The sequence below is a fragment of the Manis pentadactyla genome, chromosome 5 (genome assembly GCF_030020395.1).
Source record: "Manis pentadactyla isolate mManPen7 chromosome 5, mManPen7.hap1, whole genome shotgun sequence".
Classification (NCBI taxonomy): Eukaryota; Metazoa; Chordata; class Mammalia; order Pholidota; family Manidae; genus Manis; species Manis pentadactyla.
Genome location: NC_080023.1, coordinates 52,709,267 through 52,853,445, shown reverse-complemented (window position 1 = coordinate 52,853,445; position 144,179 = coordinate 52,709,267). Strand labels below are relative to the sequence as shown.

The window sequence follows — 144,179 nt, the reverse complement described above, 5'->3', positions numbered from 1 at the left end:
GCTTCTGATAGTTCCAGTAAGGCAAAGGCTAAAAGTTTTGCATAAGACTTGGCAGTTAGAAGCCACTTGTGACCTCAAAAGATTTTTCTTTGAATCAGTAGGCATTAGATCCTGATTAGAATGAATTCAGGAAATAACTGGAGGGGAAGAAATGGAGACAGTGTGACGATGTTTATTTAGGACTTTCAGTGTTGAGGGGAGAGGAAAAATGAGATAGTTGCTGAAGAGGAATAAGAGGTCAAGAAAAGTCATATTTTGTTCTTGTGTTTTTTGGTTTTGGCAAACAGAAGATGTTACAGTATCTTTTACTATTATATCCATAGCATTTGTTTATTCAATCAGAATGATACACTAGGGAAACAAAATGGTGGATAAGAAGAAGAATATAATTCCTGGAGCAAAGCTTTTGCTAGGCAAGAAGGGATGAGGTGTAGTTTACAAAGGAAGCTGGCCTTAGAAAAAGGGTATAGTTTAGCCACCCTACCAGTAATTAAAGCAATTTGTGTGGAAGCTTATTTATTTATTTATTTATGAGTAGAAGGAACACATAGACTATCTTTTTAATTGCTTGTATTTTCACTGAGAAATAGGTAACATATTTATCAGTAGAGTTTGGGAATGAAAGACGAAGTTCTGGAGGCTTGAAGAGATAAGGGAATTTGTGAACTTTTTCTAGGAAAAAGTGAGCATCTAGGAAAGTGGAAGAGTGGATTAGAAAAATGTAGTAGGCAAGTTGGGAAACGCTTAGAAATTATTAGGTATCAGTGGTCCTAAATGTAAAGTGAATGCAGTCAGTGAGGTATTATAGGTTTTTCAAACATATACACCTATCCAGAATTAGGTACAAAGTACATAATGTTTTGGAGTTAACTAGAGTAGGGTTTAAGACAGGCAAAAATATGGTTAAACTGGTACTTGTGACATTCACCACTTTTTAGGCTCAATTGAATGGATTTTAATACACTTTCTGTTTTCAAAATGAATATGAGATTATTTTTCTTGGAGAAGGTAGCGTTTCACTTTCCCTAAATTTGGATCCATAATAGGATATATATATATATATATATACACACAGAGAGAGAGAGAGAGAGAGAGAGAGAGAGAGAGAGAGGGAGAGAGAGAGAGAGAGAAAGAGGGTGATTGAGATATTCCTCTTCCCTTTGCTACCATTTTTGTGTTGTATTCTTTTAAGACTTGATTGAAACAAAATAATTTTCCCCCAACTGAATTAGCACATAAGGATAATTTTCCTGATCTCATTGATGCAATTTAAGAGCAATCACATGACTTTTATTTTATACAGTAAAATTCTCCAATAACTTTCAGTTCAAAAAAATTCATTTTAATTATTAAAATAGCTACCTGTTTATAATGAATAATTCTATGAGTCAACTTTGGTAAGCTATGATACCCAGATATTTGGCTGAACACCAATCTAAATGTTTCATGAAGGTGTTTTTTAGGTAAGATTAACATTTAAACCAGTAGACTTTGAGTAAAGCAGACTACCCTCAATTATGTAGATGGACCTCATCCAATCATTTGAAGAATTTAATACAAAAAAGACAATTCCCTGGAGGAAAAGGAAATTCTACCAGCAGAATTCTTTTGGACTCAAACTGCAGCTCTTCTCTGGAGCTCCAGCCTTCTGTTTTAGCCTGCAGATATAGGATTTGGCAGCCTCTACAATAATATGAGGCAATTTCTTAAAATCTCTCATCTAGATAGAATGGAAATAGATGATAGATAGATAGATAGATGATAGATAGATAGAAGATAGATGATATATATAGATAGATGATAGATACATATAAATACACACACACACATACACACACCCTATTGGACTGTTTCTCTAGAAGAAATCTGACTAGTATACTATATAACAAGCAAATTCTGAATTACATTTCAAGGTAACTTACATTCTCCGTCTGCCCTAGCCTGCTCAATTCTGGACTCCTGAAGTGGGCATAATTGATTTTCTCTCTAATTTTCCCCAATCTAATGCTTTTCCTCACAATGTCTCCAACTTGCTAAACATGGTTAATGATCCTTCCAATGTTGGAGCAGCAGATCAGGCCAGATTCCAGTTGACTAGTATTGTCCTGCTCTGTCACTGACGTTCTCAAGTGTAGTAGGTAGGTAATCAGACTCTATCTCCTGTGGAAAGCCTTGTGGACTTGTTAGAGACTGTCCTCCACTGGGGATCCCTCACCTGTATTTCACTTCAGAGAAGTTACATTTTCACCAGACTGCTACTTAAAATTCCTCCCCGCACTCTTCTGATAGAGTTCACGCCTCCTATCAGTCAATCCAGAAAGATTTAAAAATAGCTGCCCTCCAAACTGTTCTCTTTCTTTCTTTCTTTCTTTTAATCCTGAGAGAGAACCCTAAGTATTCTTTGCTTCAACAAACTGTAGCTGCTGTCTGCATGAAGGCACCCCTCCTGGTTCTGGAAGCAGACTGGAGCACATAGCTATCAAATTCAATTTGGTCTTGTCAGAAAGCTTTTTTGATTAGACTTGATGTGAGATTGAAAATAATTCTCTCCCTTTCCCATTTTGAGAGAAGAGAACATATCACAGAGTTGTGATATTTACCAAAGAAATACTAATATTCAATGTATTGAGATTTTAATTTCAAACATTTTTTATATCCATCATATGAATGGGCCACTAGTGTCACAAACCATAATTGTTAAACCTAAGTAAAGCAAATGGTCTCTTTTGATAACTTCTATTTTCTTTTCTGTATCTCAGAAATGTAAATTCTAATTCTAATGACATAACATGCAATTCTACATAGAAATAGAAATATTTATATTGTCCTTTCTATTTTAAATAAGAGTACTGGTTATAAGGTAGTTACATAGTTTTTTTTGGTGTGTGTGTGTTTATTTTCACTTTTAAATTTGTTCATTTCTGGTATAGAGTTATTCTCCTTTATAGCTTTTGGGTTTAATTATTTATTGCTATCAACCAGTTAGATCAAAGTACATAAGTACATAATGGATAAAATTACATTAATTTAACAATGTGTGAGGATCCTGGTAGTTTATGCTGATGACCGAAAGCATGAATAAACTCTGATGAATGACTTCATAGTCACTCAAACTGAGAGAATGAAAACTGGGACTTGGGGATGAAGAAATTTGCCTACAGAATGAAAGTTTACCTATTAAGAAGAAATACAGAATTAATTTATGTTGGAATCTGAAATGTGTGTTTCTCATTTTGAGTGTTAGAATATATTTTTCCTTTTGAGAAGCTTTAATAAGACTTTTTGAAGGACTTTGTAAGAGGGGATCTTTGGTACCTGCCCTCCCTGAGACATATTTTCCCTATTTCAATGCTGAGATTTTGATGGCAAAATAATTCTCAGTTGAAAAATATCACCAGTATGTGTATTATGAACATGATCATTTTTTTAAAATGAAGCTGGTTCCTCACAGTCTGTGTTTTTATGAGAATGTAGTCCGATGAGTTATCTTGTGAATTTCCCCAGAAGATAGCCTGTTTCTCAAGATGTAGAGGGAGGGCAGAGAATTGAATTTTTATTAGTACAATTTTACAAGCTTATATGAAAGACATATGTGAAATGCATGTGTACTTACTTGTTTTGCTTAACTTTAAAGAAAAATGTAAAATTTTAAGAAATCTATAGAATTTTAATATTATTTTCCTTAAACTTCTTTGAATTTTTGAATTTATGTGACAGAACTAGACATTTAGAAATAGAAATGATGAAATTTTGCCCCATTAATATTTAGCTAAAATGGGAGTTTTGATAAGACATTGAAATTTGAAATATGTTTTGATATATAAAAGCTTTTGCTAAACTTATGACCACATGTACATTTAGTAGCTATCAACTACATTATACATACATCATTAAAGATGTGAAAGAGATAAAATGATTCAATTTGAAAGAAATCAAGAAGGAAGTATATTCTTAGTTAAATTGCTAAATACATGATATTTTTCCAGATAATTTCCTTTGACACTATTGTTTTTTTCCTGGTGTTCATCTCAACCCCCCATTTTTGTCCTATTTTCTTTATGGAAACCAACAACTTTATGGGATAGTCCTGCCTTCAATTGGATAATTTTGGTCTTTATGCTAGCTTTACAGAGTCTTGAGAGCAGAGAAGTTTAGTTCTTAGCAAACCATAAGCGACCAAAACTTTGTGAGAGTTGAAACTTTCTAGTGATTCTCAAGTAAAATGGACACATAATCAGCTGAACCTTGAATACACTCTAACCAGTTTATACTCAGTATTATTAAAATTAAATCTTAGTTGACTGTTGATTCTTAGTGAAATATATATTTAGCTTTTACTTTTATACATTTTTATTGAGAATTTTCTCTGTGTGAGATACTGCATTAAGCAATTGTAGGATTCCAAAAATAAAATAAGCATTATTTCATAAAATTTTGTTTGTGATTAATCTATTGGAGAACCTACACTGAGGTACTGCAAGGACAGAGCATGTATGATACACTGTGGTGTTAGAAACACTATAAATTGATAGTGATTACATTGTAATAACAGTTACTGGGTTTACTAAGTTATGGATAATTTCTGAATTTAAAAGATACTTTATATGCATGTGGTCTTTTTTAACCATCAGTAGAATTTTTTCTTCTTTAGGATTTTTGAACTTGGGGACCAAAGGACAGTTGTTTTTATATATTCATCAAAGTGGCTAAAGCCCTAAATATTACCAGGTATTTCTAGTCCAATTTTTCATCACATATAGGAAGCTAAAGTAGAAAGAAAGGATAGTGAAACAGATCTACAGCAAAGGATAAAGATCACAAGTAGATAGAAACACCCCAAACCCAAACAAATGCTATGTAGCTCTAAGTCTGGTTATCAAATTCCCAGCTGGAAGTTTGTTCAACCTGAGGCTTTTTACTCGACTTCCCTTAAGATTTCATGGAATATCCCAATCACTCAACCACAAACTCTCCTTCCTTTTTTGTTTCACACAGAGTTGATTTCAGTCATTTGTAAGTGACATAGTACTTATCACTACAGAATATAATATTTTTATACTGGGAAGAAATATTTTGTGAATACAGAATGATATACTCTGATACATAAGAATCATATCACTCAATTTCAATTTCTATCCAAATTATCCATATACCTGTGCCATATATCTCAAAATGATAATTCAAAATGAATAAGGATTGTAATTGAAAGGATAGGAGAATACACTCAAATAAATCCAAACAAAATAGCCTTCTAAAAGAGAAGCCTTGATTCTGATACACTTCACTTATTTTTGTGATAGCAAAGAGTATAAGTGACAAAGACAAATATCTTCAAAATTTATTTTTAAATGCAATATATTATGGGTTCTTAATTTCTTTTAGGATGATTTATATATATTAATAATAGTCCAACTTCCCCTGGCATCCCTAATTTCCAATTTTGATGGTAATATTAATACTTTAATCATTATTTTGCTTTGCTTTTAATAAGAAAAACTCAAGTTGCCCATCTCATAGCCTTATGCCATCTTACTGGCTGCATTCTTTCTTTTTCTGTCTCATATTCTTTCTCTGCAGTAACCCAATTCTCTTTTTGAATTATGATTAATCATTTGGTGAGGATCTCATTCTCAGTTCCAAGTGGCTTAACAAAGTATTACTTCCCAGTATATATAATGTTTTCACCCCAAGTGGAATTCCAATGACTAAAAACATCCTGTTTCATTAAAGAAACATATTAATATGTCCCATATTAAAAAAAAAATATGAGAGAATCATTTTAAGCCTAGTGGGTTATTGAAGTCAGGACCAGTCAGGGTTCTTGCTTATAAGCAATGAATTCAATTCTGGTGGGTATAAGCAAAAAGTAGAATTATTATAAAGGTATGTAGGATGAGAGGGTCACTAAAAGACTGGAGAAGTAGTTTTAAATAGGGCCACATCTAGCACATCTGTGGAAGTTAATAGTTAAAAATAGTTGGTCAAGACACTTCACCAATTCCTCTGCATCACCAATTGCTCATGGATGTAGCTGTCCTTGCTGGCTACCTTCAGATATTACAATTTAGTCTCTCTTTCCAAATGAGTCACTCAATCAAGAACCTAAATTGTTGGCAGGAGAGACTGTTTGCAAAAGCCTAGGTTACCTCCTGTCTGGAGAAAAAATAGAAATAGGGAAATAATGTCCAAGGGGAATAGTAGAGAATATCCAAAACTTGGAAAAAGCATTCAAATAGCCTGAGGACAAGAAATGACAAGTGTTGGTACCTCTAGTTATTATACAAATTAAAAACATGTGCAGCAAGCTATAACAAAGAATAAAATAGGAAGCAGGAAGAAGTCAAATCTTGTATTTTTACTCAATAATTTTTCTTGTTTGTTGAAAACCCATCTGATTTATTCTAATTAAAGAGCACATTAAATCAATATTGAGATGTACTTTTATTCATAAAATTTAAAACAAAAATAGCAATATTTGTATTCTAGAGTGTTAAAGAAAATAGTTATATGCACTGCTCAGGAATGTATAAAGTGGTAAAAACCATACTGGAAAGGTATTTGACATCAGATAGAAAAAAATATATAAAAAGTACATACCTTTTGATGGGACATTTAATGTTCAGGGACTTATAATTAAATGAGTGGAGATATACACTATATTTACCTTTAAATATGACCTGATCCATTCCTAACATTCTCCTTCTGCAATCTTAGTTGTTCATAGCTAGCCTGCCAGTAGTTCCTGTTTGCTCTTGCTCCAGAATTTGAATATTACAAATGATCTCCACTGCTGCCTCACCAGCATAAGTCCATCGTCTTCGATCTAGAACACTGAAGTGACCTCTCAACTGATCTCACTACTTCTGCTTGTCACTCTTCAGTCTATCCTCACCAAGGTAGTCAAATGATATTAATTCAGACCATGCCACTTCTTTCCTCAAATACTCCAAAGACTTATAGTTTCTTTTTTAATAAAAGGTCAATCCTAACTACGACCTCTAGAATCCAGCATGACCTGACCCTTTGCTACCATCTGATGTCATCCTGGACTGTTCTCCATGTCTACTTCAATCCAGCACTTTGGCTTCCTCCTCATGGCATGCTACCACTTTGGCCCCCCTTGCTGTTCTCTCTTACTGGTATGTTCTTCCAGATATCCAAGTGACTTGTTTCTGATGTGTGTTTTTACTGCAACACTTTCTTGGTGAAACCTTTCCTGGATGCTTTAATATTACAACACAGTAAAACCCTGACAAGCCCTGTATTCAAATTTCCCATTTTATGTGTTTTTTTCCCTCATAATTTATTACATTTAATAATACTATGTATTTACTATTGTTGGTTACTTAGTGGTTTTCACCAAATAAATTGCAAGTTCCACAAGGGCAAAAATCTGCACCTGCTTTATCATTTGTCATATCCTAATAACAAAGCTTAAGAGTGGAGAGTTGGGAACAACTTAAATATTTAAAATATACATGATTTGTTACATTGGCTTTAATATATAACACCATGGAGTCAGTAAAATTTTGTTGCAGAAGAATATTCATTGACTTAAGAAATATACTTTTATATTAAATTGTCTATAATATACTTTTTTATGTCTTAAAGCATAAACAAAATAGTTGCATACACTGAAATTTTAGCAGTGCTCATTTTTTGAAATGGTGTTGCAAGTTTTTTTAATTTTTCACATAAAATTTGCTAAAATGAACCTGAAATACAATTGTAAATAAAAAATACACATAATTTTAAAGAAAGTTAATCCTAAAATGAATATTTGAAGAGAAAATTTCCAACACTTACACATAATTGAATGCCACCAGTTTTCACATCTGTAATTCAGTAACTCGCAAAAATTATAATCAAAATAAATCCACAGCCATTCATATCTTTGTGAAAGTTCACAACCAAAGATAAACAGAGGATTTTCAGAGCATTCCCAAAAAATAACAGGGTTGGGAACTATAGGTAGACTACTTAGAGAAAATAGACTATCAGATATCTAAACAGCAACAATGGGAGCAGAAACAACAAAACATCTTCAAATGACTTAATATAGATTACATACCTGTTGAATCTCTCTCTTGAGGAAAAAGAGGAAAATATTTTAAAATTTGCAGTGACTTACAGGTTTAGTTCCCACAGAGGGTCTCTGTAGGATGAATTCAAGGAGAAATAAAAATCATCCAAGAAATCTGAGTAAAAAAAAAATGAGGACGAAAGGAAACAGTAAATGTTTGGAAAATCTAGGTCATTATTATCCATAGGAATATTGCATTACAACACCAAATATGTGGGATAAGTACATCACTATAAAATTGACATACTGGATAATAATAGCATAAGTGTTAATGAGTGAATCAGACAAAATAGAGTTTATTATACTGTTTCAGAACTGAAAAAAATCAAATAGTATTCATATTTTTAAGTTTAATAGGTATGCTAAAATTTTAAGATAAACCATCAAAGAATATAAATAAATATAAAATTTCTCCCCAAAGAAGTATAAGGAAAAAGAAAATAGTGTAACAGAAAGCAAAAAATGCAGTATAAAGCAATTCAAGAAAGTGGTTAAAGACAGAATAGACAAGAAAAGCATAAAAATAATAGAAATGAATCCATATTCATCATACTGGTATATGAGAAATATGTGATAAATGTAAATAGTCTACATTCTCCAGTTAAAGAAAATTATCAGAATTGATTGTTTTTTTTTTTAATCAGCTATGCAATTTCCTGTCCAAAGTAGTACAGGAAAGTCTGTAGTGAACAATATTTATAATGATAACAATCAGAAAAACTACTTAAAATGTAAAATTCACTTATTTCAGGGAGGTAGATATTCATAAAAAAAATAAAAAAGAAGAATGGAAGCCACGGTTTTCAATGACCATAGAAACTCTCAGAGTCAAACTGATGACTTTTATTTTCTTTATCCATTGGAGCTTTCTCTGATTTTTGTTTTGGCCAAGACTGAGAAATTGAGCTCATTTCAGACAGAGCTCTGCTACTGGTGGAAAAAAAGAACAAGCAGAACTTTTGGTGGGCACATGTAACTGTAGTGACAGGTCCGGACATTTAAGAGTAGGCAGATTGCAATTCCTGAACAATTTAAAGAAAGCATCATAAGGGACATCAAAAAATATCTTGAGACAAATGAAAATGGAAACATAACATACCAAAATGTACGGGATGCAGCAAAAAACAGTTCTGAATGAAGTTTATAGCAATAAAAGTCTACATTAAGAAAAAAGAAAGTTCTCCAATGAACAACCTAAAGAACTAGGAAGTGAAGAACAAACTAAGCCCAAAGTTACTAGAAGAAGGAAATAACAAAGACCAGAAGATAAATAAATAAAATGGAGACTAGAAAAACAATAGAAAATATCAACAAAACTAAGAGTTGGTTTTTGGAACAGATAAGCAAAATTTATCAGTCTTTAGCTAAACTAAGAAAAAAAGGGAGAAGACTCAAATAAATAAAATTAGAAATGAAAATAGATATTATAACTGATACTACAGAAATACAGAGGACAAAAGAGACTATTATAGACAATTACATAGCAATGAATTGGATAACTCAGAAGAAAGGGATAAATTCCTAGAAACATACAATATACCAAGACTGAATCATAAAGAAATAGAGAATCTGAAAACAGACCTTAAACAAGTAGAGATTAAACTAGTACTAAGGAGTTTCCCATTCAAAGAAAAGTTTAATACCAGATGGTTTCACTGGTGAATTATACCAAGCTTTTAAAATAGAATTATGCCAATCCTTCTCAAACTCTTTCAAAGAATTGAATAGGAAGGAACATTTCCAAACTTATTTCACAAGGCCAGCATTATCCTGATACCAAAGCTGGGGAAGGATAGAACAAGAAACAAGACTACAGGCCAACATCCCTGATAAATATAGATGCAAAAATCCTTAGCCTGGCATGAGATTCTGGCACCTCAGAAACTTCTGTGCTTTTATAAATCCCTTCCTCTGTTCTTAGTGGCCCCCAGGAGGCTAGGGTTTGCCAAGTCCAGTCAGTGCCCAAAGGTAGGGAAATTCCCGCATGCCTATTCAGGGTCCCAGAGGACTACTAAATGCCTGCCCTGTCGGCTCCCAGATACAGGATAATTGGAAGCTTCAGGCAGCAGCTGTGAAAGTTGGGATGTCAGATATTCAGTCTAGCTTCTCTCAGGGAGAAATTGGGAGCTGGGTGTTTTTGCCTACTGCCTTTGTGCTGAGCCAGAGGAAATAGCTACTGGGAGTGCTTTTGTGTCCATATAAAACTGGATCTTTGTACACTGTGTCCTGGGGGTCTTAAAATGCAGAGCACTGTCAGTTCCCAGAGCTGGATTATTTAGGAGCTAGTCCCTTGGTTTGCAGCTTTAGAAGTTGGGGTGCTAGATGTGTGCAGTGATAGAAGCTGGAGACTATTTTATTATTGGAGTGACCTGGGAGGAGAAGCTGGGAGGCCAAGTGCCCACAAGTGTCTTTTTAGGCTCTCAGAGGATCCCAGTTGGCTGATTAGAAGGCTTACCCTTGGGCAGCAGCTGGGAAAGTATGCAGTCAATCCATCCAAGGAGAAACTGGGAGCCTTGTCTTTTAGACTGTTCCTTCTGCATCGCTAGTGCTGGGGGTGGTGAGGGTGGTGGTGGTGGTGAGGGAGGTGGTGGTGGTGGTGAAGGGTTCTGTCTGCCTCGGTGTTTAAATGTATGACTGCCAGGCAAATGCAGTGCCTCATCGGCTCTCATAACTGGGTGATTTGGGAGCCAGTCCCTTGACTAACAGATGTAAAAGGTGGGGTGCAAACTGTGCAGTTCAAGCCTTTTGCTCCTCAGGGAAAAGCGGGAGTTGGGGGTTCCTCCTTGATTATAAGGCTCTGCACAAGAGGTAGGGTGTATGGTATGAATGTGTCTCAGCGTTTCCTACTCCTTCCAACGTGGGCATTTTATCAGTCACCCAATATGTAGGGGTCACTCAATTAGTGTTTGGCTGTCTCTCAAAGGGGCCTGATTCATGTGTAGCTGTTTATTCAGTATGTCCATGAGATGAAGGAGTCAGGAGCCTCCTAAACCACCTTTTCGCTGACACCTCTTTCATCATTTCTTTTAAAAGATGAGTTACAAGTAACACCAACTTTACAGAAAAAAGAAAACAATGTAAGAACTCAAAATATTATAATTTGCAGACAATTCAGGAAAAATAATGAAGCATGAGAATACTAAAATTCATAAAAATGTTACCTTCTTCAAATTTAAATCACAATCAAAATCTTCACAGGTTATCAAGTAACTTAATAATGTAAATCAAAAATTAATAGAAAAGAGAAAGGAGCTAAGTATATACAAGATACACCTGCAGAACAACCAAATGAGAGGAGTTCTCCCAGTTTATATGATGACTACTTATAGGGCTACAGCAGTGGTACAGAAATAGCCAATTCCTCTAGTCACAGAATCAGATCACTATTTAACTGGAAACTTCATATATAAAGAGCTGATATTTCACATTAGTAGGGCAATACTGGATTATTAAATAAATGATGCTGACTCTATTTATTATCCATGTGGAAAAAATATGAATCTATCATTATAACATAAAAATCAGTTCCTAGAGATTAAAGATGGCAGTGTGAGAGGAGAGACAGAGGCTTCCTCCTAAAACTGGATACAATTAGAAAATTTAATTGGTGCAACTAATCCTGAGAGACCAACAGGAAAGAGGACGCATCTGACTGCACACACCTGGAGAAAAGAGCAGACCTCACTGAACGGGGTAACGTACCAGAGCTGTGGCTCCGCAGGACCCGAGCCCCTCCCTCACCCCAGCTTACACGGAGCAGGGAGGGAGTGGAAGGCTTGGGACTGCTGAATACCTAGCTCTGGAGATCTGCGCTGGGAGCACAAACCTACAATTCATGGTGCTTTCATGAGATTCGCATGACTACCGGGTTGGAAAGTTAATACAGGCAGAGCTCCAGGTGAGACTGGGATTCTGGCTGCTTGTGGAAAGCAGGGAACCATACCCGGCTGCTCTGGGACAAAACTTATACCTGTGTGCCCGGCCCACTGGCTCAGGCAGTGGAGACAGGCACAGCAGCCAGGAGGTGGGGAACAGCTCTTTCCTCCCCCAAGTACTGCTCCCCTGCAAACCCCAACATTGCTTCAAGGGCTCAGCAGCTCCAGAGACTACAGCTTCTGGACACTACAGGGCACCATATACAAATATGAAACGCCAAAGGAACCTTAACCAGAGTAAAATTGTTAATACAACTCCCGAGAAAGATTTAAATGATATGGACCTCGTGACTCTTCCTGAAAGGGAGTTCAAAATAAAAATAATCAACATCCTAATGGAGGTAAGGAAAGACATCCAAGAACTCAGGAATGAATTCAGGTCAGAAATCCAATCGTTAAAGAACATGATGGAGGGTATTAAAAGCAGGCTGGATACAGTGGAGAAGACAATAAATTAAATAGAAACTAGAGAAGTGGAATACAAAGAAGCTGAGGCACAGAGAGAAAAAAGGATCTCTAAAAATGAAAGAATATTGAGAGAACCATGTGATCAATCCAAGCGGAACAATATTCGCATTATAGGGATACCAGAAGAAGAAGAAGAGAGAGAAAGGGATAGAAAGTGTCTTTGAGGAGGTAGTTGCTGAAAACTTCCCCAATCTGGGGAAGGAGATAGTCTCTCAGGCCATGGAGATCCACAGATCCCCCAACACAAGGGACCCAAGGAAGACAACAGCAAGACACATAGTAATTAAAATGGGAAAAATCAAGGATAAGGACAGACTGTTAAAAGCAGCCAGAGGCAGAAATAAGATGACATACAAAGGAAAGGCCATCAGACTAACAACAGACTTCTCAACAGAAACCTTACAGGCCAGAAGGGAGTGGCATGATGTATTTAATGCCATGAAGCAGAAGGGCCTAGAACCAAGATTACTTTATCTGGCAAGATTATCATTTAAATTTGGAGGACGGATTAAACAACTTCCAGATAAGCAAAAGCTGAGAGAGTTTACCTCCCACAAAACATCTCTGCAGTCTATTTTGGACGGACTGCTATAGATGGAAGTGTTCCTAGGGTTGGAGGTTGGATAGCTGTCACCAGAGGTAGTAAAATCATGGTAGGGAGGGTGTAGCAGCTCATTGCGAGGCAAATGCAAAATTAAATTGACTCTCCCCAAAGCCAATCAAGGGATAGAGAAAAAGTATAGAATCTGATAACTAATATATAAAGAATGAAGGAGGAAGAAAAAGGAGGAGAAATAGAAAAGAACCTTCAGATTGTGTCTGTAACAGCATACTAAGTGAGTTAAGTTAGACTCTTAGATAGTAAGGAAAGTAACCTGGAACCTTTGGTGACCACGAAACTAAAGCCTGAAATGGCAATAAGTACATACATATTGATAATCACCCTAAATGTAAATGGACTGAATGCACCAATCAAAAGACATAGAGTCACTGAATGGATAAAAAAAACAAGACCCATCTATATGCTGCTTACAAGAAACTCACCTCAAACCCAAAGACATGCACAGACTAAAAGTCAAGGGATGGAAAAAGTATTTCATGCAAACAGTAGGGAGAAAAAGCAGGAGTTGCAGTACTAGTATCAGAGAAAATAGACTTCAAAACAAAGAAAGTAAGAAGAGATAAAGAAGGACACTACATAATGATAAAGGGCTGAGTCCAACAAGAGAAAATAACCATTATAAATATATATGCAGCCAACACAGGAGCATCAGCATATGTGAAACAAATACTAACAGAACTAAAGGAGGAAATAGACTGTAATGCATTCATTCTAGGAGAGTTCAACACACAACTTACCCCAAAGGATAGATCCACTGGGCAGAAAATAAGTAAGGACACAGAGGCACTGAACAACACACTAGAACAGATGGAATTAATAGACATCTATAGAACTCTACAACCAAAAACAACAGGATACACATTCTCCTCAAGTACACATGGAACATTCTACAGAATAGACTACATACTAGGCCACAAAAAGAGCCTCAGTAAATTAAAAAAGATTGAAATCCTACAAACCAACTTGTCAGACCACGAAGGTATAAAACTAGAAATAAATTGTACAAAGAAAGCAAAAAGGCTCACAAACACATGGAGGCTTAACAACACGCTTCTAAATAGTCAATGGATAAACAACCAAATTAAAATGGAGATCCAGCAATATATGGAAATAAATTACAACAACACAAAGTCCCAACTTCTGTGGGACGCAGCAAAGCAGTCTTAAGAGGAAAGTATATAGCAATCCAGGCATATTTAAAGAAGGAAGAACAAACCCAAATGAATAGTCTAACATAACAATTATCAAAATTGGAAAAAGAAGAACAAATGAGGCCTAAAGTCAGCAGAAGGAGGGACATAATAAAAATCAGAGAAGAAATAAACAAAATTGAGAAGAATAAAACAATAGAAAAAATCAATGAAACAAAGAGCTGGTTCTTGGAGAAAATAAACAAAAAGGTAAGCCTCTAGCCAGACTTATTAAGAGAAAAAGAGAATCAACACACATCAACAGAATCAGAAATAATAAAGGAAACATCACGACGGACCCAACAGAAATACAAAGAATTATTAGAGACTACTAATTCTTAGATAATAATTAGAGAAAACCTATATGTTAACAAGCTGCGAAACCTAGAAGAAATACACAACTTCTTAGAAAAATACAACCTTCCAAGACTGACCAAGGAAGAAACACAAAATCTAAACAAACCAATTACCAGCAAAGAAATTGAATCAGTAATCAAGAGACTACCCAATAACAAAACCCCTGGGCCAGATGGATTTACCTCAGAATTTTATCAGACAAACAGAGAAGACATAATACTCATTCTCCTTAAAGTTTCCCAGAAAATAGAAGAGGAGGGAATACTCCCAAACTCATTCTATGAAGCCAACATCACCCTAATACCAAAACCAGGCAAAGACCCCACCAAAAAAGAAAATTACAGACCAATATCCCTGATGAACATAGATGCAAAAATACTCAATAAAATATTAGCAAACCGAATTCAAAAATATATAAAAAGGATCATACACCACGACCAAGTGGGATTCATCCCGGGGATGCAAGGATGGTACAACATTCGAAAATCCATCAACATCATCCACCACATCAACAAAAAGAAAGACAAAAACCACATGATCATCTCCATAGATGGTGAAAAAGCATTCGAAAAAATTCAATATCCATTCATGATAAAATCTCTCAGCAAAATGGGTATAGATGGCAAGTACCTAAACATAATAAAGGCCATATATGATAAACCCACAGCCAATATCATACTTAACAGCAAGAAGCTGAAAGCTTTTCCTCTGAGATTGGAAACAAGACAGGAATGCCCACTCTCCCCACTGTTATTTAACATAGTACTGAACGTCCTAGCCACAGCAATTAGACAAAACAAAGAAATACAAGGAATCCAGATTGGTAAAGAAGAAGTTAAACTGTCACTATTTGCAGATGACATGATATTGTACATAAAAAACCCTAAAGACTCCACTGCAAAACTACTAGAACTGATATCAGAATACAGCAAAGTTGCAGGATACAAAAATAACACACAGAAATCTGTGGCTTTCCTATACACTATCAATGAGCTAATAAAAAGAGAAATAAGGAACACAGTTCCATTCACAATTGCATCAAAAAGAATAAAATACCTAGGAATAAACCTAACCAAAGAAGTGAAAGACCTATACCCTGACAACTATAAGACACTCTTAAGAGAAATTAAGGAAGACACTAACAAATGGAAACTCATCCCATGCTCTTGGTTAGGAAGAATTAATATCGTCAAAATGGCCATCCTGCCCAAAGCAATATACAGATTTGAGGCAATCCCTATCAAATTACCAACAACATTCTTCAACGAACTGAAACAAATAGTTAAAAAATTCATATGGAAACACCAAAGACCCTGAATAGGCAAAGCAATCCTGAGAAAGAAGAATAAAATGGCGGGGATCTCACTCCCCAACTTCAAGCTCTACTACAAAGCCATACGAATCAAGACAATTTGGTACTGGCACAAGAACAGAGCCACAGACCAGTGGAACCGATTAGAGACTCCAGACATTAACCCAAACATATATGGTCAATTAATATTCAATAAAGGATCCATTGACATACAATGTGGAAATGACAGTCTCTTCAACAGATGGTGCTGGCAGAACTGGACAGCTACATGTAAGAGAATGAAACTGGATCACTGTCTAACCCCATACACAAATGTAAATTCAAAATGGATCAAAGACCTGAATGTAAGTCATGAAACCATAAAACTCTTAGAAAAAAACATAGGCAAAAATCTCTTGGATGTGAACATTAGCGACTTATTCATGAATATATCTCCCTGGGCAACAAGGAAAACAAAAGCAAATACGAACAAGTGGGACTATATCAAGCTGAAAAGCTCTGTACAGCAAAGGACACCATCAATAGAACAAAAACGTACACTACAGTATGGGAGAATATTTTCGTAAATGACAGATCCGATAAAGGCTTGACATCCAAAATATATAAAGAGCTCACCCACCTCAAAAAACAAAAAGCAAATAATTCAATTAAAAAATGGGGAGAGGAGCTGAACAAACAGTTTTCCAAAGAAGAAATTCAGATGGCCAACTGACACATGAAAAGATGCTCCACAACGCTAGTTAACAGAGAAATGCAAATTAAAACCACAATGAGATATCACCTCACACCAGTAAGGATGGCCACCATCCAAAAGACAAACAACAACAAATGTTGGCGAGGTTGTGGAGAAAGAGGAACCCTCCTACACTGCTGGTGGGAATGTAAATTAGTTCAACCATTGTGGAAAGTAATATGGAGGTTCCTCAAAATGCTCAAAATAGACTTACCATTTGACCCAGGAATTCCACTTCTAGGAATTTACCCTAAGAATGCAGCACTCCAGTTTGAAAAAGACAGATGCACCCCTATGTTTATCACAGCACTATTTACAATAGCCAAGAAATGGAAGCAACCTAAGTGTCCATCAGTAGATGAATGGATAAAGAAGATGTGGTACATATACACATTGGAATATTATTCAGCCATAAGAAGAAAACAAATCCTACCATTTGCGACAACATGGATGGATCTAGAGGGTATTATGCTCAGTGAAATAAGCCAAGTGGAGAAAAACAAATAAAAAATGATTTCACTCATCTGTGGAGTATAAGAACAAAAGAAAAACTGAAGGAACAAAACAGCAGCAGAATCACAGAACCCAAGAATGGCCTAACAGTTACCAAAGGAAAGAGACCGGGGAGAATGGGAGGGTAGGGAGGGATAAGGGTGGGGAAGAAGAAAGGGGGTATTATGATTAGAATGTATAATGTGGGGGTGGGGGAAAGGGGAGGGCTTTGCAACACAGAGAAGACAAGTAGTGATTCTACAACAACTTACTATGCTGATGGACAGTGACTGTAATGGGGTTTTTGGGGGGGACTTGGGGTATGGGAGAGCCTAGTAAACATAAAAAAAATAAATAAATGAAAAATCAGTTCCTAATGAATTATAAAGATATATTTGGAAGGAAAAATTTGAAAACCTTTAGAAAAGAATATAGAAGAAAAGCTTTATTGCTTCAGCAAACAGAAAATTGTAAAGATTCAAAAGCAGTTAAGCAAAGGAAAAAACTGGCAAATTATACTGTGAAATTAAGAATTTGTGTTTAGTAAACACACTATAAAGAGTGAGACATGACAAGTCAAAGTTTAGGGAAGATATTAACCACATAAGAATCTTATATAGAGCTTTTACAAATTATTTGAAGTTTAGTGTACTCAAAATAAATTCAATAAATATTTCTGACATACCTACTATAAGTCGGGCAACTATTCTTGCTGTTGAAGATACAATGGCAGATAAAACAAACTAATCCTGCTCTGTGAAATTTATATTCTAGTGAGGTGGGAGGAGGATAAAAACAAAAAGAAATGCATACATAATGTGTCAAATGGTGATATGTGCTTAGAAGAAAAAAAGGAGGTTAAGAACTTCTCAATACCTATGAGTCATGAGATTTAAGCAGAGACCAGAAAAGAAAAAAATGTGTAAATACTTTAGCAAATATCTGAGTAACTGCACTCCAAGAAGGGTGAAAACATATTGCAGACCTGAGGGGAGAGATGTTTTCTAGAAATATGACAGAATGCTGGAGCAGAATGAGCAAAGAGGACAGTGGGGAAAGACAGGAGATCAGAGCTCCAGCAATAAAAGACTGCAGTGTAGGATATTATCTTGGTGGTTACTTTTTAGTGAGATGGTAAGAACAATTTGGTATATGCAGGGATTGGCTTTTTGAGAAACAAGTTTGGAACAAGGAATAGCAGTTTGGAGACAGTTACCGTATTCAAAATGAGAGATAATGATGTCTTGAGAGTTTCCTGTAAAGGTCATGGAAATGTTCAGACTCCAGATATTTTTGAACAGTAAAGCCAATTGTATTTGCATATTTGCATAACAACTGGCTATGACAAGTGGGAAAGGAAAGAGGTAAGGCTCACATATGAACTTTGGCCAGAAAAACTAGGAATATTGCCATTTACTAAAATGTAAATGAGTGCAGGGAGAATGTTCATTAGAGAAAATCAGCAGTTTTAAAATTTGTTTTATTTTTAGACATGTTATATTTGAAATGCCTTATAGGTTTATTTATCCAAGTGAGATACAAGTAAATAATTGGATCTCACAAGTAAATAATTGGATTTGGAAAAGCAGTGCTCCTGGTACAGTCCAGATTTGGAGCTATGAATTTGAGATTTTTTTCCATGAATAGGCTGTATTTCAAATTATATCACTTCCTGAAAAGCCACTGCTATTTCACTTTCTTCATGACGTTGCTGGAATACCATGACCTCTCAACATCTTCAACTCTATTTTAAATTACAAAGCTTTTCTTAGCTCTGATTTATTTCTCTCCTTAATATTTTCCACCTTCGAATACACTATATAATTTCTATGTATTACTGGTTTTACTACCCAAAAAAACCATTCAGTACAGAGGGCAGAATGTTTGTTTTGTTTGTTGATAGATCTTTTCTCAGCCTAGTGCCTGACACATAATAGGTGCTAAGTGAGTATTTGTTGAATACAGGAAAAGCTACAAAACAGGATAAGATTATTTAGACAGTGATTATAACATGGACAAAACAAGAGTTTTTGCACTAACCCAAGGGAAGAGGAGCAGCATTTAGGGTTTCAAGAAGAATTCTAGAAAGCAGTCCTTAGGAAATGAGGCATGTGTTAAAGGAAAGAATCAGGAGAGGTGGAGTCCCAGAGGCCAACTGATGAAAACCTGTTAACGGGACTCACTAGAGGCTAAATACTACAGACTGGCTCATGAACTAAAAACTAAAGTTAGAAAATTTTATTTGCAAGAATGGATATCACTGATTATCTTGTTAAAAACAATTGAGTATGAGCAAGAGACATATGAAAGTGAGGCCAAATGAGACTGGAGAATAAGCATTCCAGATAAAGTTCGTAAGAGTTTCTATACAAAGAGGAACATAGAAATGAGAAGTAGTAGCTGGAAGATACAGGGTAAGGGAAGTTGCTTGTTTATAAGTTGATATTAATGATACTGTAAAAAATTTTTTTAAATGATACAGAAAAGAGAGGGGTAGTTGCTGCAACAATGTTCTTAACTAGATAAAAGAAACTGGGAGTCTGTGTGCAACTGGAGGCTCTGACTTTAGATGAGAAATGGTCAATCTTGGGATATGAGTGCAAAGGAGGAGCAATATACAGCACAGAGGCAGGTTTAATGGCAGGTGTGGAAGCTCTCTCACCATCCTTTATATTTTCATATCTATATGTGAGGAAAAGTCAACAGTTGAGAGAGAGAAAAGTGGGATTAAGATGTAGGAAGAATATGTAAAGAGAAAGCTTTAGACAATCAGACATTCAGATAAATGTACATCTGCAGGGAGTAGAGGGTGATGTGTAAGGATCAGCCCTTTCCAAATAAATACTCTCTTCCTCTGCAAATCGAACAAAAGAGAAATGATTTTATAACATAACAATCTTCTGTTAACTTTTATTATTAAGAAATCATATTTCTATCTATAGTTTGATCTATGCAAATGTTTTCACATATGCTTACATACATATACACACTTTTCTTTTTCATTAGCATTTAAACTTCAAGTAGTTTTGATTTAACTTCCCAGTAGCTTATTTCAGCTTAAGTCCTTTTAACATTAATGGGTAGAATAATATTCATTAACAAAGGAGTTAATAAACATGATACTTGTCTGTTAGATAAACTGGAATAGAATTTAAATAATATTAATAGAAACATATTTATAGCAATATACTAAATTATATTATATCAATTGGGAGTTAAAAAATAAACACAATAATACTCATCACTTAGCAGATGACTTATGTGATACTTAGAACCCAGTTTTAGGGTGTCTATAAAATCATCTTGCAGATTTACTAATATTTATAGACAAAAGAACCATGAGAAATAACTAAAATTAGAAGAAAAACTATTTATTTTAATTTTTTCAGAGTTCCTGGTAAAACGTAGTTGGTGCAATGTGAGTTTTATAGTAATTTCATGAGTATTATTCATTTCCATCATGTATTGAGTGCCCTTATATGGAGGCTGCGCTAAAATATAAATGATGTGATGTCATAACAGTGAAACTCATTGTACTGAAGACTAGCCAGGAAGCAAAACTACTAACACACTTAGAAAAAGGGTTGCAAGCAGTTATGGATTTCTGGAGGAAAATTCTAGGTTCTTACTGCTCTTTTGCATTAAACTCAGTTTTAAATCTAATTCTTAAATTAAAGGCTTGTGTCCTGATATAGTTATATTTCATCTCTTTTGAGTATTATGTATCATAACCTCTTCATTTATAACAAAGTGCTTTTTATTTTTAAACAGTTACAACTTAGAAAGAGTAACAATAATAATACAAAGGACACCTTTAACCCAGATTTACTATTTTTTGACTTGTATGAATATATTTTCCTAAACTGAGACTTAGTCCTAGGTATTGTGGTCCTTCTTCCCTAAATAATTCAGCATTTATTTCCTGAGTACATTCTCTTACATAGCTATGAAATAATTATCCAACTTAGCACATTCAATATTTAAACAATAATGTTACTTAATATACAGTGTATTGCTTCTCCAGTTATCTTAAATTCATCCTTTAAAGCATTACAGAAATTTCTACCTGATCCTCCATCCAACTGAGGATAAAATATCAACTGTTGTTCATGTGTTTTTAATCTTTCTTCATCTGGAACAGTATTTAGTTACTCTTTTACACTGTAACTTTTGAAGAATTTAGTCCAGATGTCTTATTTATTTTTATCTGGTATTTCCTGAACAATTATTTTTGGAAAGACTATTACAGAATTAATATTATGTGTTTCTCAATATATCAGGAGATAAAGATATCAGTTTATCATATTTTTGTTGATGTTAACATAGGTCATATATGGTGATAGCTCCCAGGTTTCTTCAACGAAACATTACCATTTTTCCCTCAGCAATTAGTGATTATTTTATAGGGAGACACCTTGAAACTATGTAAATAGCCCATTTTGCTAACCATTGCCAATTTTTGCCTGAAATATTGGGATGTGATAGTAGCAAAATAGTGTCTTCATAATTCTATTATTCCTTATTATCTACTGTAAAAATTGCTATTCTTTGCTGTTTATGTGCTTGCATAGACCAATACAATAAATATCTGAATTTCATAGCTTTCTGTTACATGATTCTTCTTAATTCATCTATTATTAGTCCATCCTACTACAAGACAGACATGGTAAGAGTTTGAACATGACTATTTTTTGGCTGGACTTTTCTTTCCTAATATAATAAAAAGAATATTCTTGTCCCACATACACTCTGACTCAACCATTATATTCACTGTACTTATTAACATAAAATTAAATTTTATCCACCTTTTATTATATTGCCTTAAGCATAGCTTTTATATTGGCATTTATTCATTCATTCATTAAACTTTATTGAGTGTCTGCCATGCTACACACCAGGCATTATGGTGTATTCTTTTAAAAATAAATTAAGTAAGATAAATCCTGAGATTTAAAGAAAATGCAATTTTTTCATAAAAACTGCATAATATAGCAAATCAGAAGATAAAATAAAATTATTATTTAACACAGAGCAGTTTAATTCCTTGAACAGTAAACACAACAACCTTGTCATGTCTTATTTCAATCCTTAAGAAATTTGTGTAAATCTCAGTATTGCTTTGGCCCAAGTAAATCCCAGAATGGCTGGGATGTAGGATGTCAGGAAAAGTGTGACTTTCACGGAAAATTTAGAGTGAATGAAAGCAACAGAGCATGAGCCTATGTATTTGTAGCCTATGTAATGATAAATAATAGATCCCTCCTTATCTATTAATCTCTGTATATGTATGTGTCTGGTCATGAAAAGTGATGCTGGGAAGAGATTAGGAACTCCGACTGGTTTGTGACTGAATATACCTCTTTGGCTGTATTACTTACACAACATTTAAGTTTTTCTAAGTACATTAAACTATGCAAATCTTGTGCCATAAAATGTATCAAGATGAAAACAACATGACAATCCCAGAGAATCATTAGATAAGATGATATTGCTGATGGTATTATTATTATTATTAAGAACATATTATTATTTCAAGGACTGTAAATCAAGCTCTCTGCTTCCAAGCTAAAATGTACCTTCTCATTCTGCTCTTCCTGATGTATTTTCAGTTTTCTTGAGGATCTATGAAACCAAATAAATGTACCATCCTCAACACCCCAACTTCAGAAAATCAGCTATATGTAAATAAAAAATGAACAAACTGAGTTATTGATTCTGAAATTGAACACTAACTTTTATTTGACCATGATTTCCCCACAACTTACCAAAGTAGAGAGAAAACTGCATAAGAGGTATTTAATTTTGTTTCTAAATATAGAGATCCCAACTATTGGGAATTTTATTTTAAAATTATTTCAACATTGGTAAGGGAGCTCTACATTCCACACCATTCACGGCAAGAAATCCCTGAGAGAAGAAGGAGAAATCGGCATGGCTTCAGCTCCCAAAATAAAGGTAGCAAGTGGCAACACACATCAGAGAACTGCAATCACAAGGCCAGCTCTGGGGAAGGGCAGGCCTGAACGATCTGGAAGTTCTCCAGGAGCGATTCAGAGATCACAGAGGGGGCAGAGCCAAGTGCCCTAATACAAGAAAAGCATGGCATGTAATTAAGGAAAATGAGACAGGCAGAGCTCAGTTAAAGACTAAATTAAATGGTTTGTGGTGAGTTTGTAATTTGTATAAATGTTTCAAAGAAAACACTTTAGTAAACACTCACATCAAAATTTAAAAAGTAATTAACACAATCAGGATAAACAGAAATACATGGTCCACTTATAACCGAATATGAAGCAACTTCTGCTCCCACTTTTTTTTTTTCTCTTCCATGGATATCTTAATTTTGTAAGAAACTTAAACCTTTTACACACAAGATGATACTGTTTTCCTCAGTTTGCTTAAAAAAATCAACAACAGTAAATCTTGGTCAAATTGATGTGCTTTTCAGGAAACTATGTAATTTCACAATAGTCTTGATGAAGAACAGAAACTTCCCCTCCAGTCTGACTTATGAATTGATAATAATCTCATAGGATTTCATGGGAACTTTTCACAAATATTTCTTTGTAAGGGAAGGATTATTATGTAGGTTTATTTCTAATTCTTTTTAGTTTCGGCTGATTTTACACAGGAAACAAACATTTAAAAAGTACTTGGAAATCCTAGTTAGAAGGGACAATCCACATCATTCATGGCAAGAAATCCATGAAAAGAGGAGATCATATTGAGAATGAGCTCATTTCATATTGGTATACCTGGTATTAGGAGAGGTTACTCAGTTTATTCAATATCACACAGCACACATTGGCAGGGTTAGACAGGAATCCACATTTCTGACTTTAAGTCCAGTGCTCCTTCCCCTATGTTTCAGCTACATTGAATTTTTAATAGAGCAACTATCATTTATGTATAATCTGAACCAATTTATTCATTATTTCTCACTGATGGTAGTTTTAGATCAACTATCCTTAATCTGTTGGCCAAAAGTGTAAAATTGAAACTTTGTCATAGTAAAACACCTGCTCTTTTCTTCTATCTTTCCTGTTATTACAAGTGATTCGTTTCATGTGACCAAAATAATTTTTCAATTATTATGTAATAGTCGAAACTTTAACATCAGTGGTTTTAGCCACTTGGTAGTTTGGGGACTTTCAGAGTCTTGTGTAATAGATCAGGATATAAAATACTATTTGAGAAAGCTCATATCCTCTGGAGACTCAGAAAATAATTTATTTTTATATTAGTGAGGTCCTTTCTGTCTGCATTTAGCCTGCTGATTCAAAGCCTATTTCATAGTTCATTGGTATCACTAAACTTGGGAAAGTTGGAGAAAAAAAACCTATATAAATTTTATAGGGGAAGAGGATAATATACTTGAAGTTATTTTGAGGGGTCAATTGAACTAGCTTAGAACTCTGTCTGCCCATCAGTGTGGTTATTATGATTAAATTTCATTATAATGAATTAGTATTATAATCATTTAGGTTTAGAAAGACAGAGAACAGGAATAGTCTGAATAATTGAGTAAGGTGATGGGGTGAAGAAAAGTATAGATCTGACTTTTGGGACACATAAATCTGATTTTGAGGTCCAACATTGAAAAAATACATCATATGTGTATATTGAAAGCCTCTATTTTTTCAGAAAGTTTTCTAGTTACTTTATATGCATTATCCTATTACATATCATAAAAGAGAAATACATAATGTCATCAAAATGTGACAGACAATGGAAAGCTGGAGATCACATAATTATTTAATTACAAGTGAATTATTGAACCCAAATTATTTCCACTAAACAATGCTATTTCCTAGACACATCTTACTTCTTTGCCTGGGTCTAAGAACAGTGTGCCTTGACGTATATTTTGATATTCTGCTCATGGCTTAACTTCTTAAACTTCAAATTTTTGTACCTAGTATATATATATATATATATATATATATATATATATATATATACTTTATCATGAGCATTAAAAAAAATGTCCAAAACAAGTGGTTTGTCTTTGGATTCCCTTTTTTTTTCTTCTTTTGGTCCTTTGCCTACCTAACCCCAGGTTAGGATCTTCCAAGATTTGTTCATGTGGCATTTAGCACAGACAGAAAGCATAATTTCTATCATGGGTCTTTTCTACTGTCAAAGATGTTCTTAAACCTTAGCGACAATCTTATTATCACTTAGATAGGAAAATTCATTCATGTGATGACTTGTTCATTCAACATTGTTGAGTACTTACTACATGCCAGGAATTATATGTGCTTTGAAGTTAGAATGATGGACAAAATTAGATCTGAACTCTCCCTCGTGAAACTTACGGTCTGGCAGGTGACATGGTCCTTAGTTAAATGTCACAAGCATATATGGTTGACTAAGATTTCCATTACTTGACTAGATTATTGATGAAAAATACAAGTACAGATCTTTTCAACATACAATGGGGTTATGTCCCAATAAAGCTATCATAACTTGAAAATATCATAAATCACACATGCATTTAACACACCTAACCTACAAACACCATAGCTTAGCCTAGCCTAAACATGCTCAGAACACTTACATTAGTGTACAGCTTGGAAAAATCATCTAACATGAAGCCTATTTTATAATAAAGTAGTGACTATCTCATGTGATTTATTGAATACTTTACTGGAAATGAAACACAGAATGGTTGTACAGGTGCAAAATGGTTGTTAAGTGTTTGGCTGTTTACCCTCATGATGGGCTGACTGGGAGCTGCTCTTCTCCGCCACTGCCCAGCTGTAGGAGAGACTAAAATCAAGCATATGGCTCATTGGGGAAAAGGTCAAAATTCAAAATTTGAAGTAATGTTATTAAAGAATGCATATCACCTTCTTAGAATCATAAGTCAAACCATCATATATTGGGAACCATCTGTAGAGAGAATTGAACTACTCTCCAGAAGAAGGGCCAAGAACTGTTTAGCCAATAATGGGCATGATGTGCTTTACTTTTTGCATTTTTGCCATTGATTCAATTGTGGAAATTTCCAGAACTAAAATTTTAGGAATTTCTGTTGTTAACATGCAGATATCCAAAGTTGAGAGACTATGATTTAGAGAAGTGCAGTATCTGTGATAAAAACTGAATTAAGGAGACCTAGAATCTCAGCACAGAACAACGTCAGATGAGTGACACTTCACAACATGAAGACTTATTATAAAACTACAGTAATAAAGACAATGTGGTGTTGGCAAAAAAAATAGATCAGTGTAACAGAATACTAGAAATTGACCCACACAAATGTAATCAACTGACTGCAGGCAGTTGAATAGAGAAAAGATAGTCTTTTCAACAAATGGTACTGGAACAACTAGACACCCACATGCAAAAAGAAAATGAATCTATACATAGATGTTACATCACATAAATTAATTCAAAATAGATCATAGTCCTAAATATAAAGTACAAAACCATACAATTTCTAAAAGATAACATAGAAAAAAATCTAAGTGATCTTGGGTTTGGAGATAACATTTTTCGATATAACACTAAAATCACAATCCATGAATGAAAAAAATGATAAGCTGGATTTCATTAAAATTAAAAACTTTTGTTCTGCCAAAGGTACTCTTAAGAGAATAAGACAAGCCACAGACTGGAAGAAGATAATCTGAAAGACACAAATCTGATGAAGGATTTGCATTAAAAATATACAAATATCTTAAAACTAAACAGTAAGAAAAAAATTACAAAATAGACAAAGATATGAACAGACACCTCACCAAAAATGATATACAAATGGCAAATAAGCATAAGAAAAGACACTACAAATAAAAAAGTTCCACATCATTTCTCATTGTCAGAACAATGAGAATACCACCTCATGCCTATCAGATTTGCCAAAATACAGAACCCTGGAAATATCGAATTCTACAGAGGATGTGTAACAACAAGAACTCATTGCTGGTGGGAATGCTAAATGGTTCAACCATTGTGGAAAGCAGTCTGACAGTTTCTTACAAAGCTAAACATAGGCTTATCATTTAATCCAGCAATTAATAATAAAAATCCTAGTTTTTTACCCTAATAAATTGAAAATTATATCCACATAAAAACATGAACATAAATGTCTATAGTAGCAACCACGATGTCTTTCAATAGATGAATGAATACATAAACTGTGGGACATCCATACAATGAGATATTATTTAGTGATTAAAAAAAACAGTTATCAAGCTATGAAAAAGTCTGGAGGGGCTTTAAAGGTATACAGTGAAATGAAAACAGCCAGTGTGAAAACCTTCAGACTGTATGGTTCCACCTAATGATATTCTGGAAAAGGCAAAACTATATAGACATTAAAAAGATCAGTGGTTGCTATAGGTTTTGGAGTGGGGACAAGAAGAGGGGTGATATATGGAGCACAGGACATTTTCAGGTCAGTGAAACTGCTCTGTATGATATCATGGTAGATACATGACTTACGCATTTGTCAAAACTCATGGGATTAAAAAACACAAAGACTAACATAAAATAAACTATGGACTTTCATTAATAAATATGTATCAATAATGGTTTATCAATTGTAACACATTCCACATTAATGCAAGATGTTAATAATGGGGGAAACTGTGTGTTGGTGGGAGGGAGTATATGGAACTCTGTGCTTTCAATGACTCAATTTTCTGTAAACTAAATCTGCTCTGAAAAAATAAGTCTATTACTTAAAATGATTGGAGAAGAAGTAGCATTTCAAATGGAAAATCAATTGAAATGGAATGCTTTCTGTTAAAAAGATATGAAAAATAAGAAGGTAAAGAGCAGTGATATCATAAACCCCCTTTACATTTTACTATAAATAAATGCAATTAGAATAAAGATTCCTACTTGGCACTGCATCATTTTATAAAACGTTTCTATCTTATATTTAAATCACAATCTATTACAAAGTGGTATCTTAAGTCTAGTATTAAATGTTTACTCAGGTTGTAATTTTCCTTATGATTTATTTAGCAATAACCTTATGAGAATACCTTAGCAAATATAAAATGCTTTTTAATTGATTAAAAAATACATAGTGAAATAACAAATAGCATAATATCTAAAATGATGTTTAATCTTTTTCAAAATTTTTAACTTAGGTGACTGACACAAATGAAAATCTGCAGTTTTTTCCTTTTAAATAATGCCTTTTACACCCATTTTTCTTTCTCTATTCCTTTTGTATGTGCGTAGTGGGTGGTTTTGTGTTTTTTATACTTCTTATTTTAAAATAATTTTACAAAAACATTGAGAAGAAGGTATAGAGGTTTTTTTTGGTGTACTTTTTACCCAGCTTCCCCTAATTTTAACATCTTACCTAACTATTGTTCATTCATCAAAACTGAGAAATTGACATTGGTACAATGCTATTAATTAAACTATAGATGTTATTCTTACTTCACCAGTTTTTCCATGAATTTTCTCTTCTTTTCTAGGAAACAATCAGGATACCACATCGCATTTCTAGTCATGTTCCCAAATAGTCTCTTTTAATCTGTCACAATCCCTCGATTTTTTCTTAATCTTCATATTCTTGATAGTATTGAAGAGTACTAGGTATTTTGTAGAATTCCTCTCAATTTGTGTTTGATGTTTTCTCATTACTGAGGTAATGAACTTTTGGAAGAATACCACAGAGGTGGTGTCATCTCATGATAAAAGTGGGTACATGATATCAACATGACTTTTCGTAGCGATATTAAACTTGACCTCATGGTTAAAATGCTGTCTGCCTACCAATTTTCTCCACAATAGAGTGTTTTTCCTTTTCCATTCACTACTTTTTGTAAGTGTGTCACTAAGTGAAGACTACACTCAATAGAAGAGTATCCAGTCTTGGAATTCTTGTGTAAGGAAAATTCATCCCGTGTTGCTGTTTATTTATTCAGTCATTTGTTTTTAGCAGTATGGATTCATGGATATTTATATTATTCTAAGTCAGAATCTACTGTTGTGAATATTTTCTTACTTGAACTATTTCAACTTTGGCAATGAGAACCTTTTTGGTTTGGGTCCTGTGTCCTTTTGACTATTCCTTTCTTAAAAATAGAAACTATTATGTAGGTTGCAGTTATGTATTTTAATATATTGCAATAGTAGTTTACATCAGCATGCAATTAGCATCACATCATTCTGCCTCACCATCAAGATACATTGATTATTAATTAATTTATTTGTTTCAATACAATTTCATTGGGCACCTACTGTGTGCCAGACATTTGGTATTGTAGATAGATTAGGGCATGAGATAGGAGACATAACAAGATGCTGATGATACAGAGTTTTGTAGATCTTTGCAGATAATTTTGATTTTTCTGCTTGCATAAATTAGAAGCACCTGCAGTGCCTTGAGCAGATTATTGCATTATCTTCTTTAATATAGAGCCTGATCACTCTAGCTGCTGTGTTAAAATGAGACTCTAAATTGGCTATTGTTACAAAGGGAGACCAGTATGGAAAAGCAATACACATGAGAGATTTTTTGGAGGTAGGTGTGAGGATGGTGAGAAGACTGTATTCTGGATTTCTAATAGATTAGATCTGAGGAGTGGGAGAAAGGAAGTCATTAAGGATGGCTCCTAGTTTGTAGTCCTGAATAACTGGGGTGATAAAATTGTACATCTTGTGCACACACACATGTATGTGTAAATGTATGCTCACTATACCTACACACATCCAATATACATATATAGTTCTATCTTCTACATTTTTAAAAATATTATATATTGAGTGTAATGGTGGTCTCAAGTATGAAAATGATAACTGAGCAATGTGCAAGTGACTCTCCAGTGCATAATATGTAATCAAAATTAAAAATAAATAATACTTATTTTATTTACTTATAAAAGATTAGGCTCATATAGATTTCCCCTTTATAATTTTAGCCATTTTTCCTTTTCATGTTTTCATTGAAAACAACATCCCAGAATATTCTCCTGTAATATCCCTTTGTATCAGTGACAACATATTTTGGTTTTTTTTCAGTTGTTTCTTCACAAGATTTACAGGTTTGCATACGTGGAGTCTTTTTCACAGACCCTTTCCAGATTGTTTATTATTTATCATTGCTAATTCTGAGATTACTTGACTTTGTCATAATTTAGGGTTGTGGTAAATGTAATATTTAGTATATAAATTTTGTGTATAAATTAAATGATTTTCCAATGCTATAAAATGTATAGAAATGTTAAAATAACATTTACTTCATTTTCCTTGATTTATAAAATTGCTCTCTACATACTCCAATCTCATAGAAGACTTGTCATCTTTCTGTTTCCTGTATGGGGTGAAGAACTCATCCGTTTGTATCAGATATATCAGATATATATTTGATTCAAATATCTGCTACACATATATGTCAGGCTCTTTATATAAATGCTTATATACATATACATATATATATATTTATTAAAAACATGTGACAAGGCCTTACCTTAGCCAGCATCTATAAGAAATTTTGTTATGTAATAATGTATTAGGAGTTTTTAAATTTAACTATAAGATAGCACGATGCTAATTTTAAATACATCTAAGTGTGAATAATAATATATGTGCTTGAAGATTAATGCATCCAGAATTCAGAGATAATAAAAGCTCCGTCTGCTCTTTTCTTGCTTTGGAATTTCAGAAACTGGTGGCCATATTAAGAAGCAGAGATAAAAGGAGAAGGCAAGGAATAATTTGAGTGCTGGTAAAGTAATCCCCAACTCTGCAGCAATTCACAATAGTGTGTTATATATAGAAACAGATCAGTCATTGTTTTCAAGCCTGCTAAATAAAACTGAACTCTCGGAATGGCACGCCACTTGACCTTTCTGGGTCTCACCAGCAGTATTTAACTGGCACACAGGGAACACACTTGCAAGTGTCTCCTGTTGACATGACAGATTCTCCTGGTGGTTCACACAATGTTCAAAAGGCACAAATCCCTTGCTTCAGGACGCAAGAGAGAATTGTTTTCTCAAGGAGCTACACGGTCCATATTGAAGAATGACATGAGAAATTTTCACTCTGTGTCACAATTTGTACTCTCAGCAGGCCCTCTAAAATCAATTCCAGCAGTTAAACATTCAAAAACTGTTCACTTTGAGATTGAAATACTTGATGCTCAAACAAGAAAGCAGATATGTATTGTGGATAAGGTGAGTTTTATTTATTATTTATTCATTCATTCGTTCATTTATTTATTTACTTAAATTTCTCTCAGCTGCCCCTAAGATGGTTGATCACTTGATCAAGTGCTGACAAGACTGTAACAAAATCTGTAATTGGCCTTTAGTGTTCATTTTATGATGATGAGGATAGATATTTTATATGTTGTTTCAATAGAAGATATTTTCTGCATCGTTCATACTTCATTTAAATAGTAGCTAGTAATTATTATGTTCTGGTTTTTCTGGTAACACTGACCATTGTCAAGAGGTAAAATTTCCAGTGCTCAGCTTCACAGCCTAAATGACAAAATATCTTTAGGTTTTTCTCTTCATGCACTTTTTTGCATATTCAAATTATCATAGAATTTTTACAGTGTTTGTAGAAAATAGCAAACAAGGGCACTAAGGCTAATAAAAGTAATATTTAGCATATATGATAAAGTCTAGTCATTTAAAAACAATTTTGAATTGGTTTAGCTTGAAAAATGAACATCTCCCTTTTCCTGAGAAGTTTACCTGCTTCAAAAACAAAGTGTTTAAATTCCAAAAAAGAATGACTACTTAATATGTTACACCTCTATATTCATATCATAGATGTTTCACTAAAAAAAGATAAAATATATAATTTCTAAAGTAGAAAATCAACACACAAATACATGTGTACATTGTAGATAATATATATGTATACACAATATTCCAAACATTTTCAGTTTTCCAAAAGTTTGGAGACACTAGTAGTTTAATTTATTATGAGAAAGACTGATACATTTAACAAAAATATGTCTGAATTAATTTTGTTTTACAGTCATGTTGAAAAAGTTTTTGCTGTTCTAAAAATAAAATTCAATCACTTATTCCACTTAACTATACTCTAGCTGTATTTCTAGATAAGAGGGAAAAAGAAGAAACTGTTTACTGCTTTTAATTGCAAAGAAAATCATATATACTTTCTTATTTAGTAATTATAATATTATAACCAGCTCTTTAGTTGGGTAATATTAACTTTTATTTAGAGGTGGGAATAACAGAAAAAAAACTTCTACAAGTTCATACAGGTGATAAGTGGAATGTAAGAGATTCAAAACCATTTCTATGAAACTAAATCACATTCTTTTTTTATAGTACTAGTGGGGACATGTATAAGTAATGATTATATATTATGCATAATAGAATTTTATCTTTTGAACTTCATGCATGTTATAATTTACTTCTATTTTATTATCACAGGAAAGGTTTTAGACTTTTTGTATCATATAGGAATAAGACAAATCTAAAAAATAAAATTATCATCCAGTAGTTGCTGATGTTTGTTATATCTCACTACTGAAGATATAAAACTTATAAGAAAAATACAGTTAAATCAAGGGAAACACAGCAATTAATGGAATGGATATTAAATTGGTCAAGGATTTTCAAAGACAAAGATTCTAAAATAAAACTAGTTATTATGTCCTTTTTATGTGTGTCCAGACCTCAACATAAAATCCACCTTACCGTAATGAGAAACCAGTGGACTCCTAATTATTTTTCTTCTACATTTAAATTTTCTGTTACTGAGATTTTATTTGAAGCTAAGACATAGAGACTCACATTTCTAGGTATTAATTAAGTTGCAAATAATTTAAGCATGCAGAAAGCCAGCATTCTTTAGAAAGAATGATCTTGCTTAGAGATATCCCATTTGAACTGTAAGAGCCCTGGTATTTGCTTCTCCAGCAGCAAACCTTTAAGGGAAGCTCAGCAGGCTAACTAGGGGATTAAGTCTGGATTCCTCACCAGGCTTTACTGCACAATCAACACCATATGATATGCAACTTACTGCATCCAGATCGTTGGCTTGTCAGTACAACTACATTTCATTTCGTCTGGTTTTTCTTTGTAACTTGGTGAGTTATCTCATAATGATGGTTAAGATATTTGAAAAAAAATAGCCTGAATTAATTTACATTGTTTTGCTTCATGATTCCTAATGGTTTAAATCTGGAAACATGAAAAAGGCTGATTTTGTTTGTTGTTTGTTTTTCATAGACAGATTAACAGCTATACTAACAGCAAAGTCCAGTTAAGTGTCCTTCATTGTACTTGGCGCTACCCAGTGTGCAGAAGAAGTGCTGCTTATGCCTTAGTCCTTGTCTTTCTAAGTACTATTTCAATAAGCGTAAAAGTTAAAGGCCAGGTGCTTTGGAACTAAGCATATTTGGATTGCATCCCTGCTTCTTCAATCATATCTATCAAGGCTCAAGAAAGTCACTGAATTGCTGGTCCCCAGGACCCTAATTTACAATATGGGTTAAATAAAATATTTTGTAATCTTATAGTAAAGAGTAGGGATAATATTTAATATGGTTAGCAGAGTGCCTTGAGCTTAAGGGACAATTTTTATATTTTATTTTTAATAATCATTGGGAGAGATACATTCAATGCTCATAAAAATCCAAGAAAAAAAATCAGTGATGAGACTTGTGATAGTGGCACAGAATTTAAATTTGACTTCTTCATAATTATCCATTGACATGATTTGTTATAATACTTATATTAAATATACATTTTCAAATACCTTGAGTGGGATGTTTGTATTTTATAATACATTCTGAGCTCTAGAAGACTTTTAGTTTTTATCTCGATATTATAATTTAAACTTCAGAATGGAGAAAGTATATACTCAAGATATTCATGAAACAAAAATATGGAGTTAATTCCTAGGATTTAAAAGAATATATTCAATCATGTTCTTTTACTCACACACACACACACACACACACACTCACACACACAACACAAAACAAACAAAAAACCTTTTCTTGCCTTCACTATCTTCTCCAGTTTCTGCCCCATTTCTCTCATCATGTTCACATCTCCCTTTACTCATTCTATCCTAAAACTACTCCATGCAGGCATTTCCTCCAACACTTCTCAGAATATTGAACTTGCCAAGGTCACCAGAGAAGCAGTGATAAGTACCTTGCTAAATCCAAAGGTCAATTTTCATGCTTTATCTTACTCAATATATCAGCAACATTTGCCATTGTTAAGCACATTGTCCTCCTTAAACACTTTTGCTATTTCCCAGATAATACACACATTTTTTTTTAAACCTACTTCATTGGCTTCTCCTTTTCCTCCTGCTGCTGCTTCATCCTCTGATTTGTTAGCTGTGGACAATCAGAATGTTTCCCCATTTAGTCATTTACATTATTGAGTCCCATAGTTTTAAATATCATCTGCCTATTGATGACTTATAAACATGTAACTGTCCCTTACCCTTTTTTTCTGAACTGCAAATCGATTTATGTATGTAACTATATATCTATGTATCTATGTATCTTCCCATCTATCAATCTATCTATTTGGATGTTTACTAGGCATCTCAAACTTTTAAAACTGAGCAACTGGTCTTTCTCCAAAATATTCCCACAGTTTTTCAAGTGATTAAGTAGCAGCTACATGCTTCGAATAGCTCAAGCCAAACACTTTAGGGCATCATGACTCATCTCTCAATCTCATGCACTACATACAACCCATCTTCACAGTGATACCTTCAGATATATCCAAACTGACACATTTTCACCACTTCTTCTGCCAGCACCTCTAAATCTTTCCTCTGCTCTATCCTTAGCACCTTCAATATATTCCATACCTACCGATCTGAACCAGCCAGTTAAATTGTGCCAGAACTACTCAGAACTAGTTAATATCCTCTTTAGATCTTAATGGTTATGTTTTCAGGGGCCTTTCCTAACTACCCATTCAAAATTCCATAATCTGCTAATATTATTAATATTATTTTCCTTCCCTGTCCTATTTCTTTACTTATACTTATTACCATTTAACACATTACTTATTTTTCTGTTTTCATTTTGTTTATTTTTGATTTTGCCTACCCTCATTATGTCCCTTCACAAAGTCAGGGATTTATTTTTCTTCACTCCTGTATCTCCAACATTTAAAAAACTGTTTGGCACAAAGAAAGTGTTTAAACAATACATATTGAATAAATTAATGCCCATTAAAGAGATATGTGGATTTAATAATGCACTCATGTTTAGTAGTAGTTATTTTGGAGTAGAGGAGTATGATATTTGAAAATAGAATGCTCATTGCAATTACATGTAAATATATTCACAGAAAAAAACATTTAATCAAATGATTCAACTGAGTGCCCAATTTCTTCCTGCCTTGCTCCCACAAAAAGTTTAAAGAATTTAACTTTGTATTGGTATATAACTTACTAACAGTCATTTTCTGATAACAAAAGCTAACAAGCTTTTGATAAAGAAGCCAATGCAGATGGGAGATTTTATTTAACTAATCTGACTATTTCCCACAAATGAGTAAAATAAATGACTAACCAAAGATGGTAAGGTGAAGAAAATATTTAAAATATCAAAATATTTAAAATTTAAAATATTAAAATAAGGTGGAGAAAATTGTTAAATATCATTCTTAAGTATTTTTATTGGACCATCGATAAATATATAGAAAAATAAATTTTTAAAATTTACAATAAGTAATTTCCAGTTGCTAACTATCTCTGTCTCACTTGTATTCTTAAAATGTCAGAAGCTTACCTAGTTAGTGATAAATTGATGATTCAAGAGCATGGCAAGACCTTTAAAAGTTAAAATTGATAGACATTTCCAATATCTTCACATTCTTTTTTTGTTAATCTTTTATCCAAGGAACTTGACCTCTAGAGTCCCACAGTTTTATTTGTCCTATGTACAAACTCTCAAGAGCTTTTTAAAGACTTCTTGCAAATACAAGAAAACACTAAAAAATTCTCCAATCCTTCTAATGGTAAAAATACAAATTTTCACCAGAAAATAGTAGAGAGGATTATAGGGTAGTAAGACTGCATAAAATAGTACTTTTAATACTTTAGTTAGAAACTTTGAAAAGTCTTAATTTCTGATGTTGCCAGTTTTAATATATTGCCTTGGGCACATGACTTAGTGTATATGTGCCTCAGTTTGTTCATCTGTGAAATGAGAATGGCACCTGTCTTAAGGTGGGCCTCATGGCAGTTTTCATGATTTCATATATATGCAAATGATAGTAGCTTCTTTTTCTTCCATTCCTCTTTTTCCCTTCCTTGTCTTCTTTTTTCTTCTTCCCTTTTTCCTCTCCATCCTTTATCTCTTCCTCCCACATCTGCACCCTTTTTCCCCCCTTCCTGCTCAGTCCCCTTCCTCCTACAGCATGATATGATTGAAAGTTTATAAGCTTTGGATTCAGATAGACCATAATTTTAATATTATAAATCTGGCTGCTTTTTCTTTTCCTTGGATATGGTCCAATATCTATGCCCATATTATCTTTTTCTGTAAAAGGATTTAGGTATTATTATTCTTCCCCATTATAAAGGAAGAAATGGCAGTACAGAGAGTTGAAATAAAGAACTTAATTATGTGTTAGAACCAAGCTTTAAACCTGTCCAAAAATGTTCTGTGCCTTATTCCGAACTATTATACACTACCACTTGACAGATATTAGAGACTTTCACTAGCCAAAATTATCATATTATATTTAACGTATGATTGGAGCATCTGACTTTTAACTCTCTTTTCTGATACAGAGAATGTGTTTCAAGACAGAGGTGCTATAAATACCATATGATTTCACTTATGTGTGGAATCTAAAAACAAAACAAAACAAAAAAACCCAGAAACTGACTCACAAATATGAGAAAAAACTATTGGTTGCTGGGGGTGGGGGGTGGGCAGAGTACAAGCAAAATAGGTAAAAGGGATTAAGAGGTACAAACTTTGAGTTGTAAAATAAACAAATCACAGAGATGAAAAGTAAAGCATGGGGAATATAGTCAATAATATTGTAATAATTTGGTATGGTGACCGATGATAAGTACACTTATCATGGTGAGCATTTTGTAATGTATATAAATGTCGAATCACCATGTTGCACACTTGACCTTATAATATTATGTCAACTATACTTCAAAAAAACCCATAAAACAACAGAGGTGCTATATTCAAAGGATGTTTATTTGCCCTTCCTTTTGAGACAAAAGATTCTTAAGTATTCTTTTATTTTTTAGATATAGACATGAAATAACATTATTTAATATTAAAACTTAGAAATTAAAAATATTTTTAAAGTCCCCTCAATAATAAATTAAGGATAAAATGTGCTCAAAAATGTTTATATCATTAAAAATTTTTAAACTGAGAGGAACATAATTAACATAATTTTCTATGAACCAGAGGAGCCCCAATTGCCAGCCCTCTTTTTAGATACTTCGAAATTCAATAATATAGTATACAGTTCTAGTTTCAAAAGAATCAGTGTACTTTGTCTAACTTTCTATTTTAGATAGTGGCAATATATTAGAAATATTTCACTGAAGTGGGAAAACAATTGAATTAATTCTTTCTATTATGACTTTAAGAATTTAGGCATGTTTTATGATAGCCATTATTATCCCTTTGTGAAATGGTTAGAATGTATTAGAATTAGAAAGTATAGTCACGGGACCTTCTTTACAGCATAAGTTTCTAGTATTCTATATCCAACTCTCATACTTCAAATATGCATTGATTACTTATGCCATTGTATATCATGAAAGATGCCAATGGATATATGTACAAACATTGCACATCAATGCAATAGTAGAGAAGAAAATGGATATACTCTAGAAAACTATTCATGTATAACACAAAACAAATATAGACTATTATGTGCATTCAGTTAGATTATGTCTACATTTTTCCATGTTCCAGATGTATCATCACACAAGAAAACTGTCTTTGTTTATGGTTAAGCTATAAAGAAGATTCATTTTTATCTCCTAATATATGAGTTGCAATGATACTTCATTTAGAGGGTCAACATGGCTGAATAAATTTTTAAAGATTTAAATAAAGGATAAAATATTTAAAGGATGCATCTAGAAAGAGAAGAGTTGAAATTGATCATATTCAGTGATTCTCCAGCTCTCATTTTGAATTTTATAATATCACAATCAAGTATTTATTCAATAGATATTTGTTGAGATATTTGTCTGTTCTGTGTTTGAGATAATGCATTCACTCAAACAGATGCTATTCCAATTCTCCTAGATTTTATTCTTTCCTGTGGAAGAAAAATATGGTAGAAGTAACTTTAAGTGCAAAGATATCTACATAGTCAGAGGAAAATCCAGGTAATTTGGGGTGGTAGACAAAGGGAGATAACGTAGTCTGTGGCACAGGAAAGTCTCTCAGGAGAAATGCTGTTTAACTGTGTCCCAGATTGTGGGTAAAATGAACAGAAATAAGGGGATATGTTGTGAACACTTAGGAGGGAGAGACATCAGGACATATTTGGTTGTCCAGAATGAGGGATAGGAAGGACATAAGTGCTGACAGGAAGGACATGAGGTACTGTTTGAGCAAGTGAAGATCCTGAGGATGGTATAATTTACTGAATCATTTTTGTGTGTTTATTTTTGTTGTTATTTGTTTGCTTTCTTAATTTTGATACAGACAAGTAGAAAAGCAGATAGGAAACAAACACTCAGTTTTGTTTACTTTAAGTTGGATATCCAAGTAGAGATAACCAGCTGGTATCTGGGTGTGAAGACCTAGAAGTCAGCAGAGTAGTCATGATGAAGTATTTTTACTTGGAAATTAGAAACATACAGGTGGTCTTTACAGCCATCAAAGTAGAGAAGACAAATTCTAGAAAAGACAATGTGATGGATAAGAAGAAGTTAAAAACAAGTACAGAGGCCTGAGGAATTCCAACATGAAAGGTTTTAAGTAAAGGGAAGGTGAAGAAGGAAAATAAGGAGAAGTTTCCAGAGAGACAGAAGAAATATGGGAAATGCTGCATTACAGATGCCTAAGAAAGAATATTTGAGATCGGTGGAGATAAATGCAGCTAGAGAAATATATGTATTCCATGTGTAAGTGCTGTAGTGTTCCTTTTTGAATTTAACTAGAACACGTTAGGCACAGTGATTTGGAGAAAAGTCTAGTTTGGAGTGGGGAGTAACAACTAGTGAAAATAAGATATTTGAGTTTCCTGGAAGACCTTCCTTTTTAAGTACCAGAAGTCTTGAAAAACTTGTCCCATTTTCTTCATTCTTCAATCCTATACTGATTCTCATGTTGTCCAGTTCACATACCTGGGATTATCTTCTACCTCTTCTCCATTACTCCATGTTTCAACATTCTATACAACTCACCCATGCCAAAAGAATCTTCTAATTTCCTTTCTTCGAGTTTTGACAACTCCTTTGTGTGCCACATTTGATCTCCTATAAGCAGATGTGTTTCTAGTCCTAGTGATACTTGAAATCTCCATTATATACATTACACAACCTAGCAGTTGGGAACAAGCATTTGTAAACTGTCATAACAAATTGAAGGAATAATCTTATGCTTGTCCAATGAAATAACTTCTTTTTAATGAGAAATGAATTTGGTTATATCAGTATTTCATTTTTTTCTAGTAATTTATTTTCATTTTATTTTACAAATGTAAAAGTAGACATGACAAAGTAGAAAAAAATTTTGAATGATACTTTATCCAATATAGTTTGGGAAGTACTAAACTAGATGACATGGAAATGACCTTTTCAATATCACCATAATTCCAACAGATCAAGTGGCCTCAATGCTATTATATAATAAATGTGTGTTGGATTCAAAATTAGAACATGTCATTTCCAGGCTCCTTTAAGTTTCATTCTAAAGATTGCATTTTCTTGACAGGCAAGATAGAATAATAACTTTCAAAGGTTTGTGTTGGAAACACAGAATGAATCTTACAACTAAAGTGACATATTTTTAGAACAATGAAGTGAATAACTCGTAATTTCCTTAGGAATTTAAAAGATGGGGCCAAAAAGAAATGCTAACCATTAAGGGAAGAACAGTAAGAGGGATATATTTAAAAAAGAGCCTGTTTCCTATTAAGTCAAGACTAAATGAAGAAAGTTAACAGAAGAACGTGTTTTAAAAAACCCATAAGACTTAGATACATTTTCTGTATAAAGAACCTAGCAGAGAAGAGGTGGCTATATCCAAAAGAGACATATAAAGGGGAGAGAGCTATATCTACTTTGTTATTCAAATTAGACAAATGATTACTTTATGAGTGACTACTATTCTTTAGATTATATGGAGTTGAAAATCACCCTGATATGCATGAGTCATGTTTGAAAGACAGATTACACATTTTAAAGCAAATTATAGTATGGGAAACAGCATACACAAGTTTCTAAGAAGACTGTGGAAATAATACTTTCATCCTATAGAGGTTTAGACACAAGGATGAGAAACTAAGCTGAATTCAGGAGAAGGAGCCACTCAAAAAGATCTTTAAAAATATATAGTACAATATGTCAGTATTAGTTGGGTAGAAAAAGCATACCAGGAGGAAGAATTAGCATATCAAAGATAAAGATGCTGAAAAGCAACAAGCAAGGTTTCTGGCCTGATGTAATTTAGTCCATGGTATGATGATGCAGAATGGAGCAAATTGAATAGATCATCTGATTGGGACTGATTAGGCCTAGCTGCTTTTCTAAGGCATTTGGACTTTTTCTTTTCTTTCACATCAGGGGGATAATATTTCCAGATCTACTGTTCAGAAAATTAAATCTGGCAACCATGTGGAAGATAGCATGGGTAGTAGAAGAGTACAAAAGAGAGTACAAATGAGAATTTTACAAAATTGAGAAGCAAGTCTTTTGTGAGCCTGTTCAGGACTGCCACATTGGGAGGCAAATGACATCATGGGGGTTTGCTTAGACTTTGAAGATACTCAGCCACTTCTCATGCTTACACAGCTTATGACATTGAGCAATGTCTTTAATTTACTTTCCCTTATATTTCATTGACACAAGTTATCTTTTTGTTTGACACCTAAACAAACAAAAAATTCCATAAGGAATTTCCTTAAGGAAATGACTATGGGCCAGAGCCTTGAATAAAGTAGGACACAAATAACAAAATAAAATTTACAAGTTTAATAATAATATGAAAATTCTCACATCAATTAAATATATATTAAATAACAATAAAATGAAGGATGGTTTAATACAATTTTCACACTGTAATAAAAAATCAAACTTAAATTATATTTTTTCTTATGCAAGTGTATATAATCCACGTTTGGGTAATATCTATGAAACAATTCAAATTAAATACAAATCTTGAGCACATCTCTAGGTCATACTTGAAACTAATAAAGTTAAAAGTTTTATATATTTTCTAATTAAATCTTTACTGAACACCATGTATGTAACAAAACAGAGTTATGCAGCAAATATTCTGTGCTTTATATCAAATGTCGTTATAGCCCACACAGGTAAGAGTGAGACAGACATCTATATCTGCATGCAATGGAATGGAATGTGGAATTATAGGGGAAAGGAATATGATATTCCTTTACCATTTTATTTGAGTTAAATTTAGTTTAACCAGGATTTTGCTGTTTGGATTTGTAATGAATTAAGGCAATCATTCTATATGTAAAACTGTTAGAAATTTGTCAAATTTTGTGGTGCACAGGGTGTCAGATGGCGAGCTGAGGTTCAACAGCAAACCAAAAGAGAAACTTAAATGGGGAAGTTTGTTACTCACAGGTCCTGGCGGAAGTATCCAGCAGGCCTTAAGGGTCTACCATGGGAGGTCAAGACAGAGTACAGACAGAGAGGGACATGGGATCTGGGCATATGCCTTTGTAGGGCCCATGGGTGGAGTGTTTTGGGGTTCACAGGCTAAGGCCAGTTTAGTTAATATGAACCGGAAGAGTAAAGTTTTGGTAAGCCCAGAGGGGTCTTACCTAAGGAGTATGAAAAGAGCAGGCATGGAGGCTGGGAAGACTTTTGATCATTAGAGTTACTGGGAAGATCATGTCACAAATGTACATTTACTTATGACTCTACGGGCTGCTATGTAGAACGTGCAATTGCATGAAGGGCTGTAGTCAGTTTAAGGTCACTGTGGACCCACTGGCCAAACAAAGCAGGTGCCAAGGCAGAAATACTGGGGAGCAACTTAGTGAGCCTCTCAACAAAATTTTAAGATGTGCATGTATTAATTACCAGAAAATTTATGATGAAGGAATTCTTAGTTTTTAGTGATCTAACAATTCAAACGAAAAAGATAAAGACTGTTTACATAATGTATTTCTGGGAAATAGTTTTGGTTTGATTTTTTTATGCTTTTGTGTGATTCCTTTTTTTTTTCGGAAATTAAAGGAAATTGCATTTTAGGCATATGCCTTGCTTGTCCACATAAATATTTTATTCGTACTTTTTGGTAGCCTGAAAAATAACTATAAAAATCATTTGCTAACTTGCTGCTGTGATCTGAATGTATACTTAAATGTAACACACTTTTTTACAGTTCCTTTTACTGACCTTACTACATGAGGTTATCTAGTGGCAACTTTCTTTCCTGCAATTTTTCCTTATATCATTAGTAACTAACAAATGAACAGTAATTTAAGGCAACATCAGGAAATAAATATTGCAGGGTTTTGGTGTATGTGTGTGTATATTTTAAATTACTTAAAGGAATCTGAGGGAACAATATTATAGCAAATGGAAACTGATATTTCTATCACATTAAACTTTTAATATCCTCACAATACATATTTGTGGACACACATTTATGCTCCCTGAGGTTTTCAGTTTGTGTTCTTAGAAACACAGGAGTGATAAAATTTATATTTTTGCTAGAATTTGTGTAATGACTGTATCTACGCTTCACACAGTGCTAAATTATACATAAGTGTGATCTTAGATTTATGTATATTTACACTGCAGCTTACTTCCTACTGTGAAAACTATGCTATTTGTAGGGCCATATGATAAGAGCTCAAAGGTTTGAAGTCAATCATTGTTGGGAGGTAGATTACCTTTAAAATGCTTTCAGTTGATTATTGCCACATACCTTTAAGAGTATCTTGCAGGGCCATAATTCTAGAACAATACCTGTATTCCTCTTCCCTCTCTCTCTCCTTCCTTCCTGTTTTTTTTTCTTTATATACATTGAAGAATACCAATCTTCCCACTGGTAGGCATTATAACAGACCCTGGGAAGAATAGCATGAAAACTAAACCAAACCAAAGAAAATATGTTCCTTTCTCTTCAGATGTTCACCATAGTGTGATGGATAATCACACGTAAATAGTCCAACACGAGATCATAGAACACACGCTAAAACAGAGTTATGAACAAGGTGCTGCCTGAGCCCAAAGGGTTGATTTCTTTTCTAGGTAAGACGTTGAGAGAGGCTTGAGAAATCTCTTCCGGTCATAAACACCCCCAGCACACTGAGGGATCAGCCTGGGGATATCATTAACAGTAAAGGGCAATCTCCTAAAGGGGAAATTACCTCCTCTAAATGCCTTCCATCCTCTGCCCTTCAGGCTGTCACTGACAGCATATTGCTGTAGAGACACCTCTGGAGAATTCAGGGAGGAAGGTAAAGATGAATTCCCTACCCACTTAAGCATTTCAAATGTACAAACTTTTCAGGCTCCATACCATTAGTATGTTATATTTTATTAGTAGATTTTTAAACTGACAGTCATCAAATAATTTTCAATCCCTGTTGACCTACTGGGATGTAATTATGTGAGTATACCTCTTGGTCACCACATGAAGCCTGTGCATGTCACACTCATTTATTTCCCTAAAAGAAGTTAGTTCTCTTTTAAGACAGATTTCCTTTGAACTGCCTAATACATATAGATAACAGACATTTTACTTGAAAATTGATCTTACTCTTAAATCAAGAAATCTTTACCTCTGCCTTCCTATAAACTCATCATTCTAACATCATTTTGTGAAGAGTGAATTAATTCTGACCTGTCCTTTCTTATTATTGTAGCTTAAGTTTTCTCAGTATACTTTCTAATGCCTCCAAAATAAACATTTAATATTATTTCATTTGTAGATGTTTCTGACTTTTAAATTATTGGTTACTGATTTTTTAAAAATAAAAGTGTTCTGTAATTAATCATTTAACAAAACCTTTGATGAATTACTGACTGTCTAATTGATTTCTTTATCTGTCAATACTAGTTTATGTGACATTGAATATATATTTATTATTTGCTTCAAAAAAATCATTTAATAAAGTCATATTATAATCTGAATTTAATTTAATCAGGATTTCAACATAGAATCTGATACATTATTTGGATGATGTGTTACTCATTTTTTACAGATAGAAAAGTTTCAAAATCTCTCACTCTAAAATTTCTGAGAAACTACTTTTATCTTAAGAGCTATTTTATAGATTTCTTTTAACTTTTTACATGACAAGAACATAGCAAAACAGCCAGAAGCCCTGAGCTATTGATTACTAAATTAAAATCTGGTTCATTAAAGTGGAAAGAAAAAGTAAAATATTTTTTATAGTCATAAAAAATTCATAAATCTATTTATTTGCTTTCAGTTTTCAATCAGCCTTACTGCCATTGCACAGACATAATGTCTTCCTAGGTCTTTTTGGTAATAGAATCCCTATAATTTAATGTCCCATGTATGTCATAGTTTAAGTATGAAAGTACAGTTTGGTTAAAACATCTAATTTTCAAGCCAGCTGTTCTTTGGGTTATGCTATGCTATAGCAGGAAAAAAATCTGGAATCAAAGTTTAGCTTTGCTTCTGTATACAAAGGCACCCATTTCCCCTTTGCCTGATTATGTCTCTTATAATTACACACAGTGCTCACTATCAAAACAGTCCTAAAAGGAGGGAGTTGCCTAAATGTTGAGGACAAATTCTCTCATAAAAGTGCAACACACACAGTGACATTTGAAAAGCAGTGCAACCATTTTTCAGTGGCTAGCACTATGGAGTGGCATTTATGAGGGCAGTGAGACAAGGTGCAGAAATAATTGTAGCACCTATCTCTGTAATTTGATGTTAAACTATTCATTAGTAATGTGAAGTTCCTGAAGTTGGTTTCCTCCCAATTCTTTTTGCTTGAAAGTCATTTCACAATTTCCCTATTATAAAATTGTAACATAAATCTTGAAGTAGGTAAAAATAAATGTATGATTATCACTTCAAAATTTGAAACAATCTCTGATGTTTTAGAGGTCATTTTAAATTGGGATCTATCAAGGGAATCAGGTATGAGGTCCCTTCACATTAACAGATTTAATCGAGTTATCTAAAACAAACAAAAAAATCTACTACTTTTTGAATATAGATAATATACAATAAATAACAGGGGATTTGGATTGAAGATGGCAGTGTGGGAGGTGAGACAGAGGCTTCCTCCTAAAACCACATATAATACAAAAATATAATTAATACAACTAATAATGAAAGAGCAACAGGAGAGAGGACTGAGCCAACTGCATATACCTGGAGAAAAGAATAAACCTCATGGAACAGGGTAATGTACCAAAGCCATGGCCAGGTGGGACCCAAGACCTTCCCCCACCCCAACTCACTGGCAGGAAGAAGAGAAATGGAGCGGGGAGGGAGTAGAGGCCTGGGACTGCTGAACACTTAACTTTGGAGATCTTCTCTGGGAGCACAAACATACATTTCATGGTGCTTACATGGTACTCTCATGATTAGGGGGTTGGAAAGTTAGGAAAGGCAAAATTCCTGAAGAGACTGAGATTCCAGCTGCTTGTGGAAAGCAGGGATCTATATCTGGCTGTGCTGGGACAAAAGAAAGGCAGGAAGTCTGAGAGACTTCCTAACATGGAAGCTCTTAGCAAGAGGGCTATTAAAGGGGCAAGAATTGCACAGAACTCACTGCTCAAGAGAAAGGACAGGTAGACAAAATTGTCTGGGTACACTCTGCAAAACAGGTTGGGAGCTTTCATGATCTTCAGGTACTCCACCTCCCTGGCTGGCTGCACAGCTCCAAGGACCCCCTCTATGATATGCAGACTACTGCACCTTTCTCCTGGCCAGACCCACCTGGCCCGCAAAGCAGAAAACCCTACTCTGGCATTAGGCCAGCCAGAGGGAAGATCTGTCTACAGCAACTACAAATGCAAAGCATAGAGGCTTAAACCTGTGTGCTCAGCCAACTGGTTCAGGCAGTGGAGACAGGCATAGAAGCTGGGAAGCAGGAAACAGCTCTTTTCTTCCCCCAGGCACCAATACCACTCCCCTACAACCTCCAATATTGCTTCAGGGGCTGAGCCGCTCCAGAGAGAAGAGATTCTGGGCACTAGAGGGTGCCATATACAAATATAAAACACCAAAGAAACCTGATTCAAAGTAAAATTATGAATACAACTCCTGAGAAAGATTTAAATGACATCAACCTCATCACTCTTTCTGAAAGGGAGTTCAAAATAAAAATCATTAACATGCTCATGGAGGTACAGAAAAATATTCAAGAACTCAGGAATGAATTCAAGTCAGAGAGGCAATCATTGAAGAGTACAATGGAGGATATTAAAAGCAGATTAGATACAGTGGAGGAGATGAAAAATGAAATAGAAACTAGAGAAGATGAAAACAAGGAAGCTGAGGCACAGAGAGGAAAAAGGATCTCTAAGAATAAAAGAATATTGAGAGAACTGTGTGACCAATCCAAACGGAACAATATTCACATTATAGAGATACCAGAAGAAGAAGAGAGAGAAAAAGGGATACAAAGTGTCTTTGAGAGGTAATTGCTGAAAACTTCCCTAATCTGGGGAAGGAGATCGTCTCTCAGGCCATGGAGATCCACAGATCTCCCAACACAAGGGACCCAAGGAAGACAACACCAAGACATATAGTAATTAAAAAGGCAAAGATCAAGGATAAGGACAGACTATTAAAAGCAGCCAGAGAGAGAAATAAGATCACATATGAAGGAAAGCCCATCAGGCTATCATCAGACTTCTCAGCAGAAACCTTATAGGCCAGAAGGGAATGGCATGATGTGCTTAATGCCATGAAGCAGAAGGGCCTGGAACCAAGATTACTTTATCCAGCAGATTATCATTTAAATTTGAAGGAAGGATTAAACAATTTCCAGAGAAGCAAAACCTGAGAGAATATACCTCCTACAAACCGTCTCTATAGTATATTTTGGAGGGACTGCTTTAGATGGAAGTGTTCCTAAAGTTTAATAGCTGTCATGAGAGGTAATAAAACCACAGTAAAGAAAGTAGAACAGTTAATTACTAAGCAAATGCAAAATTAAATTAACTATCCCCAAAGTCAATCAGGGGATAGACAAAGAGTACAGAATATGATACCTAATATGTAAAGAATGGAGGAGGAAGAAAAAGGAGGAGAAAAAGAAAAGAACCTTAAGATTGTGTTTGTAACAGCATCTTAAGTGAGTTAAGTTAGACTCTTAGATAGTAAGGAAGTTAACCTTGAACCTTTGGTAACCACGAATCTAAAGCCTGCAATGGCAATAAGTACTTACCTATCGATAATCAACTTAAATGTAAATGGACTGAGTGCACCAATCAAAAGACATAGAGTCAATGAATGGATAAAAAACAAGACACATCTATATGCTGTGAACAAGAGACTAACTTTAAACCCAAAGACATACACAGATTTAAAGTGAAGGGATGGAAAAAAATATTTCATGCAACTAATAGGGAGAAAAAAGCAGGAATTTCAATAGTTGTATCACACAAAATAGACTTCAAAACAAAGGAAGTTACAAGAGACAAAGGACACTACATAATGATAAAAGGGTCAGTCCAACAAGAAGATATAGCTATTATAAATATCTGTGTGCCCAAAACAGGAGCACCTACATATGTGAAACAAATACTAACAGAATTAAAAGGGGAAGTAGAATGCAATGCATACATTCTTGGAGACTCCACCACTCCACTTACTCAGAAAGACAGATGAACCAGACAGAAAATAAGTAAGGAGAAAGAGGCACTGAACAACACATTTGAACAGATGGACCTAACAGACATCTACAGAACTCTACACACAAAAGTGGCAGAATACAAATTTTTCTCAAGTGCACATGGAACATTCTCAAAAATAAATCATACACTAGGCCACAGAAAGAGCCTCAGTAAATTCAAAAAGATTGAAATTGTACTAAACAGTTTCTCAGACTACAAAGGTATGAAACTAGAAATAAATTATACACACAAAAAAGAAAAATACCACAAACACATGGAGGCTTTACAACATGATCCTACATAACCAATGGATCAATGATCAAATAAAAACAGAGATCAAGCAATATATGGAGACAAATGACAACAATAATTCAACACCACAAATTCTGTGGGACTCAGCGAATGCTGTGATAAGAGAAAAGTATATTGCAAAACAGGCCTACCTCAGGAAAGAAGAACAATCCCATATGAACACTCTAAACTCACAATTAAACAAAACTAGAAAAAGAAGAACAAATGAGGCCCAAAGTCAGTAGAAGAAGGGACATAATAAAGATAAGAGGAGAACTAAGTAAAATCGAGAATAAAACAATAGAAAGAATCAATGGAAGCAAAGGCTGGTTCTTTGAGAAAATAAACAAAATAGATAAACCCCTAGCCAGACTTATCAAGCAAAAAGAGAGTCTACACACATAAACAGAATCAGAAATGAGAAAGTAAAAACCACTACGGACACTACAGAAATACAAAGAATTATGAGAGAATGCTTTGAAAAAATTATATGCTAACAAACTGGATAACCCAGAAGAAATGGATAACTTTCTAGAAAAATACAAACTTCCAAGGCTGAACCAGAAAGAAACAGAAAATCTAAATAGATCATTTGCAACAAAATTGAACTGGTAATAACAAAAACTACCTAAGTACAAAACTCCTGGACCAGAGGGCTTCACTGCTGAATTTTATCAAACATTTAGTAAAGACCTAATACCCATCCTTCTTAAAGTTTTGCAAAGAGTAGAAGAAGAGGGCATACTTCCAAACTCATTCTATGAGGCCAGCATCACTCTAATACCAAAACCAGGCAAAGACATCATGAAAAAAGAAAATTACAGACCAATATTCCTGATGAATGTAGATGCAAAAGTACTCAATAAAATATTAGCAAACCAAATTCAAAAATACATCAAAAAGATCATACATCATGACCAAGTGGGATTAATCCCAGGAATGCAAGGATGGTACAATATTTGAAAATCCATCAACATCATCCAGCACATCAACAAAAAGAAGGACAAAAACCACATGATCATCTCCATAGATGCTGAAAAAGCATTTGACAAAATTCATCATCCATTCATGATAAAATCTCTCAACAAAATGGGTATAGAGGGCAAGTACCTCAACATAATAAAGGCCATATATGACAAACCCACAGCCAACATTATACTTAACAGCGAGAAGCTGAAAGCTTTTCCTCTAAGATTGGGAACAAGACAAGGATGTGCACTCTCCCCACTTCTATTCCCCACAGCACAAAGAAATAAAAGGCATCTAGATTGGCAGGGACAAAGTTAAACTGTCCCTGTTTGTAGATAACATGATATTGTACATGAAAACCCTAAAGACTCCACTCTAAAACTACTAGATCTAATATTTGAATTCAGCAAAGTTGCAGGGTACAATATTAATATGCAGATATCTGTTGCATTCCTATATACTAATGATTAAGTAGCAGAAAGAGAAATCAGAAAAACAATTCCATTTACAATTGCATCAAAAAGAATAAAATACTGTGGAATAAATGTAACCAAGGAAGTGAAAGACCTATACTCTGAAAACTACAAGACACTCATGAGAGAAATTAAAGAAGATACCAAAAAATGGAAACACATCCCATGCTCATGGATAGAGAGAATTAATATTTTCAAAATGGCTTTCCTGCATAAAGCAATCTACAGATTTAATGCAATCCCTATTGGAATATCAACAGCATTCTTCAATGAACTAGAGCAAATAGTCCTAAAACTCATATGGAACCACAAAAGTCCATGAATAACCAAAACAATCCTAAGAAGGAAGAATAAAGCAGGAGGAATTATGCTCCCTGACTTCAAGCTCTACTGCAAAGCCACAGTAATCAAGGCAATTTGGTACTGGCACAAGAACAGACCCATAGACCAATGGAACAGACTAGAGATCACAGATATAAACCCAAGCATATATGGTCAATTAATATATGACAAAGGGGCCATGGATATACAATGGGGAAATGACAGCCTCTTCAACAGCTACTGTTGGCAAAACTCAACAGCTCCATGTAAAAGAATGAAACTGGATTATGGTCTAATCCCATATACAAAAGTAAATTCGAAATGGATAAAAGCACTGAATGAAAGTCATGAAACCATAAAACTCTTAGAAGACAACATAGGCAAAAATCTCCTGAATATAAGCATGAGCAACTTCTTCCTGAATGCATCTCCTCGAGCAAGGGAAACAAAAGCAAAAATGAACATGTGGGACTACATCAAACCAAAAAGTTTCTGTACAGCAAAGGACACCATCAATAGAACAAAAAGGCGCCCTACAGTGTGGGAGAATATATTTGTAAATGACATATCTGACAAGGGGTTAACATCCAAAATATATAAAGAACTCACAGGCCTCAACACCCAAAAAGCAAATGACCTGATTAAAAAATGGGCAGAGGATATGAAGAGACAGTTCTCCAAAGAAGAAATTCAGATGGCCAACAGACACATGAAAAGATGCTCCACATCACTAATCATCAGGCAAATGCAAATTAAAACCACAATGAGAGATCACCTCATGCCGGTAAGGATGGCCAGCATTGAAAAGACTAAGAACAACAAATGCTGGTGAGGATGCAGAGAAAGGGGAACCGTCCTACACTGCTGGTGGGAATGTAAACTTGTTCAACCACTGTGGAAAGCAATATGGAGGTTCTTCAAAAAACTAAAAATAGAAATACCATTTGACCCAGGAATCCCACTCCTTGGAATTTACCCAAAGTATACAACTTCTCAGATTCAAAAAGACATATGCACCCCTATGTTTATTGCAGCACTATCTACAATAGTCAAGATATGGAATCAACCTAAGTGTCCATCAGTAGATGAATGGATAAAGAAGAAGTGGTACATATACACATTGGAATACTATTCAGCCATAAGAAAGAAACAGATCCTACCATTTGCAACAACATGTATGGAGCTGGAGGATATTATGCTCAGTGAAATAAGCCACGTGGAGGAAGACAAGTGCTAAATGCTTTCCCTCATTTGTGGAGTATAACAATGAAGCAAAACTGGAGGAACAAAATGGCATCAGATTCAGAGACTCCAAGAAGAGACTAGTGGTTGCCAAAGGGGAGGGTTTAGGAGGGCTGGTGGGGAGGAAGGAAGAAAGGGATTGAGGGATATTATGTTTAGTACACATGGTGTGGTGGATCACTGGGAAAATAGTGTAGCACACAGAAGGGACATAGTCAATCTGGGTCATCTTGCTACACTGATGGGCAGTGACTGCATTGGGGTATGGGTGGGGACTTGATAATATGGGCAAATGTCATAACCACACTGTTTTTTCATGTGAAACCTTCATAAGAGTCTATATCAATAGTACCTTAATAAAAATTTTTAAAAGAAATAAAAATAAAAAATAAGTAAATAACAGTAACTTTCAGGTTAAACTAGGTAATGACTCCAAATAATCAATGATGTACAGTAACAAAGGTTTATTTCTGCCTCATGTGGCATTCCAATGAATGGTCGCTTTGTTCTGAGCTTTATTCTAGAACCAGCTTGATAAGCAGCTCTTGTCCTTGTCATTATCAATGTCATGTAAGTCTCCAAGTAAAGTGAACAGAGAGGTGGTATTTCTTAGTCCGTTTGGGCTGCTATAATAAAGTGCCTTAGACTGGGTGGCTTATAAACAACAGAAATTTATCTCTTACAGTTCTGGAGGCTAGAAGTTCAAGATTAGGGTACCAGCATGATCAGGCTTGGTTAAGATCCTCTTCCAGGTTTCAGACTGCAATCTTATTCTATCTAGAGGATTAGACTGGAGTCTCTTTCATAAAGGTACTAATTCATGAGAGTTCCACCCTTATGATCTGGTTACCTCCAAAAGGCCCACTTTCTAATATTATCACATGGGGGGGGTAGGCTTTCAACATATAAATTTTGGGAGGTACAGACACTCAGTCCATAATAGCTGGTGAACCACATCCTGGCTCTTAAAATTTCTGCTTGGACATTGGTCAATCAACCTGTGCCATGCTTGAGTCTAACATGGTGGAGATAACAAAATATTCCCTCTGAAAGACTGATGCAGGGAGGGAAACAAATATTTTGAACAATTATAAATTACTGGAGTAAGCAAAGTTATTTACTCCAAAATTTATGTGCTAAAGTTCATTCGCTTTAATCATATACAGAGTCCCAAATTCTCATTCAAATCTATTAATCGGTTTGCTTAGTTGGAAAAATCTTAGCTACATTTTTTTTAAGCCGAAAAGACAAGTGAGACCTGTAGCAAGAGAGGGCATGGACGAGTTCAAAAAAGAAGAGCCAGAGCTTCCAGAACATGTACTCATCGTGGCATAAGCCGGAAGCTCCCAGATGGATATGTGAAAACTCGTAATGCCCTTTAAGACCTAAAGCCTGAAATGGACACCCTGCTTCTTCTGTCCACTTTCTATTGCCCAAAGCAACCAAAGTTCTGAGTCCAACATAACCAGCATCACATCCTACAGAAGAGAAGATGAGGGATAAAACAAATATTTGCTAAAACAATCTAATTTGCCACAGATCTTCAATTTCCAAGAACAATTTCAATTATCCTTCTCTTGGTAGGGCAATAAATAAAGTATATTTTAGAGAAAACACAATTTAAATTGAATTGATTAAAATACTTGGTGTTTACAGAAGTAGGTAAAATTCTACATTTTTAGAAAACTAGCTACAAATAACAACTAAATTTCCCAAGAGAGTCTCTATATCTTGGAATAGAGATTTCCTTGAGTCATCAGCAGAATAAATTTCACATTTTAAGATTTTATGCATGAGTTTTGTCATGCGGTTTCTTTATTTGGCTGAAATTCATATTAACTACATGGTGTATCTTTCAAAAACAAATACTAAATATTTTGAATACTAAGGTTAAACAAGTTTATAAATCACTAATAGTTTCAAGATTTGTTACAAAACTAAATGGATGACATATTTCACAGTGTACCATGTTAGTTTCATTTTTGCATATAGAATTTGAAATTTGAGTGTATTCTTTTAAGTTGAAGTTAATCAAAATATCTCTTTAATACCATCCGTAGAAACAAAAGTAAACGAATTATACAACAGAGTTAACACCTAAGGTGATTTACAAACTTGATGTTAGTCTTTAAAAAGTAAATATCATGCTCCTGAATTTGTTTGTAGTAATCTGTACAATGAAATGATTGAACTATGTATTTCTTTTTCTTTCTAAATAATATGTTTAATAGTTGTTTACTACTTTAGTGTACTCAAAAACTTAGTATCTTTAAAAAAAGTCATTTATTTATCTCAAAGTTTAAGTAATCCTAAGTGTTAATTTCACCAGGCTTTATTTTATTCTTAAAAATATACATTTAACTCTGTGGTCTTTATGATTTCATCCAGTCCTAAAATTCTAAGCTAGGTTGTCGAACACATATTATAAAAATATTCCAGAAAGAATATTCACTATGGACAATTTTGTGTTCTTAAAAATCTAAATTATTTTCCAATTTATAAAATATTTCTTCCTAGTTTATGTTTTAGAGTTTCAAATTCTAATCTCAATTTTAATTTTTCTTTCACATTTTCAATATGTTATGATTTTAAGTTATAAGATAGAAAACAAGCATACAAAAATAGCCACTTATTTCAGTAAACAATGCATAGCTCACTACTTTCACACTAAACAGAGATAAAATGGCTTGGTAATATATTCTAGACACTAATAGTTAATTTTATTGAAGGATTACAAAAATTAAATACTAGTTTTATAGCACTTATTGAAATTGTATTTATTTTTGTCCACAATGTTAAAATGATATCAAAGCTATGCAAAAATTATATATGTAAAATTAGATATTCAGTGTCATAGTTACCCCATACTTTTCCCCTCTATTTCTTAATGTGTATATATATAATATTTATATAATATATAACTATAATTAGGAAATCAATAATATGTAGGCTGTACTCCCAAATAAAAGTTACATGATTTACTGGGGATAAAGTATTTATAAAAGAGCACATTATTCAGATGAATGTATCTTTGAAACTTTCTAGAGGGAATATCTAAGGGATTACTTATATGTCAGTGTTTATTTTTTTGTTGAACTGAAAAGGCAAATGTGTTACTGCAGCATGTAAAGACCATTTGTCATGGTACAAACATCTGAAATATATAAACTGTGTATATATACATAATATATTAGTTTAATATAATAACTCATTTTAAATAATTCACTATAGTATATAAATATATAAAACTGATATGGTATAAAATAATTCTCAATTTCTTAAATAGTAAATGAAATTCAATTAAATTTAAATCATTTAAACCTTATAAAAACTGATATCTCTGCATATCCATAGGGTCATGTCAATTGTATTTACAGTGAAAATTCTTGATATTTTATAACATACCAAATAGATTCTGAATTTGTAGAAGTATTTTTATATGGATTGCTTATTTAAATTTTAGTAACAATCTGAAGAGTACTTAGAGTAAAATTATATTTGTTTATGCAGAAAAGTCATTGTCCATTCTGATAAAATTATTGCAACAAATATTCTATTTGGCAAAATCTTCTAATGGAAATTCTTAGAGGCATATTTCCCATTTTCCTAAATTAATAAATCTTAAAACCTGATTCCTTAGGCTAGTACTCTGTGTGGAAGAAAAAGCTCTTGACAATTAGGAGCCCTGCCCTGGATATTTGTGTGTGTGTGTGTGTATGTGTGTGTGTGTGTGTGTGTGTGTGTGTCTGTATTTTCACACCTCTATCTCTAATCATTTCTCTTCAATTTATCTTTTATTCTGTTTCTTTCTGTGTCTTTACTAGTTGACATTTCATTTTTTAACCAAGTTTACTGACAATGTTTGGTTTGCACATTACAATTACTCTGTCAAATGAATTTCAAGTGGTTGTTCTTCACCACTTAATTTTCGTTTCTCTAAACAGGCTACACAGTATTCTGGAGACATCTGTTCACTTCAAAGATTCATTAGAAAGCAGCTAAAATATAGTTTTAAAAAGTAGCAGTAGTACAAAAGAATTTTTTTTCTGAAATATCTTTGTATACAGCACATTCAAGCAAATCCTAGATTTCGCTTGAAAGTGAAAAGGTTTTTCTAAGCTCATCGAGTTAAATGTTGGATAAAGTACTAATGACCCAAAATTCAACTAGAACAGTTGCAATTTAAAAGTAAATTTTGATTCAATTAACAAACACCAGTTACCTTGTCTACTTGACATTTTAAGATTAAGATTAATTTCCTCCGATGAGAAAGAAACATTAATGAAGAGAATTTCCGATTACAGATGTTGTAATACTCATTTTTCCCATCTGCACAATTAATTGTGATTTATAAAAGTGAATAAATTATTCTGATGATAGCTTGTCCTTTTTAAGAGGTTGTAAAACTTGCTAAAAAGTAGAAGTTATTATGAATAAACTTCCTGATGAAGCTACAGAGACATCGGTTTAGTAATCAGAAAGTCTGAAATGCTCTGTTAATTATCATCTTTTCCTCTCTTTGTGCTCTGAGTACAACTGAAGTACTGAAAGAGTTGATCAAGCACAGTCTGGTGGCTAATTGAGCAACGCTGTCTGAATCATTTAATGGTTAATTATTTTTGCCTGCTGTATTTAACTAAAATTGCTCCAGAAAGGGCAGTTCTCAAAGATTTATTCAAAATCAGCACTTTTCTAACATATGAAAGTCAAATGTAATTTTCAAAACTAAAAAATAATTTTAAAAGTTTGCTGAAAGCTTGTAATAACAATCCAGTCCCACATGTAGGCTTCTTTTAAGAGAACATTATCTTCGTTTTGAAAGTTTGCAAATTCAGAGAAAAAAGTACATTGTCATTTAAATTATTCTATCTTGAAGAAAAGCATACATTTTTCTAAAGAAATCTGCTCTAGAAACACTTTTCATATCAGATTAAAGAACTGCCTATTTTCACATGACTTTGCACTCACAGCTATATTTTTTATTTCAACAAAAGTGACTTAAACTTGGTTACATGTCTGTTAGTCGGGGAAGAGGAAATCTCAGGGCAAAATACCTCCACAAGCCAAAATCAGTCAAAGAGAGAAATAAAGTTTAAAACCCGTTTATTGCTCACTTCTGCAGTCTCCGGCCATCTTTCTTCTCTGCTCCAGCAGCCACCACACTGGCCGTCCCCCTCACCTCGCAGGTACAGATAAGCCCTCTGTTGCCCAGGTAATCACCCATTGATATGGAGATGAAAGATGCAAATGCACTAAAGCCATACTTCGTTCCACCTCTGAATGCCTATTGATATGCAGATATACTAAAGCCAGGTGAGATATTCTGGAAATGTTTCAATTTTACCCACAAACCACCCTTCCAGAAATCTCGCCTTACAATTTTCTCGATCCCCCTCTTCCGACCAATCTAGTAACATGCAATAGCAATAGCAATAAAATCTTGATTATCCTCAAGCCAGAGGATTCAGCCTATGTAAATTAAGTAAATGTACTTTACAGCACAATCTCTCACTAAACACAAAATACGTTTCTATACTTGTTTACTCATTCCTAAACTGCTAGATTGCTCACAAAACTTGTACCAAACATTTTAGACAAAGTTAAGCCTTTCTTTAAGCATTTTTTTCTCAACAACAGCAACACAATCATAATTCTCAAGCCAGAGGATTCAGCTAGGTTCAAAGTCCCATGCAGATTAAGTCCAAAGCTCATCCATTCCAGGCATCATGTGGCAGCTGCAGCCAGGGGGCGAATCCAAGACACAAAGACCGTAGAAGCAAATAACCGTGATTGTTGGGGGCCAATTTGCTGTTATTACAGGAATACACAGAAGGCCAGCTTCCAGGCCTTTTCCCCAAGATGCTAGAAGAGCCAGCCATCACTGATCCATGTGTTGAAATGTCCAGGGCCACGTCCGTTCTACTCCTAATTACTAAACCCATCCTTGCAACACATGTCCAATAAAGTGGGTACCTGGATTGCTCTCAGTAACTGGCGACCAACCATAGGCTGCAGAGAGATGCTCTAGGCCTCTCTTGGTGGTTTGCTGATCTGCACAACGTGCAGGGCACTCCTTCCAGGCTCAGCTGACTTCTTCAAAGGTGAGAGGGAAGCCCCACAGACAGGCCCACATTGTCTTCTGAGGTGTCTGTGCCACGCCACTCCGTGGCCTTTGGGTCCAGTCTCGCACCCACCCCGCGATGGGATAGGAGGTTATTACTGTGGTCGGAGCTGTTCTGGCGATGGGCTCTATAGCCAGCAAGGCATGGTACACAGCAGTCAGTTGCTTCAAGGTAACCCCAACCTCTGCTCCTTTCCATGGTTGTGGCCAGGCTCCATCCAGCAGCAAGAGCAGCAGCAGTGGCAGAAACAGTAGCCTTAGGCTCGGGACACGGGCCAGGGTCAGCATGGCCAGCAGTGGTGGTGGCGCCTCCACAACCACACGAGTGTAGATGCATGTCCCTCGGCACGAGCGCCACTTCTCCCCTCCCAAAGGTCACACCCATTATGACAGATTTTGGGTTCACAGGAATCCTGCCAATACTATGCCAATTATTAGTTAGGGGAGAGGAAATCTTGGGGCAAAATACCTCTACAAACCAAAATCAGTCAAAGGGAGAAATAAAGTTTAAAACCCGTTTATTGCTCACAAACTGCAGTTCCACGCAGTCTTTCTTCTCTGCTCCAGCAACAACAACGCCGCACCCACTCCTCCCCCTCACCTCTCAGGTACAGATAAGCTCTCTGTTGCCCAGGTAATCACCCATTGATATAGAGATGAAAGATGCAAATGAACTAAAGCCATACTTTTTTCCACCTGAATGCCTATTGATATGCAGATATACTAAAGCCAGGTGAGATATTCTGGAAATGTTTCAATTTTACCCACAATGTCATATGGTGTACTGCATACTGAAACACAAAAAACTACAGTAAACGAGGTCATTGTCCTCAAGGACCTCATAGGTGGTTGGAATAACCAAAGCATAAGCAGAAGATAATGTGCCTTCATAAAGTGGTAGCAAACCCTGATTGAGGAGTTACTGCTTAAAAAAATTATTTGTTTTTCCATGGCCCTTGAAATAACTGATAGACCAGTACTTGTACTGGAGAAAGCATGTAAATATTAGGCATCCTATAAAAGATCTCTGTGATCATAGAAAAGGCTTCATACAAAGGAAGTAACATATGAAAGTGCTTGCAATGAAGTAACAGTGAGATAAGACAATGAACACTTTTAAGCCACATTTTTTAAATGTTCAAATATGAAAGTTCAATAATCAAAATGAAATGGTATGTTAAATATAAGTATTTGTAATCCTTTCCAAAAACCATTTTTCAAATATTTCTAACACTACAGAGAATAGCACTGCTATGAAATATTTGAAAATTTCATACAGAATTCATTAGGGTCCTTTTGCTATTTACAGGATCATACCAGTGGGAATTAATATTGTTCTTAAGTGCTTAATTCTTAGAACTTTCTTATTTTTGAACCATATACACTGAAGAAATCAGAAAAAAAATTCTGAATGGTATATAGCATATTCTTATTTATAGATGCAATATGGTAAAATGTATTTATTGTTTTAACTTTAATACATAATGCAATATTAAATATAACAATAAGAACTTCCTGGAGTATTATTATTTGCCATCCATTTATGCACTTTTATTTTTCATTTCACCCACCCAAAACACCTATAAGAAGACATTATTGGAGCAATAAAATAAAATAAATTATGTGCACAATATTGTTTACATGCTTAGACAAGGGAAATACATTTTTGTTAATGATCATGAAAATATCTTTTCATGTAGACTTTGAAGGATTGTTGGGTTTTCATAAGCCAATGGAAGGGGCCAGAGGTGGAGAGGGATTTGTTTTACAAGGTTGTTATGAATAGAGTCAGAAAATCAAAAAGTAATTTAATGGCTTGAGGTTTTTGACTAGAACTCTTACCCCCATACATTTTGCAATTTCAATGAAGAAACATTTATTTTATTCATTTTATTAAAACTAGATATAGTTAATTTTAGTAGATTAGGACAAAATAATTGGTCAAACCATTATACACTTTAAGAATCCAAATAATATACGTAACACGGATTTTGATGAATTTATAGTATTTCTGGTTGGAGTTTTAAATATATAGTATTTAAAACTAGGGGGTGTGGATCAGATCTTTTTTTTCATTATACTCTGAAGTAAACGCTTCCTTCTTTTGTCCATATAAATCAATTTCATATATTCAGGCTCATCTGCTATAAACTCTTCCTTTCTATCCTGTGAATTTACCCATACTTAAATTGATAATCTCACTGGTTTGGAAACCAGCAATTGAATTTCATGGGTAATAGAAAATTCAAAAATATATTTTAGAGATAAAAGTTTGGATGAACTTGCATAATAACTCTTTTATTGTTCCATACAAATAAGAAATTTTAGAAAAAGATATATCGGTACAATGTTTCAAGGCTGTCAGACAGTAATGACTAAAAAGCTAAAAACAGCAATCAGGCTATTTTGTAATACTTTTACCTCTTAAACATATGTTTTCTTTCTGTACAAATATATAGCAAATAAATGAACACTTTTTCCTTCTAATCCTCTCCATTTGCTTTTCTTTTTCAGGTGACTCAAAAATCTACTATTCATGATGTTAAACAAAAATTTCACAAAACATGTAAGTTTTGTATATAATTTAGAATTTGTGTTACAGTTTTCTCTAATTGGTTTAAATTTATCTGTAGGAATAAGTTCAATATCATGGTAGAGTGTATGGAAACCATACTTTTACATGGAACTCAGAAATAATATTATACTAAATACTTCTTGGACCACAAACACTCTGAGGCTTTAATCTACAACATTCTTTTAGTATTCTAAGAAATACTAGTTAATATCAGAATGTTTTTCATTCTATCAGGAAATGTCCTATATGTGTAAGTCATTCATTGATACAAAGTATTTGTTTATATTTAAGCAAAATATTAAGCATGAGTTTTACTCCATGTGTTTGTTTATACTAGTCAAACCTCCTCCACATAGGATTTTGTTTTTATAGAATACATTGAAATTATACTATTTAATTTTATTAATAGCTATACTATTTAATTTTATTAATAGCTAAATTTACTTCGTTAAGATATCTCCTACTATTATTTGCTTGGAAATATTTATGTGAGATTTGTTTAAATTGGATTTTTATTTTTACAAATTTTTTTCAATAAAGTTTATCCATTAGTTAGTGAAAATGTCTATAAATTATTATGGAACTTTTTTTCAATGGGCTTTGATTTTAGACTAGTTTAAGATTCATAGCAAAATTGAGCTGAATATAGAGAGTTCCTATATGCTCCCTATCTCCACACAGGCACAGCCTTCCCACCAGCATTCCATATCAGAATCCCCAAATTCATAATTTACATTAGAATTCATTCTTGGTATTGTACATGTATGGGCTTCATTAAGGATATTTTCAAATTTTGATTTAGTTAAACAATATTTCTTTTCTAAAAATTTTCTTAAAGCTCACAATATATTAAACTGATAATATCTTAGACTAAAATCAGTAAAACAGTTTTATTATTATCATTTCTTTTAGGAAAAGTATGGAATATTTACTGAATACTTTCTGTATATATGACAATGGCTAGTTAAATGAAGGTAGAAGACATCCCATCAGCCTTCAAATTATAGTATTGAGGAAGACATAATACATGTATCTAAAAAATTATAAAAATAAACCCATATAGCTAACATATCTAAAATTTATAAATATTTAGGAAAAATCATTTTTAAAATTGTTAGTAGGAACAGAGAACATATACAGGATAAAATAGAATTATTTGAAATATGCTTAACCAGTTAAAAAATTCTTCAGGAAGGTGAGTTCTAATATTTTACCACAAAGATACATAGGATTTGGATATGAAGAAAAGAAACAGAAAGGGACTATAGTAAGGAAAAACAAACAGCAGAAGTGTAGACATCTGTCATGGATTGATTCTCTAACTTTCGGCATGATAATCAAATTCTCTGTATATTTTTGCCAGTATTTTCTAAATTCTTATAATTTTTACAAATACAAATCTGTAGCTTATCATAGAATGTATATGAACTGTCACCCTGGTTATTTACACAAGGATTTCCAGTTTATTTATATCCTAAATGCATTTCTTTTGCATTATTCCTATCTTCACATAAATATGAATCTTGTTAAAGTAGTATTTGAGTTGTCATTTTTGGAAAGATGTAGATAAGCTTTCTCCTAATTAAGTGGTTTCAGAAAGTTTAGATTGTAGTGAGAAGTGAGAAGACATTTGAAAATAACTTTTTTACTATAAAGAAGAAAAATGCAAGAAAAGAATTGCATTTAAATTAATGATAGCATAATAAATATTACCATTATTGTCTGGAAATGAGGAAATGAATCAAAGGCTACTGTATGTGTAAAAAGGATATATAGTCACCTTGATGTTTGATTCAATGACTGCTTTTATAAGAGTTTGTATTACATGCACATATATATATATAACATATACATGGAATATTAAAATTTTACAGCCTAAACTTCTGCATTTGTGGGGTTCAGAACCTATTTCTTGTAATTAGGAAAGTGAAGTTAACTAATTTGACGAAAATCTTAGACTTGTCCAATTTCAGAATTGGCCAGGTGAAAATATGACAATAATATGATTAGTTTTTCTAGCTCTGTCAAAATCTAAGCATTCTTAACAAATATTATTTTATTCATTTTCCTAAATACAGTTCCACTCTTTAACAACCTTATATAAATTGTAACCTTTCCACTGTTTTAAAATTACTTCTACTTTGAAAGTATTTTCAGCACTTACAGAAAAATAATATTCAGGTAATTTTGCATTTATCATGCTATATTGTACATGGCTAACAGGCACATGAAAAGACGTTCAACATCACTAATCATCAAGGAAAGTCAAATCAAACCACAATAAGATATTACCTTACACCTATCAGATTGGCTAGTAGCAAATTATAAGAAATAAAAAGTGTCAGTGAAGATGTAGAGAAAAGGGAACCCTCACTCACTGTTAGTGGGAATGTAAATTGGTTCAGTCACTGTGGACAACAGAACTGAGTTCCTTCAAAAATTAAAAATAGAACTGCTATATGGTCCAGCAATTCCACTTCTGGGTATTAATACAAAAGAAAATAGAATACCAATTTGAAGAGATATATGCACCCCTATATTCAATCCCAGAATTATTTACAGTAACTAATATATGGAAGCAACCTAAGTGTCTATCCATAGACGAATGGGTAAGGAAGATGTGATACATATAATGGAATGTTACTCAACCACAATAAAGAATGAAATCTTGCCATTTGTGACAACATGCATAGACCTACAGGGTATCATGCTAAGTGAAATAAGTCAGACAAAAAGGGCAAATGCTGTATGATTTCACTTATATGTGGAATCTAAAAGAGCAATGCAAATAAATAAACAAAATAAAAAAGATGTAGACAGATGGATACAGAGAACAAACTTATGATTGCCAGTGGGGGTCAGGGGATAGATGAAAATAACTGAAGGGAATTAAGAAATAAAACCTTTCAGCTATAAAATAAATAAAATCTGGAGATATATGCACATCATAGGAAATACAGTCCATAAAATTGTAAACATTTTGTATGGTGATAGATGGTAACTGGACTTACTGTGGGGAATGATTTCATAATGTAATTAAGTGTCAAGTCACTATGCTGTACACCTAAAACTAATATAGGCATATACCTTGGAGATATTTCAGGTTCAGTTCCAGATCACTGCTAATGCAGTAAAGGGAGCCAAATGAATTTTTCGGTTTCCCAATGCATACAAAAGTTACCTTTACACTATGCTATAGTCAATTAAGTGTGCAATAGCATTATGTCTAAAGAAACAATATACACAACTAAGCTAAAAAATACTTTACTGCTAAAGAATGTTAATCATCATGAGAACTTTCAGTGAGTTGTAATCTTTTTGATGGTGGAGGGTCAGGCCTCGATGTTGAAGGCTGTTGATAGATGAGGGTGGTAGTTGATGAAGGTTAAGGTGGCTGTGGCAATTTAAAAAAATAGGCAACAATGAACTTTGCCACATTGATTGACTTCTCTTTTAATGAAGATTTCTCTGTAGCATGTGATGCTGTTTCATAGTACTTAATCAACAGCAGAACTTCTTTCAAAATTGGAGTCAGTTCTCTCAAACCCTTCTGCTGCTTTATCAAATAAGTTCATATAATATTCTAAATCTTTTGTTGCCATTTCAACAATCTTCACAGCATCTTCACCAGGACATTCCTTCATAAGAATCTATTTCATTGCTCATTTGGAAGAAACTACTCATCCATTCAAGTTTTATCATGAGATACAGCAATTCAGTCAAATCTTAAAGCTCCACTTGCAACTCTAGTTCTCTTGCTACTTCCAAGCACATCTGCAGTTAATTCCTCCACTGGTGTCTTGATCCCCTCAAAGTCATCCATGAGGGTTGGAATCAACTTCTTCCAAAGTTGTGAATGTCGATATTTTGTTGAAGTCCCATGAATTATGAGTACTCTTAATGGCCTCTAGAATGGTGAATCCTTTCTGGAAGTTTTTCAGTTTACCCAGATCATCACAGGAATTCCTAACTATGGCAGCTGTAGGCTTACAAAATGTGTTATTAAATAATAAGACTTAAAAGTTGAAATTACTCCATTATCCATAGGCTGCAGAATGGTTGTGGTGTAGTAGGCATAAGAACAGCATTGATCTTGTCCAAACAGATGTACTGCCATCCAGTCTTTGTTCCATTTATTGAGCACAGGCAGAGTAGATTTAGTAGAATTCTTAAAGGCTAGGATTTTCAGAATGGTCAATTGGCTTCAACTTAAAGTCACCAGCTGCACTGTACCCTAAGAGAGTCGGCCCATCCTTTGATGCTTTGAAGGCAGGCCTTGACTTCTCCTCCCTAGCTGTGAAAGTCTTAGATGGCATCTTCTTCCAAGAGAAGGCTGTTTTGTTTGCAATGAAAATCTGTTGTTTATTTATCTTAAATAGGTCTTCTGGGTGACATGCTGCAGGTTCTACATCAGCACCTGCTGCCTCACCTTACACTTTTATGTTATGGAGCTAGTTTCTTTCCTCAAACCTCATGAACCAACCTTTGCTAACTTCAAACCATTCTGCAGCTTCCTCACCTCTCTCAGCCTTGACAGAATTGAAGAGATTTAGGGCTTTGCTGTGGATTAGGCTTTGGATTAAGGAAATGTGGCTGGTTTGATCTTCTACCCAAGACCACTATAACTTTCTTTGTATCAGCAATAAGTCTGTTTAGCTTTATTAACGATCCTGTCTTCACTGGAGTAATGCTTTTAATTTCCTTCAAGAACTCTTCCTTCTCATTCACAACTTGGCTAACTTTTTGGTACAAGAGGCCTAGCTTTCAAACTATCTGATTTTTTTGACATGCCTTCCTCACTAAGCTTAATCATTTGTAGCTTTTGACTCAAAGCAAGACACATGAGACTCCTCCTTTCACTTGAACACTTAGAGGGCATTGTAGGATTATTAATGGGCCTAATTTCAATATCGTTCTTTTTCAGGGAATAGGGGGACCTGAGGAGAGGGAGAGAGACAGGGAACACCAGGCCAGTGCTGCAGTAGAAACACACACACAACATTTATTAACTTCATCATTTTATGTGAATGTGGTTTATGGAGTCCTCAAACAATTACAATGGGAACATCACAGATCGCTGTAACAAATGTAATAATAAGTTTGATATATGTGACATTTGCCAAAAGGTGAAAGAGAGATACAAGGTGAAAAAATGCTGTTGGAAAAATGGCTCCAAGAGAAGCTCAATACAGGCTGCACAAACCTCATTTTGTAAAAAACGCAGTATCTGTCAATCACAATAAAGTGTAGTGCAATAAAATGAGATGCCTGCATAATACTGTATGGCAATTATACTTCAGTAAAAGAGAGAAATAATAATCAGCCAATTTTGCATGTATTATATTATATTTCAAACATTTACTGGTCTTCAAATTTTACAAAGTTCAGAAACATAAAAACATTTTTGCTATATTATTATAGCATCTAGAAGATACTTCTATTATAGTATATAGAAGTTGGTTAAATTGGTTATTATGTTTAATATATTTGTCAAATAGTAAAAGGCAACCAAAAACTGTTACTGACACTAACAATATGTGACTGGAAGTACAAAGGTAAAAAGCAAAAAAAAAAAAAATCATATGTTGATTGCATTAATTTAACTGTTTGGTATACTTTAAAACTGGGTAACATTGAACACCTTATTCAGTTCATAAATATATGAAATCATTAATAACCATATATATATATATATGTGCAATTGGTTTTTATAAACTTACTTTCTGACATCAAATCTTTTTTTTTAATTGTGACATTTCTGAGTCTATTTATTTTCAGGCCCTGGAGTTAATTGCTAATCTTGTAAAGAATAAAAGAACCTTAACAGAAGACTGGGTTTCCTGAGGGAAGAATTCTCTTTACATGTTTTTTATCTCTACTTTTATTCTCTTAGGTATTCTGACTGATCTTGATTTTTTGTATACCTACTATTTCTTTGACTTGTGTCAGCTTTACTTTTTTTTAGTTCTATTTTAGAGCTATCTTTACTGTGATTTTTCTGATTCGGAAAAGTGACTATCTTATGCTTTTCCAAGATTCATAATTTTTCAGTTCTGCTTTGTTATAAAAACTTTTATTACCTTTTATTACCCTGCTGACACCACAGCATCAGACTGGTGAAGAAACAGAAAGGGGAAAAGACTACAGTTAAAATGTTAGCTATTACGGCAAAAGGAAAAGAGCAATGGTTTTATGAATAAAATACCTATAAAATGACACATTACATGTATGCACACACACACACACACACATACACGCACACATAAATACACTTTCACCTATTTCTCCTCATCTCATTTAATGTGCCATAAATGCCTGAAATGCTCTCAGCTGCAATACTCTAGAAGTATTCTTTATCTCCATCCGTTTATTGCTTAACACTTGTAATTATTTTTCTCACTCATACCTTGAAGTCTCTTTTGGAGATCTTCATGTACTTGCCCTCATGTCTCTATATATCATGTTCCATTCCCTCTCATCTTCTCACAAAGGTTACACAGAATTAAATGTTTTTCTCAAAACTGAACTGAAAAATAAATAATTATAGAAGTCCATATGACACTCTGCTAAAATTATGTATTTTCTAAGACTTTGAGAAATTTTTAACTCCACATATTTACATATACTAGCTGAGTAGCCTTAACCTATTTCAGATTATTCAGTTCAATGACTATTTCATGTATTTTTTGTTTTAAATATAATTTGTTCCCCTCTTGGGTACAATATGACTTTATTAGAATAATAAATGTTAATATTTTTGGAAAATAATATAATTTACAAAGAGTAATGGCCAACAGTGTATTTACAAATTTAAATCTGTAATGATGTATTCTATTTTGTGGATTTAATTAATAACAATCAAAATGTTTTCTAGAATAACAAATTCCAAGGAAAAAATTCTGCCTGAATGTTATTTTGTTATGCTTTATCATACTCAAAATGATTTAAATCCCTATAGTCTAGATCTCCACAGAAAAGGGATAGGTATGATAGTTTACACTATTAAAGTAGAAGATATAGTAATAAAAATAATGAAAGAATTATCAAGGCAAAGGTCTAGTGAACATACTCTTTAGGAACTATGTCATTACTTGTCATATGTCAAGAAATTTCTAACAGAAATTGGAAAATACCATTGTTGTAAAGTTACATAAAGATAGTAGTTAATCTAAATAGTTTTTAAAAACTTTAACTTTTTTGAAACTTCTATTGATTTGTAATTAGGGGCGTTATGTTATCACAAAATAAGGAGCTCTGAATGGCATTCCAATATCATATATAATTTCAGAAAAGAAACTAGCCACCAACCAGTTATTATGAATGACTACTTCTATGACTGCTTAGTGTAGATAAATACCATATAATTAAAAACACAGTTGCAAAGTTGGGTGAGATATAAAATCCAATGCATGTTTAAAGAATATTTAATGAAATTGAATCATTATATAGTAACAAATCATATAACATTTACTGACTATTTTCAAAGTTATATTAAAAGTTATATTTTCAAAATTTATGTCAAAGTTGGTACATAATTGACAAGATTAACCATGTGAGATTTTTATTCAAGTGAGCATATGTACTAAACATTTCATGAAGTGTTTCTTTCCAGATAACTCATTGTAAATACTTTGGATCTTAACTTGAGATTGAAGTTTTAATATTTTTTTTTTTTAGAATTCTAAAGTAGCAAATGCTTTATAGTGTTTCTAAATCATGTTTCTTTTTGAATTATCAAAATTAATTAGGATGTTGTGATATTGTGATTTATGTTAAGAAATAACATATTTGATCTTCCTTCTCATTTCTGGCTCAAAGTTCCTAAAACCTTTGGAATTTTAGTGAGTAGATCAATGTGTGAGGAGAGCAATGATGTCTTTTTATTAGCACTAAGAAGCTGACATTGGACTACCCCTAATGATAGGGGCTGATTGACAAGAGAACCAAGTTCTTGGGTACAGGGTTGGAACTCAGTCCCAACTCTTGGCCTGAGGGTGGGAAGAGGGGCTGAAGATTGATTCAACTGTCAACAGCCAATGACTTAATTAATTATCCCTATATAATGAACTCTCCATAAAAATCCTAGAGGACTGTGTTCAGGGAACTTCTAGGTTGGTGAAGAGGTGGAGATCTAGAGAAACTGGCATGATAGGAGAGAACATGGGAGTTTCATTAAGTTTTCCATACCTTACCCCATGTATCTTTTCCATTTGGCTGTTCCTGAATTATATAATTTCCTAATAAACTGGTGATCTAGTAAACAAAATATTTCTCTGAGTTCTGTGAGCCACTCTAGCAGATTAATTGAACCCATGGAGGGAGTCATGGATACCTCTGACTTAATAGCCACTCAGTCAGAAGCACAGGTGACAACCTGTACTTGGGACTGGCTTGTGATGTAGTATGTATGCGGGGAGTTGTCGGGGGACAGTTTTGTAGGACTGAACCCTTAATGTGTGGAATTTGTGCTACTTCAAGGCAGCCAGTGTCAGAATTGAGCTAAGTTATGATACCATGGCAGTGTCCCAAGTGTTGGTCGCTGTAGGAGGAAACCACACACACACACACATTGGATGCAGAACCCAAAATAGGTGCTAGAGACTAAATAAAGAAAATCCCAGAAATAATACCATGAAATTAGAATTTTTCTACTCATGCATTTTGTATGGATGAGTGACATATTTTTCAAAATTAGTAAATATTTGTGTTTGAGAAAATTGAGGAAACAATGAAGAGAAAGGAAAAGCAAAAATAAAAACTCATTTCTTGTGACATTTGTCTGGCTATTATTCTTTCACTTTTCCTCAAATCAAGGTGTGTCTCTAATTATTAATATCGTTGTGGTGTTCAAACATTATTCCTCAGAAATATAACTCAGCTTTCATTAGGATCCTTGGGCTTGAGAAATCTATATTAATTGGGGAACCTATTTCCAAAATCTGTAAGATTTTTCTCCACATAATTGTCCCTTGATACTTAAAATCTATATTCTTCTTTCAGATTAGTCTCTCCTTGTTAAATTTTATATTTTCTGTCAATAATTATAGCATCCTTTATTTCTTTGGTTCTCTAACATTTGAATCACTTTTTAAAAATTGTTTGAGCTTAAACTGTCTCTTAGAATATTCTTATTCCAGGTGTTTGCTCACACATTTTTATACCATTGAAATAATCTTTCTATCTTTAAATAAATTTACTGAATTAATAAGACATAAATGTTGTTTTGTTCTTTATGCAGATTTCTTTATCTATGCTTCCAGTTATTTAAATTTTAAAAATTATGGATATCAAAGTTGAGCACTTACTATCAACTACTGTGCTTTATAATATCTTTGCATGTTCTGTTCTAGCTACCTTACAATAACATTTATACTAAAAATAAAAATAGTTAACTTCTATCAGATATTCAGTCTGTGTCATGGAACTCCTAAGATTATATTCACACAACAAAATTTTAAAAATACAACTCTATGGTAATTTAGAACTAGTATAATTTTCATTTTACAGATGAATTTCTTAAGATTAGATAACCTTGCCCAAAAGCTAAGTAAGTGGTAGAGCTAGAATTTAAGCTCAAGAATATGACTCTGTATCCTGTACTCTAACCACTAAATCCACTGCCTCTATTTTACTGAGTCATAGTTTTCATTAATTTCTTCAGGCAAATATTCAATTAATATCATTTATTTCATTTGGGAAAGGCTATCATTAGCCCTCATCTGCAAATAGAGAACTAACTTGAAATTTAGCGTTAGAAATTATATAATAAATAATAGTGCTATGGGTTTAATAAGCATAGTTCAAGCTTGGTTATAATAGCAGAAATTCCTGTCTAATGTCATATGGTACCAAAAGATCAACTATTAAATTAAAAACAATAGTTAATACAAATAAAAGGAATGCAAAATAAAGCAAATATGGCTTGAAATTGCTAATGGAAGTTTCTACTGTGAGACTGACCTAAGAAAGAGAGTATGAAATGAGGTAAAAAAGTATTAATGACAATCAGACGTTTATAATCTATTGTAATACCTGTCTCTGCAGTTCCCAGACAGGGCCCTGAGAAAAATGCAAGAGAGGGAATGATGCAATTAGCAGACCAATTGTAGTTTCAGCCATATGAACGGATATATAATTTATTGTAACAGTTGAAATACATATAAATCCTTACCAAAAGGCCAGGGGGATATAAACAATCCTAAACTTTGAAAGGTTCAAGGAGAGTAAACTCAAAACGAAGATAACACAGTGGAAGGATTTATCACATATAGTGTAGAATAATGAGTATTCGCTAGACAATCTGAAAGGAACCTCCTGGACAGGCTGTAGAATTCCCTGATCTCTCAACAAAAAGAGCTAGAAAAATGATAAATGCAACCAAGGGAGAAAGTAGCAGAATGGTTTTCTTTAAAAAACCTTCTCTGTTAACTCAAGAAGCAGCTAACATTTTTTCTCTAGTAGTTTCCTTGGCCAAAGGAATTATGAGCCTTGTCAATAATTCAGATAGAGAAATGGAGTGATTTGACAGGTTACTCACTCTTTGGTAAGCCAAGGATACAGTTTGTGAAATCTAATGGAATTCAGTGGCTATTCACCTAGGATCACTGAGGTCCAATAAGACCCTTTTACTAGTGAACATGAAAAGCATCAATTATTACATATTACACATATATTTCAAGACATAAGGTAATAAAATTTGTTAATGCTGATGCTGTGGTCATTGAAGTAATTTTAACAAATGTGCCAAATAGACACAAGTAATGTATTATACGGGCCCCCACCTGAGCTGGAAATAACAAAAGAGATCCATAGGTAAGCTGAGTCTTTGAACTTCAGACAAAATATTTCAGGAAAAAAGTGAAATTGCAAGAATCATTTCACCCACTTAAAATTTAACAGGATTCTCAAAATATCTCTTCTTCATTTAGTATATTGTATACATTACTCAATAATTTTATACCACATGTGTTAATTTTTCCTCAGTTCTGGAGAAAGGAACATTATAATCTTGAAGCCTATACTATTCTGTAATCTACAAAATTTTATTTTACAGGTAATGTTCTATAAATTTCCACATGTTTGCCTCACAACAAAAGTTAAAAATCTTTGTATTAAAATTTTATATTTTTTTATTCCTTTATATACAAACTTGTATTACTTTCAAGTAATATAATTAAATCCTAATATAATTAAACCCCCATATAATTAAATCCTCAGCCCCACTAGTGCAGTTACTATCTGTCAACATAGGAAGATGTTACAGAATCATTTGCTATATTCTCCATGCTGTACTACTATCTCTGTGACCGACTCATATGACTGAGAATTTTTTGCGTCCCTTTATCCCCCTCACCCTCTCCAACCAGCCACCCAAATCCCTCCGCTATGGCAACCACCAGTCACTTCTCAGCATCTGTGAGTCTACTGCTGTTTTGTTCATCCTGTTTTGCTTTGTATTTATACTACACTAATAAGTGAAATCATATGGTATTGAAATTTTATCTTTAAAAAATCAGTCTTTTGTTACTTTGGTAGCAAAAAATGAATTATTTAATGAAACTTAATTCAACAAATACTCATTAATCAGGTTAAATGGTCTATGCTATACTACTAAAAGATGAATGTTCATAGTCTAGCCTGGCATACAGGAACACACATGTGCACACACATACACACATACCCACACACACAAATTGAACCCCATTTAGATTTGATTAGTGATGAATGCATTAGTTAAAAAAAATTAAAATTTTATTTCACATTAATGTTGTGAGTGTTACTCTATGCTGCCACAGATGCTCTCTTGAATCTTAAAAGTCATTTGCAGGATATTTCCAATTTTATTTTTTTTAAGCATATTTCAAAATAGTTCAACAATGTATATATATTAATGAAGAGAAATGTCAAAATCTAAAAAAAAAGAAACAATGCTGGACAATGATATCTTCCCTAATCTTGAAATTTCAGGGAAACTAATGATTCATTTGCTCTTAAACTCGCAAGTTGAGACTAAAAAAGCAAATAAACTAAAGAATGTAACATCCACCAATATGAAATGAAGAGGTGCAAACATACTGAGATAATATTTGAGAAGAAACTATGCATCAAGTCTACCCATTATAGTACATACTAGGTACTGTAAATTGCAAAATACAATAATATATTACCCAAAACATGGTTTCTTATAATACTTCATTAATTTTTTCTATTTTTAAATTCAGCTAATGATACAATTCTGTTGTCCTTAAGTCTTCTTAACTGACTAAAGGCCTTTGTTATAAGTACACCTATTTAATTTCTTACTTAAGCCATTGTTTTCTTTGTGGCTCAAACCCAAACCACTATATAAACTACTGACACATATTAATGTCCCAGGTATTGAAAACAGACAGCTTCTCACTGTGACTACTTTAAAATACTGGTCAAATTTACTTTGCTATATACTTAATGTCATCAGCTGCTCACAGAAATGTTGAGAATTCTCTTTGCCTATGCAATATATGGTTGTTTGAAGAATCTTAGGAGATCAAACTGTTAGGAAGAGATGGTGATTGCCAGTCAAGGTTCATGCAATTAAGCTGTCATAACTAATAACAATTCCTAAAGTGCATGAGATGTGATCCTGTCTATGAATTGTTTTGTCTCTCATTATGGCACAACACTTAAACCTCTGTATTGCTGTGCAATGTCAGGGTTATTTTGATTCACCTTACATAACATGCTGATGTTTCCCAAGCCTGATATTATGAAATAATTTTGTTTTATAGTCCCTAAGCATCAAAATGTTGGGTTAGCAATATTTGAACTTGAGGAAGTAGCTACATTAAAGATGTGCCAAATATTAGAAAAGGTAGTCTATGTGTAGCAAATGGATTTCCAATTTATATTTGAATAAGATCATTTAAATTTCAAAGGGAGATTAATATCAAGACACTGAGAAAGACTCGTTATCATACTCTACAAAGGAATGCTCAGTAAAATGAATCCAGAGAACACATACTGGTACAGAGTCACTAAAACCACTGCTACAGAGTAAAAGATCATCCCTCAAATTTTAATGAACATGCAATTTTTCTTTTTCCTTTTCCTTTCTTTCCCTGTTTTATTGGCAACTAAATTGCATTCATTAGCAGGATTATGGGTATAATCTATGATGAGCTATATAAAAAAGAGAGGGACTATATGCAAGAGAATGAAATTGGATTATTGTTTAACCCATACACAAAAGTAAACTCGAAATGGATTAAAGACCTGAATGTAAGCCATGAAACCATAAAACTCTTAGAAGACAACATAGGCAAAAATCTCCTGAATACAAACATGAGCAACTCCTCAGGAGGAGTTTCTGAATGCATCTCCTCGAGCAAGGGAAACAAAAGCAAAAATGAACACATGGGACTATATCAATCTAAAAAGCTTCTGTACAGCAAAGGACACCATCAACAGAACAAAAAGGCATCCTACAGTATGGGAGAACATATTTGTAAATGACATATCTGACAAGGGGTTAACATCCAAAATATATAAAGAACTCACATGCCTCAACAACCGAAAAGCAAATAACCCGATTAAAAAATGGGCAGAGGATATGAAGAGACAATTCTCCAAAGAAGAAATTCAGATGGCCAACAGATACATGAAAAGATGCTCCACATCACTAATTATCAGGGAAATTAAAATAAAAACCACAATGAGATATCACCTCACACCAGTTAAGATGGCCGGAATTGAAAAGACTAAGAACAACAAATGCTGGCGAGGATGTGGAGAAAGGGGAACCCTCCTACACTGCTGGTGGGAATGTAAGCTAGTGGAAAGCAATATGGAGGTTCCTCAATAAACTAAAAATAGACTTACCATTTGACCCAGGAATTCCACTTCTAGGAATTTACCCTAAGGATGCAGCAGCCCAGTTTGAAAAAGACAGATGCACCCCTATGTTTATCGCAGCACTATTTACAATAGCCAAGATATGGAAGCAACCTAAGTGTCCGTCAGTAGATGTATGGATAAAGAAGAGGTGGTACATATACACAATGAAATACTATTCATCCATAAGAAATAAATCCTACCATTTGCAATGACATGGATGGAGCTAGGGAGTATTATGCTCAGTGAAATAAGCCAGGTGTAGAAGGACAAGTACCAAATGATTTTCCTCATTTGTGGAGTATAAAAATGAAGCAAAACTGAAGGAAGAAAACAGCAGCAGACTCACAGACTCCAAGAAGGGACTAGCAGTTACCAAATGGGAAGGGTGGGGGAAGGCAGGTGGGAGAGAGGGAGAAGGGGATTGAGGGGTATTATGATTGGCACACATGGTATGGGGGTGATCATGGGGAAAACGGTGTAGCCCAGAGAAGGCAAATAGTGACTCTGTGGCATCTTACTACACTGATGGGTAGTGACTGAAAAGAGGTATGGGGGGAGCCAGGATAATATGGGTGAATGTAGTAACCACATTATTTTTTCAGGTGAAACTTTCATAAGAGTGTATATCAATAATACTTTAATTTAAAAAAAGCGAGGGAGCTTATTAAGACATAACCTGAAGCAGCATTAGTCTTTTCTCTTCCCTGAGATTTTGTTCCTTAAGGAAAATTTCAGAAAGACAAAGAATGCAGCACAGTGGAATTCTATGTAAACAATCTGAAAACAAGCACATGTGCTTTTTAGTACTTCATTATTGCAAGAAAATATGAAGTGGTTTATTTATTCTTATACATTTTCTTATCTAGGTTAAAAATAACTCATTTTTACATTTCACAAAACAGGTCACATTCAAATAGTTACTCAAATCCTGTTTCAAATCTCTTGAAAATAGAAATAATCCCATTGTGAAATTCAGATGTGCTAAACTGTATCACAACATTTTCTACAATCCCTAAAAATAACAGTGTGCCAATGTTTCAATTTCATGTATGATTTTTTGTTTGATCTGGCTATATTTTGTTGACAAAGCATCAGATTCAATAAATGAGATTGTTTTGCAAGGTAATAGCTTCACTTTTTACTATAATAAGAGGAATATACAAGATAAATTTCCAAAAATACAAAAAATTACAAAGAAAAAAGCATTATCTATGTGTTAACATTTTCACTAATGGCTAGAGATTCCTTTCTGTACCTATAGACAGAATTTCACATATTTTATACATTCTCCTTTAACAGCTTTTCCTATCACATATTTTCTAAATACATTTTTGTGTAAATATATATTGATCTACACGATCAATATTATGCATGATATACTTTTGTTTGCACGTATAATACACATTCTCTGCATACACATTCTAATTGCTTCCATAATGAAGCAATATTATGCTTATTTATTCAACAATATTTGTTGAATGCTGAAAAATATGTATTGAACATTTACCATGCACCATGCATTGACATATTTACCAGAATAATTAACATTTCTGACCTTCTTTAGTCATATTTGTAAGAATAATAGCAAAAAAAAAATAGCATTTATAAAGAATAAGCTCATTTGAAATTCTAGCATGTATTGCCAAATTTTCTTTCCTAATTTACAGACTCAAATTAGTATAGTGGTCACAGATACTCTTTTCCCATTTTTCTGGAAAACATAAATTATATAGATTCAAATTAATCAACTATTAATTTTATATTTTATTTTATGTAGGCTATGTGGAAGTATTTTTCTCCAATCTTTAAAAATGTTCATTTATATTTTATTGTGACATATGTAAGTTATAGATTTTTTACATAAAAATTCTGTAATGTTTGGAATTTATCCAGGTATAGGGAACATAGTACAGAATTCTTACCATTTTAATATCAGTTTTATTTTTATAATTTTAAAATCCTATTATATATCATTACTTAGTGAGTTTACATAGCTGTTTTGTCTCTTTTAGATTTATTTACATCATTTTCTTTGGGGTTTTCTTTTTGGATAATATCTAAACTTTAGAGAATTAATTCTTTTAAAATGTTTTTTGGTCATTTATTTTTTTATCATGATTTCACCATTCTTTTGCTGACAATTTCAATCAGATAACTTTTATGTTTTGTTCAAGTATTTTTTAGGGTTCATACATTTGAATTCCAAACACTTTTAGGGTCATAATGTTTTGAAAATATTACAATCCAAATATTTCTAAAGTACCACTATATTTCATATATCAATAGTTACCAAATGTGGACCTGTATATCTCTCTTATCTTTCCACCATTTATTTTAATAAGCACTAGTTCCCTTTCAATGGGTTAGAGTAAAATATTTATAGAATAAAATCCACAATGACGAAGCTGTTAGTCACAGTATCATCTAAATGATTATAGGGTTGTATTATGTGGTACTATACTTTGTACTATGCATTTTAATATATAGACTTCACATGTGAGTGCATTGCGTGCATGCATGTGTGTAAGTGTGTGTGTGTGTGTGTGTGATCATATGGTAGGGGCATTGTCGTAAAATGAATATACTTATCTTTTCTACTGCAGAGCTGAGAAGCATAGAGGTGATGTAAGGTTTGTTTTCAGAAAATTCTCAAGTGCGTCTCTATGAAGTATGCAGTCTTTTCTGGTTAACATCTTCAATGTGCAGATAATATTTTCAGAAACTACAAACAGTGTAGGTATATTACGAATACTTTATGATTAACATTTCAAAACCCGTTATAGCTATGAGGTGTTCTTCATAGAGTATCTTAATTCCTGCTTATTGTATCTTATGTCAATCATTTCCAAGCTGTACTTATAATAATGTAAAAGGCAAAGGAAAAGACAATATAGGAAAAATATTTTAGATAGATATTTCTATAGTATCATTTTGAGACTGTTTATGAAGTGAAATATATATATTTTGTCACAATTCACAGTATGTTATCCATCTAGTTTACTTATAAAATTTAAGTAAGATTTCTCTCATAAAAATACTACCTACTGTAAGATCCTTGTCATTCTTGTATATTACCTTTCATTCTTCTTTGTCTTGTACTTATATACCCAGTCTTTCTCTCTATTCTTTGAGGGCTCTATAATCTGCTGATTTTCCCTTCATTGTAAGCCCTGGCATTACAGAATTACATTTAAAATAAAACCATCTTATATGGTAATGTCAAAACGACTTGCTTACCTGGAATTTTTATCTTCCACTCTGCTTTAGACACCCACTTATCCACTCTGATTTAGTCACTTACCTGCTTATCCACACTGAGATTTACCATTCATTGTAACTGTATTTTAATACTGAAAACTGAACAAACCACTTGTCCATCTACCATTCTAAATATCTCACTCATGCTCTAGGACTCCCAGTTTCTGGAACTCACAGAGATAAATTCAGTCTCTAGAACACTACTTTTCTTCTGATTTATCATCTATCTTAAAACTTGTATTTTATTCTTTATCTAAATGCTCTCTTCCTGGTTGATACATATAAGACTTGCAGCTCCACTGTATTACCCTTTTTCCATACCCTTAGACGATTTACTTCTTTAATTCTCTTTTTTTGTTCTATATCTTCAAATGCTTCCAAACAAATTCTAATTTGTTTCCTCTTTTTGTGTGCTCTCAACAATTCCCATTGATTATGAAAATATCACTAATAAATGAATGAAATCAAACCTGTTCCCTTCCCAGAACATTCGGTTGCATATTAAACTGCCAATGTGGCACCTCAGTGTCTTGCATATCCTGCAGACCCCTCAGCAGAGATTCATTAGAATTTTGACATACAAAGCTGGGGAAATAGATTCAATCTGCAAACATTCAAGGTTTTTTTCAAATCCTAAGAATTTGGTGAAAACTGAAATGAAGTAACTGTTGGAAAAATATATAACGAATGTAATTCATACTGAATCATCTTGCAATGTAAAATGCCATTAAAATGCCCCAGGGTTTACTGACATTGAGGATTTGTAGCTTTTCAACTGTGTATATCCTAAAAAACATTTTTATGTTTCTTGCTATATGCAGTAGTTTGATAATGAGAAACCATATTCATCCTAGGCATTTGTTTATATTTGATGTTCCAAACAATGTATATATTGGGTTTGGAGAATGGCAAATTAATGTAAAACTGTCTAACCCCAAAATTAATCTCTTAATTATAAGAGCAATTATCTGTGTCTGTGCGTATATATGTGTGGTTGCATTAAGTATCTGTATATACAGCCATATTATATTTATTAAAATTCTTAGATTGCATGTTGAAATACAATTTTCTGAAAGGGATCTCTGACTATTAAATAATTGACTACTACTAAAAACCTACCAATTCCATACCATTGTTATATCAGAAATCTGCACATTATCTTAGTTCTTATAACCACAGTTCAAGCCTTTGGGATTTTTTATCTAGATACCTATAATAGTCAGTTGGATACATTTTCTTATATATTGACTTGCTCTATTATCTTATCCCTACTACCCTATTACCTCCAGAATCAAGTTCTTCATGGCATATAGGTCCTCATAATGTCCTTAAACTCTGTGTGAGAGTGAGAGTGTGTGTGTGTGTGTGTGTGTGTTTATCTTGGTGCAGTAGAACAATCTATTTAATAATTTGAGGGATGGAGTGGAGAATGTTTCCTTGGTTTTGTTTCTGTTGAACAGCAATTGTGTTTTAACTATGAGATTATTCCTACTTGATTATTTTATCTGTTTTTATAATATACATTAGTTCATATGTGATTGATATATAGGAGAATGATGTTAGAGAATGATATGTGGAATTTACAATTGTCATACACACTTTTTTTCTGAGCATGGTATCATTTTGCACTGCCAAGGAACAGTTGTTGAATACAAAGTACATAATATGATACACATGAAGGTCTACACATTTCCATCAACCTTCTACATTTTTTAAAAAAAAGATAAAGCCCCATGTTTTGTGCATCAATCTTCTAATCACTGCATATATAGTGGTAATAAAAATGAGCATAGCCACCTGTTCTCATGGAGGTTTGCACAACAGTATGGAAAAAATGTATACTAAACATCTTAATAAGTACATAAAGTAATGTCAGATATGAATATGAAAATTAGGATAATGGAAAGAAGTAACAGGGAAGTAATATTGGGTTTGGCTCCATCAGATAGTATCAGTGAAATTCTCTGTGTATAGGAGTTATCCAGAAATAGATTCAGATACAGAATAGAATAGTTGAATATAACAGGGATTAGTGTTTTCAAAGTAATGAAATGGAGGGAAAGTAGGGCAAAGTAGTTAAGATCACTGGTTAGGGTGTAATATTAGCTATGGATCCTAAAATTCAGCCTAGAGAAGAATGGAAATATGAGAGAAATAAGAAAATTATCTTTCACAGGAAGATATATCAGGAAGAAAGAAAATTATCTAAGAAAAATATCACCCTGATAATTTTATCACCCTGAAAATAATATGAAAATTGCTGGAAAAATATTTGAAGAATCAAAGAATATTTGAGCTGGAAATACTAGTTTAAGTAAGTATGAAGTAAAGGTGGTTGTGGAGAAAGTAAGATGCTTGCAACTTCCATTTTGGAGATGGTACATTTATTGATAAACATAAGACTCTGGGAAAGAGTGAGAGATAAAGAATATTTGGATTTTCGTAAGTTAAGGAATTAAAGGAGATGAAATTAAAGTGATATATTGAAATCACCAATAATGATAAATGAGTAGAGGTGGAGAGGATGTTCTGAGCTAAAGTCATGAGTGTTTTAGGTGGAAAGACCAGTCCACTATAGATCGCAACAAGAAGAAATACCAGTAAAGTCTGATGATATGTATTCCACAAGGAGAACAGTGAAAAATGTTTTGGAAGCAGCATTTAATAGCTAAGAGGATTCCTAAATATACTTTCATGCTCACAATTTGGTGGGTTTGGTATGAAGAATAAACACCAGTTGAAAAATATGGAGAGAAGTTTTATATTAAAGCAAGAAGATGGAAGTATTTTTTGAGTGGAAGTTGATCATTTAGAAGTTTTTGCTGTTGACAGATTATGAATGCCCTAAAGTACATGGGGGAGTTTGAGAAGCCATGGAGAAGTGGACAGTCAGGTCCGATTCATGATTGTCCAAAGCAAACTTGGGAGAAGGGTCATTGTGCTGATGTATATATACTCTGGGAGATGTGGACAGAGCTGATGATGTCTAGTGTAAATGGAATGGAGGCATTATGACCACTGTTGGTAGTCCCTTAAAAGTATGGTGGATAATTATGTAAACAGACTGGTTATAAACTTAAAACAAGTGAAATAAATAAATAGTTTGGTTATACTCTATGTGCTATTCTTCCTTTCCCACATTATTCTTGCTTTGTGCATTATATTTTACTGTGAAACTGGCTTGTTACTTTATGCCTCTTGCTTTCAGACTTTTAATTTTATAATTATGAGTATGTGTTTATGCAGCTTGAAAATTCCCCATTTTTAGGACCATGTCTGTTTTCCTACAGAAGTTTTGCTCTCTGTGATGGCTGACTATTCGATGCTATAACACTCTATTTCCTTATTTGAATACTTTGAATATCAAACTCTCTAGTAGATGCATTTCCTTTTCAAGGTCAGAAAATTATACAGATTGGTTAGTACTGGCTTTAGTGTTAAGACATTTTGTCATTTGGAAGGATGAACATAAAATGGTTCTCTTGTTTTTAGACATAAACACTATCATTTAGACATAAACACATATCATTTCTTATTGGCTTCCTTGATTCCATTTTAGCCTGATCACTTATTTATGTAGGTGGCATTTATAAGACTGCAAAGAAATGGTTTACAGGGAATAAAATGGCTCATTTGGTTCAAGTGAAGTACTATACTGAATGAATCATTTCTAACAAATAAAACAACAGATTCAACAATATTAAATCAGCAACCAGTATTTTAGTACATCAAGGAAGAGTTTTGTATAATATGCTTGGTGTTTATTTCTTACAAAAAGGAAAACAGAATATATGTACTTGCCGTTTTGTTCAGGTTTGCAATATGATACTGTTTGGAAAGAGTATAACAGTACTAACTAATAAAACCAGAGGATCATGGGGAAGACAGTGTAGCACAGAGAAGAAAAGTAGTGACTCTGTGGCATCTTACCACACTGATGGACAGTGACTGCAGTGGGACATTGGGAGGACTTGATAATATGGGTAAATGTAGTAGCCACATTGTTTTTCATGTGAAACCTTCATAAGAGTGTATATCAATAATCCCTTAATAAAAAAACAATAACCAAAGTGCACAGGGCAGTCTGTTATGCCATCATGCTCCCCATTTAGGATTCATTTCCCTGGTTGGTGCTTCCTGGCCCTTAATTTTATTCTGTACATGAGAATATCCTGTTGGAAAATGTCTCTTGACCTACAAGACAGGAAAATGTTGTATACAGCTTTGGACACCAGAAGAAGAAAATAGATGGAAGTTATTAAGAAAAAGTTTGGCTTCAAATTATTAGGAAATTTTACTAATAAACAGCTCAGTATTTAAAAATGCATCCTTTTACAATAGTGATTAATGTGACTAATCAATATTTCTAGATTCTTTTTAAATGACACAAGGTATTTATGACACTTTATACCAATGAATACTTCCATTTTGTATTTTATCATTGTCCAGTATTTTGTTTGGTATATACATATAAATTATTTAAACTTATAATTTAAAAATTAAATCTATTTAAATTATAATTTTATGTCAACAAATTACATAGATATCCTGCTATTTTACTTAAAATTATTCACATATATGCCAGTTCCTTTGTTTATTATTGTTTAGTTTATCTAATTTCTTAGTCCTGAAATCAATTTTCTTTTTCTCCAAGTTGATCCTTCAGATACACATCTACTAACAGGCAGAAAGGTCTGCTGAATGTAGTAAAATTTAATAGTCTAACTAATAATGTCTTTATTTTATATTTTCTTTAAAAGATACTTCATTTAGAAGATATTTGGCCATTACCTATTACACTTGCTATTTAGAAATCTGTCATCAATGTTAAGTGCCATTCTTGAAAATTTGAAAATATGAAAAATACAGAGACAGTTAAAAACTCTGGATGACTTAATCTCCCTTCAGAGGAGATTTACTTTCGCTTCCTTTGGCTGGAGGGCTGCATTTTGGAGATTACAGATCATTTGTAACCTAAAAGAGATTGAGATAATTAAAAATTTGGCTTCATTCACTGTAAGTACTGGTCTATGTCTTATTTTTGCTTATTTTACAATATCAGTTGAAACATTAGGCTTTTACCTGGGCTTCTCCTTCTTGATTGGGTATAAATTCTGCTTTCTGTTTCCTACGGCTTGGGAATCTGAAAATCCCTGTTCAGCTGTCTCTTCTAATACAAGCAGATTTCCCTAGAGGAGGGTGAACTCAGCTCTCTGCGCTTCCCTTACCCCAAGATTTTGGCTTTGTAATTCTTCATTTTTTTAATTATTCTGTGGAGATTTTGATAAAATATTTTGCCATACTTTCCTATCTATCCTCAAGAGGAAGTATGGGATGGAACAGAGTTTACTATTGTAATTAATGGAATTCTTTATGTTTGTGTATGTCTAATATATGGTACATTTTATCAAATGTATTTTACTCACATTCAAATGCTGAGACCATTTATAGGCTATCAAGCTGGACAGTTTACATCAACATTGAATTAGGTTGCCACATAGGTAATGATCATACATGTATCAATGGTCATTAAGTATACTTAAGATTCCCTGATGTTCAATTCCAAACAAGAGCACTCTCAGATGCTACAGCAGTGGAACACAAATGAAATTCTTATCAGTGCTCAGATTTCAGGAAGGAAACTGACAAGTTTCATTTCTGAAGCTCTGTTAAGACTTTTGGACACTAGGCAGCTTTCCTAACATTGTTGTACTCAATGCATAAGTAGGGTTGCTTAGCAACCAATTATAACTTTTTTTTTCCCCAGTTGATACACAAACATATTGGGTTACTTTAAGCCATTAGATAATTTATTTCTGACTTCTCTTTTCTCATTTTTATTTCCCTTCATTTCTTTCCTCAGAATGTGGGGATACTACAATAGAACCCTGAGTTGTCTTTCATATAATGAAGTGTATGTGTGTGTGTGTATGCGTAAATTCACTTTTTCTGTTCAAAAGGGTTATTGGAAAGAACAATTTATAAACTTTAAATGTATAAGGCTACATTTTCTTGAGCCTTACACTCTAGAGGTATTTTTTTTTGACAGATGTCATTATTTTTCTGAAGATATAGAATCTATTTCTTAATATCTTATGTGTATCAATTATTTTATGGGTCTTCTTTGCCTCTTCTTCTCTGGAATATCATCTTCCAGATTAGCCTCTGAGACAGGGAAGGAACAGAGAGCAGCCCCTGTGCAGTTAGAGCAAGATAAGAGCCCTGGGAAGGACAAACGGGATGCTCACTAAGGACCTGGGGAATGTGAAAAACAGGAGACTTGCAGCTGAAACAATGCAACGATGTTCAAGAAGGTCCTCGCTGAACCTCCATGATATAAAACCATTTTTACTGACTATTATGTCAGATAGCTCATGTAGCTTGACCAAGGCATGCTAGTTAAAAACAGAAATGCCCTTTAGTATGATCGGCGAAAGTATAGCTGGCATTCTGACGGGAACCTATAAGAAACAAATGGCTTCTCTCCCTCCTCAAAGCAGCACGCATAAAACCCTTAGACCTGAGCCTATAAATGGCAGCTTTGCCCCTCCAGGCTGGGAGTTCTGTATCTTGACTTCTCTCTCTATATAATAAACCTTTCTGGCTTACCTACCTTGAGCGTTTGTGAAGTTCATGCTTCAACTCCGTAAACAAGAACCCCAGTATCATCTTTTGGGGGCTCGTCTGGGATCTCTTCCTGTTCTCAGCCGCCTAGAAGGTAGCTACCATTCCCTACTATTCTCGCTTTAACGAATTCCTTCCTTACCTATAATTACCCGATTTGTTCGAAAATTCTTTCTCATCCAGAGTCAAGAACCCTCCCCAGTCCAGGTTGAGGTTTCTCCTAGCCCTTCACCTAGTGTGCAGGGAGAGACCTCCCCAGACGCAGCTGCCCAGCAACAGTATAACACATAGGTTTCAGTTAACTGTTTAATACTCTGTAATCAAGATCTATTAATAATGATTTTAGTGTCTTACAAACTATGTCATAGTGAATGACTTTTAGGTATGCTTTAGTCTGTATGCCCTAATTAGCTCTATATTTTCATATACACAAGGATAAATTTAGTACATGCCACTAGTAAGTCAAGAACAAAACATTTCACCTATCTATTGATGACTTTTATCACTTCAAAAATTGGATCTCTAGAAACATGAGTGTTGCATTTCAGTTAAAATTTATGCTGTTGACCAATATCCTATAGAAGAAATTCTAATCACAAGAAATGATGGCAATTAACATGTCTTAGATCAAAAGAAAGCTTGAGAAGGTGTCTATCATATTTACTTGAGTGAATGTGACTTATGTATTTTACCTGATTTATAACCAATATAATTTATATTGTTGCCTTTCTTTCTTAAGTATCAAAAATTAAGAAAAACTCTTGGTGAACTAAAATAATCAACTCCTTCAAATGCATTTTTTCTTATAGGATTTAATTCAATCTTTAGAGACAATTTTTATGTAGAAGTTCTGTAATAAATATTTTTTGGAAATTAAACAATATATTTTTGGGGCCCATGGATTTCAAGATTATTTTACGATTCAGAATAAGGAATGCATATTAGTCTTATAAAAACAGAAATGTATTTATACAATTTAAGCTACTGAACCAAAGTTCAAGAAACTATATTTAACCTACCTAGAATTTATTCCAATATATTGTATCCAGTGACATGACAATCCATTTCTATCCTATTCCTTTATGTAGTGCTAAGAATAACATACTGATTCCATTTTTTCAACTTACTCCTGGGTCACAACCAGTAGTTTGGGAAATACAATCTTACTAAAATAATGTATTTTAATTACATGAAGTTATTACTTCTTTAGAATGTTATTACATAGTCATATGAACACTTAACCATTATTAAGGAAAGAAATCTAAGGCACGGTTAGAATGTGATAGGAGTTACAAAATTAAGTTCAACATCAGAGATAATTTAAGATACTGACACATGCATTAGATCTAGTATGCAGTCATAATTCAGCTGTGAGCCAGTTGTCCAACTTCAATGTACTCAGCATTATAAATAATATTCTATACTACTAATCCACACTAAAAATCCTTAACCAACATATGTTCTTTATCCTTTATAAACTGTCTTTTTTTCTGCCTTTCTTCCAGCCTAATCCATCTTACCCTAACAAGCACAGAGCATCTAAGGAAATTTATGTTTTGTTCTTTGAAAAGATGACTGAAACTAACATAAAGGCTTATATAGGCAGTTAGTAACTTTCTTTCACTAGGACACTGTTCAAGGCCACAACCTATAAAGGCCAAGTTTATTTGATAGGTAGATTTATAGTTTCTCCGTACTGAGAGAGTGGTAAGGACATGGATTTCCCTTTAGGCATTTAGAGTTTCTAACTTCTCTGATTAATCATTGTGGAGTCAGTCAGTATTCACTCATCTAGTTCACAGATCTTTTTACCTACAATGATGGAGTTAGTTTTGCTTTGCATTTCCACTATCAGAGGCATCATGAAATGCTCTTGGGTGTGATGTCTGACATGAATATTTTTAAAATAGAAATTAACAGCTTATGTACAGTTGTCATGGGTGACCAATGACTATTTGTGCAATATAAATAGATTCCCATTAGGTCTGCTTTTTCTCCATAACCCATATAGGAGTTAATTAAAATTTACAGAAAGCTCTGTTGCATGAATCTGCATCATATCTTCTTTAGTAGCAGATTTTCACTTTCAGTAATAAGGGTAGTTATTTTTAAATATTTTTAAACAAATAATGTTAGTGTACATTCCAGAACAACAATTGGCTATATAAATAATAAAAATTATATTACTAAATACAAAAACAAAATATAAATAGTCTTTTACTGAACATTTTCTAATTTAAAATATCAAATGTAAGAATTCAAAGTGTGTGCTTTTCCTGTTTGCCAAGCTATTACTAAATTTATTTAGAAATAATCCTCAGTATCTTTTAATTTGTGATTACCATTTTTGACTTATGAGTTAGTTGTAAGAACTTTTATGTATAAACTGTCTTTTTGCAGTAAATATAGAGAGAATTGGTTACAATAGTCTAGTTTTGTCACATTATCACTCTTACTGACAACTTAAAATGTAATGTTTAGAAAACCAAGTAACATTTGTGGAATATTTCTTTGACAATATTCTTATTTTAATTTAAGTTAATTTGGTTAAAATTGGACCTCAGACTTAAGAATTAAATTTTCAGTGGAGACTTTAATAACACAGAATTCATTTTAAGAGGAAATAGTTATATTCTGATAATTGTGAACCAATTTTTTTATTATGGCTGTGTATAATAAAGATGTTTTGATTTTTCTATCCAAATAGAATTCTTCAGCCATCTATTCATTGTAACGGTAATGTAAGAAGATACTAAAGTGATGTTTCTGCTATGATTATTATGCCCAAAATATTAAAAGTCAATAACACAAATTACTGTGATAGAGTACCTTATTCCTAATAGAGAAAATAACCCACTTTCACATACCAATATTCAATAATTTAAAATGAGATCAAAGTTCTCCACTTTTAAATGAATATGTTTAAGGTTTTTATTGAAGAATAACTTACAAAAAGGACATGAATTATAGATCATATATCTTGGTACATGTCCATAAACTGAAGGCATCTACATAACCAGTTCCCAGATCAAGACTCAGAAAATTACTACCCTTAGCTCCTGTCATGCTTTCTTCCAGACTATCCACCACTGAGTGTAGGCACACTGTTAATGTTAACTGTTGTTTCCATTTCTGACACTGAATAACCATTGCATTCACTTCCTAAAATCTAATCTGTTTTCCAATAGAAACTACTAGATTTTAAAATGTGTTTATACTTTTGTTAACAATGAAATATTATTGCTTTTCATTAAATAGGTCCAAAATGGTACCCTTCCCGAGTTGGCCTGCAGTTAGAACATGGTAAGAAAAAACTTTCACTGATCTATTTATTTGGAATTCCTTTCTGGTCATCAATAGCTAATATCTATTTAAACTTAACTAAATGGCAGACATTGTGATAAGTGCTCTAAATATATCAATTAATTCTCCTAAGAAGTTATTGCTCTATTTTTATGGAATCAGGAATTTTAGTCTCAAGGAGATAATGATCACACATTCACTGTCAGTGTGTATTGGAGGCAGGATCTGAACTAACATCTTTCTGTCTCTAAAGTTTTTATGCTATATTCCCTAATTCTACTGCTTCCTAATATATTCTCACGGACATGGCTTAGCTTTTTCTTCCTTTTTTTTCTTTCTTTCTTTCTTTTTTCCATTCTAAAGCAAAATAAAAAAGGTAGGGAGGAGCAGAAATGAATGTATTTTAGAGAGAAGTATTATATATACATTTTTAAGCCTCAACTCAAAATTTCAAGCCCTATTCTACATTCAGAAAATTTATAAAGATACACTTAAAAATGAGTCCTGCTAAGAATCATTGTTATTGATATTACATCAACTGGATCTTAAACTTGGGTTTGTTAAGTAAAAGCTGTGGGTAGAATATAAATTTTGAAGGAATACTTAGTCAAAGTCCCTAATAGTAAATCTACAGGAGGTATATCTATTAAAGAATTTCAATCTCTAAATTTTTCCATACAAGGGTGAGGTTTTTTTTTTTTCTGGTGCTTTTGCGAATATTCAGGATATCCTTTCTTAGAGATTAAATTCACTTAAGAACAAATGATTATTTCCTTGTATCTCCCTGAGATGGTAAGTTTGTTCACCTTGCTATCTTAAATATCCCTTCCTTCCCTGAGACCTCTATGTTGAAGATATAGCAATCCATGGCGTTCTTAGAAGTCATACTTCCTTGGTGGTCTCAGATTCTTCTAAGCTCAAATGCTCAAGGAAAATTCCTGTCTGGTTAGAATTTAAAAAGAAGAACTATTGTTTTTATTCTAGCATGTGCCAGGCTCATAAATGCCTTTCAACATATGGACGCTGAAATAACTGAATGAAAAAGTGGTTCTGTTTTCTGAACTTGACTCATATAATAAAGACTCTGAAAATGCCACAGTTATCAACATAACACGTAATTTCAATTTGAAGGGCACTACAAGAACTGGAGGATATCTGCTAGTTTAACCTTTCTGGTGAATGTGACTTTCACATTTCCCTCACATTTATTTTGCTGATTAAGTGTACCAAGGTCTCAGCTGAATGAGGTATAGCAGTGGAAGTGTCCTTGAATGAGCCTGTGATGGCATATTTGAAAAAAAGAGTCAATTCATTTAGAGAAATAAGCAGGATGTGGTACAAAGAGGTTACTTGGAGTAATTCAGAATTTTAAACCTGACTCTCTTACCTATTTAAAGGGTCTTCTTTTGTAAACTGGAGCTAATAAAGAGCCTAATTCATGGTTTGTTGTCCCTTTTCGTGTGTTACCTTTTTTGAGTTAAATAAGATTATGGTTATAAGGTGCCAAGACTTATCATTTATAAAGTGCCAAATTTATAAATTTATAGTCCCAAAATTACTGTTTCCTTACACAGAAGATATCACTAAAATATAAATAAAATAGCAGAATTGATTTTTATGGGGCAAACATTTGTTTAGCTCTGTGGTTCTGCTGAGCTGGGATGGACTTGGCTTTACTGGGCTAGGCTCACTCATTAAGCTGCAGTCAGCTGTTGGACTGGTGGTGACTGGCTGGTCTAGCGTGGCCACAACTGCAGCCAATCCTCTGTTCTCTGTGGTCTCTCACATTCTAGCAGCCTCTTCTGGGCTTGTTCTCATGTCCATGCTGTACAACAAATGAGCACAAGCACTGAAGAATGTCGAGGCCCAGGCTTAGAACTGGCATATGATCCCTTGCTACACATTCTGTTAGCCAAAGAAGGTCCCTAGGCTCACTCACACTCAAGGTCATGCAGAAGCAGACACCAAGTATGAATAGGAGGAAATGAAAGTCATATTGTAAATGGTGTGAATATGGCAATGGTAAAGAATTGCAGCCATTATTGCAACAAATCTGTCATAAAACTGGTAACTAAAATGTGTTCTCTTCCTAGCTTGATTAAGTACTTCATAATGTTCTGCAGTTACAGTGTTGAATTTCTAATTCATGGAATCTAGAAAGGGGAGGCAGGGGGAAAATTGGTCATTGGTGGAACTCCTCTATCTTGCTTACTTCAAGAAACAGAAGTGGAAACTAATTCCTTCCCAAACAGTGTTAATAGGTGTATGTTGAGAAGATATTAACACTTTCAAGTGGTAAGGAGCCAACAGAATCTTTTAACATTTCTTCCTGTTATATATGATTGTCACAACGGCAACACTGATCATTTTGCTATCAAAATCTTTTCCTTGATTCACGTTGTATTAGCTTCATATTTCTGTGAAACAAGTCACCACAAATTTAGCAGCTTAAAACAACACTTCTTTATCAGCTGAACACAGTACGGCTGGAGTCTCTGCTCAGAGTATCACAGGGCTGGAATCAACTTGCTGGCTGCTGAATTCTCATCTGAAGGATTGAGAAAATCCCACTTTCATCTTCAGTCTGAGCGTTGGCAGTATTCATCTTGTGATTGTGTGACAGAGGTCCCTGTTTTCTTGCTAGCTGACAGTTCCTACAGATGTTTTCAGTTCCTAGAGGCCACCAGCATTAGTTTCGATGCGGCCTTCTCCATCTTCAGCCAGCAATGGTACAGTGAATCTTTCTAATATATTGAATGTCTGAATTCCTTTCACTGATCTCTTAAATCACAAGATCTAAATAAATTATTAGTTCAGGCCCACCTGGATAATTTCTCTTTTGAAGCCATATAGCATAATCTAATTAACAAAGTGATAGTCTACTATATTTATATATTAAATTGGATTTATCAAATTATATCTTCAAAATTAATATATAGGAATTACATATTTTTATTTTACTTTAAAATACCTGTAATTATAATTATATATCAATGTCTTAGATTCTTAAAATCATCTAATAATAGTTGTAATTAACATTTTACTGTCTGTCTCAGAAATAGAGAACAGAAAGACATCTTTTCATTATTATGGATAATATAAATCACAAATAGAGTAACATAAAGAATAATATAAATAACAACAACAGAAATAATAATAGTATTAAACTTGTGAGATTCATCCATGTAGGTATACGTAGCTCTAGTCCACTCATTTTTCTTCCTGTATTGTATATCTTTGAATAAAACAAAATATGTTTATCCATTGTCTCCTTTATGAGCATTTAAAATTTGTGCAAGATTTCTGCCATTAAAAATTATGCTAAAAAGGACATCTTTGCATATATCTTCCAGTATACACATGCCAGATTTATCTAATATTTATTTTTCAAATGGACCATTTCTTTTATATGTCTTCTAATTCTGTTTATTTTCCTCCTATTTCATGAGAAACTCCTTCTCAGTAATCTTTTCTTCCTTTAATAGCCTAGCATCTCAAAAGCTCAGTCTCAGTTTCCATTCTCTTCTTTCCAAACCAGATACATAAATAATCTTATCAAGCTCCATAGCTTTAAATATTAATGGCTTTCAAATATCTACAGACACACCTACCCAAATCCCTACTTGACACTTGAATGTCTAATAAATATCATGCACTTAACATAACTTACTCTTAACACAGATCTTAATTTTCACCCCCAAATTCTGCTCCTTCCTTAATGTTCAAGTTAGTTAATTAGATAACAATGCACCTAAGTGCTCAGGCCAAAAATCTAAGAGCTGTCATTTTCTCACTGAATCCTCTCAAGTACAAATTGCTCTATGTTCAAAACGTATCTGGAATTGGTGGTTTTCAACACTTCCACCAGTGCCAACTTAATCCAAAAGACATTACCATTCCCTGTTTGATGAATTTTTAGTTCCTTGTAAGTAATCTTGCTTTTCTTCTTCCCATTTCTACACAGCATGCTTAGTGATTTTTTAAAAAGTTACATCATATCACTCACCTGGTGCATTGCAGTGACCACTGATATTTATTTACCCCCAACTAATTCATCCTATGATAAAATCATTTAGAGAATAGCTAAGGTCTAAATCTAGTGAAACCCAAAATTATACTTTAAAAATAAATTAAATCATATTTGATTATGATATTATCTAACATTACATTTCATGGAGCACAAAAGGATAGCAGTTAGTGGTAGTCTGTACTTTTTTAAGGTAACTTTGGAAAACCACTGTGCATTTGAAAAATTTCTGGGTATACTTTATAAAATGCATTTATTCAGATTTTATTTTACTTTAAAGACTTATTATGCATTGCAATTTCTATGTAAAATTCATCCTTAGTTTCATTGGTTTCACATTAAAAATTGGTTGTTACTGTGCCTTGAAATTGTATTAAAATAGTATTTCCTTATTATTTAAGGTGGGCCTTTTTTAAAGGACTACATAACCATCCAAAGCATTGCAGCTTCCTCCATGGTCACACTCTATTTTACAGACCTAGGTCAACAGGTCAGTTGGATGACAGTAAGTATTAATTTGAAATACAGTATACACACCTCACATTTTGATGTGAGTAATATGTTGACAGGACTTTTTCTATCTAATACATAGTGAAGCAAAATATTATACTGAATGTTATTTTAAACTGTCCATTCTTGCTATGATCAATGGCAAAGTTCCATTCAAGAACTGAAACAACTGGAAATACGACAGCTGAAAGAAGCAAGATAAATTCCTTTTTTTAAGTGTCTGTCCATCCTATGACTGATGGGTGCCTTTCTGCTTCCCCTCTGCCTTGTCAGTGAAATGATATTCCTTCAGTTTTATCCTAAGAGCCTGGGGATAAAGTAGACTCTTGACTTTGGAAAGAGGAAGATACAAAATTCAAGAAAATATGTTCCAAGTCAAGGGGGGAAAGTTTGGAAACTGTGAGTGATGCAGCAGGACTTCCTGGAATTGGGAAGGTGCTGGATTTTGGCTTTTCTTAGAGGAGCAGTTTTCAGTAGTGGCAACTGAACCCAGTGGCCTTAGAAGAGTGGAGACCACATTAAAAGACATGGAGGACTAAGAAGTAGAGAAGGTACTTGACACTAGTTCAAGAATACTGAACTATTCATGAGTAATGGAATAAATAGATAAATGGAATAGCTTCAGTAGTGGGAGGGTATGCTATTGATATTTGCTGACACACGTATTGAGTTAATCTGATAAATAATTTTGACACCAATATATGAAGGATTAGTGTGATTTTTAAATTAAATTATATTATTTAGTTTTAAGTGAAATTCTTTTAAATTAACTTTTAGATTGAATTATTCTTAATAATTATATTTTTTAATTAAAGTATTTTATTTATATTGCTTAGGCTTTTTTTAAATTTTGGTATCATTAATGTTCAATTACTTGAACATTGTGGTTACTAGACTCCCCGCATTATCAGGCCCCCCCCAAATACCCAATTACAGTCAGTGTCCATCAGCATAGCAAGATGCTATAGAATCATTACTTGTCTTTGTATATACTGCCTTTCCTGTGTCCCCTCCCTACATTATGTGTGCTAATCATAATGCTGGTGGGAATGCTTAGGCTTTTAAACGTTTTCCTCATTACAATCTGTTCCATATTGGTAATATGATTCTTTTTAATATTTTCTAATCAGAATAGCTTTCCTTTTTGCCATCATTATCAATCAGCATTATCATCCTTGGTGCTCTGAGTTTTCCCTTTATAGTTAAACAGTCAATTTTTAAAGGTACTACAAACACAAAATAATTTATTCACTTTAATTCTCAAAGAGAAATTCAAGTTATATTCATTCATTAAAATATTGGTACATCCTTTATTTTTCTAACAATCTCTCCCTTAAGTATATATTATCTTCCTGTATCTAGGTAATTCTCTATATCTTAACGTTATTGGTTAAATAATCTCCTTAGTTCCCAGAGTTTGTTGAGCTTCTGAGTACTAATTTGTTATACTAAAGACTGAGCTTAAAATACTCTTAATCCTTATGAAGTATATTATAATGTTTACAAAACAACCTATAAATGCATGCATTGTGAAAGCAAAGGGTTTAATACTCAAATATGGTATCTTTATATCTTTGCTAAAATATTTTAGACAAGCAGATTTTGATCTTCAAAGGTTAAACTATTGAGTCTGTCAACTTTTATGATGAAAAGGGAATTCTGTCTACAAAAGTTGCGTCAGGGCAAGTCACATTAACTGAGTTCATTAGAAATTTCAGCTGCATCATTTGGATAAGCACGGACGACAGAAAGAGCTAAGGTGGAATTCTACAACAATTGTACTAGAAAATTATAGTTTACTTGAGAGGAAAGTCATTTAGGTGACAAAGAGAACTCTGGAAATAGGCTGGATATTTTTAAATCACACAAGCTTTTGCTCCAAATGAGTCAGTCCTATTCAATGATAAAAATATATACATTACATTGCAATCATACCTACTTTATGTCAACTAAATTATGCAATGAAAACAATATTTTAACAACATAACATTCTTGAACATTTATTAAAATACTAAAAGTGTTCCTATAATCTATTATAAATGCATTATCATAGTGTTGTTTTTAGAAACAACTTCTTCAGCAAGGTCAAAATTAAATTTTAATATTTTTCATCAAGAATGTGCTGTCATAGGACATTGAGAAAATTCTTGCTGCATTTAACTATTGAAAGGCTTAGGATAAACAGATAATATAATAATAGTATCCTCATTATATAATTCCTATTAACTAAAGATATTCAGTTTTCACCATTTTTATGTTTATGTGTGGGCACATAATTTTGTTTTATATTATTTTATATTATGTTTTATATTTTTATTATGTATATTATACATACATAAAATTGTATATTGCATATTTATTTATGCGTGCAATTTATCTCTTTCATAGACCCATACACCTGCCACCAAAATCAGAAATGTTCTATACCTACCAAGGAATTCCCTCACTTAACACCTCTAAATTCACACTCTCTTTTCCCTATCTGGGACAACCACCAATCTGCTCCTCTCCTGCTTTTTGAAATTCATGTTTATTTTTCTCTAAGCATTCTGCCTTTGGGATCCCTTCTCTTTATTGTATGTGACAGAGCTTAGTTCCTTTTCATTGGTGAGTTGTATCTGGTTGTATGGATGCTAGTAACATTTGTTTACTCATTCAACGAGTGACAGATATTTGAGTGCTTTTTGGTATTTTTCTTTTAAAATAAAGCTGTTATCTATCTGTGATAGGCATTTGTGTTGAACATAGTTTTTATTTATCTGGGACACACTGTTCAGTTTTTTTTTTTTTTGTATTTGCTTAATTGAAATACAGTTGACAGACAATATTCTGTTGGCTTCAAGTGTATAACATGATTTGGCAAGTATGTGCATTACTAAATGCTTACCACAAGCAATGTAGTAACCATCCATCAACATACAAAGATATCACAATAGTTTTTACAGTATTTCCTATGTTGTAGTTTTGCAGGTTTGCAAATATTTTCTCTTAGTTTTAAGTTGTCTTTTCATCCATTAACAGTGTTTTTGGTTGTTATCAAAGTTTTTTATTTTAATGGAGTCTACTTTATCAATATTTAAAGGATCTTGCCTTCACTGTCATATGTAAAAACCCTTTGCTGGTTCTAGGTTCTGGAGTTTTTTTCCTATGTTTTCTTCTAATAGTTTAGTAGTTTTGTATCTTGCATCTTAATAATAGTCTATTTAATGGTAAAGGACTATCTGTCTGCCAAACCTATTAGTTCTTTTTGATTTTACTCATGTGTTCTATTACCTTTTTTCTATTTTTTTTTTGCATCATTTTGAATAAATTGTTTTACTTTCTTTTCTATTAGCCTCTCTGCTATTTGGTAGTTATATCTTTCCTGTTAAATCTACTGGTTTCCCAAGAAATTATAAGGTGTATCTTTAGTATACTTAACACCAACATACATTGTTTAATTTGTTTGCTAATGTGAAGATACTTCATAGTTTATTGACTTTATTATATTTAAGTTCCTCCTGAGCTTATCTATTGTTGTAATATATTTTAATTTTCTATATATTTTAAAGTCAAAGTGCACTACTATAATTTTATATGGCCAATATTTATCCTTTTCACTGCAATTTAGTTGTTCCTTCTAATGCTGAGGTTACATCTTGTATCACTATCATTCTTCCTGAGAACTTTACTGTTTTATTCTAGTTCTGCCATTGATGAATTCTCTTATTTTTTGTTCATCTTAAAACATATTTATTTATTTAGCTTTTATTTTTGGAGAATATTATTGCAGAAAAATAATTCCATGTTGGCAATTATTTTTGTCTTTGCTTCACAAAATTTCATTATTTTGATTTTTGACTCCCATTGTTTCTGTTGAAAAGTCTACTATATTCCTTTTAAATTAACACATCTGTTTCATTTAAAATTTTTTTTGTTTAATTATCACCAGTTTGACTATGATATCCATAGTTATGATTATGTTTCTATGTATCCTGCTTTGGACTTATAGTCTATGTTTTGGTATAAATATTTAATTTGAAAATCTATCTGTTGTTTCTCCATTATACTTTTTGTAGTCTCCTTGTGGGATTCATATTACATTTCCATATTTTCTTTTTGGAGTTTTCAAATATCTGCTGAAATTCTCAACCTTGTCTTTTATTTCTTGAACATATAAAAGTTAGGCTTTTAAAAAAATTATGTATCTGATAATTCTGTTAAGTGAATCCTCAGTTCTACTTTGAACGTCTACTTTCCTTGGTTTTGGTCACAGTATCTTCACTCCTTGTATGCCTCATATTTCTGACCTAAGGTAGGAAAATTCCTGTGAAAATTGATCAGTTGAGGCATAGGATAACTTTATCCCTCTTCCAGCAGTAATGGATAATCCTGCATATGGACTATGACATTATTTGATCCAGGTCATCTTAATCCAACCGATGATTGAAATGATTCAGGCTGAGCTTTGCTACCTGTGAAGACAGACGGATTCCGGCTTCATCACCACTCCTGCAGTGGAACTCTTCTAGGTCTTAACACAAATTTTGGAGGTTTTATAAGACCACCTCCATCCTTGAAAAATACGAAGCAATAATTTTTGTCCCTTCATTCTCAGGCACTCTTCAAAATGTTGGTGTTCTTATCAGACTTGTCAGCCTTCATATTCTAGGTTGAATCACTACTCATAAGTTCTGTTTGACATTTGACCTTCTAATTCTGCAATGACTCAGTAGCAATTTGAAGCCTGAAAATCATTGTGATCAAAATTTCTCACCGATTTCATTAGGTTTGTTTGAATAACTTGGAATAAGTGTATATTATTCATATAAGGGTTAAATTAAAAAAAAATCTTTGGCAACTATCATATTAGCTTCAGTAGTACTGAGTGAGTACAAAGTGATACTACTATTGGAGAATGCCCTCATTATTTTATTTAGTAGCTGTACTATCTTTGGAAGATTGAGGTTGGCACTGATTACTTTTGCCAGTAATTTTCAACAATTGTGAAATGTGCAATTTATTTTGCTTTCAGCTGTCAGTTGCAATTTTAAAGATGTAAAGCCAACACCACCCTAATAATGACAGAACTAAAAAGTTTTCTTTTTTTTTTTTCACAACAATCACAGACACCTTTCAATTTATATTTTCTGAAGCAGCTTATTGCTTTCCTCCCTTTTCAGTTTAGACATAGAGCAGGTTGGATATTCTGCAAAAGTGCTAGAAAATCCCCATTACCTAGCTTGCCTACTGGAAGTAGTACATTTAATGTTTAAAGCAACATATTAGTTTAATCCAGAGAACTGTAGAACTCCATGAAATAATCTGGTATTGGAAATAAACTGAACTTAAAAGTAGTATACATATCTTCAAAGTAAAAAGAAAGTGTATCTACTTATTTTGAATATAGAATTTCTACTAGGCTTTTAGACTATAATGGAGTCCCAAGTCTTTGTAAATTAATTAATTTGCTTGGGCTTATCACTGGCATATTTGTTTATTTGGTTTGGTTTTGGTTTTACTCTTTTTTTAGTAGTAGAAGAAGAGCAATTCCTTTTACAGAAGGCTCTTTTATCAATATTTGTCCATTGGGACCTGGTTTTTATTAATTCTGAAACTATTTTCTGATTACTTCCTAAGTCTAATAAAACAGCTCTCTTCCTTTCTTCTATTTGTACCCAAATAGACTTTTTTTTGAAAGATACAGTATTCAAAGTTATTTCTTATTATTCTTCAGTACTTTCAATTCAGGGTTATCCTTCACACTTTGGTACTGTCTTAACCCCTGTGTTTCAGAATGAACAATGTTTGTGATAAAATATTGGGCCTGCCTAGACATACTGCTATAAACTAGCAGGCTCTTCCTGTTTATTTTTAGGGGATGATGGAGATAAGTTTATAGTTTAATTTCCTCTCATCCAAAAAACCTTCATATTTGTGCTAAAATTTTTATTAACTTAATAAAGAGTGACATTTGGTCCAGGTTAACTATTGTTCCAAACGTTTCTCATTTCTGATATATTACTAGAGAATCTGCTCAGAGTTGATTAGATTGGATGGCATTGCAATAAATATTTTAAATTTTTGGTTGTGATAAAACAATGACTCTCCTGATTTTTCTGGAATATTAACTAAACTGTTATCAGACATTCAAAACATTTTTTCTTTATAGCTAAATAATCTGGCATGTTGTATACCACAAATTAATACAGCATCTCAGGAAAAAGGTTGCTTTTACACTGAATTTATCAGATGTTGCAGTGTTTTTACCCTCACATAAACTCTATTTTAGCTCATGTGATAATCAATATTGTTAAAAAGAAAAATGATAACTGAAGAAACCTAACCTAAAGAAATAGCTATATATATATATGTAAATATAAGCGTATATGTAAAAACATGCATATCCATCATATATTCTAACCATTTAGTTATACAAAACTCTCAACAAAAAGCATTATTTCTAATCTATGGGTACACCTGTATATTTGGGCAGAACATGCATTTTCAAGCTCTCTTTCATGGAAAATAATGAAAATTGGCAAAGATAAAGCAAAGTAGTATGGCCATCGAATTTATCATTGTCATGTCATATTTTTTCTCTCTCTTTGAACACTCAGTAGCAAATTATTTTTGCTTCTCTGAAAATTCCACATAGTGACTTTAATCTGGTTTTAGCATTAAGACAAAGCCAGATAATCAAGACTCATCAGATTTAGAAAACTGTCAGAAAATCAGTCAGCCAATAAATCTTCCTGCAGTCGTATAGTCTTGTTTCCAATTATCTTTCCAAATCTCATGATTGTCCCTCTACAAATCAAATATCGCTCTTCACAAAAAATGATTGCCCTTCAGCTGCAGAATTCAGATGGCAATCCTTTTAACTCCTAACTCCAACTCATTATAATTAAGGGCTAAAATTTCCAAAACAGAGAACTATATTATTTCACTTTGAATTAGTGTCATCAGTTGAGTTCAAAATGACATGGCCATGAATATACATTTCTTTAAAAAGATAGGCACTATAGCCCATTCCACCCAGTGACAGGGACAGTTTACATAGAAGATGGAGTGTGTATACAGGGCTGGGGAGACACAAAGAAAAATGTTCATAATAGTTTGTTTAGTTAAATAAAAACTTCTTTGTACTATTTATGAAGAAATCATTATATTAGGCTCAATAGTTATGTTAATTTAAATTAATTATTTCTAATTGTCCTTCTCCTTAACTCTTGGCTAATTCTTTCAAGGGAGACTTCTTTTTATTTACATTAGCACCTAGTCTAATTCTTTTATAAAGAGTAGGTGCTCATCTGTCTCATTTTACCATTTATTCTGTAGACTAAGTCTGTGGATGTGCTTATTATGGTCATAAGTAAACCTTTAAAAAAATCTATAAAGATTTATTGCTTAATCTAAATTACCTTCTTATTTTCAGGTATTTTTGGCTGAATACACAGGACCTCTGCTAATATATCTCCTCTTTTATTTGAGGATCCCATATATATATGACACGAAAGAGAGCTCTAGAAGTTTACGCCACCCAGCGGTACAGTACGTAATACAAACAGTACATACGAATTAAGGAGGGGATGAATTAGTATACAGATTTTATGTTAATTAGATTGTTTGCAAACAACTTCTTTCTCTTTTTATTTCCTAGAAGGATGAGTCATATTTTAACCAGTATATTTAGGAATCTTCATATGTAAATTTACAAAGCAGTTTTGTGCTTTTCAGGAGTGGGAAAAAAGCTAGCGTAGCAGAAATACAGAGAGGCAAGGGGAGATTAGTTATCCGGGATGATGGGCAAATTGTTCAGGGCTCTTTAGAATATTGTTATCTTCCTTTTACTTTGGTGAAGAGAATGCCCAATTAATTTAGAAAAAGTCTGGGGTGGGGAGTTCATAAGGAGAAAGTAATTGTATTCATTTTGTAGACCTAAACTATAACCTGTATTAGATACATAGCACAATGTGAAGAACATTTTTCACACTGACATTCTCAAAGGAATTGACTGTCTGTCACTGTTCCTACGCACAAACACTGCATGTTTTATAACATTTCAGTGATAAATGTTATTTGTGCTGCATTGTTCCAAATTAGAATAACATCTTAAGTTTATATGAAATCATTCCAGAGCAGATACATACAAGCACACAAACTACTTTTGAAATTCAGCTCTGTTTAGCAGAGGCCTATAATATAATCACAAGCTTTATCAGGCAACCCAGTTTCAGGATGGAAGATATCAGTTCTCAAGATTACATTTCAAATGTCACATCCAGTTAACAAACTCCTATGTTAACTCTCCAAGAATTGCTCTGATTGTACAACAAACTCATTGGAATTAACAAACTCCAATGTTAACTCTCCAAAAGTTGCTTTGATTGTATCACAGAATTAAAAGTATTTTTTTTTGTATGTTCAAATCTGCACGTGCCTCAACCTCCACAAAATTCTTTGGATCTCTTAGAAATTTCTGCACACTAGGACTAAAGGCTAATCTCCTGCAGGAACTCTATCCCCATCAAGTAGTGAGAGGAGGGCCCACAACTAGGTATAATGTGAATGTTCTTTATTCAATCAATGGTAGTTAGGATAGAGATACATACTCTAGAGTGTCATTGTCTCTTCAGTGAACTAGCTGCACTGTTACTAAGGCCACTTCCTCCTTAGTGTTTCGGGCTACATCATCAGGGCTGGAAAAGCAACCCTAGAAACCTTCCGTACACTCAGCATTCAGTCTGACTATATGTTTAGGTCACCTGCCTTGTTAGTCTCACACTTTCAGTTCATCCCTCATCTCTCACACTCCATGCCAATAAATTCTACAGTCATCTCTGTGTTGACTTCCCGGAGGCTTTCCCAACTCCTGGAATCCTTCCCCTGTGGCCTCATTGCCCTTGTGTGCTTGTACAGCCAAAAACTGGCACAGCTCTCTAAAGGTGGGACTCTGTTCTTTCACAGCCCTGACATATTGAAACTTACTTGATACAGGATACAGTATTTTCAGATATTATGATTGGAAAAATGACTGACTCCAAGCTTACTTATGGACATTCAATTAGCTTAGCAAAGGAAAGAGAAAGAGTTGACATTTAAAGGGAAGTCAACCATAATTAAACAGAAAGAATATTTTGGAGTGAAACTAAACTTGGCGTGTTACCAATAATGTGCAAAATGGCATATATCTAAGCAGTAAGACATAGATGTATGTACTATGCTGATCTCTATATGCTCATGATATAATGGAAAACAAATAAATTAACTAGTTTAATCATAGCTTGAACAAAAATTTCTCAGTTATTGCTCTGTTACATTGTTGGGCATAACCTAATTTTTCTGCTTTCTTACAAAATGCAAAATTTTATTACTCAGGTATTTATGTAATTACTTCTACAAAAAACCTCGGAGAGATACTGATTCACTCACCAGTCCTTTGAACCCACAAAGCAACCTCCTATATCAGGACTTTGTTTTTACGTGTCGGACTGTCTAGAAAGCTCTACCCCCAGATATCCACTTTATTCTCTCATTTCTTTCAGAATTTGTCTATTGTTCATAGATATACACATCACACAGAACATGTCTCTCCCATAATGGGTGCACAATTATATTTTTATACATTGATGAATAATGATAAATTCCTTGACAACTTAGCCAAGTCATCTGTTTGTGTCAGATTATTTATTAGTTTGTGTCTGATTATTTATTTTCCCTCCCTGAAGTCAGTTATTAATACCAGACATAATGAATTCATTTTTGTTTAAATAAACTCCCAGAGGAGACTCAATGTTTGATTTTACATAGAGTAAATGAGATGCTGATTTTTTGCTCAACCTTTATTGGCTTAAGTCTGCAATTTTTTATCTATATTGATTTTTTAAAATAACAAATGAAGTTTCTGAAATTTGAAATTGTTATTCATAACAAAATAGGTACAGATTTTAATGGAAGTATATTCTCTGAAGTATAAATAAAAAATGTACTTCTGTAATGATATCTGGCTTTCACTTTTAACATAATAGTTATATAAATGGCAAGAAGAGGTGGTAACTTAAAACAACAACAGAAACAAACAAGAAAAAACAAGACAAAAAGCATAGGCAAAAATCAAACATAGAAAAAACCAAGCAAAGCAAAAGTGGTATTGACTCTATACAAAATGAAATTCAAACTTTTTCAATGTATGGTACTTGCTAAAGGACAACCAGACAAAGAAAAAGTTATTCTGAATATTACAAAAATATCACATTCATTCTAAGTAGATTTTAGACACTTTCAAAACTTTTAAATTTGCTGCTTCAGTCATGGGGCTATTTGATATAAGCACATTTGCAATTATTGTATTTCATATATATTTCTGGGGCAGGTGTGAGAAGTTTAAGATTGGTATTATAAAATATCTTGAGTACCCTTAGAAGTAAATTTATAGACTGTTGCCTAACAGTGCTTTCATTATTAAATACATTTAGAAATTTTCTAGAATAAAAATATTAAGGCAAATACTTGTGTTTTGTTTTAGAAATAATATTTCCTAAAATATATCATATTGAAGTGAACTAAAAAAAAATGTCTAATGCATTACACAAACCAGATTTTTGGAAGAGAATTTAATGGGTTTATGTTTTATTTTATTTCTAGCTTGGCGTGCTTTTGTCATTGTATACACTATATCAGATATCTCTTGGAAACCTTATTTGTTCACAAAGTTTCTGCTGGACATACACCTTTGAAAAAATTGATAAAGGTAGGGAATGATGTGATTTGTAATTTTAATTATTATTGAGAAATGTTATGTATTTGATCATCTGCAAAATAATTCAATCGTGGTATTTCCCTTCTGCTTTGATTTTTTTGTTCATCTGCATTAGCATACCTTCAACATTCTGCTCTTGGGCAATCTATTTTACTGGATCTGCCCTCAACCAATAAAAGATTTTCCATGACCTTATGTTACAAACCACATATGTTCAGGCACCTTTAATTTTAGAAATACTATATTTAGCATTGAATTCAGATTCTTTAAGTGCCACTTGAAGAGAAGGAATCTCATATATTAGCCTTGCTATAAATATACTTCTGAGTGATTAAAATGATAAAACTGTCCCCATATTTATTCAGTTGTTAGTATGATGACAGTGTCTTCACTCTTTTATAAAATGGTAAATACAAGTTATTAACTGTAGTTACCATGAAAATGGAAACTTTCTGAATGATTGAAATGGAAATGTATGTTAGATTACATGCCACAATTCAATTTTCCAATTCCAATTAAAATTTACTTTATTTTCCAATTTAAAATTTAGTTTCAGTACGAATTATGTCCTTAATAAAGTTTTCCTGGCAAATACCTGTTTTCTAAAAATTTCAAAAAGTCAGCCATTCTATTGTTGTCACTGTAATAATGAAACAGTAACTCTAGAGCTCTTAGAAACCCCAGAAATCACTTTAGACTAGCTTTGCTTATGCTGGAAGGTATTAAAATTTATCAATTCAGTTCAAGATCAGCTTATAACCTAGGACTCCTAAAGCTAGGCTATTTGCCTTTCTAATCAATCAAGACAGTTTATTACTAACGATTGAATAATTATTTTTTATTTATTTACTGTTAGAAGATGACTATTAGTCTCTCTCATGTAATAGATGATTTATTAGTTTTATTCATTCATATTTATTACTTGAAAAAATTCTTGAAAAATATTTCTAAAATATATTGGTACAATAATATATATATTATTATATTTCTAAAATATAATTGTCACAGTATCGTAAATACCCACTTATATTAATAAAAGTTGAGCAAAAAGCAAATGCATTTCCTTAGTGATATCAAATAGGTACTTTCAAAATGCTGTTTTACTGGTGAGAAAGCACTTCATTTTTCTTAGAAAATTTATACAATTCTTCATACAAAATTGTTGCAATGTAGCATATAAATATATGGGATGGTTTCAAATGATGTGATATATTTGTATATATACTCCCTAACTGTTATTTTATCTTATTTGTAGGGCTGTGCATTTTACTGGGGATTCACTTCTTGGATTGCTTACTACATTAATCACCCACGGTATACACCACCATGTATGTAAGATTTTTTTGTAATTAATCCCATACTAACTTGCCAACATCAAAACTCTCCTCTAAACTTCACAGAAATGAACAACACGGCCTACTTAAACGAATATGCAGATAGTGAGAAAAAATGTCAATTTTAAATAGCTTCCATATCATACTCCATTAAATTTTTATGTAGACTTAAAAGGCAGATTTCACTGACAATCTTTGATTTAGTTTCTCTCTATAAAAAATCTAGCCAAAATAAGAGTTGATTGTGGATTCTAAAATGGCAATAAAGTGAAAGAGTAAAGAATAAGAAGGGAAAAAAAACTCTGTTATCACATGATGGCATAAAATCAGCTTTCAAGATTTTAAAAAATAATAAATAAGTATCCTTTGCAATATGGTTCAATAAGAAAAAACAGAGGCATACTTTTCTTCTGTGACATACTCTTTCCTATTTATAATTTTATTAGATATCTTTGCCCTTGATTCAGATGAAGCAATGTGGTGGGAAGCACACTGGACCAAACGTAAATCCTAAATTCCTAATCCTGGGAGAAATCATTCCTATCCTGTCCAAAGAAGTCCATTGCTTTTACTAACTAAGGCCCTTTCTTTCCTCAACTTTGAGCGCAGCCCATGAAGCACACACCCAGTGCACACAAGTTGAGGTTTCATGTTTGACAATAAAATTTTTATGGTCTATTTCTGGTGTTTAAAAACTTTGAAATAAATGGAAATGAATGATGTATGCAAGCTTTATTTTAGATTTCTAAAATAACTTAAAATACTTTAATATCTTTGAAGTACCAACAGAGTGGCATTATTCAGGCTCTTTGCTAAGATCAACAAATCTAGTTTAGCAGGCTAAGTTAACAGTAAATGATTGCAAAGTTCAAAAGCTGAAGTCTTCTAAGTACTACTAATTAACTATGAATACTGAAGAAAATTTCCTGACCTCATATAACTCTGAGTTTTAAAATATTTTAGCAGAAGATGTATTTAGTATCTTTAGACCATTAACTGATAAGTAGATACTCTTGCTCCATAGCATATTTAATAACAGGAGACTTTGAAAAATGCTATATTTGTATATCTTATATAAAATAATAGAGGTTGACTGTTAGTATATACAAAATATTTATTGAAAATGATGTTTATCAAGAACTATAAAATTGCTATTAATTGTATAATAAGGAACATTATTATGTAAGTATTAATATTCCCCATTACAGATTAGGAAAACAAGGCCCCTGATAGTTTGATTTTACTGTTCTGAAGTCTCTTAACTGTGTAATTTGTAAGTAGGACTCAAGTTCTGTGAAACTTTACATTGCATTTCAATACTGACTCCACGTGGAAAGTGAGTGTCATGTATAGGCAGTGTGTGCTTTGCATGCCTTGGATATACACAGATTTCAGTTTTTATAGTTTAGTTAATTAATACAGCCCCCAAAACTATTCTTCAAATTTTAGTGACCACATATGTTAATTTCAATTGCATAAATTGATCATAAAATATGCATAAAGCGCATATTTTGCAACTAGCTGTTCAGTCCATATATCACTCCAGAAATAACAGATGCAGATCATGGTCAGTGACACCTGGTGGTGATTGGTAACTGCATGTCTGTCACTCAGTTCACTCGCCACTAGCTAATAACTGAAACAGACTGCAGCAGTTTGCACAAAGAAAGTAGTTATTGAGCAAATGGCTAGCTAACCCCCCATCAGCCAGACAGATAAATTCAGATACATTCTGGATAAACATTTTCATGGAATTTAAAAAGAAAAGAGCATATCCACTTGATCACATGTTTTGATCTAAGCAGGAGAAGCTTCTATTTCTTAACCTGATACTTGTCTTAGCTTTGGCTGCTGTATGAAATAACAGAGAATAAGTGCCTTGAACAAGAGGAATGTATTTCCCAGCTGTGTAAGCTGGGAAGTCCAAGATCAAAGTGCTGGCAGATTGGTTTCTCTGCTGAGAACTCTCTTCCTGACTTTCATATGGCTTCCTTCTCATTTTCCTTACATGGTAAAGAGAAAAAGGGAGCAAACTCTTCAGGTGTCTCTTCTAAAGACACAAATCCCAGCATGAGGGGCTTATTGTCATGATCTAACCTGAACTTAATTACCTCCCTTAAGCCCCATCTCCTAATATTAGGGATAGGGTTTCAACATATGAATGTTGGGGGACACCATTTAGTCCATAGCAATAGTGATGTAGCCCTAGAATAACTAGTCTACATTGCAGACAAATAACAGGATACAACAAATCTAATTTGTCATATGCTTATGACATTTATTAGGCTTTATTTTTTCCCTAGAATTTCATTTTAATTTTTGGCAGCTATGCTACTAAAATATCCTTCCTTAACTTCATTACATCTTTGTAAGATTTTTAAAGATCTTCCTCTTTCATATCTCTGATTAGAATCTATAGATTAAATAATTATATTTTTTAAATGGATTATATTAATTCATAAAAATTCAATGCTGTTCCCCCAAAGTAGAAATACTGCAAACTACATTATCTTCAGATGAGAAGAAATAAACCTTTCATAGTCAAGGACAAAAAATTTTAAATCAGAAAATTTAAAACTGAATATTTAAAACACATTCCCAAAAAGGTATCTAAAAGTAAAAATAATCTTACAGAAAAGACTATGAAAAAGTAACAAAAGAGGAAACAGTACATATTAAAGGTGTTTTCAGAAAAGTAGCTATAAATTTATTAGATAATAATATTTAAGGAAAATGAAACAAACATACTAATTAAAATGTTTATTTTAAAACATTTTACTCCATCTATGTGCTGCATTAAATTCATCTGCTTAGAGCTCCAAAATAGACAGTTAAGCCAACTTTTACATTGTTTCCTTTGAAATTTTTTCTTAAAACCTGAATGCTTATTATATAATTTTTCTTCATTTTACTTTCACAATTAGAAAAAGAAAAAACAGAGGCTGGATTTCGTGTTTAATGTTTTCATCATACTTTTCTGTGCTTTCACTTTATATTTATTCTTTTGACTTACATACTCAAGTTTTTAATTCAGGATTTTTTTTTATGTTATAATTATTATTATTATTTTCCTGTCTTTTTATGTTGTCATAATTTACACTGTTGTTCTCTGCTGTTTGCATTAACTGTTTTTTTCCACCTTTTTCTGTAGGTTCTGCACCAACACTGTTTCACCTTTTTTATAGTCCTATTTGCAATAGTTTTGATTGCAAAATTAGTAGCATCTGTACATTTACACACACAGACACACTTAAATGAAAAACAACATTTTTGTATGTATTTCCAACACATACGCCATCAAGGAAGTCACTTTCCATACTTCTTGAACTCCATACTTTCATAATTGAAAACTGCCAAATGGCAGGAATATTACATTAATTGCAAACTGGAAGGCTTATGTTTGGAAAAATACATAAATATTTGACAACAATCAAGGAAAAAAGGCCTCTTTTTTCTCCTACTTAAATGTGAAATATCTGCAAATTATAAAGTATTTCAGAAAGTTTTAATGATGGCTAAAATTTTTTCTGGAAAGGTTGTTTAAATTATACTATCTTCAGTTTTGTTTGTTGGAAATAAATAGTAAAAATAACTAAAATTATACCCATTGGCCTAGTACCCACTTTCATCAAATTGTTATTTATCCTCTAAAAATTAAAACAAGGTGTATCTTCACTATCCTGCTGCAAGAAATGCTTTGAACTCTTTTAAACATTTATTAGATCAAAGTTCAATCATGTGTTCAGAGATTCATCTAACTCCTTGGATAACAATACATCCATTTTAGCTCTTACATTAAATACTATATAGATCCGTTTTAGTAAGACTTATCAAGGCTGTAAACTTCCATTTGTTGTCATGTGATAATTCAGGTAACAGTTGCATTTGGCTTTGTTTAAAATTAATATATCATAAGAACACAGTATAGTACTATTGAATGAATGAAGTTTTGTTGAGTAGTAAGCACAATTAAAAAAAATATAGCAGATAAGGATGAATATTACCCAATTATTGTAATTTAGCTAGAGAAGAATGTTTAATTATATGACAAAATGAGTATAGCATAATATTCAGGTAATAGGTGAATATAAAGCATTCTAGCAAATACTGTAAAAAATATGTAACAAATACATATATTTAAAAAGGGGGAAAATCCAATTTTAACTGGTTTACTATGAATAGTGAGATTTTTAATGTATTTTATTTTCCCTTTACACATTTAACTATTTCCCAATTTATCTCCATTAATGCATTTAATTTTATAATCAGATATATACACTTATAAAAGCAAAATTTCCAGTACTTGTGGATGTTATATGTATTTTATACATATATATCCATGCATAAATACTTAGGTAACTTTCAACTAAAACACACTTAAATTTCTAGCCCATATAAAAAGAACTTCAATACAGACTCATGAAGAAAGATGTTTGAAGCAGTATTATTTATCATACAAAAATTAAAATGACTCTATGTAGCAATTAGATAATATTTAATGTAAGAGCTAGCCACATCCTACATTATTATATGTATTCCTGGATAGTTTTGACAATGAAAGCTTAATAATATTAGAAAAGCCTTTAAATACATCCTTACATGAAAAAAATGCAAGATTCAAGATAAGGCATTCATATTAATTTTTAGTTGTAGGTGTTTTTATATAAATGAATATAATTTACATGTGTACACACACAGATATGGAAGAAATACAATTGTTAATACAAATGATGATCTTATCAGAAAAGTCTATTTTTAGTATTTTTTTATATTCCAAGTTCTCTTCCATGAGCAAGGTGAATTTAGGACACTGTTTTTAATACCCTTTTTGTCCATTGCTTTATATGATTTGAGAAGTTATGTAACCTATAGGTTTCTTTACTTTAAGAGGAGAGCAATTATACTTGCTTTTATGATGAAAAAATTTCAAACACTTAAAATATTGCCTGTTATAAACCATCAAGGCAAAAGTTATTATTATTAGCATTTTCTTCTGTTAAACATTAAATGACAGGAGATATTATTGTATGTCTTCATATGCTAAGCCATACTAATGTGCTTTCAATGGGACAAATGAGAAGTTAAATCTGCCTTCAAAGAGGTTAATACTACAAAATAAAAATATATTCAATTTGTGTTCTAATTACCATTAGATTGCTAGAAGAAAATACATGTGGAGAGCAAAAATATTTCATCTCTTTAGATTGCAAAAGTATCAGCCCAAAAGTTTCATTACATACCATACAGTATTTTTGATTAGAGGAGAGCATTGACCAAATTATGTCAACTATGTGACAATCCAAAATTTGAGTGCTTGCATAATTTTCTTTCCCTACTTTCTAGCATTTGGAAACAGGCAAGTCACAATATCTGCTATCAATTTTCTGGTATGTATTATTTATATTATTTGCTATTCATGCTCTAATTGTGGTATTATTAAAACAAAAAATACATTGTTTTTGAGGATTTGCCATGTAGAAAATATTATCCATTTCGTATCATTTATATAATGGTATTAAATGAACTAAATTAATTACTTCCCATAATCATTAGCTCTCTAAATATTTTAATTAAAATGTTCTACTCATCTATAAAGTGTTATTAGAATAATAAAAATTATAGTAAAGTTTGAAAAAATATAATTAGTAATTCCTCTTATTGTCTGCACATTTACAAATTTACAAACCTCTAAGAGCAAATGGCTTCAAAAGTCTAAAAGATGAACATCCAAAAATACTTTAACATAATTATTTACTTAACTAATTGTGGATGTAAACAAACTCTGCCATTTTGAATGAAACACAGCTCTTTCCTAAATGTTCTCAGTCCAGTTCTCTAGATCATTCTATTTAATTTTACATATGCATGGTTTGAACTGGGTACAAATCTGTGTATGAGAGACTTTTATTATTTCCAAAATGTATTAATTAATTAATTAGACACTTATTTAGCTTCATGTACCATATATTCCCGCACTTTCATTCTTCATCCATATTCTTCTTCATTTCTGCCCTTGATAGACTAACTTCCATGATTCCTATCCCTGATATATTGATAAACTCTCATGATTCATGTGCCAGTTTATACCCTTTGTGAAGTTTGTATTGAACAATATATACCCCACCATTTCATGCAAGGCACAAATCACACACTACACTTTGCAGAAAGCTCTCATATGAACCTGTGTGTGTTTGAGTGTGAGTGTTACTTTTTAAGTTAATGGTTTACCTAATAACATCCTTTTCTGTGTTGGCTGTAGAGAGGTAGATCATGCTTTACGTTTTTTTGGTACCTCGCTTTTTGAATAGTAGGAGCTCACTACTTGCTTAAACAAATGACAAAAATCATTTTTAACTCAGAATTTCTTAAGCAAATATGTTGTAAATATATCAATGCAACTTAATTTCACATATGTGTATATTGTTTATAGTGAGCAAGCCCGTAGTTTATTTTGATGCCAGCATTGCAAACCTATGTTGTACCAAATTTAATGTTCTCTGTTAACTACTCACTACTTTGAGCAAATGGAAGAATTAGTAGATAAAACAATAACTACTATTTGGTCTTTATTTAGAACTGTTCTTTGTCTCATTTTTCTCATCCTTAGAATGTTATCCATCACTTTTTTTTATAACATTTATTTCTGTGTAAGTATTTACACAGCTGCCATTTATATAGTATAATTTATTTCTTCTCTTTCCTCAAATGTGGTATGGTTTTACCATAATCCATTGCTCTACTATAAAAAAAAATTTCCAAGAAAGTTTGAGCTTTTAAAAACTTTGTATGTCATAATATTTATATTTTCTTAAAAAGTGACGGGAAACTGATTTCAAAACAAGCAAAATTCTAGTAGTTCACACCATGTATTTTATCTCTGACTTTTAAAAACTCTCTTCCTTCTTATTAAACTACTAGTACTTCTTCTTCACATATGCCTCTATTAATCAATGCTTTTTTATACATTCTCCATGAGAAAAAATTAAGAAGAATTAGGCCAATTACAGTTACTGTCATGTAAGGGCCACGATAACAAACTACACATACTGATAAATAGTAGCATTGACTATGTCTAATATAGAGGTACAAGATAAATTTGATAATTTTAATGCTATATTTCAAAGCACAAAATAAGCATTATCTTTTTCAATCATTGACTTAAATTAAGATAAAAATAATAACATGGGCTTTTAATTATAGATAGTATGAAGTATATGGGAAAACCTTATTTAAAAGTCAAAATATTATTGTGATTGTATTCCATTGAAAACAAAATTTATACCTGAGGCAGACCAGTGTAACTCTATTAAACTGTAAATTGTGAGGACAAATTAAAAAGTCTTTTAGCCCTTAAATTTCTTATAATGACAAATATAGGTGAGACACATTAATTTTCACAAATAAAATATATCAATATATAAGTCATATAAACTGCCAAAGTAATGTTGAGAAAGAAGAACAGAGCAGGGGCTTGGAGGGAAGTAACATGGGTCCTGATTTCAAACTACAATAATAAAAACAGTATGGCAAAACAGTCTATGGCAAAAGACACATAGACCAATAGAACAGAATTTAGAACCTAGAAATAAACCCATGTTATTATGGCCAACTAAAAATGACAAAAGAGACAAGAATATATGATGAGGAAAACAGTCTCTTGAATGAATGGTGTTGGGAAACTATAGAGTTACATGAAAAAGGATGAAACTGAACACTGTCTTACACCATACTCAAAAATTAACTGAAAAATAGATTAAACATCTAAATATAAGGCCTGTAACCATATAACTCCTAAAAGAACACATAAGTAGTAAACATGTGAACATTGGCATTAGTTATTTTTTTCTGGATATATCTTGCCAAGTAAGTGAAACAAAAGCAAAAATAGACAAGTGGGATTATATAAACAGATTTTGCACAGCAAAGGAAAACACCAACAAAACAAAAAGGCAAACTTTTGAATGGGTAATATATTTGGAAATGATATATCTGACAGGGGGTTAATATCCAAAATATATAAAGTCACACAACTTGACACCAAAATGCTCAATGACCTGAGGAAAACAATTGAAGATCTTGGTGAGAATTTCAACTAAGCAATAGAAAATATGAAAAAAGGCTACTCAGAGATGAAAAATAAAAAGTGAAAAACACAATGGAAGAAATGAATAGTAGATTGCTGAAGGTAGAGGAAAGAATCAATGAGAAGGAAAATTAGAGAATAGGTAAGCAACCAAACTGAGAAACAGAGTGAAAAAAGAATTTCTAAAAAGGAGAAGATGCTAATAGAGCTGTGGGACAACTCCAAGTGAAACAATATCTGCATATAGGCATCCCAGAACAGGAAGAGAGAGGCAAAGGAGTAGAAAGTCTCTTTCTAAAAATAATTGCTGAAAACTTCCCCAACTTGGGGAAGGATATAGACACCCAGGTCCTGGAAGCACAGAGAACTACTAACATAAAGAACCCCAGGAGGACAACACTAAGAATTGCAGTAATTAAATTGGCAAAGATTGAAAATAAGGAGAGAATCTTAAAAGCAGTAAGAGATAGGACGACAGTTACCCCTAATGGAAATTCCATAAGGCAATCAACAGATTTCTGTATTGAAAGGGAAAAACCTAGAAACAATAATCCTTTACCCAGTAAGTCATCATTCAGAATTGGAGGAGAGATTAAAAGTTTCCAGATGAACAAAGGTTAAAAGAATTCATCACAACTAAACCTGCCTTACAGGACAAGTTAAAGGAACTTCTATTGATGAAAATATTCTTAATCTTAAATATTCTTCATCAGTAAAAATAAACCTACAGTAAACATAGTAGAAAAATGACTTACTAAACAAATATGAAGTTCAAAAAACAAAAGTAGTAAAATCAATTAGAGTAGTAAAATCAATTATATACAAAATTATGCAAGGGAAACACAAAATATGTAGATTAAGACATCTTATACAGAAAGTGTGGAGGAGGAAGAAGAATAAAAAAGTAGTACTTTTAGATTGTGTTAAAAAATGAGCAACCATCAACATATGGAGACTTTTATATATTTAAGAAACTATCTGTAAACCTTACAGTAACCACAAACCTAAAGCTTATAATAGATATACAAAAAAATATTTTAAAAAAAGAAATCCAAGCATAACACTAAGGAAAAACATCAAATCACAAGAAAAGAGTGCAAGAATATAATAGATACACACGCAAAAATTTTTTAAAGCAATCAAAGCATAACACTGAAGAAAACATCAAATAACAAGAGAAGAATGTAAGAGAGGAAGAAATGAACAGAGAAGAACTACAAAAACAACCAAGAAAACAATCAATAAAATGGCAATAAGTGCATACCTATCAATAACTACCTTAAATGCAAATAGACTGAATGCACCACTCAAAAGAAACAGTGTGGCAGAACAGATAAAGAAACAAGACCCATTTACATGCTGCCTACAAGAGACTCACTTCAAACCCAAAGACACACACACACTGAAATTAAAGATATTTCATGCAAATAATAGGGAGAAAAAAATCAGGAGTTGCAGTATTTGTATCAGACAGAATAGACTTCAAAACAAAGAAAATAACAAGAGACAAAGAAGGACATTACATAATGATAAAAAGATTAATCTAAAAAGAGGTATAACAATTGTAAATATCTACGCACCCAACATAGGACCACCTAAATTTATTGAATGAATACTAACAGACCTAAAGGGAAAATAGCTACATATAATCTAATATCATTATATTAGAAGACGTTAACACCCCACTGACATCAATGGATATATCATCCAGACAGAAAATAGATAAGGAAACAGAGACACTGAACAACACACTAGATCAGATGGATTTAACTGATATATACAGAACATACCACCCAAAATAAGTAGATATACACTTTTCTCAAGTGCACATGAACATTCTCCAGAAGAGATCACACAAAAGGAGCCTCAATAAATACAAAAAGACTGAAATTGTATCAATCATCATTTCAAACCAAAACGGTATGAAACTAGAAATCAAATATACAAAAAAAAAAAATGCACACAAACACATGGGAGGCTAAACAACATGTTTCTAAATCATCAATGGATCAATGAACAAATCAAAGAAGAAATCAATCAGTACAAGGAGACAAATGAAATAAAAAATACAACAGTTCAAAATATGTGGGATGCTGCAAAAGTGGTTCTATGAGGAAAGTACATAGCAATACAGACCTATCTCAAGAAATAAGAACAATCCCAAATAAACAAACTAAACTCACAACTGAAGAGACTAGAAAAAGAGGAACAAATAAAACCTAAAGTAAATAGAAGGAGTGACATAATATAGATCAGAGCAGAAATAAATAAAATAGAGAAGAATAAAACAACAGAAAAAAATCAATGAAATCAACATCTGGTTCTTTGAGAAGATAAAGAAGATGGACAAACCCCATGCCAAACTTCAAGAGAAAAAGAGAGGACACAAATAAAATCAAAAACAAAAAAGAAGTTACAATTGACACCACAGAAATGCAAAGAATTACAAGAGAATTGTATGAAAAATTATATGCCGATAAACTGGACAACCTAGAAGAAATTGATAAATTCCTAGAAAAGTATAACTTTCCTAGACTGGCCAAGGGAGAAGCAGAAAATCTGAACAGAAAAATTACCAGTATTGAAACTGAGTTGGTAATCAAAACACTCCCAACAAACAAATTCCAGGACCAGATGCCTTCACAGCTGAATTCCACCAAACATTTAAAGAAGAGCTAATACCCATCCTTTTTAATGTATTAAGTAAAAGAGGATAAAATACTTCCAAACTCAATCTATTAGGCCAGCAGCACTCTCACACCAAAAGCAAATGAAGACACTACAAAAATATCAAAAATTATAAACCAATATTCCTGATGTATATAGATGCAAAAATCCTCAACAAAATATTTGCAAACCAAATTCAAAAGTACATCAGAAGGATCATCCATCATGACCAAGTTGGATGTATTCTAAGGATGCAAGGATGATACAATATTCATAAATCAATCAATGTGATACACTACATTAACAACAGGAATGATAAAAACTATTATGATCATCTCAATAGATGCTGAAAAAACATCTGACAGAATTAATCCTTTCAAGATGAAAATTCTCAACAAAATGAGTATAGAGGGAAAATACTTCAAAATAATAAAGGTTGTATAAGACACACCCATAGCTCACATCATAGTCAATGGCAAAGAGCCGACAGTGTTTCCTCTAAGTTCAGAAACAAGATAAGGATGTTGAGTCTCACCATTTACATTCAACATAGCACTGAAAGTCTTAGCTACAACAACTGGACAAGAGATAAAAGGCATCCACACTGGTAAGGAAGAAGGAAAAGTCTATTTGCAGAAGACATGATACTATATATAGAAAACACTAAAGACTCCACCAAAAAACTATTAGAACTAATAACTGGATTCAGCAAAGTTGTAGGGTACAAAATCAAAATACAGAAATCTGTTGCATTCCTATACAATAATAATGAACCAGTTGAAAGAGAATTTAGGAAAATAATTCCATTTACAACTATATCAAAAAGAATAAAATTTCTGGGAATAAAACCTAACCAAAGAGGTAAAACTCCTGTACTCTGAAAACTGTGAGATGGATGAAAGAAAGAGGACACAAATGGAAATCTATCCTATGCTCTTAGAAAGGAAAAAAATAATATTGTCAGAATGGACATCCTGCCCAAAGCAATTTACAGCTTCAATGCACTCCATATCAAAATACCAATGGCATTTTTCAATGAACTAGAGCAAATAGTCTTAAAAAATTCATATGGAACCACAAAAGACCCTCAATAGCCAAATCAATCATGAGAAAGAAGACCAAAGCTGGGGGTATCACACTCCCTGATTTCAAGTTATACTACAAAGCTACAATAATCCAAATAGTATGGTACTGTCACAAGAACAGACCTATAGATCAGTGGAATAGAGCCCAGAAATAAACCCACTCATATATGGTCAATTAGTATATGAAAAAGAGCCATTAGTATACAATGGGAAAAGACAGCCTTTTTAATAAATGGTGTTGGGAAAACTAGACAGCTACATGCAAGGGAATGAAATGGAATTACTATCTAACACCAGACACAAAATTTAACCCAAAATTAATTAGAGATCTAAGTGTAAGAAATGAAACCATAAAGCTCAAAGAAGAAAACACAGGCAAACATCTCTTGAACATAAGCATGGATAATATTTTCTGGGCATGTCTCCCAGACAAGGGAAATAAAAGCAAAATGAACAAGTGGAACTACATCAAAATAAAAAGCTTATGTACACCAAAGGAAACCATCAATAAAACAAACAGGCAACATACAGTATGGGAGAATTATTCATAAATGGTTTAAACAATAAGGGGTTAATATCCAAACATATAACTCATACACACCCTCAACACCAAAAGAAAAAAATTATCTAATAAAAAAAATGGGCAGAGGACCTGAATAGACATTTTTCCAATAGAAGACATACAGATGGCGAACAGGCACATGAAAAGATGCTCCACATTGCTAGTCAACAGGGAAATGCAAATCAAAACCACAGTGAGATATCACTCCACACCCGTCAGAATGGCCACTATCCAAAAGGCAAGAAGTAAGTGTTTGTGAGGATGTGGAGTAAAGTGAAGCCTCCTACACTGTTGGTAGGAATGCAAGTTGGTGCAGCCACTATGGAGGTTCCTCAAAAAACTAAAAACTAAAAAAAAAAAATACCATATGACCCAGTAACTCCACTTCTAGGTATTTACTTGAAGAAAAGATAATATCTGATTTGAAATGATACACACACACCCTTTTTTACAGCTACATTATTTACAATAACCAAAAATGGAAGCAAAGTGTCCATCAATAAATGGATAAAAAAGGTGGTACATACACATAATGGAATATTATTCATCCATTAAAAAAAAGGAAATCCTGTCATTAGTTACAATATGGATGAAACTAGAGGGTATTATGCTAAGTGAAATAAGCCAGGAGGAGAAAGACAAATACTATATGATTTCACTTATATGTGGAATCTAAAAACAAACAAAATGAACAAAACGGTAGTAGATTCATAGACGCTGAGAAGTGACTGGTGGTTACCATAAGGGAGGGGTTCAGATGGGTGGGTGGAGAGGGGGAGGAAGTAAAAGAGGCACAAAATCTCAATCATAATATAAGTTGTTCATGGGGATGGAAGTGATAACATCTTTCTATGTTGACAGATAGTAACTGTAATAGTTGGGGAGAGGATTTAATAATGGCGTAATTATTTAATCACTGTGTTGTGTCCTTGAAACCAATATAAAATTGTACATCAACTATACTTCAATTAAAAAAAATAAAACAAATCAATGAGATATCACCACATACTAGTCAGAATGGCTACTATCCAAAAGACAAGAAGTAACAATTGTTGCTGAACGTGTTGAGAAAAGGGTAACCTAATGCACTGTTGCTGGGAATATGAATTATTAGTGCAACCACTATGGAAAACAGTATCGAGGTTACTCAAAAAATTAAAAACAGAAATAAAGTAATACCCAGTAATTGCATTTCTGGGAATCTACCCAAAGAAAACAGAATCACTAATTAGAAAATATATATGCACTCCTATGTGTATTGCAACATTATTTCTAATAGCTAAGTTATGGAAGCAACCTAAGTGTTCATCAATAGATGAATGGATAAAGAAGTTGTGATAATATATATGATAGAATACTTCTCTGACAAAAAAAGAATGAAATTTGGTATTTGTGACAACATGGATGGAATTAGAGAATATTATGTTACGTGAAAAAAGTCTAATAGAGATAGATATACCATATAATTTCATTTATATGTGAAATCTAAAAATAAAACGAAACAGAAATAGACTAATAAACATGGAGAACAGACAGCAGGTTGCAATAGGAGTGGTTAGTGGTGAAACAGGTGATGTAGAAAACATCCCCTACAAAAAAAAAAATATATATATATATATATTTATATACATGAGCAAATAAGCTGAAGGAAATTAATTCTAATGCAGAATGCAAAAACTAATAAGTTGATTAAGTTTGTGTATATTCACTTAAATTGAAGATGCCTAGCATATTATAGTGAGCTTGAATTATATATTTCAAGGTTAATTTCTTCATTCATAAGAACTGAATGCTAAGTGTGTACCTTTAAAGTATACCACAAATATTTATGGTTTGGTAAGAATAAGCAGACTTTTTTTTAGACCAATGCATTTTAAATTATTTTACAGTAAAATTAACAGTATATAGTAGAATCAATTATTACGCTGATTGCTCTTTTAACATAAGAAAAAGTTATTCATTTACAATTAGTTTAAATTCTATTATGTAGAGCCAGATTATTACTTGGTAAGAAAGTAATATATTAGGACTATGTTAGATATAATTGTAGTTAATTCTTTATGTGTGAATCATACATTTTGTGGACTAAATTTTAACAACTATAATTTTCTCTTCTGATCCCTCTGTTTTCTTTATGTTGTTAATCCATGTTTCCTAATACATACAAGCAAAATAAATCATCAGCAAAACAACACACTATACAATGCATACCTAATGTGTTCCAAAGTTAGGTGATGATTCTTTAGGGAAAATGTTTTACTTTGGTGAGTGTTGCCATGTTTTCACTTTATTCTGAGAAAATTTTTATCACCTCTTTTGTGTAAATTCTTTCTGACTTTCAACGTAACTTTGTTCCTTCAAGTATATTCTGATATCACAAAATCTATAAGGAAAAAATATCTAATAAGTAGAATCAAATATAGGCAAATTTATAAATATATCAGAATATCATCCCCGCAATATTGACATCTACCTTTGTGTTCCTGTTGGAAATACTGTGGAAACACACTATAATCCAGCCACTTCATGTTTTTATGACCCCCTTCGCCCTCTGAACTCAACTCTACCCACAGAGAAACACAATCACTATTGCAATCATATTTTTTAATTTTTAATATTTTGTTATTTTATAAATAACAATCCTGTATCCTTTAACACTCTTCCTCTCAATTTATTTTTACTCTCCAGAAGAAGCAAGCATGGTTTGCCATTTCTTTGTACATTGACCACTTCACCAGAAAAATAATTTTTTCTTGCCTTTCTTACTGTCTTCAATACTGTAGGAAATGGGAGTACTGAAAATAACTCTTCTCCCTGGTTTGTCCCTGTATCTTCAGTTTCATCATTAGTTATCCACTCATTTAGGTTAAGCTTTTTTATTAAAATGCAAATGTTCTTGGAGAGGTAATAAATTTTGCTCTTATCAAGGAGTCACACCTTCTCTTACAACAGTTAACTGAGAAGGACCTTGGCCACAGAACAATAATTTTTTATTAGGGGAGAGGATGCTGGCAACAATACATCAAAGGTTTTAGTAAAGGTGAAGGAGAGTAGGGCCCTGCTACATAAATCATGTAAAAGAAAAGAATCTGCATGTGAATATTTGGTCTTGTGGATGAGATGAATGAGAGAAGAAAAGTGTCCCAAAGTTACATGCTTTCATTTCAGCAGTCTGCTCAGGCTTAGTTGTGACAACTTTTTCTGATCCTTTGATAGATACCAATGAAAATATTGGGATTACTGTTTACTGAATGTAGAAAACTTAAATAACATAAAACTTAACTCTCAACCATTTTTGGTGTACAATATACAGTAGTGTTCACATTGTATATTCACATTGTTGTACACAGGCACCTAATGACTTTTTAAATCTAGGTCCTCCTGCTTTTGACAAGTAAGGCGGTTCTGGCAATTCTGGGTTGCTTATATCTGTGAGTGCGTTTAGAAAATATAAACTTAATTTTAATCATGTTAAACATTTTGGGAAAAAAATAGTTGTTCCAAATTTATTGGAATAATTTTTAATTCCATATATAAATCAGTTTATATGAGAAAACCAAATGAAATACTTTCAAATTCATTAGTTCTACAACTATAATGAAAGAAAACAGTGCTTCTTCTTGCATATCATATTTATATATTACCTTTCTTAATATATCTGGGCAATGTTTCCTTAGTATTTTTATGTTTCTGTACACTTATTGTCTAAAATGTCTTTGTCATCTGTGTTACATAGCAGCCATACATATTTCATGGTAGATAGTATCCATGTTTTATTATCTAAGATAATTCAAAATTTAAATCAAACCTAATGAGAGCAACTTCCTCAGACTTTATAAAATTGTTGTGTTAAGATATAATATGCCAAAATAAAATATCTATTTAGATAAGAATCAAACCAGGATAAAGTGAAAATCATACAGAGAAATGTTCCAGTGTTTCACAATGCCTCTAAAATTTTAATCAGCAATAGAACCATATATTGAGTTTTATGGCACTGACTGAATTTTCTAATCTTACTTATCCCTGACCCAAGAGGAAATAATATCAACCACTTTTATCTAGGTTAATTAGTATTGCAACCTACATTGGACTCATCTATTTCTTGGAGTTCTAAAGCCTGTGCTTAAGGTGAAAATTACAAGTAGTTACAGTTGTTCTTTAAAATCCATTAGAGAGTTGCTAAATTGATGATAAACTATGTATCTCTAAGGATATACACAGTTGATATGCCCCATGCCCCAGAATGAACATAGATAAGCATTTCATCAGTTGATAGCAAGATGAAACATTGGCTTATTTATGTACCTCTTTTTTTCTATCCCTTCTATTTCATGTTTCAGTATGTTTTATTTTGTGAGGGAGCACTTAATGATAAATTATGACATTAGTATAAGGCTACTCTAATGTTTAAATGAAACCTAAATGCTCTTTCATTCATGGTCCCCACTTTGGGTAGAAGACTGATGTTTTCATGTTTAGTTTTGTTGTGATAAATCAGAAGAAGAAAATATTTTGATGGTTGAGTGAGCATAAAGTATTGATAATCACAAAGTGAATATGTTTGACCAGAATAAAACCATAATATCTAAAATATAATTTGTTCACAAAGATTTGGTAAGTTTTTGCTTATTAATAAAATTTTTATCATATATCCCATTTTGTGTTTGGCACTGTGAGTGATAAAAAATAGTGTGATTTGGTGTTTGACTAAAAGATGAGTAAAAGATATAAAAACAAAACAGACATATAACAAATCATTAATTTAGCAACTGTTTGTGGTGCTGGCAGTGTAACTAGAAATTTAGAGAAGTGTGATCAATGTAGGCTAATTTGCTGGAAAAGTTTTTATTGATGACATTGGTAACTAAAATTATCATAATAATTTTGTTGAGCAGTTCATTTGTTAGATACCTGATTTAATTTAATCACCATAATATATGTATAAGACAGGAATTAATATTTACATTTAGGTGAAGTGAAATTTCAAATGTCTAACTTACTGAATCTCTAACGACATGGGAGAGGCTATATATGGCACAAGCCCATCTAGCCAAAAGCCACACTCTTAAACATATACAAACAGAAAATTTCAATTGTGAAATTATCTGAAATTGCAAAATTCCTCTTTGTGTCCTTAATAACTTGAGAAACTAGGAGCCTTTTCTGCTATTATCAAACTATTGTATGTGAAGAAATGTATACAAAAATTGTTGAAAAGTAAAGAACAAAATCATATATTTGAAGAGATTAATAGCATTAAAGGCACTAAGTTAAAAGAGAGCTATGGGATACGTTATAGTGAAAAGTTGAATGACTAAACAGTAAAGATAATGGTTCCTAATAGTTACTAATAATATAGTATTTGTATGTTGAATACAGACATTGTGTTAAACCAGATAATGCATACAGGGCAGACAAAGGAAAGGGTCTTAACTTTCCAAGAATACATGTGGCAAACTGGAAACATTATTTGCCTGATTAGATGTTGGTAAAGCTTGAACTTCCTAGAGAGTATAGTGGGGTCAGATACAGATAAGCGGCAAATATCTTTGTGGAACAGTACTGCTATATTATAAAAAGTTTTCTACACAGAGCTGAAATCAGCTAGTAACCAAACTATCACTCTAGCCATAAAAGGGTTGCTACTATGTTAATGAATTTAGTATATGCAAGACATGCCAAGTGACATGACTAGTCTCTTCATGGCACAAAAATTTACCTAATGTAACAAGTACAAAGCATATAATCAGCAAAGGCAATTTGAACCTAGTTATCAAAAGGCTTTAAGAATATCTTCAAAATTTGTAACTCATGTGGCTCATTATTTTGATTTTATAAATTTCCACACAGCTTCTTTCATTGTTATAAACAAAGTTTCCTATACTTACATTAGAATGATAATATATCTCTTGGGTCTTTGGAAGTAATATATTAGATGGATATTGGCATATCTTTAGAGCACAACTTTAAAGAAGGCACAGGTACATCACACTGACAAAGTTAAAATGTTTTGCAGATTTGTGAAGCTGGAAATCATTTCATCAATGTATTGTTGGCCCATCCAAATCACACAGGTTAGTCCCTTTTCCTTTTTATCTTATCCAGAGTGAAATATGTTAATTATTATTTTAATCAATAAGTTTTTAAAGCAATAGTTGGAAACATTTAAGACAGTATGCCTCAATTATTGCTTTTCTGTGCTTAAATTTTCCAAATATTTTATTTAAATCCTATTTCCTAATAATGGTTTCTCCAAAGTGAAGTGTGCATATCCCCCCCCCACCAACACACATCACTCACTTAAACATGTGAAAAACAGATGACTAAAAAGTAAAGCAGGATGAAATTCTCTGATGAATATCCATATTTTCTAGCTTAATTCTCAATCTTCATCTAATTTGCACAATAATTGACACAATCCCATTATATTCAAATGACTTGAGTTTTTTTTTAATAAAAGTGATCTTTGACAAATTCAATGACACTGAAATAGCAGTGTTTGGGGGTATACTTCAAACTTAGTAGTTAAAAATATTTGAAAAAATTTTATAGTGTCTATATAATTTAAAGCTTTTTTTGGTACATCAATCCTCTCATTCAGGTTCTGTTATAGGTAGGTATTTACACTGCTTTTGTACATGACATGTCATAATTTCAAATATTGATGGTCAACATTTATACTTCCTGTTGCAATCAATCTAGCTGCAAACATAAAGGTATATTTGTCTCTTCAAGTGTGTTTTAACATCTACCTGAATTTCTTAATATGTTCTTGCCTTGCACATTTCTGGCTGGCTGGTGAAGCATATGAAACACTTTCCAGAATAATTTTTACATGTAATAAAATACATAGTATTACAAAGGAAATTTATGTTGGAATATTTGTGTGCATATAAAAAAAGCTTTAAAATCTTCTATAATAATAGGATTTTATTACATTACTGTGATAACTACTTAACTTTTTGAGTACTGATGACCATAAATCATATGCATATGTAATTACAAATATATAGATAAATAAAACAACTCTAATATGATTTGAAAGTATCTGTACTTTCTCTTGCTGAAAAAATGTTAACAGATTAGTGCAAATGCTATTGCAGTTTATTGTTTGATTTTGTTTTGAAGTAAAGTTTACATTTCATTAAGAGGCTGGTTGCCATTTATATGTGACCCAAATTCATAGACCTACTGAATTCTCTTTGTAGGTGTGTTAAGCCCAGATTAAAAACTTCTATTTTTTTTAGGGTAGAGGCAAAACATAATAAAATCCTATTAAAATGCTAACATTGCTAAAGCTTCAAATATTGCAAATTTTAGTCTCGACTGTGACCCTCTAACAATATGACCTTGCTCGTTTCCTCACATATCTGGAATATGGTGGTATTATTTGAAAATGAATATTTTAAGTCATTATGTTTTCAAAGTCAGACATAACTCTGAAATTATTAATGTGAGAGAGACTTTTCTTTTTTGTTTACTCTTGAGAAATCAGATGCCTGCCTAATCTCTCCTTTGTTAATTGACTTGGTTGTTTTGCCTTCAGACTCAGAAAGTTTTTTCTTTAGCACTAAAGCCTATTAATTTTTTAGGGTGGGTCTTAGAGTTGATAACTGTAGGTCAATTTTCCTAGGGACATGACATGATCTAACCTTGTGGTATGTTAATTCATGTCCTTTTTTTTTTGTCCCAGAAAGTTTTCTTTAGTTTAAAATTTCTTCATTGAGTTTTTTGATTTCTTAATGGTTATGTGTTCTTTATTTACAAGTACTTCTGTGTATATGTGTTCTGTTAAAATATTTTTCTGTTTTCATTTTTGGAGTGTTATTTTTATCAGCAGGGAAAAAAAGAAAGTTCTTACTTTCTATTTTATTTACATGAAAGCCTTATATGAATGCTGATTAACTTACATTCATTTTTAAGTGTATGGATTGTCCTTGAAGGGAAAGAAATAATTTTACAGATGGAGTGGTAAAAGTTAAATCTCTAAAGAATAAAGTGTTCTGTGGAAGGGATGGGGAGTTTATTTCTCTAAACACACTTTTAATTCTCTAAACACACTTTTGTTTTCTAAATTCCATAATTCCCAGAACTATGCCCTGCTTTTCTTCCCCTCTAAGCCTCCAAGCAATCTCTTCCTTATTTTAGCTGCTTTCCTATACTACTAATTTCCTCTCATGCAATCAGTGCCTTCCAAGATGAAAACCTTCCAAATCATTTCACTTCAGTTCTTTGCATCCAGTGTTCTGATACATCAGGTCTCAGACCTTTTCTCAGAGTAGACCCTTTCTTATGATCATCAGTTCTAGATATCTACATACACATGGCATTCTTTTTCCTTACATAAAATCATTATCCATCTATGAGTTACTTACTGTTGGCTCTAAATGAGTCTTTGCTGCTCTTGGATTTTTATTTCTCCACTTACATATTAATTGAACTTTAAAGTAATATCTGTCTCTTAGATGTATTTTAGGCATGAATTATGAATAGGGTGATCATTTAATATTGATTGTTTAAACAGATGTCTCTAAATGTGTTCCCCAGAAGACACAATTTGATATAAGTTTAAAAGAATTTGGATCTCCCTGGGAAGGGTGAATGACCTAAGATGAGGTAGCTCTCTTTAGTCAAGGCCATCCTTTCACAGGGTCTGATAATTGAAAGCTTTCTGCTACCAGCACTCTCAGTACTTATGGAAAAAATCCACCATTTCTGAAGGGGATCTGGGAACATAATTACAGCAGCCATCACAGAATCTTCAGCAGGTCATTCAACTCTAAAATAACATTCCATATCCATTGTTGATGCCATTCCTGGTGGCAGCTACTGCAGGTGCAGTTTTCAAGGACACAGAGGCTGAGATGGAGATTAGCATTCAGAAGGCTTGCTAGGGAGCAATTCTGTGAATGGGAAGAAGGAAATCATGTTTGGGTAGGAAATTGAGAGTAATACAATTCCAGTGAGAGTTTCAGATGAACCTATGCATATTCCAAAGTTGAGATGAATTACCATTGTTTTTCTGAGTTAAGTAATTCAATTTGCCATATTGATCAAATATTGGATTAAGGCTACACCCAAAAGTGAGTGTGACCTTGGGCAAGGTTGCTCCCTCTAGCCAGGCAATCTTCATAGAGGGTGCTGAAAGGTGAAGGCTCGCTGACAGCAGTAATCCTTGAAACTGTGGAATAAACTGTTTATGCCTGAAAAATAATCTGGTTGGTGCAGCATTGCAATGTAAAAATACCTTCAGGCTTTTATTTAATAGAAACTCTGTTATAAATAGGATAGGTTGAGAAAACATATCATGGGAATATAAGTATTAAATTAGTAACACCTAAACTTACATATGATTACAATTAACAGCAACTATGTACACTTGAGACAATATCTGTATAAATACATTTTTCTGTGCCCATAAGACATGTTTGTTATTTAATTTACAAACTACCTCTTGAAGAAATGTGTATTTATGAACTCCTGATTATTCTACTGTATCCAGAGGCTAAACAGTCATAAACTTGAGGCTTTCATCCAGATTATTTTTTATACATCTTCCACCTCTGAAGTTCAGTTACTGTAATATGGGTAGGTTCCTCAGTTATCTTTCTTTTGATGAATATATGGACATTGCACAAAAGTGTTTACATAAATGTTTCCAAGACAATCTGTATGTGTGTATTTATCCTATCTTGCAGTGAACAGTGCATGAAAACTGCACAGTACCTAGTTTTTTTTCTTTGATATTTTAACAATCATTACAATTTTGAAAAAAATATACTCACATTTTATTAACAATTTAGAATTATAACTTAGATTAGTTCATGTGTTACCTGATTAAATCCTCCTATGCAGAATAAACAATTTTATAATTCATATTTACTTGTAGATATGTCACAGCTCAAAGTTCAGCTTGAAATAATTATAAATTGTTTTCTAAAATGTTTCTTCAAAAAATTTGAAAGGCAAAAAATAACAAAACTCAAGTGACAATATTGCTAAGTATAATGAGAGTTATAAATAACAATCCTGATTGCTGAACAGAAATAATTTATGTGGAATTTTTGAATATTAACTGTACTGATATTCACTTTAATCCCCTTATGAGAGATTTTCACACTTTTCGGATATAAATGACATTCTTATAATATTCCGTTTGGATTTCCACTAATTAAATAGCAAGAGAGGTTTGAGGCATTTTAATAATCTCAACCAAAAATATATTCCTTAACACTGAAGGAAAATAAGAAGAGGCATGCAATTGCTAACATGCATTTAATAATCTCAGTATGCAATACTGCTGCAACTATTATGATATGCATAATAACATTTATATATCATTTTATTTAAAATCTTAAAGAATTATTATCATGATGTGTTCTGTAATTTCATAGCAATGTTGTTGTGGACACAGAAAATGACAGATATCCTATCTGAGTCAAAAGGTCATAACATTTGAAACTGGGTCTCTTCTGAATAATTTGGCAAATAGGTTTCTATAAATATATGATGACATGTTACATGATATACAGTTCTATGGAATTTATAATTATATAAAAACTACATAGTCATTTGCCATATGTAATGTCATTGACATTTTTCTCTCCTTTCTAAAAGGAAGTAATGCCTCTTTTCCAAGACCAAATTGTAACCCTTTCACATGGATGTTTTTCCTGGTTTCATGTCCTAACTACACCTATGAGGTATGCTATTTAAGTTTGCAAATAACCAAATTTTACTTGATGATATACTAAATGCATGTGTTTATGTATTTACATGTATATAGTATATGTACATGATTATGCATATATATATTTTATCTGTAGATATTTGATATAGAGATATAGATGATGATTTTGATTTCAGTTCAAGTTATAGGTATAGGAAATTGGAACATTTCAACAATAATTTTTCCTGCAGAAAAAAGAATATTTGTGCACATATTCATCTATTTTAAATGCCTTGAGATGTTTCAGTATTTTATTTTTTATCAAAGTTTTTGGAGCAATATCTTCCATTTCCTTATGAATTGATACTTTTTTATGGGATTGCTTATGACTTCATTATATTTAATAATGAAATTATTACTTTAGAGAAATTTGCTTCTACATATAATTTTTCTACTATTTTAAGCTTTCACATTACCTACTTATGCCACAAGTGAACAAATTACTAGATGAACTATAGACATTTATTAATTTCTGTTTTAATCTAACAGATTGGATCATGGATTAGTTTCACAGTCATGACACAAACTCTGCCAGGTAAGACCTAGGTTTATTGACAACTAATTGAAGTAAATGCATCCTTAGGAGAAGTGGTTTATGAGAACAAGTTGCTATAGTACTAAAGTTTGGCATGTTTGTAAAAGGACCTTATACTTTCAGTTTTCTTTTCATTTTGGATTTTAAGGCAGAATTAAAATACATCAGAACATTATTTATTATGTATTTCTATGTAATTGTGGCTTAATCCAAGCTAGGAAATACAGTCCAAATATATTTATTAAGCAACAAGTTTTTGTTAAAAAGTAGTAATGGCAATAATATACTTCACATGCAACTCTCTAAATTGCAATGTACTGCATGTAGTAAAAGGGATATGTGCTATATCCATTTCATCCATTCTTTGTTCCACTGCACAAAAATTTAAATAATAATTAAAGTGGTTTGTCATATGCATGTATGTGGATGTGTGTAGAGGTATATTAAATGCATATAGAAAACTGGTATTGAAAAATTCAGAGATAAAAAAGTTCCTTATTTGGAAGTATTTTGTTGCAGTGGGATACAAAAACTGTGGAATTATTTTGATCTCTGCTATGTACTTTTTATATTTATTCAACCATGAAACAAATATTGATTGAACATATAATATGCTAGGGAATGAATACGAGAACTACACAAAATTTGAGAATTGTTTAGAGATCTGTATGTGATAGATTTTTCTAATATAACTTGCTATATCCATCATAGAAATAAGAAAGGATAATTATTTCTTTTTTCTTCTAGTTGGGATTTTTACACTTCTGATGAGTATCCAGATGTCTTTGTGGGCACAAAAGAAACATAAGATTTATTTGAAGAAATTCAGTTCTTATATGCATAGGAAATCAGCAATGATTCCATTTATATTGTAAGAAAAATATCTCATACAGAAAAGCAGTATATAAACTTACCAAATGAGAGTTGGTAAAAGTTGGTTGACTATTATGTTCCATAAATTTACAACAGTATTTTTACTCAGTAAAAATACAAAATGGTAGAATCCACTTATATTTAGAGTAATAAACTTGAAGCAAATGAAAAGTAGAAATTATATGTATGATTAATGAAAAATAGCACTTTTGCAAGGGTTTGGTCCTTGAATAAGATTTTTGTACTCATTAAGTATTTCATAATAGTATTTGCTTAAGACAATTAAAATATCTGGATTCTAAAGTAAGTATTTTTAAAAGTTGGGACATTAAATTACTTGAATTTTGTACATTATTTTGATAGTAATTTAATTTTTCCTTTATTGTTCATTATTGAGAAGTAGCAAGTATGTTTTTAGTTCAATTTCTTGTGAAAATTCTACCTATATTAAAAGTGAAGTACTTGTAATCAGCACATAAACTACCTTTATATATAAACATATATATATATATATATATATATAGAGAGAGAGAGAGAGAGAGAGAGAGAGAAATACATATATTTCAAATGGATTATTTGTTATGACAAAGAGAGAGTGCATTGGAGTTTTGAGATTCAGAATGCAAAGATTTTTTGCTTTATTTTTATATGTTTGAACTCCTATATCCCCTAAAACCCATGCACGTGTGTGTGTGTGTGTGTGTGTGTGTGTGTGTGTATGAATAAGCATATATATTTTGAGAGGATAACTGATATTACAAAAATCAAATGCATATAAGTTAAATATTTAAAAGAAATTCTCAGTTTATTTTTAAATAATGATTCTTTAGAGTGGTTGTTAGAGACTTTTCAATTCTCAGATCTATCTATCTATGTAAATATCCTCATTAAAGCTCTTACATTATATACGTACTTGACAAAATATCCTTTGTAAAGTCAATATGCATTTTGTGGGTATTTATTATTGATATATGTAGTTTATTACTAATATATTCAAGAACTAACAAAAACACAACTTTAAAGCTTTGTTATCATTCCCAAATGTGTAGTATTAAAATATCTCAGAGGAAGGTAGATTTTAATTCCCTGATGCCCATTCAGCAAAATAGCATGGAATCATGCAAAAGTCTTAAAAGGATGTGCTATTTCATTAAACACATATACCTAATACATATTTATGGAATCACCTATCTGTAACAATTCCTTTGTTGAAAGAATAGCTTATGTTTTCTTAACTGGATCATGATAGAGGCTAACCCAGGAAGTCTTCACATTCTTTCAGGACTAGAAAGAGATCTTTGATATAGCAAGGAAGGATGGGATACAAAGAGGAGAGCCATTTCTTGTCCCCTTGTGCAACATCCCTTTTCCCAGCTCCTTCATATCTGTCTCATATCAATCATTTATTATGATTGAGAGACATACCATAGTTAATGGGTATTCCAATTATGAAATTTTTTTGTTAAATTATTTAGTACTCATTTTTTCTTCCTGAAGGTCTCATTGCTTAAGACATCAAAAGAGATAGCCTGATAAACTTATTTGATTGTATTATCAATATTAATGTTGCAAGTATACTCCTATAACAGTGTTACATTCATGTTCAACCTTTAAAATCTAATTTTCTTTTATAGATTTTAAGGGTCACCATACCTAGGTATGTATTTGTGAATGCACATGCACACACACGCACACACATGCACACACATCATTTCTGTGATTTCTTATATTTTCTTATATATTTCTTATTCTTCTTGTTCATCTGTGTAGCTAAAGCTACTGCTGATAATTTATTTACTCCTATTGCTTTGAATAGGAGTAAATAATTCTTGATTCTGATATGTAAATAGAGTCACTCTTTAAAAACTGTAATGAAACTCTAGCTGTATGCATGTTATAAAAACTATATAAATAATGAATTTGCATTGCTGGTTAAGGAGTTGTATCTCTTTTAACGCAAAACACATCTATATGAGAATCTCAGAAATTCACTTATATGTTCCTTTGACACATGTCCAGGTAACTTAATTTCACATAACTCAATTTCTGCCTGTGGAACTTTTTCAGAAGCAACATTCAACATTTTATAGATTAGTTTTAGGTGTCTTGATTTTATTTACTAGTTTGTGTATTGAAAAGGGAGATGTTGCTGGAAATGGTTCAGAAAAGTGAGCATTTTAATATAAAGTTAAATCCAAAAATAAAATAAATATGAAAGATTTTCAAGGTATATATTATAATTTGATCATATTGACAGAAAACAATGACAAAATATTAACAAAAATTTCAAGTCCATAACACACACACACACATACACACACACACACATATATATATGTACTTAATAATATGTTTCTCTTAAGTATTATAAAAATTTACCAAAATGTATATTTAACCTTGTTAGTAAAACATATCCCCGATTTCATTTTCAGGCCCCTCCAGTATTGACAAATGCAAACTCATAGAAGCAACAAGCCCCACAACTTCTGCATCCACTTTTTTGTTACTCTTTGTCCCTTTGTCCAAATTCTGTGAGTGAAGATGCTTAAAACTGCTGTGTTGAGGCTATTCCACTGTCATGATAGCATCATGTACATAAATTCTTTCTGCTATCATAAAAATGGAATTGTGAGCTTGCAGTGTGGACTTCAACATCTAATACTTGGTTTTCCCTGTTTAGTTTACTTGGACATCAAAGAAGGCTGTAAGATTTGTCACTAAATGACAAGAATAATAATTTTGAGCAGTAGTTCAGAAGCCACATTTTTTGTTCTTAAAGTCTTAGTGGTAAGTGGATATGATGCCTCAGCAAATGGGAAAGTGTACAATTGAGAAGATCAAGCAGCTAAAAGTTTACTAAGAGAAAGACTGAAAAGAAAAAACCCATTGTAGGGACATAATGTCTTGGCTTTTATTTCTATGTTTGAAAAGTCAGAACATGTAAAATCAATATTTGCTATGCTTAATTGACATAGCAATAGAATATTGCCTATCAGCCCTTCATGATTAATGAAAAGAACATAAAAATAGCATCCTGAGGTATATTTTCACTATCATTCTGAAGTGAAACATAATTTTTTCTAATAAATATTGTCCATTTTCTGACTTAAGACATCTGGAACAAAATTATGGAATACCTTAAACAAAGACATAATTATTTGTTGACATAATATGCTTCATAAAGCTATATTCCCCCAAAATGTGAGTATTGTCATTTTATGAATAAGATACCCTTACATCTTCAAATTCTAAAATTCTTGTGTGTTTTCAACAATTGTAGTTTTCATGTCAAGGCAAAGATTATGATAACATTACCAATTCATAAATTCCATGCTTTAGTAGAAAAAGTCAAATAGACCTTATTTTTTTAATTTGAATGAGTTGGGTATATACGTGGTATCTTCATAAAAGTGATATGGGGCTGGTCAAGAAGTTTTGTAGTTTAGGAAAGGGACAAGTTTAATGCTATCATTAGCTGTATCACCTGGTAAAATGTCCTTAGATGGTGTTACTTCACATCCAAATTTTCATACTCCATTTTACTGAGGAACTAGTTCAAGGAATTAAATGTCAGGTGTAGGCAATCAGTAGGTGAAGAGGAAAGGGAATAATGCAGCCTCTGCCTTTTAGATTGCTTATTTAGGAGACAACATAACTAATAAAAATTAAAAACAATCTTAGCAGATTTAATTGAAATCATATAATACATATATTGAAAGTAATATTGTTTTCTCTATGTTTTCGCTCTTTTATTTATTGTGTTACATGTGATATAAAGGAACAGACAATACCTCAGTGTCTGGTAAATGCCTCTTAAAATTAAGAAATTGTAAATCTGATTCACATGATCAGTCTTCTCTCAGGCCATTTCTCTTTTTAATACCTTAGAATGCATTTGTTCTCCATTTCTATCACCTTTGCGAAACATACTATTTATAAAAACAAAATAAAAACTCAAGAAAGACTAAAAACTAGAAATACACCATTACCGGTATTCCAAATCTTCTGAGAAATGCATAGATACACATATGAATTCACGTCCAATGATATCTTCATAGATTAAGTTTTATATTAAATTTACTTGGTATTTAGTAACTTTCTTCTACATATCTAGAGTTGAATCCGTTTTAGAGGTCTTCAGGGGGGTGAAATTACTCAAGTAGTTTGGGGAGACCAGTTTGGGGAAAGAATTTCAAATAAACTTGTTCCCTATCAAAGTAAAACTTACTATGTCTTTACTAATAAAGGCCCTATTCCAAACAAATACTGGAAGTAATCTGAAGCAGGCATGGAAAAACATAATCACAGATCTCAGCTTCTACTACTGATCATCTAATGAAACAATTATGATCCCTCTGAAGTTACTGTTTTGCACCTTCCATTTGGAGTTTGTTAAGGATGTAAGCCTATATGTAGATATTTATAATCTATGAGCATAATTAAGCATACAAGATTCAATAAATTAATATCAGAATAATCTGACTGGTACTAGATGTATGATTACATATATCTTAAAAACGTAATAGTTCATTTAATCTAATCTTTAATAGCTACTTTAAAAATTGCCTGAAATAATCATTTTTCTATCCCAAAATAAACATTTGCAAACAGTGTTTTTAAAATGTCTTCATCTTTTGTGCAATTCTTACGAAAAGTATATAGAAAGGAAAAAAATCAAAAGAAAAACAACAAAACACAAAACTCTAATCAACCACCATGCCCCCCTCGTATTATCAAAACTTAATGTCTCTCTTCCCAGCTCCTTTATCATTTCCATGGCAAGCTACTATTTTAAAGGTGTTTTGGGTTTGTTACATGGGCCTTAAAAAGTTATTTGGCTAAGTTTGAACATAAACAGATCTGTAGTACATTTTGTCTTTCAGAAAAATTTTGTGAAAACAAAAGAATCTCTGACTCATATGCAGACCCCCTACTCTCCACATACAAAGGGCAATTTTAAGCAGTACAATTTCTTAAAAGAGCCAATAAAAATATGATAGTATCATAATTTTAAAATAAATAAAACATATTCTTATTTTTTAAATGTGCATGTTCAGTCTTACTTCTCTATTAAAATGTTATGCTTAATATCCAAGTATAATCAAATCATAAAAGTCAACATTATAGTTTAATATCTTATAAATTGACCTTTATTCTTCTTCCAGAAATTAAACATATTTTCAAGATACTTTAAGTAGTTAGTATTCAGTACACATTAAATTTTAGCAGTTGGTGTACTTCAAGTGTAACATTTGTGCTCATAAGATAAAAGGCCTGTGAATCAATTATAAGGTTTCCTTCAATTTTTATTTTAACAAGAAAGAGAGGAAAACCCTTGTGGTTGCTCCTGGATATTATAGGTGATTATAGCAAATATTACTTTATAAGTACAATTAAAGGCATTTATGCAGTTTTTGCATAATGATAATAATTAAAAAACGTTTATTTTAAAGGCTGCTTAAAAGTTAATTTTCACCCAGGTGCATATTGAAGCCTATGATTAGCCTTCCTTCAGAGGAGGTTTGGTCATGGAAATGAACAGAAGCACTTCTAGAAATAGACATTTTCTGTTGAAATGAAATTTTTATTTAAATGTAGTTTGATAATGGTGCTTAAAATATGTGAGAAAAATGTCCAAATACTTTAAAAAATGAATCTAAAATTGCCCCAGATTTATGTTCTTGACAATATATAAGACATAGTTTCATACTATCTGTTTGAGAAGTGAAGTTCTATATGACTGGTGCCTGGATATTTTTTACTTATAACAAATACTTTTATTGAAATTATATTATAAATATGAATATGAATATGAATAGATATAAATTATATTACCTTAGATTGAAATTCACCTTTATATGTAAAATATAAGAAACATTTGCAACAATTACATACATAGCATAGTTTCTTGGGTATCCTGTAATTCTAGTTGTCTAAAATTCTATGTTATTTTGATGATAAATTCTTATTTACAATTCATTCTTCCTCTATTAATGATCTCCTACCTGTTATCCATTCACCAGATAGTTTATTTTCCAAAAACTCTCTCCTACTTATTGGCAGAATCTCCAAGGAGAGGGAATTGTTAATTTTATCTAATTATCTATTTGCTGATACAATAAAGAATACAATAGGATATACAATCCCTTATTATAAAATAAGGATTTTTTAAATCTCAATACTGTTACTTCAAGATAAGTTTGTAGAAATAAAAAATAATTCATCTAGGTATTATTATTGTAAAATATTTGACACTGGCTAAGCTTGTTAATCTGTTGAGATAATGAGTTTTCTTATGTATAAAATGAGATGTTTGCAGTAAGTAGTTTGTAATATTTTTTCCCTATATTTTCTTATAGATAATTGTTATAGATTCAAATAACTGTCAATCCTTATTGCTTTTAAAATTATATAGTACAAAATCCGTTTGAATTACTAGTAATAAATACTTATTAGTATTTGATATCTAAAAAAACAGGTCTGAACTCTCCTAAACACAGTAAACAGGGTTTCTCCTTTTCATGGCACTGTTAGAGACAGAAAATTAGAATGTAACAACAAACGAATGAATGATAAAGTAATTTTAGACTGGGATCAATGCTGTGAGGAAATGAATTATGAGCTGTGAGAAAATAAGTAGCAGTAGGAGGGAGGGGTAGGATGAGGTGGATGGTGTAGTAATGAGTTTCCTCTCTAAAGGGGTAAAATTTCAACAGACTCCAGTAGAGTTACAGTAACCAGGTGAAGGATTGCAGGAAGAATTTTAGACAAGTGAAATTGATGTATATAAGGTACTGAAAGGAAACCTTAGTGTACTTGGAACCAGTAAACCAGCCAGTGTAGTTGGAATGTTCTAAGAGAAAGAGTTTTGCACATAGAGTTTGGAAAGATAGTGAGGGGACAAGGCCAGTCTTGATCTAATGTGACTCTGATGTATTAATGTAGAATATTCAATTCTGCTCTAGAATACAAGAAAAAAAGTGTTGGAGGAATACATCAATAATTTCCAAGAGGATCATAGAGAATTTAGTTTTATTCTAACTGAAAGAATAAAAAATATGCAGGGCAATAAACAATATAATGTGAACTGATACACTTTTTAAACTACATTAGTTTGCCTCCTAAGTGGAAAAAATATGGAATGATCTGGGTTTTCTTCTGTTATAAACAGAAGAAAACTTACAGGATCCCTGCAACCATCTATGGGACATTTAGATTCTAGGGAAGAGTTAGAATAAGGGCAAGACAGAGCCTATTATTTCGAGTCTTAAAGAAGTCCTTTTATTGTCTAGAGTAAACAGACCAAAATCATACCAGTGTCAGTAAGTCTAAGCTCCTGTGACTCAGTAAGAGCTTCCCAGGTCCATTTATGTAATTGCATTTGCCAAACATGACCCAGAAAACATTCCCAGTTAGAATATGAGGACTTTATCAAAGCCTATATTAAAGATAAAGATGCACAAATGCATCATCCTGAAAAGACTAAAACTAGACAATCATAATTATTGACTTTGATCCAAAGAAACTTCTAGTCATTTTCCCACCAAAATCAATCAGATTTATTCCACCCTAAAATTACGATATATATTCAAACTTAGCACCATGCATTAACACTATTTCAATATCAAGAATTTCACATAGAAGTATTGAGATAAAAGCATAGTAATCTAAATATGATAACAATACTTAGACATTACAGGTATACTTAAATGAGTAATGAATCTAATAAATGAATTCATGCTGTAAGTCATGAAGAACAATGTAGCCATTAAAATATATATTCTATGAATTTTAGTTTCTATAATTAAATCCTCATGAAAGAATAAATAAAATAGAATGTAAAAATGGATAAATACTTCATCCAAACATGTAAGTGCTTTACAACCCTGACGTAAAAAAAAAAGAAGAAAAAAACTACTAAAAATTAAAGCAAATTTATTTATATATTAAATCATAATATAAATAAAGAATACCACAAAAGATGATACCAAAATATTCACAATTGTTTTGGGCTAGAAGTTAGAAAAATTTTTTTTCTTTCTACTGTTCTAGGCTTTCTAGATTGTGTTCCATGTACAGATATAATCTATTTCATTATACATTTTAAAATACTTCATTAAACACAAGAGACTCTCTATGTAATGGTCCCTGTGTATTTTGCTCTAGTCTCATCTGCAAATATATTTCCTCATACTCCTATGTTCAAATAATAACTCATCAAATTAACATGTACTGAACTTTCCATGATTTTATACAGTTAAGTTTCTGATTGTGTTCTTCATTTTATAAAATAAGCTCCATTAAAAGCATTTCTTACTTTATATTGAAATTTATTTTTCTATGTAACATATATTTCAGAAAATATACATTATTCTAAACATGAATGAATTTTTAAACTGAGGACAGGGATTATTTCAAAAATAGAAAATTACCAGAATCCCCTAAGCCTCCTCCCCACTATCTACCTCACTACCTTGCAGTCACCAAGCTTCCCTAAAGTAAAATTAATCTGACTTCTAATTGGATACATTAATTTTGAAATTTTTGTGATTTACTACTGCATCTGTTTTTTTCATTTTTCACTAGGGCATGCAGATTAATATTGTTGCACATAATTTTGTAATTTTTTTTCCTAATTACAATGTGATGCCTTCATCCTTTTCAGTATTTTCATCAGTTCTAATTTTCATGGGCACTTGGGTAGATTCCAGCCTTGGGTTATCATAAATAGTGCAGCTGTGGACATATCAGTACATTTTTTAAATGAACATACATGCACATGTCTATATGCTATGTACCTAACAGTCATATTGTTGTGTCATGGGGATGCTTATTTTTCAGCTTAGTAGAAACTGCCACACAGTCAGTTCTTCCAAAACATGGCATTTTTCATCTTGTATGTGGTTGGATATATACTGACATATCACTATGTATTTAATTTGCATTTTCCTGAAGGATAATGAAGTTGAGCACCTTTTCATATGCTTAATAGACAAGTGAGTATCCTCTTTAGGGAATTGCTATTTGTCTTTTACTCAAAAAGTTGTTGAGTTTTCTTTCTTATTCATATGTAAAAGTTTTTATGTATCAAGCTGTGAGATTCTTGTTTTGTATCCATCTATTCTCTATTTCTGTCTCCTATCATCTCTTTCATTTATTTCTCTAGGGATCTGTCAATCTAGCAAATACATTCTGAGTTGTTTTTCTTGTCCCTCAAGGCATTTTAACTAATAGTAATTATCGAGACTAATATAGTCTAGTCATTATTCTTTTATAATGCTTTTTAGTGTCCTAAAAATGTTCTTTGCCTTCTCTATGGTCACAAATATGCTAACCTATCTATATTTTCTGCTAAAAACATTAATGTTTTATCTTGTACATTTGGATCTCCAATCTATCTGGAACTGATGCTTTTGTGTTCAGAGCAAGATAGAGGCTGAGATTTATTTTTATTATGCTGATAGCCAATGTCTGAAAACTATCTATAAAGTCAAAAAATTGTCCACTGAACAGTAGAACTGTTAAGCAGAAGAATAGATATGAACAGGGTGGAGAGAGAAAAAGGCCAATAAAGTCCACTAAAAGGGACTTGAAGAGTTAACCAGATAAAACTAGAGAGCCAGAAAAGACTCACAGAGTTAATGAGTTAATCAGTTGAAGCTCCAAAGGCCAGGAGTAACTTGGAATATCCAGATATTCCCCAGATAAAGAAAAGTATCCCAGGATAGTCCTCTTCATTGTGTCAATTAGATCATGCCAGTGTATTATTTACTTCAGCCTGCTAAAAGGTTCAGCTTTTTTTTTTACAATTGTTTTATTAAGGTATTATTGATATACACTCTTATGAAGGTTTCACATGAAAAACAATGTGGCTATTCCATTCACCCATATTATCGAGTACACCCTCCTACCCCATTGCAGTCACCATCCATCAGTGTAGTAAGATGCCACAGAGTCACTATGTGTCTTCTCTGTGCTACACTGTCTTCTCCATGAACCCTCCCACACCATGTATACTAATCATAATACCCTTCAGTCCCCTTCTCCTTCCTTCCCCACCTGCCCTCTCCCACCCCTCCTCTTTGGTAACCACTAGTCCCTTCTTGGAGTTGGTGAGTTGGCCGCTGTTTTGTTCCTTCAGTTTTGCTTCATTGTTATACTCCACAAATGAGGAAATCATTTGGTACTTGTCTTTCTCCTCCTGGCTTATTTCATTGAGCATAATACTCTCCAGCTCCATCCATGTTATTGCACATGGTAGGATTTGTTTCTTTCTTATGGCTGAATAGTATTCCATTGTGTATATGTACCACCTCTTCTTTATCCATTCATCCACTGATGAACACTTAGGTTGCTTCCAAATCTTGGCTATTGTAAATAGTGCTGCAATAAACATAGGGGTGGATATGTCTTTTCAAATCTGAGAACTTGTATTTTTTGGGTAAATTCCTAGGAGTGGAATTCCCAGATCAAATGGTATTTCTATTTTTAGGTTTTTGAGGAACCTCTGTATTGGTTTCCAAAGTGACTGAACTAGGTTACATTCCCAGCAGCAGTGGTAAGTCATGAAACCATAAAACTCTTAGAACACAACAGAGGCAAAAATCTCCTGAATATAAACATGAGCAACTTCTTCCTGAGTGCATCTTCTCGGGCAAGGGAAACAAAAGCAAAAATGAACAAATGGGACTACATCAGGCTAAAAAGCTCCTGTACAACAAAGGACACCATCAGCAGAACAAAAAGGCATCCTACAGTATGGGAGAATATATTTGTAAATGACATATCCGACAATGGGCTGACATCCAAAATATATAAAGAACTCACACACGTCAACAACCAAAAACCAAATAATCCAATTAAAAAATGGGCAGAGGATCTGAACAGACATTTCTCCAAAGAAGAAATTCACATGGTCAACAGGCACATGAAAATATGCTCCACATCACTAATTATCAGGGAAATGAAAACTAAATCCACAATGAGATATCACCTTAAACCAGTTAGGTTGGCTAGCATCAAAAAGACTAAGAACAAGAAATGCTGGCGAGAATGTGGAGAAAGAGGAACCCTGCAGCTTATTCTTTAACTTGACCTATATGCTCTTTTTAACTCCTCCAGTCCATATTAAAGTAATTTGCAACCTGGGCACGAGGCAAGCATCATGGATAACTTTTCCTGCCTATGATGAAAAAAGCCCAGAGATAAACAGTATACTAAAACAGGATGGATTCCATCTTAGACACAAGGTTCCATTTTAAAAGCCATGAAGTTAGGAAGTAAGATTATATATATACAGACAATAACTCAGACAACCCTGGGGGCAGGGCAGGTAGTCTTGATTTATATGTTTCCAGAGGGAAGCTGCTATCTTGGGAAGGAACCAGATCAGTAAATTTCTTGTGTTAATTTTTCAGAATTACCTAGAAGACTGGTAACAGAAGAGACATAATGTCTCTCACAAAAGATAAACATCTGGGACCACTTAACAAGTCTACTCCCCCTAGCCCTTTGTCACATTCCTGAAAAATCCTTAAAAGGGGAAACCCCCAGTCTTTCAGGGTGCCTCCTCTCTGAGGATGCCTACATTTTCTCTTTCTTTAAGTGTGTAACTTTAAATAAAACTTTTCAGCCTTTCAGGGTGCCTCCTCTCTGAGGACACTGGAACTTTCTCTCTCTTTAAGTGTATAACTTCAAATAAAACTATTACTCAGCTTCACTACTGTGTCTCTAGCCTTCATTTATTTTTTTCAGCAGGGACAAGAACCCAGGAAAATAAACAACTACACCCTAACAGTACCATTATCAGGTGACTATATATGTGAGATTCTATTCTAGGGGTTCATAATTCTATTTCATTGGTCAATCTTTTGATTTTTGTTTGTTTGTTTTTGGTTTGATTTGGGTATAACATATTGATCCTATTTTGTCTTAATTTATCTGCATTTCCTGATTGAATTTGTCCTTTTGATTTTCTTTGTCTTCTTCAAGATTGCTTTGGAAGCATTCTATTTTTATTTGACTATTGAATCACTGTGTAAATTTTAAAAAATCATTTGAGATTTAAATAGGAATTATATTGAAACAATAAGTTAATTCAGATATAATTCATATTTGCAATATTGGGTCTTAAAATCCATAATCTGTGTGTGTGTGTACTTGTACATGTAATGGGTACTTATCCTTTACATGTTTAAAACTGATTGAGAGCTCTATACACATGAAGCATTGGCATTTTACCACAAAAAAACTATGAATTTCTCTTTTATTTCTGTAGTTTCTGGATAGAAATTATTTCTGTTTTTTTTTAATTTGCAATTAGAATCTTTGAAAAAATTTATAACAACACACATGCATATATAATAATTGGAATTCATGTTACATATAACAAGATGTATTCATCAATGAATTTGATTAATGTAGACCATTTATGTTATATTCATGTTAATATGGACCATTCGTGTTACATATATAGGTAAAATTCTTACATATTGAGAATACCTAAAATGTCAAGTATACCAAACACCCTAAATGGCTGGAAGGTACAAGCATCTTAATGGGTAATTTTGTTTTATTTTTATGGCCAGTGCATGCACCTCCAGTAACACCATACATAACCCCAACAGAGAGAGAGTAAAGGTATGGTAGACTTGGACAGGACCCCCTTCCGGCCATAGTTCTATTACACAACCTCTCTTTTACATGCTTCCTACCAGATGGACAAGATTGGCCTATGTTAGTGTCATTAAAACGTGTCTTGGAGAGGGATTAAAGATGGCCGAGTGAGAGGAGAGACAGAGGATTCCTCCTAAAACTGGATACAATTAGAAAATTTAATTGGCACAACTAATCCTGAGAGAGCAATAGGAAAGAAGACATTGTCAGACTGTACACACCTGGAAAAAAGAGCAGACCTCACTGAACGGGGTAACATACCAGAGCTGTGGCTCCACGGGACCCGAGATCCTCCCTCACCCAAGCTCACCGGTGGGAGGAAGAGAAACAGAGCAGGGAGGGAGTGAAAGGCTTGGGACTGCTGAATACCTCACTCCGGAGATCTGCTCTGGGAGCACAAACCTACATTTCATGGTGCTTTCATGAGACTCACATGACTACCAGGTTGGAAAGTTAATACAGGCAGAGTTCCTGGGGAGACTGGGATCCCAGCTGCTTGTGGAAAGCAGGGATCCATATCTGGCTGCTCTGGGACAAAAACATACCTATGTGACTGGCTCACTGGCTCAGGCAGTGGAGACAGGCACAGGAGCCGGGAGGTGGGAAACAGCTCTTTCCCCCCCACAGGTACCAATACCACTCCCCTGAGAACCCTGACATTGATTCAGGGGATGAGCACCTCCAGAATAGAGCTTCTGGATACTAGAGGGCACCATATAAAAACATGAAACCCCAAAAGAACCTTGTCCAGAGTAAAATTATTAATACAACTCCTGAGAAAGATTTAAATGACATGGACCTCGTAACTCTTCCTGAAAGGGAGTTCAAAATAAAAATTATCAACATACAAATGGAGGTACGGAAAGACATCCAAGAACTCAGGAATGAATCCAGATCAGAGATCCAATCATTGAAGAGCATGATGGAGGGTATTAAAAGCAGGTTGGATACAGTGGAGGAGACAATAAATGAAATAGAAACTAGAGAAGAGGAATACAAAGAAGCTGTGGCACAGAGAGAAAAAAGGATCTCTAAAAATGAAAGAATATTGAGAGAACTGTGTGATCAATCCAAGCTGAAAAACACTTGCATTATAGGGATACCAGAAGAAGAAGAGAGAGAAAAATGGATAGAAAGTGGCTTTAAGGAGGTAGTTGCTGAAAACTTCCCCAATCTGGGGAAGGATATCATCTCTCAGGCCATGGAGATCCACAGATTCCCCCTACACAAGGGACCCAAGGAAGACAACACCAAGACAGATAGTAATTAAAATGGGAAAGATCAAGGATAAGGACAGAATGTTAAAAGCAGCCAGAGGCAGAAAAAAGATCACATACAAAGGAAAGCCCATCAGGCTAATATCAGCCTTCTCAGCAGAAACCTTACAGGACAGAAGGGAGTGGCATGATGTATTTAATGCCATGAAGCAGAAGGGCCTGGAACCAAGATTACTTTATCCGGCAAGTTATAATTTACATTTTAAGGAGGGATTAAACAATTTCCAGATAAGCAAAAGCTAAGAGAATTTACCTCCCACAAACCATCTCTGCAGTCTATTTTGGAGGGACTGCTATAGATGGAAGTGCTCCTAGGGTTGGATAGCTGTCACAAGAGGTAGTAAAATCATGGTAGGGAGGGTGGAGCAGCTGATTGAGAGGCAAAATTAAATTGACTATCCCCAAAGCCAAACAAGGGATAGAAGAAAAGTATAGAATCTGATACCTAATATATAAAGAATGAAGGAGGAAGAAAAAGGAGGAGAAATAGAAAAGAATCTTTAGATTGTGTTTGTAACAGCATACTAAATGAGTTAAGTTAGACTCTTAGATTGTAAGGAAAGAAACCTGGAACCTTTGGTGACCACGAATCTAAAGCCTGAAATGGCAATAAGTACATACCTATCTATAATCACCCTAAATGTAAATGGACTGAATGCACCAATCAAAAGACATAGAGTCACTGAATGGAAAAAAAAACAAGACCAATCTATATGCTGCTTACATGAGACTCAACTCAAACCCAAAGACATGCACAGACTAAAAGTCAAGGGATGGGAAAAGATATTTCATGCAAACAATACGGAGAAAAAAGCAGGAGTTGCAGTAATTGTATCAGACAAAATAGACTTCAACACAAAGGAAGTAACAAGAGATAAAGGACATTACATATTGATAAAGGGCTCAGTCCAACAAGAGGATATAACCATTATAAATATATATGCATTCAACACAGGAGCACCAGCATATGTGAAACAAATACTAACAGAACTAAAGGAGGAAATAGACTGCAATGAATTCAGTTTAGGAAACTTCAACACACCATTCACTCCAAAGGACAGATCCACCAGACAGAAATTAAGTAAGGACACAGATGCATTGAACAGCACACTAGAACAGATGGACCTAATAGACATCTATAGAACTCTACACCCAAAAGCAACAGGATACACATTCTTCTCAAGTGCACATGGAACACTCTCCAGAATAGGCCACATGCTAGGCCACAAAAATAGCCTCAGTAAATTCAAAAAGATTGAAATCCTACCAACTAACTTTTCAGACCACGAAGGTATAAAATTAGAAATAAATTGTACCAAGAAAGCAGAAAGGCTCACAAACACATGGAGGCTTAACAACATGCTTCTCAATAGTCAATGGATCAATGATCAATTAAAATGGAGATCCATCAATATATGAAATAAATAACAACAACACAAAGCCCCTACTTCTGTGGGAAGTAGCTTGAACAGTCTTAAGAGGAAAGTATATAGCAATCCAGGCTTATTTAAAGAAGGAAGAACAAACCCAAATGAATAGTCTAACGTCACAATTATCAAAATTGGAAAAGAAGAACAAATGAGGCCTAAAGTCAGCAGAAGGAGGGACATAATAAAGATCAGAGAAGAAATAAACAAAATTGAGGAGAATAAAACAATAGAAAAAATCAATGAAACCAAGAGCTGGTTCTTTGAGAAAATAAACAAAATAGATAAGCCTCTAGCCAGACTTATTAAGAGTAAAAGAGAATCAACGCACAACAGAATCAGAAATGAGAAAGGAAACATCACGACGGACCCCACAGAAATACAAAGAATTATTAAATACTACTATGAAAACCTATATGCTAAGAAGCTGGAAAACCT

At 32.9% G+C, this 144,179-nt stretch overlaps 1 protein-coding gene across 2 annotated transcripts; it reads left to right on the top strand.

The window, feature by feature from the left end:
- Nucleotides 1-31,035: 31,035 nt before the first annotated feature.
- TECRL (trans-2,3-enoyl-CoA reductase like) lies at nucleotides 31,036-129,274 on the top strand. 2 transcript variants are annotated; one of them, XM_036895227.2, is made up of 12 exons: nucleotides 31,036-31,339; nucleotides 60,096-60,147; nucleotides 87,169-87,213; nucleotides 91,642-91,730; nucleotides 99,168-99,283; nucleotides 102,377-102,482; nucleotides 103,747-103,819; nucleotides 109,169-109,212; nucleotides 122,242-122,299; nucleotides 126,843-126,928; nucleotides 127,444-127,489; nucleotides 128,237-129,274. In XM_036895227.2, exons 1-12 carry the CDS (start codon nucleotides 31,106-31,108, stop codon nucleotides 128,362-128,364), a joined length of 1,077 nt encoding a protein of 358 aa, XP_036751122.2. In that variant the 5' UTR covers nucleotides 31,036-31,105; the 3' UTR covers nucleotides 128,365-129,274. The 2 variants fall into 2 exon arrangements, with proteins under 2 accessions (XP_036751122.2, XP_036751121.2); XM_036895226.2 differs by having other exon boundaries at nucleotides 31,040-31,339; nucleotides 91,642-91,745.
- The last annotated feature ends 14,905 nt before the right edge of the window (nucleotides 129,275-144,179 follow it).

What these genes read in the sequence shown, in the direction of transcription:
- TECRL (XM_036895226.2), top strand. Translation starts at nt 31,106, where the DNA reads ATGTTCAAAAGGCACAAATCCCTTGCTTCAGGACGCAAGAGAGAATTG. An exon ending in TGGCCTGCAGTTAGAACATG is followed by an intron (nt 87,214 to 91,641) that starts GTAAGAAAAAAC and finishes TTATTATTTAAG; the next exon opens with GTGGGCCTTTTTTAAAGGAC. An exon ending in GGCCCATCCAAATCACACAG is followed by an intron (nt 122,300 to 126,842) that starts GTTAGTCCCTTT and finishes CCTTTCTAAAAG; the next exon opens with GAAGTAATGCCTCTTTTCCA.